This window comes from Pongo pygmaeus, chromosome 20 (assembly GCF_028885625.2).
Source record: "Pongo pygmaeus isolate AG05252 chromosome 20, NHGRI_mPonPyg2-v2.0_pri, whole genome shotgun sequence".
NCBI lineage: Eukaryota > Metazoa > Chordata > Mammalia > Primates > Hominidae > Pongo > Pongo pygmaeus.
The window spans coordinates 21768273-21891757 of NC_072393.2; the positions used below are offsets into that span (position 1 = coordinate 21768273).

General features: G+C 39.9%; 1 protein-coding gene and 1 pseudogene across 1 annotated transcript; one reads left to right on the top strand and one right to left on the bottom strand.

The window, feature by feature from the left end:
- Nucleotides 1-21731: 21731 nt before the first annotated feature.
- Nucleotides 21732-63671, top strand: LOC129020589 (zinc finger protein 431-like). The gene is given in 6 exon segments (XM_054465158.2): nucleotides 21732-21893; nucleotides 23238-23330; nucleotides 46257-46383; nucleotides 47503-47598; nucleotides 62100-63450; nucleotides 63452-63671. Coding segments are annotated over 6 exon segments (1758 nt in total). The 5' UTR covers nucleotides 21732-21890; the 3' UTR covers nucleotides 63540-63671.
- A 35929-nt stretch (nucleotides 63672-99600) lies between these two features.
- On the bottom strand, nucleotides 99601-116037 carry LOC134738800 (zinc finger protein 493-like; annotated as a pseudogene).
- Between the last annotated feature and the right edge of the window lie 7448 nt (nucleotides 116038-123485).

Below are 123485 nucleotides of genomic sequence, written 5' to 3' on the forward strand. Positions count from 1 at the left end.
ATTATCTTTTTAGTTTCCTATGTCTACATCCTTTTTGATATTTGTGTCTATTTTTGTGATTATGCTTCTTCTAGTTCATTTATTTTCATCATAAACTGGATATCCTAAGAGTTCCACTTGCTTTAGAGGAATTAGAAAGAAAGATGGCTTGATTGTTCTTAACACACATGCCCCTGTCCATTTAGCTCACAGTTGTTGATATGCCTGTGCTCCACAGATCCAATATAGGCCAGAGGGTGCCTTTCAAGCATTTGGAGCCTCTAGCTAAAGCCAAGTGTGGCTTAGAGTACAGAATCAAGAGAAAGGGTTTGGATCTAGTAAGTAGGAGTCATTCTCAGTGTTTCTCCATAGAGTTTTGTTTTTAGTCTCATCATAATACTGTTGCCCTAGGCAGGTTGTTTCTCCCACTGCCTCTGTGAAAGCCTTTCGCCATCGGGTGATACAGTACTTTCCACTTATGGAGGTTTTTAACAACCAAACACTGGCTGAGGCTGTTGGTTCACTGGCAGGGTTAAGCGAAATGAAGTTATCTTGTGGCATTAATTTCTTTGCCTTCCATGGCCACTGGTCCCCCATATTAGTTCCTCCACATACATAGAATGAGGAAATTCCTAAGCTGCCAGCTATGTTTTCAGCTAGTTGAGCAAATAAGTTTTCAGTTGATGGGGGAAGCTCAGGCACTGTCTGATGAAAATGCTTATAGAATGACTTATGGACGCAGAATTGTGGGGTTGAACGCATTTGAGTCCTTCTAGTCTTTCTGACAATGAGTAGTGGAACTCTAAGGCCTGCTCCTTGTCTATCAACTCATAATAGTGCTGTCTGTCCTGTAGACCAAAAAGGTAGCTCTGGCTTTAAGACAGTAAAATTTAAAGGATTGCATGTCCTTGTCTTATAATCTGGTTTTTGGGATTATGAACATAAGTGGCATGGCAGGCATCATAGTACAAGGAAATAGGCCCTTTATAGGAGGGAGTGGCTTTTTTGGTTCAAGCTATAAGCTCTCCTTTTTTTTTTTCTCTGATTTAATATGTACTTTAAACCAGAATTCATAGGGTAAGAGCGTGGGGTCATGACACACATATAGCTGATTGTTTCTTGGGTCACAGACTAAATAGGTGGTCTGATTGTATGTGCAGGTTCCTAACTTGGTTTCTGTACATTTATAGTCGGTGTGGTCCAGTAGAGTTGTAACTATGGTATTCCTTACCCAGGTAGTGTCTACACTGTGTGGGCATTTTTTTTTTTAGAGATTTCTCCCCTTTTAGTATAGGCAAAAATGGTACGAACACAAGTGTATGTAATATAAACATGCTTACACTACACATGGGCACAGCAAACCTTCCTGTGGGCATAGACATTTGAAGCATTTGCAGTAATAACAGAGCAATCAGTATTGATAGAATTATAACTAGGCTTATTAATTGTATCTACGTTTACTTATCTGGAGATGGTCCTCTTAGCTTCAGCTGTGCATAGACTAGTCAGCTTCCAGGATGTGACTACAATAGAGCTTGCAGGATCCTCTAGCTTCAGCCATGCGTAGACTGACCAGCCTCCGGTGTGGTCAGAGCAGGGCAGTTGTCCTTCTTACTGGTGGTTGGGTTTTGCTGTAGGACTATTCGGGTGGGGTAATCTGGGTCTTGTTGGTTAATCCACTGGTCATCATCGGGAGTCACTGCTGCCACTGGTTTCAGCTGACTATGGTGAATCCAAGGTGTGACACCTGCAACTTTAACAGCAGTGGAAGTAGACATGATTACAATATGGGGCCTATCCTCTATGGGTCCTAGAGTGGTTGGATTCCATTTTTTTTTTTAACATAAACAAAGTCCTTAGGTTTGAAAGGGTGTATTGGGTCTGTTAGATTTATAGGCTTTTTTTTTTTTATACCTAGCCATGCATCTTTTGCATGGCCATATTTAAACCCTGCATTTGCCTTCTCAAAGTTAGTTTTCCTAGTTTATAGAGATTACCTTTAATCTGACTTATGATGGGGGGTGGTCGGCTGAACAAAATCTTATAGGGCTAATACCCAGTTTGTTTGGTGGGAGTGCACCTGACTCAGAGGAGAACCATGGGCAACACCTGATCCTACCTTTGATGAGTTTCTTGACAAAATTTCCTCAGCAGCTGTTTGAGTGTCTGGTTTATGCACTCCACTTTACCTGAGCTCTGTGGCCTGTAGGCTGTATGTAATTTCCACTTTATTTTTAATAGTCGAGTTAAGTCCTGAACAATTTCAGCCACAAGTGTTTGTCCATTGTCTGATCTTAGAGGCAGTCCAAATCTGGGAATAATGTCTTTTAACAACACTTCGGTCACCTCTAGTGCCTTCTCTGTCTGGGTGAGGAAGGACTTGACTTATCTTGAAAAGGTGCAAAGGAACACCAACATGTACTGATAGCCCTCCCTCTCAGGGCAATTAGGTGAAGTCCATAAGCAGTTTTTCACAGGGCATGGCTCCTGTTTCCTGAACTCCTGGGGGCCAAGTAGGTCCTTGTTTTGGATTATTCCAGGCACAAGATAGACATTGTTCACAAACAGCATGGGTGGTGGCAGAGAGCCATGGCACATAGAAATGTCAACCTACCAAAGTCTCTAGGGCCATCCTTCTAATGTGTGTTCCTTGATGGATCTGCTTCACAAACCTTGGGTTATTGTCTCTGGGGCGGCTAGCCTCCCATCAGAGAATAGCCACCATGCATCTTTAATATATACTCCTGTTTTCTGACCAAACCAAGCGTTTTCATTTGGAGCGTAACTTGGGATCTCCGGGAGGGGAATCTCTGGGAGGAGAGGCATAGCTAAGACTTCCTCTTTAGAAAGTGGAGTTGTCATTGCAGCCTGCTTTGCCTCTTTGTCTGCCTTTTTACTTTTTTCTTTAGCCTTTGGTGTTCTTGCTTTTTGGTGCCCCTTGCAGTGCATCACTGCCACCTCTTTTGGGGCCCATACAACATTTAAGAGCTGTAGAATTTCGTCCTTGTATTTTATTTACTTCCAGCAGTTAAAAGTGTTTTTTCTTTGTAAATAGCATCATGAACATGCAAAGTGGCAGAAGCATATTTGGAATCTGTGTAAATATTTGTCTTTTGGTCTTTTGCTAGCCAGAGAGCTCTTGTCAGAGCTATCAGCTCTGCTTTCTAAGCAGAGTTTTCTGTAGGCAAAGACTGCAACTGTATTACTGAGTCCAAAGTCACCACTGCATACCCAGCTCAGTGGACTCCTTTTAGTATGAAACTGCTTCCATCAGTAAAATATTCAATGTCTGGGTCCCCAAGGGGCCAATCTGTTAAATCTCTCTGGCTTGAGAACACTTAATCTACCATGTCCACACAGCAAAGAAGGGGGCCCCCTGGCACTGACTCAGTGAGGAGCAAGGTAGCCAGGTTTAGGATATTCACAGTCTCTAAAGTCAATTTATTAGTTTTTTTGCACCAGTAGGGCAGTGGCAGCTAGTGCTTTAAAACAAGGAGGCCATCCAAGTGCCACAGAGTCTAATTGCCTGGATAAGTATGTTGCTGGTCGATGCCATGACCGTATGGCTTGAGTTAGAACGCTTATGTCCTCCCTTTCACTTGTGGACATATAAGAAGAAAAGCTTAGTTAGTTAGATCTGGCAGTCCTAAAGCTGGGGTCTGAGTTAAGGCATCTTTGATTTCTTTAAAAGCATTCTCTTGATTGGCCTCCTAGAGGAGGGTCTTTTTCTTTCCTCCCCTTTGTGGCTTCATATAATGGCTTAGTGATGAGCAAGAAATTTGGGATCTAAATGCTGCAGAACCTTGCTGCCCTTAGGAACTCTATTATTTGACGCAGGGTGGTTGGAGTAGGAAGTGAACAAACAGCCTGTTGTGTTCACTACTAAGCCATCTTTCCTCTTGGCTTACATAAAAGCTTAAATACTGGACACTTTTAGAGGAGATTTGAGCTTTTTTTCTTGACACTTTATATTCTGCCTTCCACAGCAGGTGCAGGGGGTCTTGGGTTTCTCCTGGGTGCAGTAACCCTTGGCCAGTGGTTTTTTTATACCATGGCCTTGACCATTTTCTTTATTCTTCTGACCTTCATCCTTCCAGTGTCCTTTCCTTTTGCACTGTGAACATTAAGAATGGTGGTTTCATTCACACACTTTCACACACCTCCCCTGCCCCAAGACTCCTCATTGGATGAAATGAGCCTCTTTCTTGTCCTGGGTGAGCCTACTTAGGCTCCCACATTCATACACATACACACACCACTCATACCCCAGGACTCCTCATCAGATGAAACGAGACTCTCTCATGTCCCAGGTAGGTTCACACACACCCACACATTCCCAATTCCTGTCTCCAGATCCAGCGAACCACTTTCACTTTGTTAGTGGGGACATGAGGTTCATCCAAATTGGCAGGCCACTCCTGCCACCCCCAGCCACTCTGGGTTGGATTAGTTGTCAGTCTCCAGGAGGTGATCATGCTCCTCTTCATCTCTATGGGATGGGCATTCCTACCTTGGGCCCTTACTCCTTACCATGGTTCCTGAAGTGCTGGTATTGTCCTGCAGACCCATCCCCAGTTTCATTGTGCTGCCAGGCAGGGTGCTGGGATGCGGGGAGAGCCGGTCTTTATCCAGGTGAAGCTCCCCTGGGGCATGCCGTGGATGCTGGGTCTCCCCCAGCCCCAGGGCTCTAGTACCACAGGCAAAAGAGACAGTAAATCTGTCATCTCCAATCCCAGACAAGCCCCCAGAAATGTAGTGGAATTGATAAGAAATCAGAGAGACCGATGGGGTTGAGGAGGATATTTATTATTTAGGTGCACTGGCCTAGTCAGATTAACATCAAAGGACTGAGCCCTGAACAAAGATTTAAGTTACCTTTTAAGCATTTTGTGGGGTGGCAGGGTGAGATCTGTGCAGGGAGAATATTACAGAAGTGAAAAACAAAGACAGTTATTCAATTAGTTGATACATGCATTACATAATTTTTTACTTTCCAAGGAAAAACATGTTTTACAACTTGAGTTTATCTATCTAGTGACCTTGCAGCTGCACAGCTAGAGAAACAGGGTCTTCAAAATGCCTGGGAAAGGAGGAGAGATATGGCTTGCTAGCCACAGAAAAACAGGCGGTTAATTTTTAAAGGACTCCAGCTCTTTCTCTTTCTCAGGAGGAATTGGGTTTTCTTACATACAATTGAGTTTCTGCTTACACATTCTTTAATTTCTTTTAATTTCTGTTCCAATACTATTTTTTTGGTCACAAATTTTTCACTTTTTTTTTTTCTTTGAGATGGAGTCTTGCTCTGTCACCCAGGCTGGAGTGCAGTGGCGTGACCTTGGCTCACTGCAAGCTCTGCCTCCCAGATTCACACCATTCTCCTCCCTCAGCCTCCTGAGTAGCTGGGACTGCAGTTGTCCGCCACCACACCTGGCTAATTTTTTGTATCTTTAGTAGAGACCGGGTTTCACTGTGTTAGCCAGGATTGTCTCAATCTCCTGACCTCATGCTCTGCCTGCCTTGGCCTCCCAAAGTGCCAGGATTACAGGCATGAGCCACCGCTCTTTTTCTTGTACTATATTTATTTCACTATTCTTCTGCCCCCTTACAGAATCCAGGGGGCAGAAATTATGTCTGTGTTTTCCCCTCATTATCAGCATCTGATTGGCTGACCAGCAATTTGTCTCCAAGAAATGAAAGCTGAGTTGGGTGAAGGCAATTTTAACACCTTTTCAAAGTTAGAGTACACCAGAAGATTCCTCTTAGCCCCAGGGTATCCACTTGCTCCCTTGAAAGGATACACTCCATACTTCAGGTCATCCTAAGGGAGAAAATAAACCAGAAGCTAATATCTACTGGACACTCAAGCTGACATAAGCATGGCAGATATCTCAGTTTATCCCCAGATAGTACTAAACCCAGGACCAGCAAAAAACTAAAGGGTGGCTGAGGACACATCACCCCATAAATTTTCCAAAGCAGAACTTTAACTCAAAAAGATTCTGATAAGACCTCTGTGCCTAGAGAAAATAAAACGAAAAGAGACACAGAGATTTTCTACCATACAGCATCAGGGGATTATTATTTGCTTTCTCCTCAGGGGAAATATTTACAAACAGTTAATACAACTTCTTAAAAGCACCATTTAATGCTTTGCCAAAAAATAATTAATTAAAATATGGTATTAAAAAGTACACTAAAAGACAAAGAAGTGATAATGTGAATTAGGGAGAAAAAGCTGGCATTTGGGAATGCCAGAAGAACCTGGAAATTTAGTATCTTACTGCAAGCCAGAGTGAGGCTGGAGATATGGGGCATGGGGGTTTAGACTTAAGACCCTGCTTGGGACACCGGTGAAAAATGCAGCAGAAAATCAGTTCCCCATGTTGTGTGAAAATAATTAAGTGGCAGGCAATTAGACTAAGGTGTCTCTAGTCCCTGGGTTCATACTTAAAAAAAAACTAACTCAGGTGCATTATTTTTAATTACTACATTCAGAGAAACAAAATTCAGGCTTCACCAACTATAAACTGCCAATTAACCTCTGATTACATAACCAGGAAATTTTCACCTTTAATTTATTGAAGTAGGAACTTAAGAAAATAACAGAATAATAGCATAAGTAATAATAGTAAAGATTATAGCAATAGTAAGAGAAATAACAATAGCTCATAGAATGAATTGCTGTATTAACCAAGGCTAAAAAGAATTTAAGGAGCCCCCTGAAGTTAAAGTTAGAAGAGAATATTAACTGTCTGTCCCAAGAAACATTAACCACATCTACCTTCCATATATTTTGTAGGCTCTGTAAACTCTTGTTTCTTTCTTCCTTGCACAGCTGCAAAGTCACAAGACAGATAAGCATAAGCGGCAAACCAAGTTTTCCCAGAGATGTAAGACATGTTGCAAAAGTGTCACAGCAGCCTTTGTTCTCATTTCTGTAAGCCTGCTTCCTGCTTCACACAGTGCCCACCTCAAAATGCTTAAAGGGGACACATTTTCTTTGTTCTGGGCTGTTTCAGGTCACGTGTCTGCTGTGCCAGTGTACACCTTAAATAAACACTTCCCTGCACTCCATTTGGTCTCCCTAGTTCCTTACTTTCCCGCAACAGTACAAATAAAGAAACCACATAATTGTACCTAACCAATTACTAAATTTGGTTTTCTTCATTATGCATTTTACAAAATGTCAAGCGCATCCATGTGAAGAGACCACCAAACAGGATTTCTGTGAGCAACAAGGCTGTTTATTCACTTGGGTGTAAGTGGGCTGAGTCCAAAAAGAGAGTCAGCAAAGGGGGATAGAAGAGGGGCAGCTTTATCAGGAACAAGTCATAATGGTAGAATGGCATAAGGTGGGTTAATTAGTTAAGGCAGGAACTGGCTGTTTCATTTCTTTGTGGTTTTTTAGCTGCTCCAGACTTCTTGGCTCCTGCAGGCCATCTGGACGTATATGTGCAGGTCACAGGGGTTATAATGGCTGAGTTTCAGCTGAGGCCTGACATTCCTGTCTTTATTTTTAAAATAGAAAGTTATAAGAAAAGATAAAGAAAATATAACTTTTTAGTGATGGTCATTGGGGTAGGGTGATATTTCTCAGGACTGCTTCAAGCATGACCGGGGACTGCGTGGACACCTTAAAGAAAATTTTATAATGAGTTAGTCCAGTAAGTTTCAGGTCTAGGGTGCATTATTTATGTGGCTAAAAAGGTGCCAGTCAGCATATTTTTGAGCTTGGAACTGCCCTAATAAAATAAGTTCTCTAAAAACAGTAATCAGGCATATTAGCTTTAATGTAGGTGGCGATGAGTTTTTAGACCAAGGAAGGAATAATGTTTTATGTACCAAAGCTTTTTTCCCCATTTTCCATCATATGAATAGGATTCCCTGTTGTTAAGCCAATGACCTATTATATTACCCTTTTTCCATAGGTGTGGGTGGTGATGTGAATGGAGAAGTTCAGTAGTTGTGATTGCAGATCCTATGCAGGAGAGATAATAAGTAAAATAATCTTTGTTTCCTGGATAAAGCTGAGGAAGAATAAATTTTTCATGATCTAAGAGCCACTTGCCCTGAGTGGGAAAAGACTAGCAGAGCAGGTTTTCAGAAGAGGAGTAGGTGGGGGTGATAGAGGAGAAAAAAATATTGGCCTTTTGGAGTGAGGGCTGGAATATATGTGGGTGTGGAGGCATTTGCTATTTCTTTTGCTGTCCTGTCAGCATAGGCATTTCCTTTAGCAATAAGATCAGTTGGTTTCTGGTGTCCTTTACAATGAATGACCCCAGCCTTGGCTGGCAGGAGAGCAGCCTTAAGGAGAGCCTTTATTAGAGAGGCATTGATAATTTGAAGAGCCTTGTGATGGTGAGGAACCCTCTTTCAGCCCACATAACAGCATGATGGTGCAGGATATGGAAGGCATATTTAGAGCCAGTATAAATATTGACATGCAGTACCTTTGCAAGAGGGAGGGCCTGAGTTAAGGCAATGAGTTTGGTTCGCTGAGAGGTAGTGGAGTGGTGCAGAGCAATAGCCTCAATGAAAGATGTGGAAGAGACTATCACATAGCCTGCCTTTGCTGGTGAGTAGCAATTAGGCCTGGTGGAACTGCCATCAATAAACCAAGTGTGATCAGGGTGAGGAATAGGAAAGATGGAAACATGGGGAAATTGAGTGAATGCCAGGTGGATCAGAGACATACAGTCATGGGGGTCAGGTATGGTATCAGGAATAATGTGGAAGGCTGGATTGAAGTCCAGGCCAGGAACAATGGTAATTATGGGAGACTCAAAAGAGAGCGAGTATAGCTGAAGGAGCTGGGGGCAGAAAGTATATGCCTCAGGCGTGAGGAAGAAAATAGATTTTGAACGTTATGAGAATTGTAGAGAGTGAGTTGAGCATAGTTTGTGATTTTGAGGACGTCTTGAGCATAGTTTGTGATTTTGAGGACCTCTAAAAGTATTAGAGTGGTGGCAGTCACCGCACACAGACATGAGGGCCAGGCTAAAACAGTAAGGTCAAATTGTTTGGACAAAAAGGCTACAGGGCATGGTCCCAGTCCTTGTGTAAGAATTCCAACCGCACAGCCCTGCACTTTGGCTGTGTATAATGAAAAGGGTTGGGATGAGTCAGGGAGAGCTGGTGTGGGAGCAGTTTTTAGAGCTGTTTTTAAGGAATGGAAAGAGGAGTGGGGAGAGGATTTGGGATCAATGGGGTCAGCTGTGTTTTCCTTTGTGAGTTTATATAACGGTTTTGTTAGGATGGCAAACCCAGGTATCCAAAGGTGAAAGTATCCAACCATGCCTACAAAGGAAAGGAGTTGTTGTTTTGGTGGTGGGGATAGGGGTCTGTGAGATTAACTGAACACAGTCTGTAGGAAGAGTGCATGTATGTTGACAGAGGACTATGCTGAGATATGTAACACTAGGGGAAGAAATTTGAGCCTTAGAGGGAGATAGTTGGTACCCCTTTGAGTAGAGATGTTAAAGAAGTAGGATACTGTCCTGATGGGACGATTGGTAAGAGGAGTTGCAAAGAAGAAGGTCATCAACATATTGAATAAGGTGAGAAGCAGAGAGATGGAAAGAAAGTAAATCATGAGAAAAGGCTTGGCTGAAGTAATGAGGGCTGTCCCTGAAGCCTTATGGCAGTACAGCCCAGGTAAGCTGCTGGGACTGATGGGTGTCAGGGTCAGTCCATGTAAAAGCAAAGAGAGGCTGGGATGAGGGGTGCAAGGGAATAGTGAAAAGGGCATCTTTAAGATCAAGAATGGAATAGTGAGTTGTGGAGGAAGGTTTTGAGGACAAAAGAGTGTACGGGTTGGGCACCACAGGGTGGACAGGCAAAACAATTTGGTTGATAAGGTGCAGATCCTGAACTAACCTGTAAGACTTGTCCGGTTTTTGGACAGGTAAAATGGGTGAATTTTAAGGAGAGTTTGTAGGCTTTAGAAGCCCATGCTGTAGCAGGCGAGTGATAACAGGCTTCAGTCCCTTTAAAGCCTGCTGTGGGATGGGATACTGGCATTGAGTGGGATAAGGGTGATTAGGTTTTAATGGAATGGTAAGGGGTGCATGGTCAGTTGCCAAAGAGGGAGTAGAGGTATCCCATACTTGCGGATTAAGGTGGAGAGATACAAAGGGAGGATGCAAAACGGGCTTTGGGTTGGGAAGAAGGGCGGCAATGAGATGTGGTTGTAGTGCAGGAATAGTCAGGGTAGTGGATAATTTAGTTAAAATGTCTTGGCCTAATAAGGGAACTGGGCAGGTGGGGATAACTAAAAAAGAGTACATAAAAGAATGTTGTCCAAGTTGGTACCAGAGTGGGGGAGTTTAAAGAGGTTTAGAAGCCTGGCCGTCAATACCCACAACAGTTATGGAGGCAAGGGAAACAGGCCCTTGAAAAGAAGGTAATGTGGAGTGGGTAGCCTCCATATTGACTAAGAAGGGGACGGACTTACCCTCCACTGTAAGAGTTACCCGAAGCTTGGCATCTATGATGGTCCAGGGGGCTTCCGAGGCGATCGAGCAGCATCAGTCTTGCCAAGGAGATCTGGGAAGGAGTCAGCCAGAGAGCTTTGAGCCAGAGCTCCAGGGGCCCTAGAAGTGGCTGCAATATTAGCTGGACAGTTTGATTTCCAGTGGGGTCCTGCTCAGATGGGACACAGCTTAGGAGGAATCCTGGGCTGTGAGCAGTCCTTGGCCCAGTGGCCAGTTTTGTGGCACTTGAAGCAAGGTCCATGAGGAGGTTTTAAAGGAGTGCCCAGAGGCTGCGGTTTGGTTGTTCTGCAGTTTTTGTGTGCCAAAGGCATGGCTGGAGTTTGTCTTACAGTGGAGGCAAGCAGTTGCAGCTCTGAAAGATGTTGCCACTTGGTTGCCTCTTGTATATTGTTGAACACCTTGAAGGTGAGATTGATTAATTCTTGTTGTGGGGTTTGAGGGCCAGATTCCAATTTTTGAAGCTTTTCTTAATGTCAGGAGCTGACTGGGTGATAAAATGCATATTGAGAATAAGATGGCCTTCTGGCCCTTCACGATTTAGGGGCTGTAAAGTGTCTAAGGGTGGCCGCCAAATGGGCCATGAACTGGGCTGGGTTTTTATATTTGATGAAAAAGAGCCTAAATGCTAACTGATTTGAGAGAGATTGGATAAAGAAAAAAGGATAATTAACCTTGACTATGCCTCCAGCTCCAGCCATCTCTCTATGAGGAAATTGTTGGGCAGGTTGGGGAGGGCTAGTCACAGAATGAAACTGTAAGGGGGGAGGTGATAGAAGGATTATAGGGTGGGGGAGTGGAGGCTGAGGAAGAATTGCTTGGCATGGGGAGGAGCAGCCTGGGAGGAGGGAAAAGTTCAGATGGGTCCGTAGAAAAGGAGGATTTAAAGGATCCAGAGCTTGGGTTGGAGGCTGAAGGTACAGACAGGAGAGAAAGAAGAAAGATTTGAGATGAGTCACATTGGGAGCAGAGACTAGGGAGGGACCAATGTGTAAAGAATGCCTGGACATCAGGCACTTCAGACCATTTGCCCATTTTTTGACAAAACTTACCTAGGTCTTGTAGGGTGGAGAAATCAAAAGTGCCATTTTCTGGCCATTTAGAGCCATTATCAAGTTTGTATTGGGGCCAAGCGGTGCTGCAGAAGAAAATAAGATGCTTAGGTTTTAGATCAGGTGAAAGTTGAAGAGGTTTTGAGGTTTTTAGAACACAGGTTAAGAGGGAAGAAGGAGGAATGGAGGGCGGAAGGTTGCCCATAGTAAAAAGGTAAGTTTAGAGAAAAGAGAGGGTAAAGACACAGAGAGAGAGGGGTGGTACTTGCCACCCACAGGAGGTGGTACTTGCTACCAAGGTGAAGGATCAAGGCAGGTTTCATCCCCGCGGTGATCAAACACATCTAGAATGTGGGTGAATAATCGGGCAGGCATCCCTGCAGTGATTAGACACCAAGGGAAGACTGTCTTCCCGAGTCTGCGACCAGTGCTGGAGTTTTGGGTCCATGGATAAAACGCGTCTTCTCTGTCTCTACCAGAAAGGGAAAGGAAATTAAAGGAAAGGAGAGATTGAAGGGTGGTGCCAAAACTGAAAGGAGAAAGAGGTTGAGAGATAACAAGAGAGGTTGGAGAAGAGAATAAAAAGATGGTGCTTACCCGATTTAAAATTGGTGAGATGTTTTTTGGGCCAGTCTGAGGACCCGAGGTTGTAGGTGGATTTTCTCATGGAGCAAAAGGCAGGAGGACAGGGGATTCACCTCCCAAGGGAGGTCCCCCAATCCGAGTCACGGCACCAAATGTCAAGCACATCCAGGTGAAGAGACCACCAAACAAGCTTTGTGTGAGCAACAAGGCTGTTTATTCACTGGGGTGCAAGTGGGCTGAGTCCGAAAAGAGAGTCAGCAAAGGGAGATAGGAGAGGGGCAGCTCTATAGGGCTTGGGTAGACAGTGGAAAATTACAGTTAAAGGTAGCTATCTATTGTTAGCAGGGGAGGGGGTCCCAAGGTGCATTGTGGAGGGATCATGGGACTCATTGTCCAGAAGAATGTCACAGGGTCGATTGATCAGTTAAGATGGGGCAGGGAAAAGTCACAATGGTGGAATGTTGTAATGTTGGTTAATCAGTTAAGGCAGGAACTGGCTGTTTCACTTTCTTTGTGGTTTTTTGGCTGCTTCAGACTTCTTGGCTCCTGCAGGCCATTTGGACATATATATGCAGGTTACAGGGGTTATAATTGCTGAGCTTCAGCTCAGATGCCTGACACAAAACACTTTCCTTCAAGCCTCTCCCATAGACCACAAACTACAAACCATAGCTGGGTGCTCTACAATTCTAAAACCACTCTTTAATTGAATTCTTAAATATTTTGGAGTGACTCCCATGAAGTTTTAATAGGCAAAAATAGGAGCTGGGAACCCCACAGAACAAAGTTCTTCCCATTCCTGGCACTCTCATCATTTCAAGGCTTCCAGGGGGTCCCAGTGTCTTAGCTGTGGATCTATAGGGGAAGAAGACACAGAGCAATGAAGATGAGACCTGGAACTCAAGCTGCAGTGAGAGACAAAAGCCCCACCAAACCTGGAAGCCACCCTGTTGGCTCCAGCTGCATGCCTGATTGGACAGTTCCCAGCCCAGAGTCACTGATTGGATAACATTTTTTTTTTTTTTTTTTTTGAGACGGAATCTCGCTCTGTCATTCAGGCTAAAGTGCAGTGGCATGATGGCTCACTGCAACCTCCACCTCTCAGGTTCAAGCAATTCTTCTCCCTCGGCCTCCTGAGTAGCTGGGACTACAAGCACGAGCCATGGCACCCAGCCTGTATAATGTTTAAAACCCCACCCTCTCTGGCCCTGAGTGACAGAAGATATGATTAAATGATGGGCTGCAGCCCTCTCAGGCAGGGCTTCCTCCCTGAGGTGAGCTAGACCCACCCCAGAAGATATTTGCATTCAACCTTGCATATAAGGTCATACACATTTGTAAATAATATATCATATGGCGGCCAGGCACGGTGGCTCATGCCTGTAATCCCAGCACTTTGGGAGGTCGAGGTGGGTGGATCACGAGGTCAGGAGTTCAAGACCAGCCTGGCCAACATGGTGAAACCCCAACTCTACTAAAAATACAAAAATTAGCCTGGCATGGTGGGCGGCACCTGTGGCGCAGGTGGCACATGTGGGTGGCAGGAGCCAATCTGCTACTCTGGAGGCTGAGGTAGAGAATTGCCTGAACCCGGGAGGCGGAGGTTGCAGTGAGCCAAAATCATGCCACTGCACTCCAGCCTGGGCGACAGAGTGAGACTCCATTTCAAAAAAATTTGTATGGCTATACACAAATGAAAATAATATAATAACACGTTTTAAAATTTCAGCTTTTTTTGGCCAAGCGCGGTGGCTCATGCTTGTAATCCAAACACTTTGGGAGGCTGAGGCAGGAGGATCGTGAGGTCAGGAGTTCAAGACCAGTCTGACCAACATGGAGAAACCTCATCTCTATTAAAAATACAAAATTAGCTGGGTGTGGTGGTGCATGCCTGTAATCCCAGCTACTCGGGAGGCTGAGGCAGGAGAATTGCTTGAACCCCCGGGAGGTGGAGGTTGCAGTGAGTTGAGATTGTGCCATTGTACTACAGCCTGGGCAACAAGAGCAAAACTCCATCTCAAAAAAAAATTAGCCAGGTGTGGTTACGTGCACCTGTAATCCTAGCCACTCAGGAGGCTGAGCCAGGAGAATCACTTATACCTGGGAGGCAGAGGTTACAGTGAGCTGAGATCATGCCACTGCACTCCAGCTTGGGTGACAAAGTGAGACTCCGTCTCAATGAAAAAAATAAAAAAAAAAATTCAGCTTTTTTACCTTCCTGGTTTACAGTCCTTTGAGTAGGCAGCCTGAGATTTTAAAAAGGAGGTAATCCTCTGAAGTAGAATGTGAGACACACGTGAATTTTGAATTTTCTAGTAGCCAAACTTTAAAAAGAAACAAAGAACAGGTTGAATTGATTGTAAGAATGTAATTAACCCAATATATCCAAAATATCATTTTAATGTGTGAGGAATATGTAATTATTAATGAAGTATATAAATATTTGCAACTAAATTTTTGAAAATAACTCCATATTTTACCTTCCTAGCACATTGCAGTTCAGACTAGGCATATTCCAGGCAGCCAGGAGCCACACATGGCAGCTCTGATGTCAGCAGTGTGAAGGGCCAGAGGTGAAGGAAGGGCCTCTCCCTACTAACATCTGTCTTCAGTTCTGAGGGTGGAACAGATAGTGGCCATAGAAAGAGCTGAGGCCAGCAGTAATAAAATAACCACAGGTAAACCACTGCTGGCCACCTGTTGCCCACCTTTGTTTTAGAGATCAGGCAGTGAACAAAGGATGATGGGGCCACAGGAGAAAAAAACTCTGTCTTCAGTTCTGTCCACACTCTTGAACTCCAATGTTTAGATATGGAGAAAATAGATTAAAGGCATTTATTTTGCTATTTGGCCTTGGCCCTAATTGTCTGGCTGTGGTTATCGGTTTTCTCGAGTGGTGACTGCACTCCTGTGCACTCCTGGAGTGACTGCACAGAACTTCAGGCGATCTGCCTGCCTCGGCCTCCTGAAGTGCTGGGATTACAGGTGTGAGCCACCACACCCAGCCAAAATCTTCTACATATAAGTATATATGCCATGAGTGCACACAAGAGATCTTTTTTGATTTCTGTCATTTGTAGAGCCATAAGAAAAAAACAGTGAACAAAGAGTGTATGATAGCAGAGATGTCTTGATTTTTGATCTTGTAAAAAAAAAAAAAAAAAGTCTATCTGGGCCAGGTACGGTGGCTCACGCTTGTAATCCCAGCACTTTGGGAGGCCGAGGTGGGTGGATCACAAGGTCAGGAGTTCGAGACCAGCCTGGCCATTATGGTGAAACCCCGACTCTACTAAAAATACAAAAACTAGCTGGGCATGGTGGCACACACTTGTAGTCCCAGCTACTTGTGAGGCTGAGGCAGAAGAATCGCTTGAACCCAGGAGGCAGAGGTTGCAGTGAGCCACCACCACACCACTGCACTCCAGCCTGGATGAGAGAGCAAGGCTCTGTCTCAAAAAAAAAAAAAAGCTATCTATATCAATATTGCCATCTGCTCTTGAGAAGAAACTTTACTGGTTAGCTTTACCTTAAGATCTCCAATGGATATACAATTGCAAATGTTTGGAGGGGCCCTTCTGAGTCATTAGATTATCAACCCAAGGTTCAAGGTCCTGAAGTCTTGCTGCAGTGTGGATGGCAAGCAGACTCGATCTCTGGGTTATAGATTATAAAGAGTTTTACTGTCCTCAGTCAGTAGACCATTAAAAGCATTCTTTACCTGGTGAAAATATGCCTTGCCATAATGCACTGAAGTTTTGCTGCATTTAATCATATTAGACTTCAGTAGCAGACGATACATGAGGTTCTGTTATCTGGTGCATAAGCCATCCAATGACTATTTGATAATAGTCAACACATTTTTTTCACTCTCAGTGAATCTGATTGTCATCAGTCTCAATTACAAAAGCAATCCAGTCCGTGTAGTTAGCTTTGCTTAACACTATTTTATCAGGGCTGGGTGCAGTGGCTCACTCCTGTAATCTCAGCACTTTGGGAGGCTGAGGCAAGTGGATAACCTGAGGTCAGGAATTCAAGACCAGCCTGGTCAACATGGTGAAACCTCGTCTCTACTAAAAATACAAAAATTAGCCAGGCATGGTGGCAGGTGCCTGTAATCCCAGCTACTCGGGAGGCTGAGGCAGGATAATGGCTTGAATCCGAGAGGCGGAGGTTGTAGTGAGTTGAGATGGCACCACTGTACTACAGCCTGGGCAACTGAGTGAGACTCAGTCTCAAAAAAAAAAACAACCAACTACTCTATCTGTAATACTGTATTTAACAGTTTATAACTTGTCTAGTGAAATAAGTACCTTTAGTATTGGAGACTTTTTCAGAAATGTCCCATGAGCAAAACATATTTCTTAATATCCTTTTAGCTACTGTTATAACATCAGACTTTTCGCTTGAGAAAGCTTTTTTTTTTTTTTTTTGAGACGGAGTTTCACTCTTGTTGCCCAGGCTGGAGTGCAATGGCATGATCTTGGCTCACCGCAACCTCTCCCTTCTGGGTTCAAGCGATTCTCCTGCCTCAGCATCCCGAGTGAGTAGCTGGGATTACAGGCATGAGCCACTGCACCCACCCTGTTGCTTTATATTTCTGAGTACTTTTCTGTTGTGTGGATGCTCTAGAATGTGTGAATTTATTTTCCTATTGATAGATATTTGGGCTGTTTCTTGCTTTGAGCTATTCTGATTAAAACCTCCATGAGTGCTTTTACACATATATTTTTAAATATTTAACTTAATTCTTTATCAGCATGTAAGTGTCATATCTTTGCATTATTTTAGTTGTTACTCAAGAGATTACAATATGTGTCCTTTTTAAAATTTCAAATTTTTTTATAAATACAGAGGTTACATTTCAAGGTTTGTTACATGAGAATACTGCACCCAGGTAGTGAGCATAGTACCCACTATGTAGTTTTACAACCCTTGCCCCCCTCCTTTCCATCCCCCTCTAGTAGTCCTCTTTAGAGGACAATGTACATCTTTAACATAACATATTATGCTGTATAACATAACACAGTACTGCATGGTTTTCATAAATGTAAAATATTAAAACCTTATGACAGAACAATTCTGTTTTCTTCTTTGATCTTTTGTGCTGCTGTTACAATTTTACATCTACATATTATAAATCCAATAATAGTCATAATTGTTGCTTTTAATAGTCATAGGTTGCTTTAAAAATGAAGGAAACAATTTAGTCAGATACTTTGGTGCTATGCGAATACCCTGCTTATTTTTAAGTGTTCATTACAATTTTACACTCCTCAGTTAACCTTTGATACAATAATAACTGTGGTGGTTTTGTGATGATTTCTTTAGCATTTTATCTATGTTGATTAGTATTTGGAATTCTGTAAAATCTACTTGCCCTATCCTTTTTTTTCATTTTTATTTATTTAAAGATTTTTATATCAGTGTGAATGCATGGGTATTTATTTGATTTGACTTGATTTATTTTATAGGTCAGTGTTTTAATTATTCATTTGAATGCTTTTATTGTTCCAGGTTGAACCATTGGGAGTTCTTTCAGGCTGGCTCCCTTTGATATGTTCCCATCATTTTTTTAAAGAGCTTAAAAAAACAAAACAAAACAAAAACATTTTGAGGCTGAGCTCGGTGGCTCACGTCTGTAATCCTAGCACTTTGGGAGGCCAAGGCAGGTGGATCACCCGAGGTCAGGAGTTCAAGACAAGCCTGGCCAACATGGTGAAACCCCGTCTCTACTAAAAATACAAAAAAATTAGCTAGGCGTGGTGGCACCTGTAATCCAGGCTACTCAGGAGGCTGGGAGAGGAGAATTGCTTGAACCTGGGAGATGGAGGTTGCAGTGAGCCAAGATCGCACCACTGCACTCCAGCCTCCAGCCTGGGCAACAAGAGCAAAACTGTCTCCCCCCCAAGAAAAAAAAAAGAGCATTTTGGCTCTACAAGATACTCTACATAACCTCTGAATTATCTGATAAGAACAAAAACTGAAAACAATGAAAACTGGGAGATGCACTAAGACCCTGAGTTTTGGTCACACTGTGACCTATGTGAGACTCTAACCAAAATGCGAGAGTTTTTAAGACAAAATTGGAGGCCATCATTCTGGACTGATCTTGTGCACTAGGCCCAAACAGACTAAGCAAAACCAAAATGGAGTCACTCATGCTAAATGTGACATAATCAAACTGAAAATTTAAGAAAATAGGTAAATCCTAAAGCAGCCCAATTTTTTTTTAAAAGCAGATTCAACACAAGTTGGACTCCTTTACTGTAACCCTTAAAAAGTAATAACAACCAGAAGTCCTTGTTTCCACTTTACAAAATCCATAGTTCTGTTATTTAACAGTGGGATTTGAGACTAAATAAGTACATTTTGGAGGGTGACAGCGTAATATCAATGTATAAAGTTTTGGTCTATCTTTCAAAATTGAGAAGATGACCAAAAAGAGAAATTGTTAAATTAATTATAGTCTAAAGCTGTCCCCTTTCCTGTTCAATTTTGCTCAATAGGTTTTTTTTGTACATAGTAAACTGAAACCTAACTGGATACATAAATAGATTGTAACTTATTATTGTACCAACCACTGTGTTTTTACCAATAAAATAACATCAAGTGTTCAAGCCATGTTCAAATAAGGCAAATCCCAAGCTGTAGTCAATCTGGCTGTTTCTACACCTCATGTCTATTTTCTGTATGTCCCTTTGCTTTTTCTGTCCATAAATCTGTTTTCATTATGTGGCTGTGCTGGAGTCTCTCTGACCCTGTTCTGGATTCACAGGCTGCCCAATTTGCAAATTATTCTATGTTCAAATAAACTCTGTTAAATATAATTTCTCTAAAGTTTTTTTCTTTTAGGCTGGGCGTGGTGGCTCACACCTGTAATCCCAGCACTTTGGGAGGCCAAGGCAGGTGGATCACGAGATCAGGAGTTCAAGACCAGCCTGGCCAACATGGTGAAACCCCGTCTTTACCAAAAATACAAAAAAAATTAGCTAGGCATAGTGATGTGCACCTGTAATCCCAGCTACTCGGGAGCCTGAAGCAGGAGAATCGCTGAACCCAGGAGGCAGAGGTTGCAGTGAGCAGAGATCAGGCCACTGCACTCCAGGATAGGCAAAAGAGCAAGATTTGGTCTCAAAAAAAAAAAAAGTCTTTCTCTTTTAAAAGTTTTGAAAATTTTTTATATGATGAAAAATAAATAATGTGTTGTTGGGCCTCGATTTCCTAAACTCATCCCTCAGCTATTTCCTTAAATTATTCTATGTCTTTTCAAAATGCTTCTTGAATTTCTTTTCTTTTTTTGAGACAGGGTCTCACTCTATCACCCAGTCTTGATTGCAGTGGTGTAACCAATCATGGCTCACTTCAGCCTTCACCTTCCAGGCTCAAGCAATCCTCCTGCCTCTGCCACCTAAGTAGCTGGGACTACAGGCATGCACCACCATGGCTGGCTAAATTTTATTTTATTTTATTTTTCGTGGAAACAGCATTTTATTATGTTGCCCAGGCTGCACTGGAACTCCTGAGCTCACCTAATTCTCCCATCTCAGGCTACCAAAGTGCTAACAATACGTGTGAGCCAGCTAGTGCTTCTGCAATTTCTTGAGATGATTATTCCCAATGATAAACAGTACTGAGCACAAATCTGAAAGGAATCTGGCTTCTTCTGTAGAAGTCTCACTCTCCAGGATTTCAAGGGTCTAGGGCAGGGCAGCTACTTTAGTAGTGTTATCTACGGAGGTGCATGGGTTTTGGAGTCAGACAGAGTTCATCCTGAGTCTCAGCCCAGCCACTTAGTATCTGTGGGTCTTTGGACAATTTTCTTGATGTGAAAGAGTTCTATGAACCACATATGGAAAAGAGGTAGACTGGTACTAATTGCAAAATGGTGGCAATTTTTTATCTCTTCTGTATCCATGCCCATTGGCAGGTGCTTTTACAACTGTTTCCATCAAGATCCAGAATCTGTTTTCCAAACCCTAGATCTGGCTGGCCTTATTGGCTCAGAGTGGTAGAAACTTGTGAACATGACAGTGGGCTAGTTTGGGGCCCAGGCTCAAATGGTCTTGAATGCTTCTGTTTTTCTTTCAGAATGCTGCCATCTCCATGAATACAGCCATGTTAGCCAGCTGGAAAATAAGATACCATGGGGAGGTGAAGCAAGGTGCCCTGTTGACAACCCCAGAACTAGAAGCTCACCCCCAGAAGCACAGCTGGCTAGTCAACAAGCAGCTGATGATACATGTCTGAAAGAGCTCAGCTGAGACCGGAAGAACGGCCCCACTCAGCCTAGCCTAAATGGCTGACCATCTCAATTATGAACTAATAAGTTTTGGATGATTTGTTATGCTACAATAGCTAACTAATACATGCACCCAGTGCAGACAGGACACCAGGATTCAATGACAGGTTGATTACTAGTTATCTTTTAACAGTGGGCACCCTATAGGTACTGATTTTTTCCCCTGATTTAAAGTTGGATGTCTTGTAACAGAATGTTGAGTAATGCAGAAATACAGGTAGACATGTATGCATGTGATTGGTGCTTATACCCACACAGTCCCACACACCACAGGAGAAAACAGATAACTACGGCCTGACCATTAGGGCCAAGGCCAATAGCAAAATAAGTTTTGCCTTTAATCTGTTTTCTCCATATCCAAACATTTGAGGTCAAGAGTGTGGACAGATCTGAAGACACGGAGTTTTATTATCGTTTCGCCCCAACATTCTTTGTTCACTGATCTCTGGAAGAAAATGGGCAACAGGTGCCTATCAGTGGTCTCCTTGTGGTTATTTTGTTCTTGCTGCCCTCTGCTCTTTCTATGGCCACTATCTGTTCCACCCTCAGAACTGAAGGGAGATGTTGGTAGGGAGAGGCTTTTCCTTCACCTCTGGCAGAAAAGGTTTGCTGGGGCCCTTCACCTGCCGACATCAGAGCTGCACTTCAATGCGGAAGCTTTGGTCATGGTGGCTCCTGGGTGCCTGGAATGTTCCTGGTGTGAACTGCGATGTACTAGAAAGGTAAAATACAGAGTTAGTTTCAAAGATTTAGTTTCAAATATTTATATACTTTATTAATAATCACATATTTCTCACACATTAAAATGAAAATTTTTTGATATATTGGGTTAATTAAATTGTTACAATCAATTCAACCTGTTCTTTTTTTTTTTTTTAAGTTTGGTTACTAGAAAATTTAAAATTTACATATGGCTCACATTTTATTTCAGAAAATTACCTCCGTTCTAAAATTTCAGCCGGCCTGCTCAAAGACCAGAAGCCGGGAAGGTCATAAAATCCGAAATTTTAAAATAATTGTTATTATATTCTTTTCATTTGTGAATAGGCATACAGTATGTTATTTATAAATGCATGTGACTTTACACACAAGGTTAAATGCAAATTCCCTCTGGGGTGGGCCTGGCTAAGCTCTGGGAGGAAGCCCTGCCTGAAAAGACTGCAGCCTAAGCTGTCACTCTTTCTTCACTCAGCCCAGCATCTGTTCGCATCTTCTGTCACTCAGGGCCTGAGAAGGTGGGGTTTTAAACGTTATCCAATCAGCGACGCTAGGCTGGGAACCGTCCAATCAGGCACGCACCTGGAGCAGACAGGACGGCTTCCGGGATGTGGCGGGGCCTTTGTCTCTGGCTGCCGCCTGAGCTCCAGGTCTCCCCTTCACTGCTCTGTGTCCTCTGCTCCTGGAGGCCCAACCTCTGTGGCCCTGTGACCTGCAGGTATTGGGAGACCCACAGCTAAGACACCGGGACCCCCTGAAAGCTTAGAAATGGTGAGAGTGCCGGGTCGGACATCCCGAGAGAGGGGAAGGGCTGGTTGTAACCGGTGGGAAGTGGCTGTGGCGGGACTCAGGCCTCCCTGCAGTCAGCTCCACAGTCTGCGCCCCGAGTTCTCTTTGCCCAGCTCGGCCTCAGTCCCCCTCCAGCCATAAGATGGCGGCTGCGCTGACAGTCGGGACCCCAGGCGTCCTGTCTCTTCACTACACAGTGACTGTGCCCTGGCCTGGAGCCCTCTCTGAGCAGCTCTGCACCCGCAGCGCCGCGTCTTTCCCAGATTGTGCAGGGACCACGGGAGGGTCTTCAGGGGACAGTTCGGACTCGGGGTGCGGGTTCATGAATGGGAAGAGCTTTGTTCCGTGGAGTTCCCAGTTCGTCTTGTCTTCTGTTAAAAATATGTGGGAGTCACTACAAAAACATTAAATAGTTTAATCAAAGAGTGATTCAAAAATTGTGGAGCACCCAGCTGTGGTTTGTAATTTGTGCTTCATGGGCGGGGCTTGAAGAAAAGACTTTTATAAAAAGCATGATGAAGAAAACCAAATTCAGTAATTGGTTAGGTAGACTTACATAGTTTCTTAATGTGTACAATAAAGATGAAAATTTCCTGATTATGTAATCAGAGGTTAATTGGCAGTTTATAGTTCGTTAGGGCTGAGTTTTGTTTCTCTCAATGTAGTAATTTACTAAAAAATGCACTTCAGTTAGATTTTTTTAAAGTAGGAACCCAGGGACTAGAGACATCTCCGTCTAATTGTCTGCCTTTTAATTATTTTCACAGTCCATGGAGAGCTGATTTTCCGCTGCATTTTTCACCTGTGTCCCAAGCAGGGTCTTAAGTCTAACCCCCATTCCTCATTTCTCCAGCCTCCCTCTGGCTTGCAGTAAGATACTAAATTTCCAGTTCCTTCTGGTGTTTCCAAATGCCAGCTTTTCCTCCCTAATTCACGTTATCGCCTATTTGTCTTTTAGTGTACTTTTCTATACCGTATTTTAATTAATTTTTAACACAGCATTAAATGACCCTTTTTAAAAAGTTTGTTATCTGTAAATATTTCCTATGAGAAGAAAGCAAAGAATAATCCCCTGACACTGTATTGTTAAAACTTTCTGTGCCTTTTCTCCTTGTGTCTTCTCTAGGCACAGAGATCTTGTCAGAATGTTTTTCGGTCAAGATTTTCCTTTGGAAACTTTATGGGGTGATGTGTCCTCAGCCACCTTTTAGTTTTTTTCTGGTCGTGGGTTTCAGTACTGTCTGGGGATAAACCAAGATATCCACCGTGGTTATGTCAGCTAAAGTGCCTAGTGAATATCAGCTTCTGGTTTATTTTCTTCCATAGGATGACCTGAAATATGGAGTGTATCCTCTTGAGGAAGCAAGTGGATGCCCTGGGGCTGAGAGGAATCTTCTAGTGTACTCTTATTTTGAAAAGGTAACCTCTTGAGACATTAAAATTGTCTACACCCAATCCAGCTTTCATTACTTGGGGACACATTGCTGGTCAGCCAGTCAGATGCTGGCGCTGAGGGGAAAACACAGAAATAATGTATGCCCCCTGGATTGTCTTAGGGGGCAAAAAGATAATGAAATAAATATAGTAGAAGAAAAATAGTGTTAAAAAGCGAAAAACTTGTGACAGATAAAATAGTATCCCAAAAGACCAGAAAACAAAAACAAAAACAAAAAAACCTGACTCTAGTGAGATGGTGTAAGAACTTGCAAAGTAAAATGCACCTGGGGCAGTCACCGAGAAATACTGCAGTGTCTCCTGTATGGGCCGTTCATGAGCACATAAGTGAGCAGGAGTGGGTGGAAGAATCTCTCAAGTGATTGATGGCCTGACTTGAAACATGAGTCAGATACACATTTGTTTTTTAATCAACACTGCCACTCCCTGGGTTTGTCACCTTGAAAATATTTATTTACTTATTTTGACCTCACTTTTTTAGCTGTAAATTGCTTTATATTAGTAGGGGTTGAAAGGTAGGAATTTTTTTTTTTGTTTGAAACAAGTTTCGCTCTTGCTGCCCAGGCTGCAGAGGGCTTGATCTCGGCTCACTACAACCTCCATCTCCCAGGTTCAAGCAATTCTTCTACCTCAGCCTCCTAAGTAGCTGAGATTACAGGCACACACCACCACACCCAGCTAATTTTTTGTATTTTTTTAGTAGAGATGGGGTTTCACCATGTTGGCCAGGCTGGTCTCGAACTCCTGACCTCAGATGATCTGCCTGCCTCAGCCTCCTAAAGTGCTGGGATTACAGGCATGAGCCACTGTGCCTGGCAGGTAGGAAAATATTTACAAAGGGCATAAAAGAGGTGGGTTTTAGAAAAAAAAATTAATATCTAATTATATATCCCATTTGTTAAAAATTCTCATTTACCTTTTTCTTTCCCAGAGTGAGTTTACAAGCTTTCTTGGGTGTGGTTTTTTTATGGCTGGGTGCATTCAAACAGAATTCCAAGGCTTAAGCTTTTAGAATGCTAGTTACCAAGGAAAAGGATAGGGAAAAATCTCTATTCTATTTTGGCTGTAGAGAATGAATACATTTCCATGAGATAATGTGGTAGATAATTGGTGAGTTACATACATTTGTGAAAATATCAGTTGCTCTTTTTGCAGGGTAAATTTGTGACTAAATATCTCTGTTCAAATCCTGTTATCTTGATTTCTGAGTTTCATGCTAAATTTTATGAGATGAAACTTGGTATCACCTGGAAGTGTTACCATATAACTAATTGTTTACTACATGGTTTTTAATGAAAACAATAAAATAATAGATATGTTGTCTGAAAGGAATGGATACTTTTGCTTTTCTTATTTAGGTACAAAATGTAAGTACCTTAACATTTCCTTCCCTTATATGAACACTGTGTTTGAGTAATTTTGCTGGATTTTTCAAACACATAGTTTCAAAAACCAAGTGAGTAACTCTAACATGGAAATTAAAGCTTGAGCCCAGTGACTAAGAGCTAAGGCTAATATTGAGCCTACAAAAGGAGGTTATTAAAGGCCCACCTATGCGGTGGCTCACGCCTGTAATCCCAGCACTTTGGGAGGCCGAGGCGGGTGGACCACGAGGTCAGGAGATCGAGACCATCCTGGCTAACACGGTGAAAGCCCATCCCTACTAAAAATACAAAAAAACTAGCCGAGCGTAGCAGTGGGTGCCTGTAGTCCCAGCTACTCGGGAGGCTGAGGTAGGAGAATGGCGTGAACCTGGGAGGCAGAGCTTACAGTGAGCCGAGATCAGGCCACTGCACTGCAGCCTGGGCGACAGAGCGAGACTCCATCTCAAAAAGAAACAAACAAACAAATAAAGGCCCAGCTAGTTTTTTCTGGGTAGCCTCCCCTGCAGATGTCCCAGGCTGCTCAACCCAGCCATGGAAGAAGCCTTTTTGCTGACACAGCCCTGGAAAGCTGGGGACCCACAGGCAAATGCAGTTAGGATTAAGATGAAAGGGGACTGAGAGGATCTTACTGATGATGTTGTTATTGTTTTGAGGCAGTTCCTAGGCTTTGGAATATCAAAGTTAGATTTATGTAAAAAAAAAATTCCAAAAGAGTATTGCAACAGGAAGAAGTACCAATTATAAAAACTTTAAGTATTGGAAAGTTTAGGCTGACAAGGGCTTTCTTTCCTAGGGAGGAGCAAACAAGATTAGAGAGAAGGTGGGAGGGGAATGGCAAATGAAGGGTGAAAAATCAGATTTTAGATCAGAGAATGTTTTACCGTGAAGTCAGCATGTTCTTAGAAGAGACATAAAATAAGGTTGTATGTTGACTCAGACTGAGGATAGTTCAAAGTTCTGGAGCCTGTGAGAAATTTTATTTAGACCACTGAAGACAAATTCAGCTGATTCTTTTAATTGGAAAAATAAGAAAATGTGCAGAGTTCTTACTGGAAAGAGGTCCCAATCCAAGCCCCACAAGAGGGTTCTTGGATTTTGCTCAAGAAAAAATTCAGGGTGAGTCCATACAGTAAAGTAAAAGGAAGTATTAAGAAAATATCATAAGGTCAGGAGTTTGAGACCAGCCTGATCAACATGGTGAAACCCCGTCTCTACTAAAAATATAAAAATTAGCCAAGCTTGGTGGTGCACACCTGTAATGCCAGCTACTCAGGAGACTGAGGAAAAGAATCACTTGAAAGCGGGAGGCAGAGGTTGCAGTGAGCCGAGACCGTGCCACTGCACTCCAGCCTGGGTGACAGAGCAAGACTCTGTCTCAAAAAAAAAAAAAAAAAAGAAGAAGAAAGTAAAGGAATAAAAGAATGGCATACTCCATAGGCAGAGCAGCGCAAGGGTTGCTGTTTGCACATTTTTATGGTTATTTCTTGATTATATGCTAAACAAGGGATGGATTATTTATGCCTCCCAATTTTAGACAATATAGGATAGCTTCCTAATGTTTCCATGATATTTGTAAGCTGTCATGACACTTGTGGGAGTGTAGCAGTGAGGGCAATCAGAGGTCACTCTCGTCACATCTTGGTTTTGGTGGGTTTTATTTGACTTCTTTACTGCAACCTGTTTTATCCACAAGGTCTTTATGACTTGTATCTTGTGCTGACCTTCTATCCTACCCTCTTACTTAGAATGCCTAACCATCCAGGAATGCATCCCAGTCAGTCTCAGTCCTATTTTACCCAGCCCCTATTCAAAATAGATTTGCTCTGGTTCCTCTGACATCTCCCCCTTCTTTTTAACAAGGGCACACTTAATCCTAAGGGTTGTAGAGGGATGAAGATCCATTTTCTGTAACTACTTCATGCTGAATAGGGGTGATGATATTTTTGCCTATTCAGAGTTTTCTTCACCCTGAAAAACAAAACAAAGGATCAGTGACATTTTATGCGAAGTCAAAAAATTTTACTTTCATCTTCCATTAGTTCAGTCCCTTCAGTTAATTCCTGTTCTGTTTGATAGTCATGAACATTCCAGTTCTCCATGAATACCGAACTTTTTTCTCTATTCTAATGCTACAATTTCTAAAGTTACCACAAACTTGCATTTAAGAACATCTGTTGCTGGGCGCAGTGGCTCCTGCCCGTAATCTCAGCACTTTGGGAGGCCAAGGTGGGTGGATTATCTGAGGTCAGGAGTTCAAGACCAACCTGACCAACATGGTGAAACCCTGTCTCTACTAAAAATACAAAAAAAATAGCTGGACATGGTGGTGGACGCCTGTAATCCCAGCCTAGTTGGGAGGCTGAGGCAAGAGAATTACTCGAACCTGGGAGGCAGAGGTTGCAGTGAGCTGAGATTGCATCATTACACTCCAGCCTGGGCAACAGAGTAAGACTCCATCTCAACAGAAAAAAAAAAATAAAACATCTGTCAGAGTTAACCATAAATCATCTTTTGAAGAGTACCAACACAAGATGATTGTCTGGATGGCGAAGTCTTAGGGCAGTCACAGTGAAAAAAAAAAAACATGATTGACAAGGAAATTTGGTTAGCTCTGTGTCATATAATAATTTTATGTAATGATTGTGATTATTAATGATGTTTTACCATGAAGTCAGCATGTTCTTAGAAGAGACATAAAATAAGGTTGCATGCTGACTCAGACTGAGGATAGTTATATTATCATATTAGTTATATTAGTCATATTAGAATTACAGGAGTTTCCCTTAATTTTGGAACACATACCGATAACATATTTACACAAACATAGTCCAAAAATAGTCAAACATGATTTCACAGTTGACAGTCTTTTCTGTGTGATTTTTATACTAAATGAGCCAAATTTTAACTATTTTATATTTGTGTATTATTTATGTCAAACCCAATTCTTAATGAATTTCTTTTCACTTTCTCTGAATTCCTTGCATGTAAAACTGTTTTTTAGTAGTCAAAATTAGATGTTACAATGTTAACTCTTAGCAACTTTTACTTTTGATGAAAACCTTGGTAAGTAAGGAATTTTAATTACATACTAGGCGTGAAGTCTAGGACACAGACACAAGTGTATATAAGGTCTGACTCCAGTGTATTAATAGCTAGGGGGTGTGGCTAACTTGATGTGTCCCAGGCCTTACTTAGCTATAAAACAGGCAAGTTGTACAATGAACAGTCATAGTGGCATTCTGAGAAGTCTTAATTTAAGAGGCCTAATGACCTTTAAATTGTACAACATTTCTTGCATAAATTTCCTTCAGTGAATTATTTCATGACTTATACAGACCATCTACAATATGTTTGGGCTTTCTGATTTGTCCTAAACATCCATCTTTTTAAATAATCAGTCATTTTACTTTAGGATAAGAATTTACTATACAACATCTTTTCTTATATAAAATCTCTTTTCTTTATAACCTTTGTATATTTAGGGGAAATGGCTAATTCCATATGTCTCAAGGCCTTATTTAGAATCTACTGGCTTCAAGATAGGTAAATTGAACAATTTTTAAAAGTCAAAGAGCCAATTTATGACCTTAAAGTATTTGGTAAATCTAATATGTGACCTATATAATTTAGATCAAATGTTTATGTTTTGAAGACTTTTTATTTTCCCAATGATCTTTAAAACTGTTTTTATTTCCAAAAGATTACTTGTCACATGAACTAAAAGGCATTACACTTTTAACTCTTTTGACAAAATATTTGATTTAAGCTCTTACTATTTTTTTTTTTTTTTTTTTTTTTTTTTTTTTGACAGCCCACGTATTTTGTTTTTATTTTCTTTTTGGAAAGAAAATACCTATGATTTTAAAAAATTCAAATAGTGCAGAAAGAACAATGAAAAGTCTCCTTTCCACCCTTGGCTTCAGTAATCCTCCCCACAGTCCTGCGGTCACCATTTCCTTGTGGATCCAGAGATGTTCTATGCAAATACAAACAGAAGCGAGCTTTTCTACACAAATAAATATTGGAATACCATTCATCTTGCTTTGCACTTTGCTTTCTTGTCTTTCTCACTTAATATATTTTGGACACCATCCCACAACAGCACATATGGTTTTAACATGGACTTTCTTTTTAATAGTTAATAGTATATATTGTGTAGGTGTACCATAATGTATTATCCAGTGCTTGCTTTTGTTTCTATAGACTATGTTGCAAGCAGCAGTCTTGCCCTTTAGGCACATGTGTGAGTAGTCTCTGTAGGATAAATTCCTAGCACTGAAATTTTGCTAGGTCAGCAAATGCATTTTAAAATGTACGTTTTATTTTGGAAGACACTATCAGATTGCCTTCAAACTCTACCCAATAATGTATAAAAGTGCCTGTTTCTCCATACCAATAGAGGGTAAACAATATCTTTGATCTTTGACAAACTGAAAGGTAAAAATGGTATTCCCATTTTGTTTTAATATAAGTTTTTCTTATAGGAAAGGCTGAATAGGCTGGGCACGGTGGCTCACGCCTGTAATCCCAGCACTTTGGGAGGCCGAGGTGGGTGGATCATGATGTCAGGAGTTCAAGACCAGCCTGGACAACATGGCAAAACCCCGTCTCTACTAAAAATACAAAAATTAGCCAGGCAGCTCTTACTATTTTTAAACCAATTAATCAGAGTTCTTTCATATCACACACACAACACATATAAATACAAAGACAGAAGATTCAGTAGTTGTAAGGTTTTTCTTTGTCAATTTCTTTTCTTTTTTTTTGAAGGAAAGTTTGTATTATTTTAATTATTTTTATGTATAGAAAACTCAACAGTGTACATTTAACCCAGTTTAGTGGCAAGTTCTTTAGTCTTTGCCTTTTTGAGCTTGGCGATCTGAGCCACAGACTTGAGACCCAGGGCCTTCCCTCCCTAGTGATGGCGGATCTCATCCTATCTGTCATTGTAATTGGTCCTGATAGCTTCCCCCAGCTTAGCCAAAGCACCTTTGTCTTCTGAGTTAACCTGCGTGAAGACGACAGTGGTGCAGGTCTTCCTGTGGACTAGACATCCCAGTCTTACCTTCCCCTTGATAATGCAGTAAGGGACTCCCCTTTAACGACACAAGGCAGGCAAGAAGAAAACCAGCTTGATGGGATCCACATCATGTGCAATCACCACCAGCTGAGCTTTCTTTTTCTCCACCAAGGTGGTGACAGTGTTAACTCCTGCTCGAAGGACACGTGGTCTCTTAATGGGGATGTCCCCTTTGCCAGAAGCTTTCTTCTCGGCCTGGGCCAACAGCCTCTGCTTCTCCTCTTGCTTTGTCTCTGGTCTGTACTTGTAGGCCAGCTTAAGCAGCTGAGTAGCTGTTTGGTGGTCCAAGCCCTGGGTGAACTGGTTAATTGCAGAAAAACACTTTCAGCCGCTTATAGAAGATGGCTCTTTGCTGCTGCAACCTGATATAGCAGGGCCATTTTGGGTGAGGTCCCTTTTGGGCTGGATGTCCTGCCCAGTGCCACATTCTTAGGCCTTTTCTCAAACAGGAAATTCACCACTTTCTTGGCCTCCTGCTTCTTCACAACAGCAGGGGCTGGAACCACCTTCTTCCCCTAGGCCTTCTTTCCTTTTGGCATCTTGGGTCGGGTGAGGAGAGCTTCTTTGTCAGTTTCTTAATTGGATTACTAGTTTCAGGGTGTAGCCCAGGGCCAGGAAAGCATGTCGTTTTTATGGCCTAATAAGTAGACAGAGCTGGAAAACAAAACAGATCCCCCTAAATTACGGGTAACATTTTTACATCAGATCTTGGATCTAAAAAGGAGAGCATTAGTTAATCCCAAGAGAAGTCTTATTTCTCAGTAGGGGTTGGGGATACCTCCATATTTCCTAGGTGGTCAAGAGTATGTTTCTCTGATCCAAATATGAAGAATTGAGTATTTCCCCATAATTGCCATTAACCATTCCAAAAGTATATTTCTCACCTAGTTATTACATGCCAAGGTTCTTTTATAATGTGAAGTAATTTCTGATACCCCCCAAAGTCAAAAACATCAGATAACACAATGCAAAACGAACAGAACCTTATATTTTGAGAAGGCTCTATCCACCTTCAATTTTTGGAGTTTCATGAGGAAAAAGGAGTGTTTCTCAAAACAGGGCCTGTGGCACCTCTTCTGTTTTTCCCAAGGTGTCCCAGGCTGTTAGAGCTTGAATATCTGCTTTACTTAAGTTGACTTTTAACCACAGTGCCTTTTTTTTTTTTTTTTTTTTTTTTTTTTTTGGAACGGAGTCTCACTCTGTTGCCCAGGCTGGAATGCAGTGGCTCCATCTTGGCTCACTGTAATATCTGCCTCCCGGGTTCAAGTGATTCTCCTGCCTCAGCCTCCTGAGTAGCTGGGACTACAGGCAAATACCACCACACCAGGCTAATTTTTTGTATTTTTAGTACAGATGGGGTTTCACCATGTTAACCGGAATGGTTCGATCTCCTGACCTCGTGATCAGCCCACCTTGGACTCCCAAAGTGCTGGGATTACAGGTGTGAGCCAATGACCACAGTGATCAGTGCTCTTTTAAAAAGTCCTCTTAAATTTCTTATTACCAGACTTTAGTCAGGTCAAACAGCCAATATCTCTGGCTTTTGAATTTTACCAAAAGTAACATCACAGGTGTTCTGGAAAGAAAATTCAAGATGGTTCCTGGAGGAGAAGAGAATCAACAAATGGTAAAGCTCACCCAAATATCAAACAAGAAAGTACTCATTCCCTAAGCTGAGAATGGAACCCTGAACCTGGGCCACCACTGTGATGGTGGAGACCAGGAGAAAGTACTGTCATGTGGTCACAAGGTCGAGCTTCCAAGGACATGACTGAGCACTTTTCTGGGCCATCTTGAACAGCAGCCTTAAAGGGTCCTAGGCCTGCATTCTATCCTAAGGTACCCCTCTTAATGACAGAACCATACAGAAAGACATTTATAGCTCAAAGTACAACAGATTTGTTACAGCTTAAGACTAACCTCACAAATGCATTCCCATATTAATTAGAACTTTACATAGAAGATAAACAGTATTTTTTTCACCATTCATTCAATCAGTTTGCATAGAGAGGCTAGAAGTCTGGTCAGAAATTTGTACACTTTTGCCAGCATGCCAGGCTTCTGGGTTCCATTTCCTTGAGTGGCCCTAGTGACGTGGCTGGCTGCACCACAGCCCTGTGAGCCAAGCTGCAACAAAAAGAAAAATTATCTTTTTCTGGCCAGGTCAAAATATATGTGACAACATAGACATTAGCCACTCTTCTTAGCAACCAATATGAAACTGGCAAGACTTAAACTTGGCCACAATTGGGCCCTGTCATTGTTAATTCAACTTAATAATCAGGAGTTTTATCTTGTGGTCTCTAGGCCAGATGATTACTCTGAGTAATAGAAAATAAGAAAGAGAAAAGAGAGAGAAAGCATTGTCTGTGACATGGTGGGAAGGCAAAGAGCTAAGGGGGGCCGGAGAAAGACCTACCCATTGCAGCGATAATAAAAAGTTCAGGTGGCCACTTCTTGGTAGGAAAGAGATTTTTTTCCAACAGTCCCATTAGCACTTAAGTTTTCCCTTTTGGACAGGAAAAAGATCCCCATGTCCCATGGTCCTGTAGATGCCTAATTCTGTCACCCATAGCCATCAACAAAGAGTGCAAGACAGATTAATCCAAAAAGAATATCAATGAATGTCCCATGGTGTCAAACCAGTTCTTAGCTGAGATGGATTTTACTGAGAGGGGTCTCTAACTTTCTAAATCTTAGGAAGGAACATAACCTTTCTAAGCTCGGCCTCAAATCCAAGTTCAGTCAAGCATCCTCGTCTTTTATTTAAGAGGAGCCTTTAACCCACTGTGTCTTAGGAGAGACTCTAATTCTCCTAAGTCGTGCCTCTAACCCAATCCCATCCTTTACTCAGGTATATGCACACCACTCACCCAAAGTCAGCCAATTGGTGCATGCAGATGATTTTCCTTTGGGTCAGAGGTCTCTTAAGTATAGTCCCTTTGTGGTTACCAGAAAGATGTTACCGGAAAGAAGTTCTGATCCAGACCCCAAGAGAGGGTTCTTAGATCTCGCTCAAAAGAATTGAGGGCGAGTCCATAGAGTAAAGTGATAGCAAGTTAATGAAGAAAGTAAATAAATAAAAGAATGGCTTTCTCCATAGGTAGAGCAGCGGCACATTTTTATGGTTATTTCTTGATTATATGCTAAACAAGGGGTGGAATATTTATGCCTCTCCTTTTTAAACTATTTTAAGATAACTTCCTGATGTTGCCATGGCATTTATAAACTATCATAGCACTGGTGGGAGTGTAGCAGAGAGGACAATCACAGGTCCCTCTCATTGCCATGTTAATTTTGGTGGGTTTTATCCAGCTTCTATACTGCAACCTGTGTTATCAGCCAGGTCTTTATGACCTGTATCTTGTGCTGACCTCCTGTCTCATCTTGTGAGTTAGAATGCCTAACAATCTGGGAATTCAGCCCAGTGGGTCTCAGCCTTATTTTACTCAGCCTCTATTCAAAATGGAGCTGCTCTGGTTCAATACACCTCTGACAGAGTCTGTGTCTGGCTATGTGATAAATAAGAAAAGAGAGCACCATCTAAGTCATAATGGGAAGGGTGTTTCTTTCCATAAACTATTTCTAGAAAACACAAAGGATGAAGAATTTTATTAACCACAGCTATTTACCCAGATTATATTTGTGATTCATCGTTCCCCACCTCTTTGTCATACACATTTCTTCCATTTGACTTTTCCTGGGTTGTACTTTTTATAATAAACTAGTAAACATAACTACAGTGTTTTGCTGAGTTCTGTGAGTAGCTTGATCTAATTGAACTTGAGGAAGGCTGTGGGAGTCCCCAATTTTTTTCTTTTTTGAGATGAAGTTTCGCTCTTGTTGTCCAGGTTGGAGTGCAGTGCCGTGATCTTGGCTCACCGCAACCTCTGCCTTCCGGGTTCAAGTGATTCTCCTGCCTCAGCCTCCCTAGTAGCTGGGATTACAGGCGCCCACCACCATGCTTGTCTAATTTTGTATTTTTAGTAGAGACAGGGTTTCTTCATGTTGGTCAGGCTGGTCTCAAACTCCCAACCTCAGTTGAGCCACCTGCCTTGGCCTCCCAAAGTACTGGGATTATAGGCATGAACCGCCGCGCCCGTTGGGAGTCCCCAATTTTTTTTTTTTATTATACTTTAAGTTTTATGGTACACGTGCACAATGTGCAGGTTAGTTATATATGTATACATGTGCCATGTTGGTGTGCTGCACCCATTAACTTGTCATTTAACATTAGGTATATCTCCTAATGCTATCCCTCCCTGCTCCACCCCACAACAGGCCCCGGTGTGTGATGTTCCCCTTCCTGTGTCCATGTGTTCTCATTGTTCAGTTCCCACCTATGAGTGAGAACATGCGGTGTTTGGTTTTTTGTCCTTGCGATAGTTTGCTGAGAATGATGGTTTCCAGCTTCATCCATGTCCCTACAAAGGACACGAACTCATCATTTTTTATGGCTGCATAGTATTCTATGGTGTATATGTGCCACATTTTCTTAATCCAGTCTATTGTCATTGGACATTTGGCTTGGTTCCAAGTCTTCACTATTGTGAATAGTGTCGCAGTAAACATACGTGTGCATGTGTCTTTATAGCATCATGATTTATAATCCTTTGGGTATATACCCAGTAATGGGATTGCTGGGTCAAATGGTATTTCTAGTTCTAGATCCCTGAGGAATCGCCACACTGACTTCCACAATGGTTGAACTAGTTTACAGTCCCACCACCAGTGTAAAAGTGTTCCTATTTCTCCACATCCTCTCCAGCACCTGTTGTTTCCTGACTTTTTAATGATTGCCATTCTAACTGGTATGAGATGGTATCTCATTGTGGTTTTGATTTGCATTTCTCTGATGGCCAGTGATGATGAGCATTTTTTCATGTGTCTGTTGGCTGCATAAATGTCTTCTTTTGAGAAGTGTCTGTTCATATCCTTTGCCCACTTGTTGATGGGGTTGTTTGTTTTTTTCTTATAAATTTGTTTGAGTTCATTGTAGATTCTGGATATTAGCCCTTTGTCAGATGAGTAGATTGCAAAAATTTTCTCCCATTCTGTAGGTTGCCTGTTCACTCTGATGGTAGTTTCTTTTGCTGTGCAGAAGCTCTTTAGTTTAATTAGGTCCCATTTGTCAATTTTGGCTTTTGTTGCCTTTGCTTTTGGTGTTTTAGACATGAAGTCCTTGCCCATGCCTATGTCCTGAATGGTATTGCCTAGATTTTCTTCTAGGGTTTTTATGGTTTTAGGTCTAACATGTAAGTCTTTAATCCATCTTGAATTAATTTTTGTATAAGGTGTAAGGAAAGGATCCAGTTTCAGCTTTCTACATATGGCTAGCCAGTTTTCCCAGCACCATTTGTTAAATAGGGAATCGTTTCCCCATTTCTTGTTTTTGTCAGATTTGTCAAAGATCAGATGGTTGTAGATATGCAGCATTATTTCTGAGGACTCTGTTCTGTTCCATTGGTCTAGGTCTCTGTTTTGGTACCAGTACCATGCTGTTTTGTTTACTGCAGCCTTGTAGTATAGTTTGAAGTCAGGTAGCGTGATGCCTCCAGCTTTTTTTTTTTTTTTCCTTAGGATTGACTTGGCATTGTGGGCTCTTTTTTGGTTCCATATGAACTTTAAAGTAGTTTTTTCCAATTCTGTGAAGAAAGTCATTGGTAGCTTGATGGGGATGGCATTGAATCTATAAATTACCTTGCAGAGTCCCCAATTTTTAAACAGTAGCTCAGAAGCATAGATGAGCCTATGGGGTTTGTCACTGGCGTCTGGAATGAGGACAATGTTGTGGGACTGAGATCTGAATCAGGGTCTATGCTGACTCTGGGTGGTGTCAGAATTCAAATGTTAGACATTGAGTTGCTGTTGGACAATTGCTTGGTGTTCAGCAAACTACAGATTTGGTGGCAGAAGAAAGATACCACAGAGCCCTGTCCTGGTATAAAACTGAGTGTCTGCAAACGGGAGGCTCTTCTGTCCTGCACACAGGCTTTCACACTGCCCATTGTCTTGGGATCCCAGGGCTCCTGCCAGGATTGAAGAGGATGAAAACTTCAAGAAAGGAGCTCTGATGACAGACCCCCTTTTCGCAAAGCTGCCACCACAGGATTCCCACCCACTCCCAAATATGCCCACTAGACATTGATGTATCCACACCTCTCCCAGCACTAGGCACCACCCTCAGGAATTTCACCATAGCATTGTTGGTTTTAGTGTTTCTTGACAAAAACCCACAAAAGTGTCTACAAGTCTCCTGGCATATCCCCACACCCAGACACTGAATCTGCCGCAGCAACCTGTTTTCCCCACCAACCTAGGGTTCTGGGCCACCTGTTCATAATATCATCTGCCTGCATGCATACAGAAATAAATCAGAGTCCAGCCCCACCTGGGCCACCATCTGTAGAACAAACAACTCCTTGTACCTACATTGCACTCTTCCCCATGCATGGATTTTTTTTTCTTTTAACTTTTATTTTTGGTTAAGGGGTCCATGTGCAGCTTTGTTATATAGATAAAATTGTGTCATGGGGGTTTGGTGTAGATTGTTTTGTCACTGAGGTACTAAGCATAACACCGAACAGGTATTTTTTTCTGATCCTTTTTGTCCTTTCATTCTGCATTCTCAACTAGGCCTCAGTGTGTGTCGTTCCCTTCTTTGTGTCCATGTGTTATTATTATTTAGCTCTTATAAATGACAGCATGCATTTGATTTTGTTTCACTTTAGCTTTCTAAGGATAATGGTCTCCAGCATCATCTATGTTGCTGCAAATAAACTTAGTCTTGTTTTTTTTTTTTAATGGCCACACAATCTTCCATAATGTTTACGTACCATACTTTTTTTTTTTATTATATCTTCTATTTTATTTAATTAATTTATTTGGAGACAGTGTTTCACTTTGTCACACAGGCTGAAGTGCAGTGGTGCAATCTTGACTCACTTCAGCCTCAACCTTCCAGGCTCAAGGCACCCTCTTATTTCAGCCCCCAAAGTAGCTGGGACTACAACCATGCACCACCATGCCCAGCTAACTTCTTTTTCTGTCTTTTGTAGAGATGAGTTTTGCCATGTTGCCCAGGCTGGTCTTGAATGCTTGAGCTAAGGCAGTCCACCTGCCTTGGCCTCCCAAAGTGCTGAGATTACAAGTGTGAACCACCTCACCCAACCATACCATATTATTTTAATCTAGTCTACCGTTAATAGGCAATTAGGTTTGTTTTATGTCTTTGTTTGTTTGTTTGAGATGGAGTGTTACTCTGTCACCTAGACTAGAGTGCAGTGGGACCATCTCACCTCACTGCAACCTCTGCTTCCTGGGTTCAAGCAATTCTCCTGCCTCAGCCTCCCATGTAGCTGGGACTACAGGCATGTGCCATCACGCCCGGCTAATTTTTGTATTTTTAGTAGAGACAGAGTTTTGCCATGGGATTACTGTAAGCAGCCTATTATTGACTTTCTAACAACAGCCATTCTGATTGGTGTGAGGTGGTATCTCATTGTGGTCTTTTTTTGCTTGTTTGTTTTTTGCATTTCTCTAGTGATTAGTGGTGAGCATTTGTTGCACATGCTTGTTAGCCATGTTTGTCTTCTTTTAAAAAGCATCTGTTCATGTTTTTTGCCTACCTTTTTTTTTTTAGACAGTCTTGCTCTGTCCCAGGCTGGAGTGTAGTGGTGGGACCTTGGCTCACTGCAACCTCCGCCTCCTAGGTTCAAGCTATTATTCTCCTGCCTCAGCCTCCTGAGTAGCTGGGATTACAGGTGTGCGCCACCACGCCTGGCTAATTTTTTTGTATTTTTTTAGTAAGAGACGGGGTTTCACCATGTTGGCCAGGCTGGTTTCGAACCCCTGACCCCGTTGACCCCATGATCCACCCGCCTCGGCCTCCCAAAGTGTTGGGATTACAGGCGTGAGCCACCACACCGGGCCATTTGTCTACTTTTTAATGAAGTTTTTTTTTTTTTTTTTGCTCTGTATTCTGTTGCCTTGTTCTGTGAGTCTGTTTTTGTACCAATACTGTGCTGCTTTCATTACCGTAGCCCTCTGGTGAGTGTGGTTTGAAGTGGGGTAATGTAATGCCTCCAGCTTTGTTCTTTTTGCTTAAAATTGCCTTGGCAATTCAGGCTCATTTTGGTTCCATATAAATTTTAAAATAGTTATTTTTTAGTTAACAATGTTTTGGTAGTTTGATACAAATAGCATTAAATTGGTAAATGTCTTTGGGCAGTTTGGCCATTTTAATAATATTGATCTTTTCTATCTGTGAGCATAACATGTTTTTTTAATTTGTTTGTGTCATCTCTGATGTCTTTTGTTGTTGTTGAGATGGAGTCTTGCTCTGTCACCCAGGCTGGAGTGCAATGGTGCAATCTCAGCTCACTGCAACCTTTGCCTCCCTGGTTCAAGCTATTCTCCTGCCTCAGCTTCCCAAGTAGCTGGGATTACAGTCACGTGCCACCATGCCTGGCTAATTTTTTTGTATTTTTAGTAGAGACACGGTTTCACCATGTTGGTCAGGCTGGTCTCGAACTCCTGGCCTCATGATCTGCCCACCTCGGCCTCCCAAAGTGCTGGGATTACAGGCGTGAGCTACTGGGCCTGGCCATCTCTGACTTCTTTAAGCAGTATTTTGTCATTCTTGTTATAGAGATCTTTCACCTCCCTGCTTAGCTGTATCCCTAGATATTCCATTCTTTTTGTGGCAGTTGTGAATGGGATTATGTTTTTGATTTGGCTTTTGGCTTGGATGTTGTTGATGTAAAGGGATGCTATTGATTTAGTACCCTGAAACTTTGCTGGAGTTGTTTATCAGTTTAAACAGCTTTTTGCTGAGACTGTACGGTTTTGAAGATATAGAATCTTGTCATCCAAACATAAGGATAGTTTGACTTCCTCTCTTCTCTTTTGGATGTCTTTTATTTTAATCTTTTTCCTGATTGCTATGGCCAGGACTTCCAATTCTGTGTTGAATAGGAGTTTTGAGGGAAGGCATTCTTGTCTTGTGCCAGTTTTCAAGGAGGAATGCGTCCAGCTTGTGTCCATTCAGTATGTTGGCTGTAAGTTTGTCATAGGTGACTCATTATTTTGAAGTATGTACCTTCAGTGCCTAGTTTGTTGAGGGTTTTAAACATGAAGGATGTTAAATTATATTGAAAGTGTTTTTAGCATCTATTGAGATAATCTTGTGGGTTTTGTCTTTAGTTCTGTTTATGTGATGAATAATATTCATTAATTGTTGTTATGTTGAAAAAACCTTGCATATCAGAGATACAGCCTACTTGATCACACTGGATTCAATTGATGTTCTCCTGGATTTGGTTTGCCAGTATTTTGTTGAGAATGTTTTCTTCAGTGTTCATCAAGGATATTGGCCTGAAGTTTTCTATTTTTTGTTTTGTCTCTGCCAGATTTTGGTATCAGAATGATGCTATTCTTTTTGTTGTTGTTGTTGTTGGAGGCGGAGTCTCACTCTGTTGCCAGGCTGGAGTGCAGTGGCTCAATCTCGGCTTACCGCAACCTCTGCCTCCCGAGCTCAAGTGATTCTCCTGCCTCAGCCTCATGAGTAGCTGGGACTACAGGCCTGGGCCACCATACCCAGGTAATTTTTGTATTTTTCATAAAGACGGGGTTTCACCATGTTGGCCAGGATCGTCTCGATCCCTTGACCTCATGATCTGCCCGCCTCGGCCTTTCAAAGTGCTGGGATTACAGGCATGAGCCACCGCACCTGGCTGATGCTATTCTTATATAATGAGTTGAAAAGGAGTGCCTTTTACTCAGCATTTTAAAATAATTTTGGTAGAATTGATACCAGCTCTTTGTACATTGGGTAGAATTCAGCTGCAAATTTGTCTGGTCCTGTTGTATTTTTGGTTATTAGGCTATTTATTACTAATTCAATTTTGGAACTTGTTGGCCTATTCAGGGATTCCGTTTTGTTGCTCTTGTTATTGTTCAGTCTTTGGAGGATGTATCTTTACTCCAAGGTTACAGTCCTAAACTTGGCCCAAATGAACTCTCTACTTATATTCATGTTGCCTCAGCCTTTTTTTTTTTTTTTTTTTTTTTTTTTAGGTAGACATATTACTTAAAGAGTATGCTAGAACAGCCTCTATGGGAGATTTTTCCTTTGATTGTACTCTACTTGATGTAACACCCAAGGATGCAAGCCAGGTTGATCCCACCTAGAATCTGAACATAACATCATGCTTCTGCCTGGGATTCATAAGACAGGGCCAGATTTTGGATTGAGAATATACAGAAAACCAATAGGAGGCATTTTCTGCATTGTGAGATGTCAACATAGACATCTGAAACCCCCCTTTGAGAGTCTGGCTTTTTAAGCTTTTTAGATCTTGTTCAATGACCTGTTACAGTTATGTAAGAGGCTCCAGGTGTAAATAGAGTCTGATGACAGAATCTTTAAGTTTAAACAAGCATCTTAAGAGTGAGAGATCAAGGCCACAAAATATCCAGAGCCATGACAACCACAACTATACCTACCTGTAAAATGTCATGCTGGAGCAGAGTATCCTTGTCCTTCCTCTTACCCAAAAGTGAATGAATCAGGATAGGTGATCCAGGTTCTGGAGCTCCACCAGAGCAGTTCCATTTTCTATTTAGAATCAGCCTGAGTCTCTCCATCCTGGCTTATCAGTGGGCCCTCAGCCCTGGATCACTAAGAACCCTCTCACAATCACCTAGGCATCTTTGAGACATTTGAGGATGTCCAGGGCAGAACTGTGTCAGGCTGACAAGAGTGATTAATTCTGCTTCTCCCAGTATAAGAGAAAGAAGTAATCCTGTGTTTTTTACTCCCCTCATACAAGAGGTCACTTTAGTTGGTACCAAGATGAGAGCTTCTCCAGTTTCCTGGTACTTAGGTGAAAGACAAAGAGGAGGTCTGGTGACTCAAACAAATAAACTAATTGCTTCCATTTCATATGGTCATTGAAAACATAGATGAACCAGGTGCGGTGGATCATGCCTGTAATCCCAGCACTTTGGGAGGCCAAGGTGGGTGGATCATGAGGTCAAAATATCAAGACCATCCTGGCCAACGTGGTGAAACCCCATCTCTGCTAAAAATACAAAAATTAGCTGGGCTTGATGGCACGTGCCTGTAGTCCCAGCTACTCAGGAGGCTGAGGCAGGAGAATCTCTTGAACCTGGGAGGTGGAGGTTGCAGTGAGCTGAGATCATTCCACTGAACTCCAGCCTGGTGACGGAGCAAAGTTCCATCTCTAAATAAATAAATAAATAAATAAATAAATAAATAAAGCAGTCATGATCCCTACCATCCAGGAACTTTTAGTGTAGACTAGCAACTGGGTACATAGTTGGATTAAGCATCGTATGGTTAGCACAATGAATAGATGTGTACAAAAAAACTTGAGCTTTATTTGGGCCACTTTTTTTTATATTGTTGTGACTTCTGATATCATCTGAAGGGATATTTATGGACAGGAGAATTGTTATTATTATTTGTGTTTCTTTTACCTTGCTAAGAATACATATATATCATCTGATAAAATTATCCTAGAAAACCTTGAGAGATTTGTTTAAGTTGCTTATTATTATATGTTATAACATTGAAAGGGCAGATTAAAGTTACATAAACTCTGGGATTTTAGTTTCATTTAGGTAAGCTTAGGAAAAACTGAACTGGAAATACCCCAATGGCATAGAGAACAGAATTCTATAGAGGGTCCACTGCCTAACCCAGTGGTTAGGCAGTGCCTAACCCAGTGGTTAGTGTTTGTTTGTTTGTTTATTTAAAATGGAGTTTTGCTCTTGTTGCCGAGGCTGGAGTGCAATGGCACAATCTAGGTTCACTGCAACCTCCACCTCCCTGGTTCAAGTGATTCTCCCACCTCATCCTCCCGAGTAGCTGGGATTACAGGCTTGCGCCACCACGCCCGGCTAAGTTTTGTATTTTTAGTAGAGATAAGTTTTCTCCATGTTGGTAAGACTGATCTCGAACTCCCGACCTCAGGTGATTTTCCCGCCTAGGCCTCCCAAAGTGTTGGGATTACAGGCGTGAGTCACTGCACCAAGCCTTCACCCCTTGTTTTTTTGTTTTTTGTTTTTTTTCAGTTGGAGCCTTGCTCTTGTTTCCCAGGCTGAAGTGTAGTGGTGTAACCTCGGCTCACTGCAACCTCCGCCTCCCAGGTTCAAGCAATTCTTGTGCCTCAGCCTCCTAAGTAACTGGGATTACAGGTGCCCGCCACCACATCCAGCTAATTGTGTGAGTGAGTGTGTGTGTGTGTGTTTGTGTGTGTTTTCTTGAGATGGAGTCTCGCTCTGTTGCTCAGGCTGGAATGCAGTGGCATGATCTTGGCACACTGCAACCTCCACCTACGGGGGTCAAGCAATTCTCCTGCCGCAGCCTCCTGAGTAGCTGGGATTACAGGCGCCTGCCACCATGCCCATCTAATTTTTGTATATTTAGTAGAAGACAGCGTTTCACCATGTTGGACAGGCTGGTTTTGAACTCCTGACCTCAGGTGATCCACTTGGCTCACCCTCCCAAAGTGCTGGGATTACAGGCATGAACCACTGTACCCGGCAATTTTTGTATTTTTAATGGAGACAGGGTTTCACCATTTTGGCCAGGCTGGTCTTGAACTCCTGACCTCAGGCGACCCACTCACCTCAGCCTCCCAAAGTGCTGGGATTACAGGCATGACCACCACACCCGACCAGATTCACCCTTTTTGGAGCCCTTATTTAGGTCTGGCCCCACCCTGGAGTCTTGCCTCACAAAACTAATTTGAAAAGATGAGAGTTTTTGCTGGTGAATCCTGCTGCCTTTCTAGAGCTGGTGCTCAAAATTTGAGAAACCCAAAAGCAGGTAAATGAGAAAAATAAACTGTATATTTTGGGATCCTAATTTTTAAATTTTGTGTTAAAACCAGTGCTTACAGAAATATTCCATTTAGCAACTTGTTTTCTATTCCTGCAGATCCAGTAGTTGCTCCACAAGTAACAAAAAAGTAAATATAAACACAATAAAAATTTCTCTAAACTACATTAAATTCTCTCATTCTGTATCCCTCCTGTCTAGCTTTTATTCTATACATTTTATTTTTAAAAATGACAGAGAAACAGATGAAGAAATAAAAATGCTGAACCCTTTATCTAAATCCTGGGAATTATGGAACACTTAGAGTCAACTTCCAGGGTGTTGTGAGGATTAAGTCACATAATGTGTTATTCCCCACACAGTGCTTTGTAACATACTCTTGAGCAGATAGTACCTGCTTAATAAACATTGCATTATTACATGTTTACATGTTGTTTTTCAAATGCAGAATTATTCTGAAAATGCTGCTTTCTGTTTCCTCTGTAAACTTTAAAGAGCCAGCAAAGAATACGAAACATTTGGATGGAGATTGGTTGTCTCCATTTGTACCAGAAAGATTTGTGTTGTGACAACAGAGCTGAGTGTAAGGGACTCTGTGCTGTGCCTGCTTTCTCTGACTACTGCTAATAATGAACCCGGGGTAGCAACATCAGCATTGGCAGGGAACTTGTTTGAAACACCCATTCATGGACTTTTTCCAAACCTGCAGATTCACATTACATAGATTGGGACCAAAATTCCCAAGTAATTTTGGTTTTTTTTTTTGAGACAGAGTCTCGCTCTGTCACCCAGGCTGAAGTGCAATGGCACGATCTCGTCTCACTGCAACCTCTGCCCCTCGGGTTTAAGCAATTCTCCTGCCTCAGCCTCCTGAGTAGCTGGGATTACAGGCATGCACCACCACGCCAGCTACTTTTTTATTTTTAGTAGAGATGAGGTTTCTCCCTGTTTGTCAGGCTGGTCTTGAACTCCAGACCTCAGGTGATTCGCCCCCCTCCGCGTCCCAAAGTGCTGGGATTACAGGCGTGAGTCACTGCTCCTGATCCTATTACCAAGTAATTTTTAAGCTCTTTAAAGCTTGAGAGGCAGTGCTTATCAGCCCACTCCTCTCATTAGGATTACATGGTGAAATCCTGACTCTACTAAAAATCCAAAAATTAGCTGGGTGTGGTGGTGTGTGCCTGTAATCCCAGCTACTCGGGAGGCTGAGGCAGGAGAATCACTTGAACTTGGGAGGCGGATGTTGCAGTGAGCTGAGATTGCACCATTACACTCGAGCCTGGTAAGAGAGTGAAACTCCGTCTCAAAAAAAAAAAAAAATTGCAGAAATCTCTTTACTTGTGCCCTTTCCACAGTTTCTATTTATTGTTCTAGGTGGAAGCATCCATGTTGTTTTAATGAAGGGCCTCATGTGACTCTAAGCTGAGGCCAGAATCAAGTATGAGGGTTTCAAAATACATTCATGAGAGTGAAGTGCCACCTTTGCACTAAAGGGTGGTCACAGGGCCTGTTCAGTTTGGGTTTGGTAGGGACAGGGCAGTGTGGTGCATATTTCCATTACTGTAGCAGAATTTGCTGGTGTCTGTGGCGGGGAGGGCACCTGTGGACAGGAAAAGAGGAACATATATTTTTATTTCCGTGGAGCAGCTCATTTTTTCCTGAATCTCTTCTGTTATAAAGGAGAGAAATGTATGGACTTTTTGGTCTTGGTCCTTCTGTCTGTGGGTGTGACACTAGTAGGTAAGCAGGTGGTGCTGATGCCTTTAAGAGAATTTTCTCAAGATGCAGGTGTTACTTGTCCAGAGAATTTTATCTGAAAAGGATTTCCAGAGAAGGAGGAGAAAGAGGAATAATGGCTTCTTTTCAGCTAAACATGTCTCAGATCAAGAGCTGTGTCCACTCTGCCTCCTGGAGTGCCATGCGTTTAGTACTTGCAAACCTTCTCTGCTTGTGTTTTTCCTCCCCAATGAGTTTGTTTCAGGTACTTTAAAAAATTCTTGTGATAGTCAAGGGTCTCTAAAAAATATTTGTTTCCGGCCGGGCGTGGTGGCTCATGCCTTTAATCCCAGGATTTTGGGAGGCCGAGGCAGGTGGATCACTTGAGGTTGGGCGTTCAAGACCAGCCTGACCAAGATGGATAAACCCCGTCTCCACTAAAAATACAAAATTAGACAGGTGTGGTAGCACATGCCTGTCATCCTAGCTACTAGGAGGCTGAGGCAGGAGAATCACTTGAACCTGGGAGACGGAGGTTGTGGTGAGCCGAGATCACACCATTGCACTTCAGCCTGGGCAACAACAGTGAAACTGTCTCAAAAAAAAAGAAAAATTGTTTCCTATGTACCAGAGCCTTCTCTACATCATGGCTTCTTATATGCAATGCGGAATTCCTACCATGAATTTATGATCTGCCATATTAAAAGTGTTCCTTTTGTGGCTGCTGAACATGGGAAGATGTGGATACTCAAGATTCCTACTGAGGGAAAGCTGGGGTCCTTAGTAAAGATGGAGAACATATAATGTTGTGGTTTCATCTAAACCCAGGAAGTTGTGAAAAAATTATTAAGAGATACCTGCTCTCTAGAGTGCCAAAGAAAGACTACTTAAAATCATTATTAAAATTATAGAATGCGGGAGATATCTTGACCTCTGCATAAAACTGATTTTTTTAATGGTTAAATTCAGTCTATAATTGACTTTTTAAGGGGCAATATCTCAGCAGTGATGCTACGTTCTTCTGTGTGCAGCAGCACATCATAAAAATTTGTTCTAGTGTAGTTGATGTTAATAATTTACTTGGTTAAAGAGCTCTCTGACTTTTTTTCACTATAGAGTTAATTATTTTTATCTTTATTATTAAGTATCTTTATACAGCTAATGTGCATAAACCATCACAATTAATCTGGTGCCTGCACTTTTTTCTTAGATTTTTTTGTGTTTGTTTTTTTTTTTGCATGTATCTGTCTTTGGAAAATGAAGACACTTAACTTTGTTTACAAGCCAGAAACATTGGGAAAAACACAGTCTCTTTCACTTGCCTAATGTTTGATAAAATAGTCTTCCTGGGATAAAAATATTGGCATTACTAGTGACCTTGTTAGAATTTTAAAAACTCAGACTTTATTCCAGATCTTCTGAAAAATATAAAAAAATCTTCACGACAGGATCTCCAGTTTATTGTACACATTTAAATTTGAGAGGTACCTTCTGACTCAACATGTTTTTCTTTGTCTGAAAAATATAGACAACTCATTATGATGTAAGTATAGCACTCAATAATGTATACGTTTGTGTTTGTGTCCTTAATTGTATACTTTATCATCCAGAGAAGTATCATATATGCACTGGTGTTGTGGATCTTAGGCCATTCTCTGCCCTCAGAGTAAGAGAATACATTAGAAAATATTTCTGTGTTAAAAATTATTGGATAATTTCAGTTATTCTTATAAGTCAGAATCAGTTCTCTTTACTTTCTCATTTCACCTTAATTCAAATAATAAATTCTGCCCATGGCCACTTGGTAAATATATGTGTGTCTCTGTGCTTGTGTTTTTCAGGAGACATTGACATTTAGGGATGTGGCCATAGAATTCTCTCTGGAGGAGTGGGAATGCCTGAACCCTGCTCAGCAGAATTTATATATGAATGTGATGTTAGAGAACTACAAAAACCTGGTCTTCTTGGGTGAGAATAACTTTAATACACAATTCTTAATATTCCCTAAACGTTTTATGTCTCTTTTTTTGTAGAATTTTTTTTGGTAATTTATGCTTTGTATAAATGAGTTTCTGATCCCAGTTTTCAAGAAAATCTTGAAGATTTGTCTGTGTAGAAAAGAATTTCTTCAACATGTTTCATCTTGATCTGAACTTTCCACATTCTTGAGCTGATGTGTATCCTTCACTCTAGATTAGTGATAATTCCAGAAATTTAGTGGCATAAAATATCATTGCCCATATCTTAAAATCTGTTTGCCATCACCAGTTTTTGATTCAGGTAGTAAAATTAAGGACCTACAAATTTAAAATATTTTCTAAATAGTTAGAGATGTGTCTCATTAATTAGTATTTTCGGATTAATTTTATTTTATTTATTTATTTTTTTGAGATGGAATCTCACCTTGTCACCCAGGCTGGAGTGCAGTGGTGCCATCTTGGCTCACTGCAACCTCCACCCCGGGTTCAAGCGATTCTTCTGCCTCAGCCTCCTAAGTAGCTGGGATTACAGGTGCACACCTCCACGCCCAGCAAATTTTTGTATTTTTAGTAGATACGGTGTTTCACCATGTTGGCCAGGCTGGTCTCAAACTCCTGACCTCAGGAGATCCGCCTGCCTTGCCCTTCCAAAGTGCTGGGATTACAGGCGTGAGCCACTGCGCCTGGCTAAAACACCTTTTTTTTTTTTTTTTTTTGAGATGGAAGTTTGCTCTTGTTGCCTAGGCTGGAGTGCAATGGCACTATCTTGGCTCACTGCCACCTCTGCCTCCGGGGTACAAGCAATTCTCCTCTTCAACCTCTGGAGTAGCAGGACTACAGGCACCTGCCACCATGCCCAGCTAATTTTGTATTTTTAGTAGAGATGGGGTTTCACCATGTTGGACAGGTTGGTCTCAAACTCCTGACCTCAGGTGATCTGTCCGTCTCGGCCTCCCAAAGTGCTGAGATTACAGGCGTGAGCAACTGCGCCCAGCCTTTGGATTAATTTTCTAGAATATTCTATCACATCCTTTTTACTGAGCACAGTACTAGGTTAGTATTTAGAGAATATAGGCAAGATTCATGTTATTTATTTTTAATAAAGCAGGTATTGCTGTCTCTAAGCAAGACCCAGTCACCTGTCTGGAGCAAGAAAAAGAGCCCTGGAATATGAAGAGACATGAGATGGTGGATGAACCCTCAGGTAGGTGAGAGTGAAAAAAAACAGATGACACAGATGAGAGGTCCAAAGTTTAAAAAAAAAAAAGGTGCCAGTCCTTACAACGTGATTTGGGAAGCTGTGTTATAAAGCATGTAGTTTCTGGGAGGCCTGAATATTTTCTTAAAATTTTTTCTTATATAGGGACATCTTCTGTCTTATGCTTTTAAATTCTCTAAGAATTCTACTTTTCCTTAGGGGATCTTCCTTCAAGTCTGCAATGAAAGCCAAAGTTCTTGTCATAGCATATAAAAGACTGTCATAGCATATAATCTGACTGCTTTTTCATTGTTTTGGGGGACACACAAATATCTGTATAATTTTGAAAAATTCTTTGTTAAATTATTTTTTAGTTCTCTTTTTGAATCCTGTCTGAAATATGTGAGAGTAGTGATTTCTGTTCCATTAGGGGTTTCTTGTTAATTTTTTTGCATATTCCATCCTGTTTGTATTACTATAGTCTTAAAATATAGTTTGAAATTATAAATTATGATGTCCGTCTGCTTTGTTCTTTTTTCTCAAGAATGCTTTGGCTATTTGAAGTTTATTACAATTTCTTGTAAATTTTAGAATTGTATTTTCTATCGTGAAAAAAATACCACTGGAATTATCATGGGGAGTTTATTAAATGTATAGATTACTTTAGATAATATGGCATTTTAACAATATTTATTCTTTCAATCCAAGACATGAAATTTTTTTTTTTTTTTTTTTTTTTTTGGGGAGACAGAATCTCACTCTGTCATCAGGCTGGAGTGCAGTGGCACAGTCTTGGCTCACTGCAACCTCCACCTCCTGTGTTCAAATGATTCTCCTGCTTCAGCTTCCTGAGTAGCTGGGACTACAGGCATGTGCCACCACACATAGCTAATTTTTTGTATTTTTAATAGAGATGGGGTTTCACCGTGCTGTTCAGACTGGTCTCAAACTCCTGACCTTGTGATCTACCCACCTCAGCCTCCCAAAGGGCTGGGATTACAGGCGTGAGCCACTGCGCCCAGCCAACATGAAATATTTTAAAATTTATTTTTGTCTTCTCTAATTTTTTTCATTGATATATATTTCGTTGTAAAGATTTTTTACCTTCTTCGTTATATTGTTCTCAGAAATTTATTTTAATGCTATTATTAATAAGATTGTTTCCTTCCTCTATTGTATCAGATAGTTTTAAGTGTATGGAACCATAACTTTATGTTAATTTTATATTTTGTTAAGTTACTGACTGTATTTATTAGTTTAGACAAATTTTAATGTACTGTTTATGTTTTTTTATATATAAGATCATATGATCCACAAACAGCAACTTTTTACTTGTTTCTCTTTAATTCCAATGGCTTTTAAAAAATGTTCTTGACTAATTCTTGTGCCACACACTTTCAGTGCTACATTAAAATAGAAGCATTGACAATGGGCACAATATAGTTTTATATTGGTATCTGTGAATTTGAAGGAGCAAACAACTCCTTAGCTTTTATAAACAGGTTTCAGGAGGTAAAGATCTTTTTCTGTTGTAGCCCTAGGGTGATGGAATGCCCTCTGGGTTTGTAGTGAAGAGGGGTTGTAGCTTTGTCACAAGGCTGCTGGGTCTGCACTAGAGTCCACCTTTAGATGGCTTGTCACAGGGGCTTGGGTAATTGTAATTCCCATTTTATTTTTGGACAGATTGTATATATTCTTTAAGACTTTGATTTGTAGGGCAGATATTAGGGCAGATTTCTGCAGTTGGCTCCATATATAATGGCCCTTATATCAGGATGTGAATGGGTACGGCTTTCACTGAGTACCAGAGAGGATTTCTTCAGGTCACTGTGTGGGTTTCTATTTAGGAAAAACTGATCATGATCTGTGGCTCAGAGAGCTGGAACTGAGTCATTAAACTACTTCAGGGACCACAGTAAAAACCAAGGTCTGTATTGCAAATGGGTGTCTTCCTCCAGGTCTCTGGAAGGGCAGGACCTTTCCTAGACTGTAACTGGGAGGAGTTTGGGATGGTTACAGAGTTAACTTCAGAATTCTCTGTTGGACCAAGTTGGGGGGGCCATTTCTTGATCTGTAGCCAAAACCAAGGGTCCTGTAATTTCCCACATGAATAAGTGCCTGTCCTCTGAAAAAACACTCCTCAATCTTGGGCTTTAGCAGAGTTTCACAACTCCCTCCCTGCATCTCAAAGCTCTCTTAAAGGCACTTACTTTGGAGATGGGATCTTGTTTATCATCCGGGCTGGTCTTGAAATCCAGGCCTGCAGCAATTCTCCAACCTCAGTGTACCATGTAGCTGCCATTAAAGATGTGAGCCATGATGCCTGGCTCTCTCATGAAGGCATTTTTTGTCAGAGATAACTGAATAATTTTTTTGTTGTGGTGAGGATAATCAAATAGAGCACCTTCTATTTTTTTATGTCACTGATGTTACTCTTTCTATACATTTTTACTTTCTATTTTCCATTTCAAACTTCTCTGTCATTTTAGATTCAGACATTTAGTACAATATGCTACAGTTTACATGTTATGCCTAAAGTAAATTAGATAATTGGTAGGCACTCCATATTACTAAAATGGTTACTTATAAATTTAAGTTTGCTGCAGGTAAAAAGGAATTATAGGATTTTCACCCACTTTCTTCAGTATATATCTAAATGATAACATAATTTCTTTTCTTTTCTTTCTTTATGAGATGGAGTCTCAATCTGTCACCCAGGCTGGAGTGCAGTGGCATGATCTCGGCTCACTGCAACCTCCACCTCCCAGGTTATAGCTATTCTCCTGCCTCAGCCTCCTGAACAGCTGAGACTACAGGCATGTGCCACCACACCTAGCTAATTTTTTGTATTTTTAGTGGAGATAGGGTTTCACCATATTGGCCAGGCTGGTCTCGAACTCCTGACCTTGTGATCCACCCGCCTTGGCCTCCCAAAGTGCTGGGATTACAGGCGTGAGCCATTGTGCCCGGCCCAACATAATTTATTTCTAAATATTTGTTTTACATATCAGAGGCTGTAACCCTATTTTGCAAAATATATGTTTAAATTTAGCAATGTAATGCTATTCTTTGCTTCTAAAGTTGAATTACAGTGGTTTCAATTTTGTGTAAGAATAGCATATATTTAAAACATAAAATTTATCATATGTTTTACATGCTTATTTAAAAAGTTTCTTATTAGACTATTCTATTTATAATTATACTGCATATTCTGTGAAATTTTACTGCCACATAGTGCATGCCAGTGATTCAAAATACCTGCCTTCCCTGAGTACACAGTCAACTATTGTAGTTATCTAGACAGTTCTTTTTTAATGATACATTAATGTTGCATACCAGATTTTATGAGTAAACATGTCTCTTATTACGCAGTTTCTTATTAGTGTTTTTTCAGTGTAGGTTTCTTAACATCAGCTTGTTGTATTTTTTAGTTTTTCTTATATAATTTTAGCCAATTTGCAATTCTTTTTGTATACTTTAAGTCAATGTGAGGTGTAATTAAGAGATAAGTCAGCCATACATCTATCACGATCAGATTATATATGTGTGTGTTTATCTATAAATATGACCCCAGTATTGGTTATGACTTATATATATTCTTTCTTAGCTGATTTTCAGTGGCTGTTTTATCTTGTCTAAGTGAGTAGTCATGAAAATATTTTCATTATGTCTTATTTTGACCGTGTTTCTAATGATGAATGTATATATATATATGTATATATATATATATATATTTTTTTTTTTTTTTAGACAGAGTCTCGCCCTTTCGCCCAGACTGGTGTGCAGTGGCACAATCTTGGCTCACGGCAACCTCCACCTACTGGGTTCAAGTGATTCTCCTGCCTCAGCCTCCTGAGTTGCTGGGGCTACAGGCATCTGCCACCATGCCTGGCTAATTTTTTGTATTTTTAGTAGAGACGGGATTTCACCATGTTAGCCAGGGTGGTCTCAATCTCCTGACCTCGTGATCCACCTGCCTTGGCCTCCCAAAGTTCTGGGATTACAGACGTGAGCCACCGCACCTGGCCTGAATATATATTTTCTTTGTGTGAGGAAAACATTTTTGTGATTTGAAGGATATTTTGAGAAGATTTATAATTCTGTATTTTTTTCTGTTTTTCCTTTAGAAAAATTAATTGTTGTAAAAACACGTAACAGGCCAGTCGCGGTGGCTCATGCCTGTAATCCCAGCACTTTGGGAGGCCAAGGCTCACGAGGTCAGGAGCTCCAGACCAGCCTGGCCAAAATGGTGAAACCCTGTCTGTACTAAAAATACAAAATTAGCCAGACATGGTGGTGTATACCTGTAATTTGAGCTACACAGGAGACTGAGGCAGGAGAGTCACTTAAACCCAGGAGACAGAGGTTGCAGTGAGCCGAGATCATGCCACCACACTCCAGCCTGGGTGAGAGAGCGAGACTCCATCTCAAAAAAAAAAAAAAAGAGAAGAAAAAACAATAAAAACACATAACATAAAATTTAGCATCTTAAGTCTATTTAAGTGCACATTTCAGGGCCAGACATGGTGGTGGCTCACGTCTGTAATCCCTGGATTTTGGGAAGCCAACACAGGAGTATCATTTGAGCCCCAAAGTTTGAGACTAGCCTGGGCAGCATATGGAGATTTCCTTTCTACAAAAATTTTTTAAAATATCTAGGCATAGTCTTGTGCACCTGTGGACCCCGCTATATGGGAGATTTAGGGAGGATTACTTGAGCCTAGGAGTTTGAGGCTGAAGTAAGACATAATTGTGCCACTGCACTTTAGCTTGGGTGACAAAGTGGACCCTGTCTTAAAAAGAAGCTATACATTTCAGGGATGTTAAATATATTCACATTGTTATGCAAAAGACTTCTAGAAATTTTACATGTTGTGAAACTAAAACCCAATATCCATTTAAGTAACAAGATCCCATTTTACCCTCTCCCCAGCGCTTGACAAACACCCTTCGACTTTGTTTTTGAGTGTGACTACTTAAGCTATTTCATATAAGTAGAATTATATAGTAGTCATCATTTTGTTTCTGGCTTATTTCAAGTGACATAATATTTTCAAAGTTTATCTTAAAATGTGACAAGATTTCTTTGATAATATTTGATTTAATTATGAAAACATTTGATCTTTGATTTCTGTGATATTTCGTTGAATGTATATGTTTTTGTTGTGTTTATGAATCAAGAGACACCTGGGTTGCTTCTGCCTTTTGGCTTTTGTGAGTACGAGTACAATAAACATGGATGTTCAAATATGTCTTCTAGGTCCTGTGTTGGATATTTTGGATATAGCTTCGTAAGAGTGGGATTGCTGTATTTGATAATTCCATTGTTAATTATTTAAGAAGCATTTATAACATTTTTAAATAATGGCTGCTTCCTTCTTTTCTACCAACAATCAATATAGGCTTTATTTTCATTGTATCATCAACAGATTTTGTGTTTTAAAAAACATGTAGTATATTTTTAAACATATAGTGGCCATTGTAATGAGATTTTATTTATTTATTATTTTTTATTTTTTGAGATGGAGTCTTGCTGTTGTCATCCAGGCCTGCTGTTGTCACCCAGGCAATGGCACAATGGCTCACTGCAACCTCCGCCTCCTGGGTTCCATAAATTCTCCTGCCTCAGCCTCCTGAGTAGCTGAGGTTACAGGTGCCTGCCACCATGCCAGGCTAATTTTTATATTTTTAGTAGAGATGGGGCTTTCACAATGTTGGCCAGGCTGGTCTTGAACTCCTGACCTCGGGTTATCCATCCACCTCGACCTGCCAAGGTGCTGGGATTACATGTGTGAGCCACCACGCCTGGCCTCATTTTTATTTTTATGAGTTTCTCTACAAATCATTAATTTTGCTTTTCTTTTCAAATGTTTTTTCCCATTTGAATATCTTTTTTGTCTTTTTTGATGAAAATTTAGTTCAATTATTTTTCCTTTCTTTTTCTTTTTCTTTTTTTTTTGGGGGGGGGGAGTCTCACTCTCTCACCCAGGCTGGAGTGCAATGGCGCAATCTCGGCTCACTGCAACCTCTGCCTCCTGGGTTCAAGCGATTCTCCTGCCTCAGCCTCCTGAGTAGCTGGGATTACAGGCACCAAAGTTACTCTTTGTCTTCCAACATGATTGTAAGTTTCCTGAGACCCTCACCGGAAGCAGATGCTGTTACATCCTTCTTGTACAGTCTGCTGAACTGTGAGCCAAATAAACCTTCTTTCTTTATAAGTTACACACTCAGGTATTCCTCTATATGCAAAATAGTTAATACAGTCTATAATGTCTGTTTTCTGCTATGTATTTCTTCTTTCACCTTGTCAAAGTTTGCTCTATATATTTTGGAGCCCTTATGTCATATATACGTATACATATAAATAGATATGATAGTTACAGATTCCTGGTAAATTGACTCATTTGACCATTATATAATATCGTGTTTGTCCTATGCTGTTATGTACAAGCATATGTCCTATGCTATTATATACAAGCATATTATATACAATATAATTATTACCACCTCACCCAATTGTGGTTATTATTTGCATGGAATGTAGATTTTTTCAATTCTGTTACTTTCAACCTATTTGACTCAATGCTAAAATGCCTCTCTTATAGACAGCAAATTGTATACTTTTTAACTTAAGCTACTAAGGCATCTTATTTATTTTTCTTTTTATGAATGTATTTATGTATGTATTTTTATTTTTATTTTTTTGAGATGGCATCTCGCTCTGTCACCCAGGCTGGAGAGCAATGGTATCAGTCTCTGCTCACTGCAATCTCCACCTCCTGGATTCAAGCGATATTCCTTCCTCAGCCTCCCGAGTAGCTGGGAGTACAGGCGTGGTGGCTAATTTTTATATTTTTAGTAGAGACGGCGTTTCACCATGTTGGTCAGGCTGGTCCCAATCTGACCTCGTGATCTGCCCGCCTCGGCCCCCCAAAGTGCTGGGATTACAGGCATGAGCCACTGTGCCTGGCCAATGTATTTATTTTTGAGATAAAGTCTCACTCTGTCATCCAGGCTGGTTTGCAGTGGCATGATCACGACTCACTGCAGCCTCAACCTCCCAAACTCAGATGATCTCATTTCAGTTTCTTGAGTAACTGGGTTGCAAATGTTTGCCATCCCAAACCGAGATCGTTTTTTGTACTTTTTTCTGTAGAGACAGTTTTTTGCCCTGTTGTCTAGGTTGGTCTCAAATTCCTGAGTTAAAGTGATCAGCTCCCTCAGCCTCCCGAAGTTCTGAGACTACATTATTTTTGTTAAGTAATTTAACTAACTTATTTTTAAAATGACTGCTTAAAGATATAAAGTTACTATTACCAGTTTTATTGTTGTTCTTTTTTTGAGTTTAATTTAATTTTATGTTCCAGGATACATGTGCAGGATGTGCAGGTTTGTTACATAAGTAAACGTGTGCTGCGGTGGTTTGCTGCACCTATTAACCCCTCACCTCAGTGTTAAGCCCTGCATGCATTAGCTATTTACCCTGATTCTCTCCCTCCCCGTGACAGACCCCAGTGTGTGTTGTTTCCCTCCATGTGTCCATGTGTTCTTATTGTTCAACTCCCACTTACAAGTGAGAACATGTGGTGTTTGGTTTTCTGTTCCTGTGTTAGTTTGCTGAAAATAATGGCTTCCAGCTCCATCTCTGTCTTTGCAAAGTACATAATCTTGTTCCTTTTTATGGCTGCATAGTAGTCTATGGTGCATATGTACCACATTTTCTTTATCCAGTCTGTCATAGATGGGCATTTGGGTTGATGCCATGTCTTTGCTATTGTGAATGTTGCTGCAATGAAGATACACATCCATGTATCTTCATAATAGAATGATTTATATTCCTTTGGGTATATACCCAGTAATGGGATTGTTGGGTCCAGTAGTATATGTGGTTCTAGGTCTTTGAGGAATCACCATACTGGCTTTCACAATGGTTGAACTAATTTACATTCCCACCAAAAGTGTAACAGTATTTCTATTTCTTCATAGCCTCCCCACCATCTGTTGTTTCTTGATTTTTTAATAATCACCTTTGTGACTGGTGTGAGATGGTACCTCATTGTGGTTTTGATTTCCATTTCTTTAATGATCACTGATGTTGAGCTCCACATAAATGTCTTCTTTTGAGAAGTGTTTCTTCTTGTTCTTTGCTCACTTCCTTTTTTTTTTTTTTTTTTTGAAACTGAGTTTTGCTCTTGTTGCCCAGGCTGGAATGCAGTGGTGCAAACTCAGCTCACTGCTACCTCCGCCTCCCAGGATCAAGCGATTCTTCTGCCTCAGCCTCCTGAGTAGCTGGCATTACAGGCATGTGCCGCCATTCCTGACTAATTTTTTGTATTTTTAGTAGAGGTGGGGTTTCTCCATGTTGGTCAGGGCTGGTCTCAAACTCCCAGTCTCAGGTGATCCTCCCACCTCGGCCTCCCAAAGTGCTGGGATTATAGCCGTGAGCCACTGTGCCCGGCCTTTGTTCACTTTTTAATGGGGTTGTTTAATTCTTGTAAATTTGTTTAAGTTCTTTGTAGACTCTGGATATTAACCTTAGTCAGATGGGTAGATTGCAAAAATGTTCTCCCATTCTGTAGATTGTCTGTTCACTCTGATGATAATTTATTTTATTTATTTATTTTTTTTCAGACAGAGTCCTGCTCTGTCACCCAGGCTGGAGTGCAGTGGCACGGTCTTGGCTCACTGCAACCTCCACCTCCCGGGTTCAAGCAATTCTCTGCCTCAGCTTCCAGAGTAGCTGGGATTACAGGCGCCTGCCACCATGCCTAGCTAATTTTTGTATTTTTAGTAGAGATGGGGTTTCACCATCTTGGCCAGGCTGGTCTTGAACTCCTGACCCCATCCTCATCTACCCCCCTCGGCCTCCCAAAGCGCTGTGATTACAGGCGTGAGCTACCACACCTGGTGATAATTTCTTTTGCTGTGCAGTAACTCTTAATTTAATTAGATCCCATTTGTCAATGTTTGCTTTTGTTGCAATTGCTTTTGATGTTTTCATCATGAAATCTTTGCCTATGCCTATGTCCTGAATGGTATTGCCTAGATTTTCTTCAGGGATTCTTGTAGTTTTGGGTTTCACATTTAAGTCTTTAATTCATCTTGAGTTAATTTTTGTATAGGCATAAGAAAGGGGTCCAATTTCAATTTTCTGCATATGGCTAGCCAGTTCTCCCAGCACCATTTATTAAAAGGGAATCCTTTTCCATTGCGTGTTTTTGTCAGGGTTTTCAAAGATCAGATGGTTGTAGATATGCAATCTTATTTCTGAGTTCTCTATTCTATTCCATTGGTCTGTATGTATGTTTTTATAACAGTACCAGACAGCTTTGTTTACTACAGCTTTGTAGTATAGTTGGATATCATGATGCCTCCAGCTTTGTCCTTTTTGCTTAGAATTCTCTTGACTAGGCCAGGCGCAGTGGCTCATGCCTGTAATCTCAGCATTTTGGGAGGCCGAGGCGGGTGGATCACTTGAGGTCAGGAGTTCGAGAAAAGCCTGGCCAACATAGTGAAACCCTGTCTCTACTAAAAATACAAAAAATTAGCCGGGCATGGTGGCACGTTCCTGTAATCCCAGCTACTTGGGAGGCTAAGGCAGGAGAATCGCTTGAACCCGGGAGGCGGAGGTTGCAGTGAGCTGAGATCATCCCATTGCACTCCTGCCTGGGTGACAGAGCGAGACTCTGTCTCAAAAAACAAAAAGAATTATCTTGGCTAGATGGGGTCTTTTGGGTTTTCATATGGGTTTTAAATTTTTTTTTTTCTAATTCTCTGAAGAATATTAGTGGTAGTTTAGTCAGAATAGCATGGAGTCTATAAATTACTTTGAGCAGTATGGCCATTTTTACAATATTCTTTCTATCTTTTTTATTTGTTTGTGTCCTCTCTGATTTTCTTGGGCAGTGGTTTGTAGTTCTCCTTGAAGAGGTCCTTCACTTCCCTTGTTAGATTTATTCCTTGGTACTTTGTTCTCTTTGTAGCAGTTGTGAATGGGAGTTTATTCATGATTTCATTCTCTGTTTGTTTATTGTTGGTGTATTGAAATGCTTGTGATTTTGGCACATTGATTTCATGTCCTGAGACTTTGCTAAAGTTGCTTATTAGATGAAGAAGCTTTTGGGCTGAGACAATGGGGCTTTCTAGATCTAGGATCATGTCATCTACAAACAGAGACAGTTTGACTTCCCATTTGAATATCACTGATTTATTTCTCTTGCCTGATTTCCCTGGCCAGAACTTCCAATACTATGTTAAATAGGAGTGGTGGGAGAGGGCATCCTTGTCTAGTGCCAGTTTCCAAGGGAAATGCTTCCAGGTTTTACCCTTTTATATTGGCTACGGGTTTGTCATAGATAGTTCTTATTATTTTGATGTATGTTTCATGAATGCCTTGTTTATTGAGTGTTTTTAACATGAAGGGATGTTGAATTTGATCGAAGGCCTTTTCTGCATTTTTGAGATAATGATGTAGTTGTTGTCTTTAGATCTGTTTATGTGATGAATTAGATCGATTTTTGTATGTTGAACCAGCCTTCTATCCTGGGAATAAACCTGACTTGAATTATGTCAATTTTGTATATCGAATCAGCCTTGCATCCCAGGAATAAAGCTTTTTGATGTGCTGCTGGATTCAGTTTGCCAGCATTTTATTGAAAATTTTTACATTGATGTTTATCAGGAATATTGGCTTGAAGGTTTGTGTGTGTGTGTGTGTATGTGTGTTGTTGTTTTATTTTGTTATATCTCTGCCAGGTCTTGATATCAGGATGATGCTGGCCTCATAGAATGAGTTAAGGAGAGGCCCCTCCTTTTCCATCATTTGAAATAGTTTCAGAAGAAATGGTACCAGATCCTCTTTGTGCCTCTGGTAGAATTCAGCTATAAATTTATCTGATCCTGGACTTTTTTTGTTGGTAGGCTATTTGTTACCGCCTCAATTTCAGAACTTGTTATTGGTCTATGCAGGGATTCAACTTCTTCCTGGTTCAGTCTTGAAAGGATGGATGTGTCCAGGAATTTATCCATTTCTTCTAGATTTTCCAGTTTATGTGCACAGCGGTGTTTATAGTATTTTCTGAACATTGTTTTTATTTCTGTGGAGTCAGTGATGATAGCCCCTTTATCATTTTTTATTGTTTATTGCATTTTTCTCTCTTTTTTTATTAGTCTAGCTAGCAGTCTATTTTATTAATTTTGTCAAAAAAGCTCCTGGATTCATTGAGTTTTTTGAAGGGTTTTTTGGGTCTTTATGTTGTTCACTTCCACTCTGAATCTGGTTATTTCTTGTCTTCTGCTAGCTTGAAGTTTTGTTTGCTCTTGGTTTTCTCGTTCTTTTAGTTATGATGTTAGGGTGTCCATTTAAGATCTTTCTAGCTTTTTGATGTGAGTACTTAGTGCTATAAATTTCCCTCTTAACACTGCTTTAGCTGTGTTCCAGAGATTCTGGTACATTGTCTCTTTTTTTTTTTTTTTGAGATGGAGTCTCGCTCTGACTCCCAGGCTGGAGTGTAGTGGCGTGATCTCGGCTCACTGCAACCTCCGCCTCCCAGGTTCAAGCAATTCTCCTGCCTCAGCCTCCCATGTAGCTGGGACTACAGGTTCCGGCCACCAAGCAAGGCTAATTTTTGTATTTTTAGTAGAGACGCGGTTTCACCATATTGGTCAGGCTGGTCTCGAACTCCCGACCTCAGGTGATCTGTCTGCCTCAGCCTCCCAAAGTGCTGGGATTACAGGTGTGAGCCACCACACCCGGCTACATTGTCTCTTCATTCTCATTGGTTTCAAATAATTTTTTGATTTCTGATTCAGTTGTATTATTTACCCAGAAATAAAGAGGAGCAAGTTGTTCATTCAGGAAATTCATTCAGGAGTAGGTTGTTCAGTTTCGTTGTAGTTGTGGGATTTTGAGTAGCTGGGATTACAGGCGCCCGCCGCCACACCCAGCTAATTTTTTGTATTTTTAGTAGAAATGGGGTTTCACTGTGTTGGTCAGGCTGGTCCCAAACTGTGTCATGACTCTTCCAGCTTGCCCTTCTGTGTCTTTCAGTTGAGGTATTCAGCCTATTACATTTAAGGTTAGTATTTTTATGTGTGATTTTGATTCTGTCCAAGTGGTGCTAGCTGCTTATTTTGCAGAGTTGTTGATGTAGTTGTTTTATAGCATAATTGATCTTTGTACTTCAGTGTGTTTTTGCAATGGCTGGTAATGGTTTTTTCTTCTTAACCTTAGTGCTTCTTTCAGGAGCTCTAGCAAGGCAGGCCTGGTGGTGATGTGTTCCCTCAGCATTTGCTTGTCTGAAAAGAATTTTATTTTTCTCCACTTATGCAGACTTACTATTGTTATTTTATTGTTTTATTTGCTTCTTGTATCTTTGTTCCTCGTTTTCTCTTTTTCTGTCTTTGTGTCTTTGTTATACTTATCTTGATATGCTTTTACTTCTTTCTCATTTGTTTTGTGTACATATGCAAATATATTCATGGGGTTACCTTGGGGATTATGTAAAACCTCTAAAAGATACAACAATGTATTTTAATCTGGTAAAAAATTAACTTGAGGCCAGGTGTGGTGGCTCTCACCTATATTCCCAGCACTTTGGGAGGCCAAGGTGGGCAGATCACAAGGTCAAGAGATCGAGACCATCCTAGCCAATATGGTGAAACCCTATCTCTACTAAAAATACAAAAATTAGCTGGGCATGGTGGTGCACACCTGTAATCCCAGCTACTCGGGAGGCTGAGGCAAGAGAATCACTTGAACCCAGGAGGCGGAGGTTGCCGTGAGCTAAGATTGCACCATCCATCCTGGCGACAGAGTGAGACTTCATATCAAAAGAAAGAAAAAAAAAAAGAACTTCAGTTGCATTCAAAAATTTTTTCTCATTATATCTGCCTTCAAATTTGTCATTGATGTCGCTGATTGTATATTTTATGTTGTATATTCATTAACAAATGTTTATAATGCTTTCTATTTTGTACCTTTCAAATTTTAGAGAATAATTAATATTTTTTGCACTATTATTATAATGCTAAGAAATTCCATTTTTGTGTATGTGCATTTTTTTCCCAGAGAATAATGTATTTTATATGATGTGTTGTTTTGTTGAATCATGTTATTTTCAGTAGCAGCAATGGCTTTCAGCACCTTTTATATGTAAGGCATATGAAAAGCCAATGTACTTTTTCAGTATTTGGTCATTTTTGAAGGTTTTTTTCTTTTTACTTGGAAGGACAGATATGCTGATGGTATTATTCTCACTTGATAGCTACTTTTTTCAGGACTTTGACTATATCACACAGTTTCCTTCTGGCCTGCAAAGTTTTTGTTGACAGTTTACCGGCTATCTCATAAGACTGTGCTTGTAAATGACATGTCATTTTTATCTTGCAGCTCCGTTCTCTTCTTGTCTGTGACTTTCGAAATTGTGCTTATATATGTGTTTGTTATAAATATCTTTGTGTGTATCCTAGTGTGTTTGTTGAGCTTCTTCATTTTGACTTTTTTTTCTTTCAGAATTTTTTAGTTATATTTTCCTTTACAATTTCTGTTTTTTGAATATTTTAAATATTTTTGTTATTCTCATTTTTTCTGATTTTCTATAGTTCTCTGTGTCCTTATTTTACTCATTGAGTATTCAATTTATTTTCCATTTTTAAAATTAACGTATACATCTTTTTTATGGTTTCTTTCTGAAAATCTTATAATTTTGGTGGAATGATTTTGCCCTATTTTGTATTCATTATAATCTTTGATTAATATTTGGACATTAAATGTAGCTACCTGTCACATTGTTTATAATGTAGCTTTGTCCTGGCATAGTCTGAAAACAATTATCTTGATTTGAGATCCTGTGAGACTCTCAAACATGTTCTTTGAATGTGTCTTGTCTAAAATTTTGTGTTTTTTTTTTAGTTAAAGGAGTTTGTGTTTCATTTTAATCAGCAATCATTTGCTATATCTGTTCCCTGTCTGTGGTACTGTAGTCTCTCTGTTGCTGTAACATTTACCTTTGGTCTCAGCAGAACTAAACTGTAATTCCAAAATATACCACCATTTCTTTCAGCACTGTATGTTATGGGAAACCAGTTTCTGGAAAGGCCCCTAGAAGCAAGTAATATAGATGTATGTGCCAGTGTTTTACTTGTTTATTAAAAAAGAAACAAAAAGTTAGCAATTTACTTTGAAAGGCACTATGTTATATTGTTGAGTAGGAAGAACTGTGTTGGGTAAATGTAACAGACTTTTCTGTTTCTTCTGTGTCTTTGCATTCCTGTGTACTCACCTGTGTACTCACCTGGGGAACTTTACACACTTATTTATAAGTTGTCCTCAAATGTATTTTGGTCAGTATATTTTTGTACATTTATATGTCTATGAAGGATTTAGGGCCTATGGTATTTTATTATGGCATCTTGCTTATGTAGTTTGTATAATATAGGTTAGATTTGTAAAGTATGTTTATCAGAGTCTAGTAAGTTGAATAATTTGTTGTTTTTATTTCTTTCAGCTATGTGTTCTTATTTTACCAAAGACCTTTGGCCAGAGCAAGACATAAAAGATTCTTTTCAACAAGTAATACTGAGAAGATACGGAAAATGTGAACATGAGAATTTACAGTTAAGAAAAGGCTCCGCAAGTGTAGATGAGTATAAGGTGCACAAAGAAAGTTACAATGAACTAAACCAGTGTTTGACAACTACCCAGAGTAAAATATTTCCATGTGATAAATATGTGAAAGTCTTTCATAAATTTTTAAATGCAAATAGACATAAGACAAGACATACTGGAAAGAAACCTTTCAAATGTAAAAAATGTGGCAAATCATTTTGCATGCTTTTACACCTAAGTCAACATAAAAGAATTCATATTAGAGAGAATTCTTACCAATGTGAAGAATGTGGCAAAGCTTTTAAATGGTTCTCAACCCTTACTAGACACAAGAGAATTCATACCGGAGAGAAACCCTTCAAATGTGAAGAATGTGGCAAAGCTTTTAAGCAGTCCTCAACCCTTACTACACATAAGATAATTCATACTGGGGAGAAACCATACAGATGTGAAGAATGTGGCAAATCCTTCAACCGGTCCTCACACCTTACTACACATAAGATAATTCATACTGGAGAGAAACCCTACAAATGTGAAGAATGTGGCAAAGCTTTTAACCAGTCTTCAACCCTTACTACACATAAGTTCATTCATGCTGGAGAGAAACCCTACAAATGTGAGGAATGTGACAAAGCTTTTAACCGATTCTCATACCTTACTAAACATAAGATAATTCATACTGGAGAAAAATCTTACAAATGTGAAGAATGTGGCAAAGGCTTTAATTGGTCCTCAACCCTTACTAAACATAAAAGAATTCATACTGGAGAGAAACCCTACAAATGTGAAGTGTGTGGCAAAGCCTTTAATGAGTCCTCAAACCTTACTACACATAAGATGATTCATACTGGAGAGAAACCCTACAAATGTGAAGAATGTGGCAAAGCTTTTAACCGGTCCCCACAACTTACTGCACATAAGATAATTCATACTGGAGAGAAACCTTACAAATGTGAAGAATGTGGCAAAGCTTTTAGCCAATCATCAATCCTGACTACACATAAGAGAATTCACACTGGAGAGAAACCCTACAAATGTGAAGAATGTGGCAAAGCTTTTAACCGATCCTCAAATCTTACTAAACATAGGATAATTCATACAGGAGAGAAATCTTACAAATGTGAAGAATGTGGTAAAGCCTTTAACCAATCCTCAACTCTTACTAAACATAGGAAAATTCATACTAGACAGAAACCCTACAACTGTGAAGAATGTGACAATACATTTAACCAGTCCTCAAACCTTATTAAACAAAATAATTCATACTGGAGAGAAACTCTACAAATATCAAGAATGTGGGAAAGCCTTTAAGCAGTCCTCAACACTTACTAGGCATTAAATATTGGCCGGGTGCAGTGGCTTATGCTGTAATCCCAGCATTTTGGGAGGCTGAGGCGGGTGGATCACGAGGTCAAGAGATCGAGACCATCCTGACCAACATGATGAAACCCTGTCTCTACTAAAAATACAAAAATTATCTGGGTGTGGGGGCACGTGCCTGTATTCCCATCTACTCGGGAGGCTTAGGCAGGATAATCACTTGAACCTGGGAAGCGGAGGTTGCAGTGAGCCAAGGAAGATTGCACCGCTGCACTCCAGTTTGGCAACAGAGTGAGACTCTGTCTTAAAAAAAATTTATACTGGACAAAAACCCTACAAGTGAAAAACATGGCAAAGCCTTTAAGAAGCCCTCAATTCTTAACAGACATAAGATAATTTATACCGGAGAGAAACTCTACAAATCAGAAAGATGTGACTACTTTTGACAACGCCTCAAACTTTTCTAACCATAAAAGTAATTATACTGGTGAGAAATCCTAGAAATCTGAAGAGTGAGATAAAGCCTTTAAATGGTTGTCACACTTGATTGTAGGTAAGATAATTCATACTGGAGAAAACGCCTACATGTGTGAACAATATGGCAAAACTTTTAATGCTCACACTTTATTGCTAGGAAAGCATTTATACTTGAGATAAATTATACAAATATAAAGATTGTGAAAAAGCCATTATTATCTGCTCACATTTTACTCAACACCGGAGAGTTCATGCTTAATAAAAGCATTATAAGTGCAATTACTGTCAAAAGATCTTTCAGAAAATATAAGCTTTTTTAGTGAAGAGTATTTATTTTGAAGTTGAACATTACAAATATAAAGAGGGTTGTAGTGCCTTTACTTGTATCACAGATCTTATTGTAGACATTTTCTTCTAGAGGAAAACTCTGAAGCAGTTGATCAAACTTTGTTCAACATCAGGGAATTTATATTGAAAAATTGTGCAAATATAAATTTGGAAAAACAATTTTTCAGAAACTGCAGCTTAGAAATCAACAGAGTTATACTAGAATATATTTTTTCCAGATGCAGTAAAAGTAAAATATTTAATCCATAATTAAGTCTATGCAAATATCAGAGAATTTGTGGTAGAAATATATAAGGTACTGACACTTCAGATATACTAAATCAGAGTGCTGAGTTTAGAAAATCTAAAACTAAAGTTGGTAGAAAAGTTATTTGTATAGAACTTTAAGAGGATCAGAAGGTTTTTTGCAGAGTTATAATTACATTTAAAGTATACTTTATTTCTTGAAAAATATTACAGATTTTTTGAAAATTGAATAATGTCATCAACTCTGAAATTATTTCCTGTTGTTTCTTCATTCCTATTGGATTCACATGTGAAAGCATGGGATTAATTGTTGCTGCATCAAAGATAAGGGAAATTCTTTTGTTTGTTTGTTTTTTGAGACTGAGTTTCACTCTTTCACCCAGGCTGGAGTGTATTGGCACGATCTCAGCTCACTACAACCTCTGCCTTCTGGTTTCAAGCGACTCTCCTGCCTCAGCATCCCAAGTAGCTGGGATAACAGGTGCCCGCCAACACGCCCAGCTAATTTTTGTATTTTTAGTAGAGATGGGGTTTCACCGTGTTGGCCAAGGTGGTCTTGAACTCCTGACCTCACGTGATCCGCCCACCTCGGCCTCCCAAAGTGCTGGGATTACAGGCTTGAGCCACCATGCCCAGCCTATAGAATATTTTAATAGAGGAATACAATATATAATAATAACAGGGTTAAGTGAGGCATCCATCATCTGTAGCATTTCTCCTTTGTTTTACAAAAAATCCAATTCTACACTTTTTAAAAAAATTTTAAAATGTACAATTAAATTTTTATTTACCACTGTTATTTTTATGGTCATAATAAAAATTATATACAAGTATAAATGAAATTCATTTCTAAATTCTTAATAAATATTTTCTCATGCCAGGTGTGTTGGCTCACGTCTGTAATCTCAGCACTTTGACAGGCTGAGCAAGGGAGTGGATTTTGAGGTCAGGAGTTCGAGACCAGCATGGCCAATATGGAGAAATCATGTCTCTACTAAAAATACAAAAATTATCCAGGAGTGGTGGCATGTGCCTGTAATCCCAGCTACTCAGGAGGCTGAGGCAGGAGAATCGCTTGAACCTGGGAGGTAGAGGTTGCAATGAGCCAAGATCACCCCACTGCACTCCAGCCTGGGCAACAGAGCGAGACTCCATCTCAAAAAGTAAAATATTTTTTCAAATTTTCTATATATTTTTCTTTGAACATGTGGCGTGTCTGCCTGCAAACATATACAGACTTTTAGTTTTGATTCACATAGAGTTAAATACATGTTAGTCTAAACACAAATCTTAGGTGTAAGAAAATTATGGAGTCAAGTGTGTGTGTGTGAGTATCAGTTTGTACATATTTTCAGAAGGAAAGAACAATATGGGAACAAATCATTTTAATATGGTGACTACTATAAAACTAAAAACCTAAAAAATGCTGAAAGCAAATGTATACTTTTTAGTTTGTATTGAATTGATTACTGTACAGTCTATGACTTAGAGTTCTGAATCTTCCCAAGCAAATTCTCTTTATATACTTGCCTGGTACTCATGCTAGACCCATACTTTTTTTGTTTCTCACATTTTTTTTTGTTTTCTATTTTATGAAGTATTCATTATGTGAGCTGGTCTGCGATTATAAGAATTTTTATGAAATTTAGTGCACATAAAATAATTTTTAGATGTAATTCCAAAAGTAGTGTATTAAGTTACATTTTATTTAGTTAGAGCACTCCATTTTGTTCTTTTAAGAGGAGAACAATATATAGGTTTTCTTTAGTGATTGTTCCTTTCACTTTTTATAATTGACATAAGTATATTTATTGAGTCAATTTGTTCAGCTAAGTACTAGGGAGGCTTCATAAGTCATGAGGATGTTTTTATATATAAATGTAGCAAACATATATTACAATTTTCACTGTGTAATAGATTATCCATAATAATTCATACATATTCCTGCTGAAGTTAGTTTGTAACTTCAAGTCAAAGATGAAAAATATCAGTGGTGAAGATTGATTCTCATATGGAGAGGACATTTTTTTTCCAGACTGTAAAACTGAATCTTGCTGAATTTAAAGAGAAATTCTGGCTGAGGCAGATGAATCACCTGAGGTCAGGAGTTTGAGACCAGCCTGATGAATATGGTGAAACCCAGTCTCTACTAAAACTACAAAAATAGCCAGGCATGGTGGTGGGTGCCTGTAATCCCACTCGGGAGGCTGAGGCAGGAGAATTGCTTGAACCCGGGAGGTGAAGATTGGAGTAAGCCAAGATTGTGCCATTGCACTACAGCCTGGGCGACAGAGCGAGACTCCATATCAAGAAAAAAAAAAAAGAAAACAGCCGGGCGTGGTGGCTCATGCCTGTAATCCCAGCACTTCGGGAGGCCAAGGTGGGCGAATCACTTGAGGTCGGGAGTTTGAGACCAAGTGACCAACATGGAGAAACTCCATCTCTACTAAAAAATATAAAATTAGCCAGGCGTGGTGGCGCATGCCTGTAATCCCAGCTACTCAGGAGACTGAGGCAGGAGAATCGCTTGAACACAAGAGGTGGAGGTTGCAGTGTGGCGAGATTGCACCATTGCACTCCAGTCTGGGCCACAAGAGGGAAAACTCCATCTGAAAAAAAAAAAAAAATTTTTTTTATTTTCTACTTCTCTTCAGATTTGTTTGTCTTACGCATTTTCCAACTATGTATGCATCACAGCCCTTCTTTTTCTGAGTTATAGCTACAGTTTTCTTACTGTTGTCTTCATGCCGTTTCATTTCGCATGGTACTTTGTAGATTTTCATGAGGAAGTTGGTATTTTTAATGCACACAAAAATTGGTTTTAACTGGAGAGTTTGCTTATCAGTATAACTTTCAGAACAGTTAAGATAAAAGGCAGCCAGGTGTGGCTCATGCCTGTAATCCCAGCACTTAGGTAGGCCGAGGCAGGTGGATCACTTGAGGTCAGGAGTTCGAGACCAGCCTGACCAACATGGTGAAATGCTGTGTCTACTAAAAGTACGAATTTAGCCACGCATGGTGACGCACGCCTGTAATCCCAGCTACTCGGAAGGCTGAGGGAGCAGAATCGCTTGAACCTGGGAGGTAGAGGTTGCGGTGAGCCGAGATTGGGCCACTGCACTTCAGCCTGGGCAACAAGAGTGAAACTGTCTTAAAAAAAAAAAAAAAAAAAAAGATAAAAGGTGCAATACTGTCCACAGGTAAGATAATTAAATTAGCTTTGTTTTTAAAAGAAAAATCTTACTAGATTCTTATACAAAGTGTAGCAAATATAAAACTTGCTTGAAAATATAGAAATTAAATTTTTAAGAGAGTTAATGGTAAGTAAACAATTTTAAATTTAATTTTCTATGATATACTTACAGCACAAGTTACATTTCCATGCAGAATCTTTTATTTTTAAGTGTGAGTGTTAAAGGTTACAAAATAATGAAATGACTTGAGTGGATTTAAAATTTAGAAAAATAATGTCTTTTCTATATTGATTTTACAATTTGGAGAAATTTTTCACTCATTTTTTATATTTTTTTTAGTGGGAGGGGTTTAGTCTACAGTTCTTATTTTTAGTCACCAAACTGTAGCCAACTCTTGGGTCATTTTCTCTGAAAAACATTTGGAGATCATGACAGCTTTTGGATTAAAACATTTCTGTTACTTTGCTTGCAAACTAGTTTACTGTGTTCACAGAGTGGCCAGTCATGGGACCTAAGCAACACCTGCTCTTTGAGTGTCTTTCATAACATTACCATCAGCACCAGAAACTCCAGGTGCCCCAAGCTTAAAGTAAAAATCCTAAAGTACGTTGGCTCCTCCCATGCAATGTGCTGGGTCCAAACCATGCTGTTAAATATCAGAAGTTTCTATGGTTATGATTAAAAAATTAAATGACAATAATAGCCCCAAAACAATATATTTTTGATACTATTTAACCAAGATTATCACAAAGACACAGACAGTATTTGACACATTTTTATTCTTCTATAATGTTTTATAAATATTTTAACATGACAGATAAAATATGTACTTTTTCTGTAGAACATAATATTTTGAAGTATATATATAGTTAAATTATTATTTCTAGGTAATTCATAATTTATATCACATTGGTCGGACGTGGTGGCTCATGCTTGCAACCCCAGCAATTTGGGAGGCCGAGGCAGGCAGATCACATGCGGTCAGGAGTTCAGGACCAGCCTGGCGACCATGGGGAAACCCTGTCTCTACTAAAAATACAAAATAAGCAGCGTGTGGTGACACATGCCTGTAATCCAGCTACCCAGGAGGCTGAGGCAGGAAAATGGCTCAAATCTGGGAGGTGGTTGTTGCAGTGAACCGAGATTGCACCACTGCACTCCAGACTCGGGGACAGAGTGAGACTATCAAAAAAAACTTTACCTCATATAGTGAACTTTACCTCATATTGTTTTAAGACCTCATGACACCACTGTCATCATTTTTCAAAAATCCAAATACATTATTATGAACTATAGTCACCATGTTGTACAATAAATCTCTTGAACTTACTTCTTCCATTCGACTATAATTATGTATTATTTCACAAACATGTTTCCAGCCCTCCATTTCTTGCATCTGATGGTCACCATTTTACTCTCTACATCAATGGGATTAAGTTTTTTGGAATCCATATGTAAGTGAAATTATGAGACATTAATCTTTCTGTGCCTTGCTTATCCCAACTAATATAATGTCCTCCAACTTCATCCATGTGATTTAGAATAATAGTTTTTTTTTTTTTAAGGCCAGGAGTGGTGGCTCACGCCTGTAATCCCAGCTCTGGGAGGCCAAGGCCAGTGGATTGCTTGAGCCCAGGAGTTTGAGACCAGCCTGGGCAACATGGAAAAACCCTACCTCTACTAAAAATACAAAAACAAACAAAAAACACCTCACCTGGGTGTTGTGGTGCACGCCTGTAATCTCAGCTACTCCAGTGGCTGAGGCATGAGAATCCCTTGAACCACGGATGCAGAGGTTGCAGTGAACTGAGATCGTGCCACTGCACTCCATCCTGGGCAACAGAGAGACTCGGTCTCGAGGAAAAATAAGGCATTTTTCTAATTTAAATAATAGTATTCCATTATGTGTATCAACCACATTGTCTTCATTTACTCATTAGATGTCAAACTGTGTATTCTGTATTTTGGCTATTGTGAAACAAGTGCTGCAAACAACAGAAGTGCAAATGTTTCTTCATTCTTGTTTTGCATATATACCCAGTAGTGCATTTGCTGTATTACATGGTAGTTTTTTTGATAAATCTGTATTTTGTTTTTCGTAATGGCTATCCTCATTTACGTTCACACCAACAGTGTGCAAGTATTCCCTTTTCTTCACATCTTTACCAACACTTTTTTCTTTTTCTTTTAATAAGAGTCATTCTAATAGGAATGAGTTGATATAGGGATTTTTTTTCTCTTGTCTTTTTGTGATAATAGTTAATATTGAGCATTTTAAAATATATCCATTGGCCATATGTATGACTTTTCTTGAAAAATATTTATTTCAGCTATTTCCCTTTTTTTTTTCTTTTTGAGATCGAGTTTTGTTCTTGTTGCCCAGGCTGGAGTGCAATGGCACAATCTCAGCTCACTGCAACCCTTGCCTCCCGGATTAAGTGATTCTCCTGCCTCAGCCTCCCAAGTAGCTGGGATTACAGGCAAATGCCACCGCGCCCAGCTAATTTTGTATTTTTAGTAGAGATGGAGTTTTTCTATATTGGTCAGGCTGGTCTCGAACTTCTGACCTCTGGTGCCCATCTCAGCCTCCCAAAGTGCTGAGATTACAGGCATGAGCCACCGCGCCTGGCCTATTTCCTTGTTTTTAATAATTATTTTGTATTGTCATTTTAAAATATATTTTTGATATTAACCCCTTGTTACATGTGTAATTTGCAAATTTTTCTCCCATGTTTTAGTTGTCACATTCTGTTGATTGTATCAGATTTTGTCCAGCAGCTTTTTAATTTGATCTGACTTATTCTTCCTTTTGTGTCCTGAGATATTTAGGTTAAATCAAAAAACTTGCGGCCAGGCGCAGTGATTCACACCTGTAATCCCAGCACTTTGGGAGGCTGAGGCAGGTGGATCACGAGGTCAGAAGTTCGAGACCAGCCTGACCAACATGGTGAAATCCCGTCTCTACTAAAAATACAAATATTAGCCAGGCGTGGTCACGTGTGTCTATAATCTCAGCTACTCAGGAGGCTGAGGCAGGAGAATGGCTTGAACCCAGAGGCGGAGGTTGTAGTGAGCCAAGGTCATGCCACTGCACTCAAGCCTTGGCAACAGAATGAAACTCTGTCTCAAAAAAAAAAAAAGAAAAATTTGCTGCCCAGAACAGTGTTATAGGGCTTTTGCTTTATTTTTTGGCAGTATTAGTTTCAGAGTGTCAGGCCTTACATTTACGTACTAATTTATTTTGAGTTTATTTTTACATATGATGTGAGATGAGACTCTCAATTTTTATCTCTGCATGTGGATATAAGGTTTTCTTAAAATCATTTATTGAAGATTCTGTTCTTTCTCTTTAAAGTCACCTGTATTTAAAATCAACTGTAAATACATGGATATATTTCTTCTCTTTTCTTCTGCTCCATTGACGTATGTCTCTGTTTTTATTCAAGTACCATACTGTTGGTTACCATAGCTATGTAGTGTATTTCAAAGTTAGTCACTTCTTTTGTCTTGATTGCTTTGGCTATTCAGGGTCTTTTGTGATACCATATGAATTTTAGATATACTTTTAAAACTTTTCTATGAAGTATGTCACTGGTATTTTGATAGAGGCTGCATTATACCTGTAGATCATTTTGTGTAATACAAATATTTATTAATGTCAGTTCATGAATAATAGTCCATTTATGTATTAATTTCTGTTGTTCTTTAGAGTAGAATGTAAGGTGTTTCAACTTTTTGGTTAAATTTATTTCAAACTATAGTTATTGTAGATGTAATTGTTTTTGAATTTCATTTTGGGATAGTTATTAATGTAGAGAAATGCAATGATTTTTTGATGGTGCTTTTGTAGTTTGAAAGTTTAATAAATTTTGTTTATTTATTTATTTTGAGATGGAGTCTTGGTCTGTCATGCAGGCTCGGGTGCAGTGACACAATCTCGGCTCACTGCAACCTCTGCCTCCCTGGCTGAAGCAATTCTCCTGCCTCAGCCTCCTAAGTAGTTGAAACTACAGGCACCTCCCACTACACCCAGCTAATTTTTTTATTTTTATAGAGATGGGGTTTCCCTACATTGGCCAGGCTGGTCTTGAACTCCTGACCTTGTGATCCGTCACCTCGGCCTCCCAAAGTGCTGGGATTACAGGCAGGAGTCACTGCACCTTGCCTGTTTATAATTTTTAAGATTTACTGAAGTCTTAGGCTTTTTTATACTTCAGATTATGTATAGGGATAAAAGAAAATTATACAGGAATAATTTAACTTCCTTTTCTTCAATTTGGATGCCTTTGATTTTATTCTCTAATTTCTTTGTCTTGGATATTTAGTACCATGTTTAGTAAGACTGACTAGAGTGGGCATCCTTGCCTTGTTCTAGCTCTTAGAGTAAAAGCTTACCACATATCCCTGTTTAGTATGTTGTTAGCAGTTTTTTGGTTATATATGGCATTTATTGGCTGAAGTGCATTTGTTCTATACCTAATTTTTTCAGAGATTTATCATAAGGGAATGTCAAATTCTGTCAAACTTCTATTGTGCATCCATTTTTTTCTCTTTGCACTCTGCATATATTTAAGTTTTAGAGATGTGAAATCACAACTAATTCTACATACATACAAAAAAGTCAGAGACTACTATGAACATCTCTATGCCTGCAAAATAGAAAATTTGGAGAAAATAAATAAACTCCTGGAAACATACAACTTTCCAGGATTAAACCAAGAAGGAACAGAACTCTTGAAGAGGGCAAAAATGTATAAAATATATAATGAAATTGAATTAATAATAAAAAAACCCTACCAACTATAAGGAGCCCTGGATTATATAAAATCACAGCCGAATTTTAACACATATACAGAGATGAGCTGGTATTACTTCTACTGAATGTATTACTGAATGTATTCCAAAAAATCCAGGTGGAATTGCACCCTAACTCATTATATAAAATCTGTATCGCTGCACGAGGTGCCTCATGCCTGTAATCCCAGCACTTTGGAAGGCCGAGGTGGACGGGTCACCTGAGGTCGGGAGTTCGAGACCAGCCTGCCCAACGTGGTGAAACCCCATCTCTACTAAAAATACAAAATTAGCCAGGCGTGGTGGCACATGTCTGTAATCCCAGCTACTCGGGAGGCTGAGGCAGGAAAATTGCTTGAACCCGGGAGGTGGAGGTTGCAGTGAGCCGAGATCGCGCCATTGCACTCCAGCCTAGGCAATGAGTGAAACTCCATCTCAAATTAATAAATTAATAAAATAAAAATCTGTATCATCTTGATACCAAACTCTAGTGAAGACAACAACAAAACTATAGGCCAATATTCTGGGTGAGCATTGAAACAAAAATCCTCCATGAAATAATAGCAAGCTGAGTTCACAGGCAAATCAAAAAGTTATTTTGCCACACTCGTGAACTTTATATCACATGTGCAAGGATGTTTCATCATACAAGTCAATAAGTGTGTTTCACCATACAATTAAAAGCAAAAATTTATATGATTAACACAATAGATGCAGAAAAAGCATTGAAGAAAATCCAATATTTTATGAAAATATTCTCAAACTAAGCAATGATGAAACATACCTCACAATAATAAGAGCCATCTATGACAAATCCTCAGCTAACATACTGAACAGACAAAAGGGGCATGCATTTCTCATTAGAAAAAAAATAAGACTATTCACTCTAAACAATTATATTTAACATAGTTCTGGAAGTGCTAGATAAATCTAAGAAAATGAAAAAATAAATGGCATTCAAATAGGAAAAGAAGTGAAGTTACCTTCACTCATGATATAATTCTCTACCTAGAAAACTAAGGATTTTACCAAAAGACTCCTAAGGTTAAAAATGACTTCAGCAAAGTCTCAGGATACAAAATTGATATACACAAATGAATAGCATTGCCTTACACCAATAACATTCAAGCTGAGAACAAAATCAAGAACAGTTTTCTTTACAATAGCCATAAACAAAAAATAATATACTTAGAAATACATCAAACCAGGGATGTAAAATATCTACAAGAAGAACTACAAAACATTACTAAAAGTAGTCAGAGACAATTCAAATAAAAAAGCTTTCTATGCTCATGGATTTGAAGAATGAATATAAGATGTCTATGCTGCCTAGAGCAGCCTACAAAATAAGTTTTTTTTAATCAAAACGTCAATTACTTTTTTTTTTTTTTTTTTTGAGACTATGTTGCTCTGTGGCCTAGGCTGGAGTGCAGTGGTGCGATCTTGGCTCACTGTAACCTCCACCTCCTGGGTTCAAGTGAGTCGCCTACCTCAGCCTGCCAAGTAGCTGGGATTACAGGCGCCCACCAGCACACCTGACTAATTTTTATATTTTTAGTAGAGATCGAGTTTTGCTGTGTTGGCCAGGCTGGTCTCAAACTCCTGGCCTCCCAAAGTGCTGGGATTACAGGTGCAACCCACCATGCCTGGCCCAACCGCATATTATTTCTGGTAACAAAGCACAGTAACATGATTTCTCGAATTTTGCCAGGATTTTAATTCACAAAAGAAAGGTGAATGCCATTAAAAGGTGTTTAATACACTCCCACCAGAAACAAGAGGCAAGGCAGGCCCTGGGGGGCCTCACAAAGGCGGTCTTATGCAAGAGTGAGAAAGCAGAGTTATCAGGGAAGTGGGACTATTGCTTTATGAACGTGATGATTGGAAGCAAAAACGTGGGGCTTTTTCCTATTGAATACAAAGTAAAATAATGAATGTTGGTGTCAGTGGTTGGGAATAACAACATTTGCAGGCTCATAAGAGCTGCCTGAAAAAAGCATGTAAACAACAGTGATTGCTCCTGTGGCCCTGTGATTCAGCAGGTTTATGGAGCAGTTAAGAATCGCAGATGTCAAATGGCCAACACAGAATCTAACGACATGCTTAATACAAATTATTATTAGTAGAAATGCTGAATTGCTTCATTTCTGCAATTTCTGCTGCTGCTTAAGATGCTTTTAATGAATAAAATCTGCCTTAAAATTTGATGCCTGGTAACTTCTCTCTGTGAGTTTTGAATTGGCTGATGTAACCAAAATGCCAGCTCTTGCCATCTAACTACCATTAAAAGGAACTTCTAAGGCTCCGAAGTGGTCAACAGTTTCACTTCCAACTTTTTTGAAAGATACTTAATTTTCTAAAAAATTTTTCTTTATGGCCGATTGAATAGTTGGGCTTTGGCTAATTACTCATTAGCAATAGAATTATGTATATTTTGCAAACTCTAATACAGAACACTTAATGTATAAGACAACCATGATTATGATGTATATACCTGGTATAAACAATCTTTTTTGCATATTGAATTCTGCATTTTTTTCTTCCTTGATATGTATGAGATTCACCAGTACCAGTTTTTCTCTTGTGGTGGCATAAGTTGATTGTCATTTGCATTATCTATTAAAAACCTGTGGCAGCTCATGGTATTATTGACCATATGTTCTAGTGTCTTGCAGATTTAAATATTTTATTGCAGTGTAAAGTTTAATATTTAGATGTGTGATACATCTTTGGATAATCTGTAATTAAATTGATCTTTTGTAATGGTGATGGTCATTAGCACACACTGAAAATTCAGCAAAGCAATTATTTTTCTCTTTTTAACAGGAAATCATATTTGTAAGTTGTAGATATTATCATCAGTGTATTCATGATTCGATTTATATTTTGTGTATCTGGTTATAAATTTTATATAGCATTCAATTTGACAAAATATAAATCTATTTGATTTGAATTTAATGGTGTGTGTGTGTGAGTGTGTGTGTGTACTTCCTTGAACTTTAGGAAATTAATTCTACAAATCTTATACAGATATAACTATCAGGCTTATATTTTTTGCAAGGCTATATATACGTTTCTTCTGTTTATTAAAATACTGGAATTGGTATTATGTAGATATAGTTGTAGATATCAGAATAAAAATGGAATGTTGTGAAAATTACAACTTAATAAATATTTATGGCAAATAAATACAAGATAAAAATTATACATCTTTACAAGGTAGTTATTTACAATTGCTTAGAGCTTACCTGGCCAGCCGAGGCCTATCTTCTTCAAGACTGTGCTGAGGCCTGGCACGCTGGCTAATGCCTGTAATCCCAGCACTTTGGGAGACGAAGGCAGGTGGATCACCTGAGGTCAGGAGTTCCAGATCAGCCTGGCCAACATGGCGAAACCCAGTCTCTACTAAAAATACAAAAAAAAAAAAAAATTAGCCAGGCATGGTGGTGTGTGCCTGTAATCCCAGCTACCCAGAAGGCTGAGGCAGGAGAATCACTGGAACCCAGAGGACAGAGGCTGCAGTGAGCCAAGATTGCGCCACTGCACTTTAGCCTGGGTGACAGAGCAAGACTGTGTCTCAAAAACAACAACAAAAAGACTGTGCTGAAATTGCACCTGCTTGGTTACAGTCTCTACTGGGGAGAAATAACCCTGACTGAGAATGATCAAACAAAGAATAAATTTTTGGCAGAAAAATTCTTTGTGTAAAAAAACAGAGTTGTGTAAAAGAAAATTATGTTCAGAGAAAAACAAATTGACCAATTTTACCACAGTTATTTTTAAGAAAATAAATGCTTCAAAGTCAAATTAAATTTATTTATTTATTTAAAAATTGCAAATATAGTGGTGAATGAAATTAAAGGTCTTGGTCTTCACAGAGTTTACATTGTAAGGTTTGAAAAATAAAGACAATTTGAGAATAAATAATTCTTCATATAATGCTGGTGGCATAGGTAAGTTGGTACTACATCCTGGAAGAGGGCTCCCCAATGCCTATACAAGCTGAAGATACAAATACACTTTAGTTATATTTGTGGTTAAATATCTACATAGTTACACAAATTTTTCTTTTAAAAATGCACAAGACTGTTTATAGAAGCACTGACCAGTCTGGAAAATCACCAAAATGTTCATAAAAAGTGGAATAAAGAAATTGTAGTGTATTTATATAATGGAACATTGTAGATCAATGAATATAGAAAGCACAACTTTCAATATTCACAACTTTCAAAGCAAAGCACAACTACAGGCAGCAACAGAGATCTATCTCACAATGTTGAGCAGAATACACTGGCCAAAAATGAGAATTTACTGTATTAATCCATTTATTTAAAGTTCAAAAACAGGCAAACCTCATTTATTGTATAAATAGCTAGAATATAAGTTACTCTTAGAGGAACAGTGATTGAAAAGGAGAATAAAGTGTAGCGGGATTTTTAAGGAATCAGAGAGACTGATGGGGTACAGGAGGATATTTATTAATTATTTAGGTGCACCAGCCCAGTTGGATTAACATCCAATGGACTGAGCCCTAAACAAAGAGTTAAGTTACCTTTTAAGCATTTTGTGGGGTGGGGGGAGATCTGTGCATGGAGAAGCATACTACAGAAGCAAGAAACAAAGACAGTTATTCAATTGAGACATGCATTACATCATTTCTTACTTTTCAAGGAGAAACATGTTTTGTGACTTGAGTTTATCTGTCTAGTGACCTTGCAGCTGCACAGCTACGGAAACATGGTCTTCATAATGCTTGGGAAAGGAGGAGAGATAAGGCTCACTGGCCACAGAAAAACAGGCAGTTAATTCTTAAAGGACTCCAGCTCTTTCTCTTTCTCTGAGGGAAATGGGTTTTGTTACATACAACTGAGTTTCTGCTTATACACTCTAATTTCTTTTAATTCCTGTTCCATTCCCCACTTTGGTGCCTTTTATAACAGAGATGTTAATAGAAAGCACCACTATTTGCCACCTTCTCACAGAGCTGAGCTGCTCCTTCTGGTTGAGCAGCTGATATTTTGTTAATACCATCAACTGCATGGCAGTGTGTCGGGTTACTATTGCCTCTATAGTTGACTGAATACTCATAATAAAAAGGGGTAAAAGGCCAGGGAGGATGATGCAGATGCCAAGAATAAGCAAGAACCCACCAGTGAGGATTTTGAATCCTCCAAAGGTTGAGAACCATCCTCCAAACAAGGAACCTGGGGAGCATCCAGACCAAGTCTGAACTGGAACATGGGCCAACCTGCACATTCTAGCTATGATTTCCATGACAGCTTGGTCATTATCATCAATTTCTAGGCAACAGTTGGTTCAATTAAATTTTCCACATACTCTTTCCGGGGCTAAGAGGTAATCTAAAGCCAATCTATTTTGATATATAGCATTTCTCATTTGTTTTGCTTGTATTGCCAATAAATCTAGTGCCCTTGATGTTTCATTGGTTATAATTTCTAGGACTGCCTGCAACCTTATGATGAGGTTGAGCATATAGATTGGGGTGTGGTACCCCTATGACCCATCTTGCGCCCAGGTAGCTGGCCCATAATATTTCATGATTCAGGCCATTCATTATGTTTCCAGTTTCCTATGTCCACATCATTTTTGATATTTGTGTCTATTTTTGTGATTATGCTTCTTCTAGTTCTTCTTTTATTTTCATCATAAACTGGATATCCTAAGAGTTCCCATTGCTTTAGAGGAATTAGAAAGAATGATGGCTTGACTGTTCCTAACACACATGCCCCTGTCCATTTAGCTAGCAGTTGCCGATATGCCTGTGCTCCACAGATCCAATATAGGCCAGAGGGTGCCCTTCAAGCATTTGGAGCCTCTAGCTGATGCCAAGAGTGGCTTATAGTAGACAATCAAGAGAAAGGGTTTGGATCTGGTAAGTAGGAGTCATTCTGGGTGTTTCTCCATAGTTTTGTTTTTAGTCTCATCATAATACTGTTGCCCTAGGCAGGTTGTTTCTCCTACTGCCTCTGTGAAAGCCTTTCCCCATTGAGCGATACAATACTTTCCAATTATGGAGGTTTTTAACAACCAGACACTGGCTAAGGCTGTTGGTTCACTGGCAGGGTTAAGCAAAGTGAAGTTATCTTACGGTATTAATTATTTTGCCTCCCATGGCCACTAGTTCCCCATATTATTTCCTCCACATACATAGCATGAGGAAGTTCCTAAGCTGCCAGCTATGTTTTCAGCTAGTTGAACAAATAAGTTTTTTGTTGATGGGGGAAGCTCAGGCACTGTCTGATCAAAATGCTTATAGAATGACTTATGGACCTGGAATTGTGGGGTTGGATGCATTTGAGTCCATCTAGTCTTTTTGACAATTAGTAGTGGAACTCCAAGGCCTGCTCCTTTTCTATGAACTCATAATAGTGCTGTCTGTCCTGTAGAACAAAAAGGTAGCTCTGGCTTTAAGACAGTAAAATTTAAAGGATTGCATGTTCTTGTCTTACAATCTGGTTTGTTTGATATACCACTTAGCAGAGCAGTCCTTCCTGAATAAAGGTGTCAGAGCTGTATTTGTGTAGACCACGGAATGTTACAGTCTGAGCATCTGATTTGCGGTTCTCCATACAGATGTTTAGGACTGCTGCTAAGCCTCTCTTGTGTCAAACCACTGCAGACTGCTTCTGTTTTTTTTTAGGATTTGAACATATGCAGCATGGCAGGCATCAAAGTACAAGGAAACAGGCCCTTTATAGGAGGGAGGGGCTTCTTTGGTTCAAGCTATAAGCTCTCTTTCTTTTTCCCCCTCTGATTTAATATGTACCTCAAACCAGAATTCATAGGGTAAGAGCTTAGGGTCATAACATAAATATAGCTGATTATTTCCTGGGTCACAGACTAAATAGTTGGTCTGGTTGTATGTGCAGGTTCCTAACTTGGTTCCTGTACATTCATAGTAGGTATGGTACAGTAGAGTTTTAACTATGGTATTCCTTACCCAGGTAGTATGTATACAGTGTGGGCATCCTTCTAGAGATTTCTCCCCTTTTAGTATAGGCAGAAATGGTAACAACATCAGTGTATGTAATAGAAACATGCTTATACTACACATGTGCATGGCAAACTTTCCTCTGGGCATAGACATTTGCTGTAGTAACATGACAACAGAACAATCAGTATCAACAGAATTATAACTAGGCTTATAAATTGTATCCACATTTACTTAATCTGGAGGTGGTCCTCTTAGCTTCAGCTGTGCATAGACTAGTCAGCTTCCGGGATGTGACTAGAGTAGAGCTTGCAGGATCCTCAAGCTTCAGCCACGCGTAGACTGACCATCTTCCAGTGTGATCAGAGCAGGGCAGTTATCCTTCTTACTGGTGATTGCGTTTCATCGTAGGACTATTCGGGGGGGGCAATCTATGTCTTGTTGGCTAATTCACTGGTCGTCGTCGGGAGTCACTGCTGCCACTGGTTTCAGCTGGCTATGGTGAATCGAAGGTGTGACACCTGCGACTTTAACAGCAGTGGGAGTAGACATAATTACAATATGGGGCCCATTCCATAAGGGCCCCAGGGTTGTTGGATTCCACCTTTTAACCCAGACAGAGTCTCCTGGCTTATGTGGATGCGCTACATCTCTTAGACTTATAAGTATCCTTTCCCTTACCCAGCCTTGTACCTCCTGCATTGCCACTCCTCAAGCCTGCATCTGTGTTCTAAGGGTTAGCTCTCCTAACTCCTTTAAATGCCCTCTAATTTGATTAATGATTGGGGGTGGCCTTCCGAACAATATTTCATAGGGCAAATACCCAGTTTATTTTGTAGGTGTACACCTCACCTGGAGGAGGACCATGGGCAAGACCTGATCCCCTCATAAGTGAGTTTCCTGGCAAAATTTTTTAGTAGCTGTTTGAGTGTCTGATTCATCCATTCCACCTTCTCTGAACTCTTTGGTCAGTAGGCTATGTGCAATTTCCATTTGATCTTTAAAAGTTGAGTCAACTGTTGTACTACTTCTGCCACAAATGCTGGACCATTGTCTGATCCTAGGGTTAAAGGCAACCCAAACCTTGATATGATGTCTTTTAGTAGCATCTTTGTTACCTCTCATGCCTTTTCAGTTCTGGTGGGGAAGGCCTCAACTCACCCCAAGAAGGTGAAACAAACACTAGCATATACCAGTAGCCTCCTGCTCAAGGCAACTCAGTAAGGTCTACAAGCAGGTTCTCACAAGGCACAGCTCCCATTTCCTGAATTCCTGGGGGTCGAGTAGGTCCTTGTTTTGGATTAGATATTGTTCGCAGGATAGACATTGTTCGCAAGCAGCACGGGTGATGGCAGAGAGCTGTGGCACATAGAAGTGTTGACCTATCAAAATCTCTAGGGCTGTACTTCCAATGTGTGTCCCTTGATGGATCTGCTTCACAAACCTTGGGGCTATTGTCTCTGGGACAGCTAGCCTCCCATCAGAGAACAGCCACCATCCACCTTTAATATATTTTCCTGTTTCCTGGCCAAACCAAGCTTTTTCAATTGAAGAGTAATTGGGTACCTCTGGCAAAGGGGGCTCTATAAGGAGAGGCATTGCTAGAGTTATTTCTTCAGGTAAAACCTTGCTCATTGCTGCCCACCTAACTTCTTGGTCTGCCCTCCTGTTGCCCTGCACCTCATAGCTTTTCCTAATTTGGTGTCCTTTGCAATGAATGACAGCCACCTTCTCTGGAGCCCATATGGCTTCTAATAATTGCAAAATTTCCTCTTTATTTTGTATTTCTTTTCCTTCAGTAGTCAAAAGTCCTCTCTATTGTATATTGCCCCATGGGTGTGCAGGGTTGCAAAAGCAGAGTTTGAGTCAGTATATATGTTTACTTTCTTCCCCTTGGCCAATAACAGTGCTCTGGATAATGCTATTTATTCAGCCTTTTGAGCAGAAGTCCCAGAAGGTAAGCCTTGAGCCTCAACCACTGAGTGTTGGGTCACTACTGTATATCCTGCATATCACACCCCATTTGTTATGAAACTGCTACCATCAGTGAAGTATTCAACATCTAGGCTCTCCAAGGGGGTATCCCTTAGGTCTTCCTAGCTCGAGAACACTTTGTCCACTGAATACAGTGCAACAGTGGGGAAGGTCCTGCCAGCAGTGAGGCAACTCACCATCCTTCAAAGTGGGCTCCTCCACAGGCAGCAGGGTAGCTGGGTTCAAGAAATTTACAGTCTGTAGTGTTATCTGGAAATTTTACACAGAAGATTTTGACACTTTAGCATTCTAGAGTTGGACAGGCAACGATGTCCTCTTTGGTCCATTAAGGTGACTACAGCATGTGGCACCCCAGTTTTTAACTTCTGACCTAGGGCTAGCTTGTTGGCATCTTCTATGAGGATTGCAGTAGCTGCCAATGCCCTGAGGCAGTGGTGCCAACCTAAGGCCACCTAGTCCAGTCTTTTGGATAAGTATGCTACCAGCTGATGTGATGAGCCCAACAACTGAGTTAAGACTCTGACTGCCATTCCCTTTCATTCATCCACATACAAAAGAAGGGCTTTTCTTACATCTGGCAACCCACATACTGAGGCCTGGATGAGAGCTTCCTTTATATCCTTGAAGGTCTTTTCTTTTTCCTTTTCCCATAGGAGGGGCTCTCTTTCCCTACCTTTGGTAGCCTCATGTAAGGGCCTTGCTATAAGGGAGAAGTTTGAGATCCAGATTTGGCAAAATCTCACCACCTCTAGAAATTCCCTGACCTGCCACCTTGTAACTGGGATGGGCAATGCACATACAGCCTCCTTGCGTGCACTTCCAAGCCTGCATTGGCGTTGGGATACTATGAATCCTAGATATGCAACCTCCCAAAAACAGACTTCTGCCTTGTCCTTGAACACTTTATAACCAGCTTCACACAGCAGGTGAGGAAGCCTCTCTGTTCCTTGGAGGCATTCCTCCCTCTTACAGGCAGCTAATAGCAAATCATCAATGTATTGTAATAGCACAGAATTGTCACTAGATGGTGCAATAGCCTCAAGGTCGGTAGCCAAAGCCTCCTTGAAGATAGTGGGAGAATTCTTAAACTCTTGTGTCAGACTTCTCTGGGTATACTGCGATTGCCCCCACTGGAAGGCAAATATAGGCTGACTTTGGGGAGCAAGCCTCAAGCAAAAGAAAGCGTCCTTTAAGTCCAGACATGTGAACCCCACGGCCTCAGCAGGAATATGTCACAACATTGTGTATGGGTTGGGTACTGTGGCATGGATAGTGGCAGTGGTTTTTTTTACCACCTGGAGGTCCTGCACTGGCCTGTATTCACCATTTGGCTTGAGCACGGGCGGCAGAGGAGTATTCCAAGAGGACTTGCATTTCACTATAATCTCATGTTCATAGAGCTGATTTACATGTTTTGTTATGCCTTCAATTGCCTCTCTGGGTAATGGGTATTAACGGACTCATACCAGGGCAGCATGAGGGTTAAGCTCTACTACCACCGGGGGTCTGTTTAGAACAAGTCCAGGGGGGTTGTCCTCAGCCCGTACACCTGGTACCTTGAAAAGCATTCCCCACGTATTGTGTAGGTCCAGCTCCAGCAGCCTCCTGGTACACAGTTCATAGAGCCGCCATTCCTCAGCTATTAGGAGAGCTAGAGTCAACACCATTGCCTTTGGCTTCCCTATCTCCAGGGTCATATTCCCATTAGGTGTAAAGGAAATTTGTGCCTGCATAGTTTCTGGAGTAAGTCTCTCCCCAATAAGGGCACTGGACAATTTGGCATATATAGAAACTCATGCTGCACTTCTTGTCCTCCAATAACACATCTCCTGGATTTGCAAAAAGGTCCCTTTTCTTTGGCCCCAGTAGCCCTTACAATAGTAGCACAGTTCTTTGTTGGGGGGCTAATCGGGTGAGTTACCACAGAGAAATCAGCTCTAGTGTCGACCAAAAAATCCATTGATCAGCCCCCTATTTCCATAGAAACCATAGCCACCCCCCAACCCCGGGGCCTAAAAAGATGGAACCCGGTCTCTCTCAGTCCTCAAAATTATTGGCCTCTGCTAAGCCAATCAGATCAGGATCTGCCTTTGAGGCACCATGACTAGCAACAGAACGCCGCACTCGGGTGTTAGACCATTGACCATCATCTCCATCCTTTGCCTTTTTGGGACACTCATCTTTCCAGTGGCCCATTTGCCTGCACTTTGCACATTGGTTCCTGTCCAAAGGGGACAGGCTTTCCTCTCCCAGGCATGTCTGCCCTCTTCCTCAGCCTCTGCCTTGGCCACGCCCTCTAGCAAATCCAGGGTTACTTTCTGCTAGTGAAGCAGCTATAAATTGAACTGTGTCTTTATTTCTGTTTCTGGTTTTTCTTTCTTCCTTTCTCTCTGCCTCTTCTTCCCAGTTTATGTATACTTTGTTTGCTATTTCCAGGAGTTCACTAACATTTTTCCCTGCAAAGCCTTCCAGCTTCTGAAGCTTTTGTCTTATGTCTCCCTGTGCTTGCCTGACAAAGGTCATATTTATCATGTGTTGGTTTTCAGGAGCCTTTGGAAAAATTGGAGTGTACAGCCTATATGCCTCACAAAGCCTTTCAAAGAATGCAGTTGGGCTTTCATCAGGCTTTTGGTGCACTTCTGACATTTTACTCATATTCATTGCCTGCCTTCCTCCTGCTTTTATCACATTCAGGAGTGCCTTTCTATATAGCTGCAGCCATTCCATGTCCCTTGCCTCATTTGGGTCCCAGTTAGGGTCCTCATTTGGGTATCACTCCAAGGCAAACTGGCATGGGTTGGGGTGGCCTCTGGGGCTTCCCCTTCTAACCAGGTGAGAGCTGCCTGATTAACTCTCCTACACTTCTCTGTATTAAATAAAGTTAGCAAAAGCTGTTGACAATCTGGCCAGGTCAGGTTATGTGTTATAATAAAAGCGTTCACCAAATCAATGAGAGCCTGAGGCTTTTCTGTATAGGAGGGGGTGTGCTGTTTCCAATTTAAGAGATCAGTAGTGGAGAAAGGCTGATAAACATAAAGCCTAGGGCTACCTTGTATCTGCCACTGGTCATCATAAACTTGTGTCCTTGTCTCTTGAATTGGCATCTGCAAAGCCCATGGTAGGCCTTAGTGGAGGCACCCAGCTGCCTCAACCTGCCCATCTTCCCTGTTTTTTTCTAATGGGGGCTTCTTTTTCTCTGGGTGGGGGAGACTGAGCCTCACTTTCCTCTGAATCTGACTCTCCAGATGCTTCTGACTCTGCCTCCTGCCTTATTCTGGCACATATGGGGGTGGACATTCCCTTTCCTTAGATGGGACCTGAAGAACTGGTTTCAGCTGAGGCTTTGGGGATTCCTTTTCCTAGGAGACACTAGGAGCTTTAGGTTACTCTGTTTACTTTGGTTGTGCTGCCTGAGCCACTAATGCCTTGCAATATCCCTCTAGGCAGGGCTGTCGCCACTTGGGGCAACTTTGCACCACATTGAGCGAAGAGTCTATATAGGGAAACTAGTCTGGGTATCCTGGTTGTCCTGCAACTCCAGTGACCACCTTAAACACATGGCCAATTAATTCGCTGTCTATTATACCTTTAGAGGGCCACCCCATATTGAAAGCAGGCCCATCTATCTCACAGTATGTCCTTAACTTTTGAGCAACAAGTTTCATCCCATAATCACCTCTAAATCCTTTTTTAAAATTCTTTATCACGCTCTCCAAAGGAGTTGGTTTCAATGCTTTCCCTCTCATTTCCTCCCTTGCAGTGCACTTTCACTCTCAGGTCCACCAGACCGGGTCCTATTACAAGAGTTTTGGATGCTGCTTAGTCAGGAACATGCCTTCCCCTGTCACAGCCTGCTGCAGCTGCAAAGCTGGTCCTTTCAGCCATATGTAGCATCCTAGGTCTGATGTCCCCTGCACTCATGTCAGAGCACACAGCCCATGCTAAGGGATCTCTGCCTCACCATGTCACTCCCCGCATTGGCCTCTCCTGAGACCATCTCTTTCACACACTTTCACACACCTCCCCTGCCCCAAGATTCCTCATTGGATGAAACTAGCCTCTCTCATGTCCTGGGTGAGCCTCTCTCATGTCCTGGGTATGTTCACATGCACCCTCACCTCTCCCGGTTGGGGTGGCAAGCCACTCTTGCCACCCTGCCAGCAAGCTTTACCTTGCTGCACTTGCTGCTCTATTGGCCCATTTCCTCATTTTTTTCCAGTTCTAATGTTAGTGGGGACTTGAGGTGCATCCAAATTGGCAAGCCACTCCTGATGCCCCCAGCCACTCTGGGTTGGATTAGTGTTCATTCTCCAGGAGGTGATCAAGCTCCCCTTCATCCTTATGGGACGGGCTTTGCTGCCTTGGACACTTGCTTTTTACTGCAGTTCCTGAATTGCTGGTATCATCCTGCAGCCCCATTCCTGGTTCCATTGCACTGCTGGGCAGGGTGCCAGGATGTGGGGAGAGCTGGTTTCTATCCAGTTGAAGCTCCCCTGTGGTGTGCCTTGGATGCTGGGTCTCTCCTAGCCCCAGAGCTCTAGTCTCACAGGCAAAGGAGACAGTAAATCTGTCATCTCCAATCCTAGGCAAGCCCCCCAACCCCAAGAAATGTAGTGGGATTTTTAGGAATCAGAGAGACCATTGGGGTTCAGGAGGATATTCATTAATTATTTAGGTGCACCAGCTCAGTCAGATTAACATCCAAAGCACTGAGCCCTGAACAAAGAGTTAAGTTACCTTTTAAGCATTTAGTAGGGTGGGGGGAGATCTCTGCAGAGGGAAGCATACTACAGAAGTGAGAAACAAAGCCAGTTATTCAATTGAGATATGCATTACATCATTTCTTACTTTTCAAGGAGAAACATGTTTTGCGACTTGAGTTTGTCTGTCTAGTGACCTTGCAGCTGCACAACAAGGGAATCAGGGTCTTCACAATGCTTGGAAAAGGAGGAGAGATAAGGCTCACTAACCACTGAAAAACAGGCAGTTAATTTTTAAAGGACTCCAGCTCTTTCTGTTTCTCAGGAGGAATTGGGTTTTCTTACATACAACTGAGTTTCTGCTTACACACTCTTTAATTTCTTTTAATTCCTGTTCCAAAAACAGGGGGAGTGCCCAGGTTGTTCACACTCTTCCATCACTGCATGCTGGGTTCCTGGTATATGCATTGTGTAAACATTCATCAAGCTGTTCTTTTATAATATATGTATATTTTGTGTGAAATTAAAAACATACCTTTTTGATTTTTTATTTATCCTTTTTTATTTCTTCTTCAGTCACTTTTTGACACATACTTTTCTGGAAAAATGATAATTTTATCTAAATTTTTAAATTTAATAACATAAAATTGTTTAAAACAATATCATGTTTAAATCTTTTTATTATTATTTTTTTGAGATGGAGTCTTGCTCTGTAACCCAGGCTGGAGTGCAGTGGCACAATCTCGGCTCACTGCTACCTCTGCTTCCTGGGTTCAAGCAATTCTCCTGCCTCAGCCTCCAAAGTAGCTGGGATTACAAGTGCATGCCACCACGCCCCACTAATTTTAGTAAAGACAGGGTTTTGCCATGTTGGCTAGGATGTTCTCAATCTCTTGACCTCGTGATCCACCTGCCTCATCCTCCCAAAGTGCTGGGATTGCAGGCATGAGCCACCGTGCCTTAATATAGAAGGTATCTAAAATAAACTACAGCAAATGTACATGATAAACTATTGAAAGATTGTCTTTTGATATCATAAACATTATAAGGATGCTACTGTCAAGATTTTTATTAAACATTGGATTTATGGTCCCAGCCAATGGATTAAAATGAGATCAGTTTTACAACTATACTTTAAAGTATAACAAGTCAATAAGCTAGTACCTAAACAATTGGTTCTACCTGGGTAGATTGGATTCCTACATAGCAACTGACACAACAATTTTTCACATAGATTGAGAATTTAAAACTTTTAGGAGAAAATACAAGATAACATTGTTGTTATAACTGTGGGTGTAAAACAATTTCTTAAACATGGCACAATATAAAAACTTGCATAAACATATTTATAAATTAGATGAAATTTTAAAAACTTTTGATTATCAAGAACTTAGAAAAACATGTTTGAATAAAGATGGTGGAAAGGCAAATCATAACTAAGAAAAAATATGTAAAAAACACATATTACAAAAATTAATATTTAGAAAATATGCACTACAGAATATGTATTAATATACAAAGAAATGAAATACATTAAAAATGGACAGATGGCACATCTTAAAACACAAATGACCAATTAACCTCTGAAAAATGTTTATTTAGTGACTATGGAAATGCTAATTAAAACTCTAAATGATATACTTTTCTCATTCTCCATTTTGTCAAAAAATATGTCTAGTAATTCCAAGAGTTGATAAAAATAAAGTAATTGGAATTCACAAATAACCACTGGCTGTAGAATTCATTTATAAATTGATGTCTGTTCACACTGCAGCAGTGAAAATGGACAACTATGGTATGCAAAGCAACATGGAAAAATAGAAACAATTGTAAATAAAAAAGCAAGTCACAGATGAAAACTTGTAGAATTGATCTAAAGTCAAAAAACAAGCAACACTGAAACGTATATTGTTTATAGATAAAATTGCATAAAGTAGTCCAGGTACCATGGCTCACACCTGTAATCCCAGCACTTTGGGAGGCCAAGGTGGGTGAATCACAAGGTCAAGAGATTGAGACCATCTGGCCAGCATGGTGAAACCCCATCTCTACTAAAATTACAAAAATTAGCTGGGCTTGGTGTTGCATGCCTGTAGTCCCAGCTACTCAGGAGGCTGAGGCAGGAAAATTGCTTGAACCCAGGAGGTGGAGGTTGCAGTGAGCCGAGATCATGCCACTGCACTACAGCCTGGCAACTGAGCAAGACTCTGTCAAAAAAAAAATTGCTTTAAATAAATGACAATATGAAATTCAGATACTGGTTACTTTTGGGTTAGGAGGTTGTTTTTTGTTTGTTTGTTTGTTTGTTTGTTTGAGATGGAGTTTCACTCTTGTTGCCCAGGCTCAAGTGCAATGGCACAATCTCAGCTCACTGCAACCTATGCCTCCTGGGTTCAAGTGATCCTCCTGCCTCAGCCTCCCGAGTAGCCGGTATTACAGGCATATGCCACCACGCCTGGCTAATTTTGTATTTTTAGTAGAGATGGGGTTTCTCCATGATCATCAGGCTGGTCTTGAACTCCTGACCTCAGGTGATCTGCCTGCCTCGGCCTCCCAAAGTACAGGGATTACAGGTGTGAGCCACTGTGCCCAGCCAGGTTAGGAGGTTTATAGGAAAATTCAGAGGTATCCACTTCTCAGGAATGCGTGATGGTTTTATGAAGTTACACTGAAAGTTTCATGAGAGTAGAGACCAATACTTTCTTTTCTATTGTGTTTTCTAAGGCTGCCAAAAGGATAGCATATCGTGTGTGGTCAACACACATTTATCAGTTAAAAGAATGAATACATATTCTTTGTAAAATGTGAAACTATGCAAATCAAGATTTTATTATTTTTATTTCCTATAGTTAACAGAATCAAATAGAAAATAATAAAGTATAAAATTCAGAAAGCACTATTGAAAGTTTAATGTTAACCTAGCACTTGCAGGTAAAAATATAGCAAAATTTTTAGTTTCCACATTTGTGACCATTATAATTACATCAAAATTGCACCATGAGGAAGGAACATGAAATCTGACTTCAGTAGAGCACAATTTAAGAGGAAAAGGCTGAAATAAAAAGAAAAAGAAAAGTATAAAAATTTGATTGGGTCAAATCTCTAAGTTATTCTCCATACTTTTTTTTTTAAAATAATTTTTACCTCTGCTGGTGCAGAGTGAGGCTGGCTGGTGGAGCCTAGGCCCCTCTGTTCCCCTCAGGTGGCAGTGGCTGATCTCTGGTCAGGCATGAGGGGTGCCTCCATGTGTGAGTTCAGTCAGGGTGTGGAAAAAATTATAGAGAAAGATGCAAACCTTCTTGGAAGGTCAGGAGGTTTTTGCAAAGCTTCAGGAAGGAATGAGCCAATGGTGGCTGTTCTTTCCCAGAGGTAATTAGGCAGATGTAGATACACAGGAATGTAGGGGAGCTTATCTAAAGACCTTGTTTACTCTTGTTGTCCTAAGACGAACCTTTGATCATTTGTGGGCAGAACTGCTCTCTACTGGGGGGTTGGCAATGTTAATTACCCACTAATGGTGTTTACTCGAGACTTTTGTCATGTAATCTGTAATAAATAAATGCAAACTTTGCCAGGTTATGGAGGTGGGTGCTGCTCATTCTGTTAGCACAGCCCCTTAGCTGCAGTGACAGGCAAAATATCTGTGTCAGTGTACATCTTTCATCCATACTGTGTCAGGGTCTGTGGGTCAGAGCTGGCACTGCCATGCACTGGGCCTGAGGCTGCCCAGCCCAGCTGCTCCTCACTCCCCTGGACTCTTCCATGGTATCTCCAAGCCCCTGCATCATCCTGTCTGTCTCTCTGATGAAACAGGAGGTGGCAGCATAAAGATGATGGGGAAACTGCCCCACATGCTGAGGAAAGCTTGCCCAGCTGCATGAAATGCTCTGGTTGATGGATTTCTGCCCACCAAACTGGGCCATGACCAAGTGTTAGAGTGGAGGTGTACCAGGGTGTGGGTGCTTTGGCTGCCGCAGGAGCTGCCCTGCTGGCAGGAGGCGGCAATAGCCATGGTCACTGAAAACAAGGCTCTGCTGATAAATCTCAGACATCAGGATCAGAAGAAACCGGAGAAACTGCTGGAGAGCTTAAGCCAAATGGACGGACTGTTGGAGCAGCTGAGGGTGAAGCAGGATGAACATCCCCAAGGATAGAAATGGAAATGATGAAGCAGTCTGGGAAATAAATGACAGAAGATAAAATACAGCCATGAACATGGTAAGGTGATGATGATTCTGGTCCATTGGATCCCACCATCTCCAAGACAGTAAATCTCATCACAGTCACCACCCAGCAAGTTGCCACCACAGCATTTCCTGTTTGTTCCTAAATAAATAAAGGTGATTCTCATCACAAGGGCAAATACGAATAGTAGTCCATTATGTTTTTAACTAAACTGTAGGGGTTTCTTTTACTTTTTCTAAATTCTCATAATTTTGAAAATGCAGTTGACACATGTATGGCTTAAGAAGTTTTTGATAGTCTAACGTTACTTGAATTGTTCAAAAACCACTATATTTTAAATTAAGAAGAATAAACAATGTATTTGTTTTATATATTTAAAGCTTAGAGTCACAAATAATGCTCCTGTTTATGATTTGAAAACTTTAAAGTTTAGTTTTCCATCTGCACGTACAGAAAACATTGTATCACACCAAAACATTTGTTTTTTAAAGTGGCAGTCATAATTCCTGTCTCTCTGGATATATTTTGGACTTTTCTATGTTAAGCATAACATAAGAAAGAAATTTCATTAGCCGGGCATGGAGGCTCATGCCTGTAATCTCAGCACTTTGGGAGGCAGGTGCATTGCCTGAGGTCAGGAGTTTGAGACCAGCCTGACCATCATAATGAAACCCCAACTCTACTAAAAATACAAAAAATTAGCTTGACATGGTGGCAGCACCTGTAATCCCAGCTACTAAGGAAGGTGAGTCAGGAGAATCGCTTGAACCCAGGAGGCGTAAGTTGCAGTGAGCCAAGATCGTGCCATTGAGCTCGAACCTGGGCAACAAGAACAAAACTCCATCTCAAAAAAGAAAAAGAAAAAAGAAAAGAAAAGAAAAAAGAATTTCATTTTGTTTTAGGTAATCTAAGATTGTTGTACACAAAAAACTTGATATATTATGGTAGGGTTCGGGAAACTATGTATATAACCTAACATTAATATCACTATTTTCTGATGTCTAAATTTTTTTAGAATTTTTTTATTTTTAAAAATGTCTCCACAAATTCTGGGATATTTTATAAAATAGCAGAATACTAAAGAAATGGGTGGTTTGCCATACTATATGAATACTGGTATTCAAATAAAATAACAATATTTTCATCAAAATTTAGACAGTAGATTTAAATTTCTTGATTTTTCACTACAGTGATAAACATTCACAAATATTTCAGAAATCAAAGCTGTATTAGGTTTTACTTAGTAGTAATATGTATAAAAAATCAAGGATCTGTTCAAAATAGATATTTCTCATCAATAATTTGATGCTTCCAAATACCCAGAAGTTTTGTTTTAATCAGATGAAGTCTGAGGATAGTTTACTAGTTTTATTTTTTGTGTGATGTGTTCACAATTTTCTAATTTAACCTAATATTGATGATGGTACACAAATCAACTTTTTTTTCAAATCTCATAAGTCTATTATGTTGCTGAAGATATCTTTAGTTAACATTCTGTCTTTCAGTATTTTTTACAGGAATTTATGTCTAGTCAAATTTGCTCAACCTGTTAATCAGTGTCAGCTGCCAGATTCCAATTCATTTTTAGTGTGCCTGTACTTTTCTTTCTATAACCTCTGAACTAAATTTATATTACTTAATTAAATGTTATATAATACAACTCACATATTTAAAACAAAACCACCAGGTAAAATGAATTCTGGCTTAGCATAAAGAAGCTGTTACCAAATTAGTGTCACATATACAGATGGATGTGGCTCAACAAAATTTTACACAAAAATATTTGGATTGAATTACATGCGTTGCCATGACTTAGCCTCTAATGACCTTATAAATAAACATAAATTTATACACATTTATTCATTTTCTTTCATTATGTCTAAAGGTAGCATGTCAAGAAATCTCATGCTACTGTCTGAAAAAACACATTCTACTGTTACCTAAGAAATCAACTGGATGGCATTTCTATAACCTTGCACCACATAAGGAAAAACTGCAATGTAGTCTGATAAATGCAGACTCCATCATGTGGAAAAGGATAATCTGGAATGCCACTTTCAATATTTAAGTATTTAACCTTTTGGCTGAAAAATGTAGTAAAATAGAGCTCTTGGTAAGTTTTGTGTAGCTTAACATCAGCATAAATTAGGAAAAAATATCTTTTAAAATGTAAACAAACAAAAACCTACACCAAAAACAAAAACATTCACCAATGCATACATATTGACTGACGCTCCAGGGACGTAAAATAATTTTTCCTGGGTACACAGCTAGTGACCCAAATCAAGCTCAAATGTGTGATTTTAAAAATTTCATTTTCCCACTTTTGACAATACTGACATAACAGCTAAATCTTACTCTCAGAGTTGATAGCTGAAAATAAACTAAGACAAGTACTATTGAGGGAGGCTAGGTAGCCAAGAAAGTCACCATGTCCTCAGGACATGCAGCAGGCATGGCGATTGCATGGTGACAGCATATTGGCAACACAATAAGCCGCAACATTTGCATTGTATTTCAGCTCACTGAAGCACAGCTCTCTTCAGTAGGGAAACTCCCCTGTAAAGAACACGCACATTTTGATTTTACTTGTCCTCTGACCTTTTACTCATTATAATAGTAAAAAACACACACATGAGTGGAGATTTAAGATGCTAATGAGATACGTGACACATAAGCATGTACAGCCACTGTGTATGTGCACCAACAAGACCACTCAGAACATGCTTACTAATAACACCACTTTCCACCTCTTTGTAAATAATTATCTAAGACTCCCATAAATGGAGTCTCTCTAGTTCCAGTCTTTGCTGTCTCATTCTTATAAGCAGCCCACCCTAAATCCCTTCTCTCTTGGGGCTGTTTTACACCTAATTTTAAAAATAGTATTTCAACTTTGCAATAAATCCCTCTATGTTGCATCTTCATTGTTTTGTGTCTCTTGTTTAAATTTTTGAAACTAAGAACCAAGGTCTCACAACAGTCATCAACACTATCGTACTTTGTTTTGTATTCTTCATTCACATTATTTTTGGTGATATGTCAATATCTACATTTTAAACACAGCCCAAACAGCTAAATTAAAAATTTAAATGATTGTAAAAGCATGTATATTTTTCAAGTTTCAGCTTTATTACACTTTATGTATTCAAATTTTTAAAAAATTCTGCCAGGCACAGTGGCTCATGCCTGTAATCCCAGCACTTTGGGAGGCAGAGGCAGGCAGATCACCTGAGGTGATGAGTTCAAGATCAGCCTGGGCAACACGGTGAAACCCCATCTCTACTAAAAATACAAAATTAGCTGGGCGTGGTGGCACATGCCTGTAATTCCAACTACTCCGGGGGCTGAGGCAGGAGAATCGCTTGAACCTAGGAGGCGGAGGATGCGGTGAACCGAGATCGCACTCCAGCCTGGGCAACAAGAGTAAATCTCCATCTCACCAAAAAAAATAAAAAAAAATAAAAAAGATTGTGACACAAATATATCTGTCAAATTTAATATCTTACATAATAATTTGAATTCACTTCCAAAATGATTTATATTCATTTATTGTTATACATACTTTTGACCAAATTTAGCTTTCCAAACTAAATAAAAACTAAAGCATGTTTTCAAAGTTTCAAGGAACTAAAGTTTACTGGCATCAAATTCTCTGTAGTAAAATGAACAAATAAAACCATCTTTTTATCAATAATATTTTATATCTGAGCACTTAAGCATCAAGGACAGGACTTTGGATAATGTTGAGTGAACATTTAAATTAATGAAGTAGAAAATAATTATCAGAATAGAATAAGTGATGGATACAGAAACAGAGTACTTGACAAATTCAGGGTATGTTTGACAAACAAGAAGATTTCATAGGACCTGCACTGCACTGCACTACTAATGTAAAGCGTTCTCTGTAACTTTAGTCTTTATTCTCAACCTTACAACCACCAGATACACATATACACAGAATAAATAAGATTAACTCCTTTTCCTGGAAGGCAGTGATTCCTCTTTTATTCTATTACATCTGTTCCATATTGCTGTGATAATGCTGTTGAAGTGCACCCTCTTACACCAGAAGATCACCTGTGTGAATGTGAATAGACTGACACTGGAGAGGACCAGCTCAGCAAACTCATTTGAACTGCCTCTTTGCATTTCAGGCAGTTAAAAATGCCTTTGAAGAGTGAAAATAAAGTTACTGCTGATTAAGCAGAGAGTTTAACATGGAAAAAGGTTTTTCAATTGCTTAAAAATTACATTGCATGGACTACAACTTTTAAAATGTAAATTGCATCACATAATACTGCAAAAAAAATAGAATAGAAATGATAGGGTTGGCCACAAAGGACAGCCAAAGCTCTATTATAGCAATATAGAAAAATACATATCTACTGCCAGAGGAAGGTAACTTGAAGTATTTGAGAAATGTACTCTAAAAATCTAAAATTGTTTTTAGTATTAGTTTCTATAAAAAATGTTCCTTAAGCATTTTTAATTTTTGAAAAAGTTAAATCCATGCTTTGGCCGTTTAGCATTTCTGAATAATTTAAATAGAATAGAATAAAATAATATATATCAAAAGATCAACTTTTCTGGTAATGGATAACTTTCAGACTAAAAGAGTTAAATTTTACAAAATTGTATGCTGATAAATTTGATAAGAATCTTCTTTCTTGGAACTGGAAGAGATGACACAAAAATGGTGCTTTCATGTTGGGTGGGAGAGAAATGGTTACCAGGGGCTACATCATAGCAGTTTCACTAATCAACATTGATTTTCATTGCTATTTTGTCTAAAATTATAGTAACAATTAATGGCCTTGATCTAAAAAATTTTCTTAAAACTTCAGTTGTCAATCAGCCATAATATTAACCAAAAAATGCATTAAAATGAAGGTATTTAAGTTATAATTTATATTTTAAAATTAAAATACTTCTGGAAATCTTTAAGGTTTTCTAGGTAGAGCATTATATTATCAGTGAAGATAATTTAATTTCCTTTTTTTCTATTTAGATGATTTTAATTTATTTTCTTGGATTGTTCTAACTAGGACATCTAAAATTATGTTGAATAGGAGTGTTAGAATGGATATTTTTGTCTTATTTTTATTCTAATGGAGAATGCATGCAGCTATTGCCTTTTCAGTATAATGTTGGCTGAGGATTTTTAATACATGGCTCTTGCTATTTTGAGGTATGTTTTGTCAATGGTTTCTTTGTTGAGAATATTTTCATGAATGAATATTGGATTCCCTTGAGTGCATTTTCTGTGTCTATTGTGTTAATTGTATAATTTTTTAATTATCTGTACATGGTGAATTGCATTTATTGACTTGCGTATGATGAAATATCTTTGCATATGTGGAATTAAGCTCACGTGATTGTGGCAAAATGTTTTGATTTGCTTATGAACTCAGTTTGCTAGAATTTCATGGAGGATATTTGTTTCAATGTTTACCAAAAATATTGGCCTGTAGTTTCCTTTTTTTGTTGTGCCTTCACTAGATTTTGGTATCAAGATAATATAGATTTTATAAAATGAGTTAGGGTGGAATTCCATCTTGATTTTTTGGAGTACATTCAGTAGTAGTATGAGCTCATCTTTGTATATGAGGTAAAATTTTGTTGTGATTTTATATAATCCAGGGCTTTTATGGTTGGTAGGTTTTTTATTACTAATTCAATTTCATCATATATATTTTATAGATTTTTGCCCTGTTCAAGACTTCTGTTTCTTCCTGGTCCAATCTTGGAAAGTTGTGTGTATCCAGGAGTTTATTTATCATCTTAAAATTTTCTAGTTTGCAGGCATAGAGATGTGCATAGTAGTCTCTGATGATTTTATATATATATATATATAGAATTAATTGTGATTTCACATCTCTAACATTTAAATAGATGCAGAGTACAAAAGAATAGATGTGCACAATGGAAGTTTGGTAAAATTTGACATTCCTTTATGATAAATCTCTGAAAAAATTTGTTATAGATCAAATTATTGGCACCTCAGCCAATAAGTGCCACATACAACCAAAAAATGCACAGCTAACAACATACTAAACAGGGATATGTTGCAAGATTTTACTCAAGAGCTAGAACAAGACAAGGATGCCCACTCATCCTTGCTAAAGTCAGTCTCACTAAACATAGAATGAATCCAAGGCAAAGAAATTAGAGAATAAAATCAAAGGCATCCAGATTGGACAAAAGGAAGTTAATTATTCCTGTATAATTATCTTTTATCCTTATACCTACTCTGAAGTGTAGAAAACCCTAAGACTGGCTGGGTGCAGTGGTTCATGCCTGTAATCCCAATACTTTGGAGGCCGAGGCGGGCAGATCACCTGAGGTCAGGAGGATCGAGACCAGTCTTGCCAACATGGTGAAACCCAATCTCAACTAAAAATACGAAAAAAAAAAAAAAAAATTAGCCAGGCCTGGTGGCACAATACCTGTAATCCCAGCTACTCTGGAGGCTAACGCAGGAGAATTGCTTGAACCTGGGAGGTAGAGGTTGCAGTGAGCCGAGATCGTGCCACTGCACTCCAGCCTGGGTGACCAACGTGAGACTCCATCTCAAAAAGAAAAGAAAAGAAGAGCATAAGAGTTTACTAAAAACTATTAAAAATAAATTTATTAAGCTTTCAAAATACAAAAGTAACATCAAATTCAGTAGCATTCCTACGCATTAACTATCTCAAAATGAAAATTAAAAAACAGTTTCATATACAATAACTATAGTAATAAATTCAATACAAAGCAGAGAGTATACATTTGCTTTCAGCATTTTTGAGGCTTTTAGTTTTATACTAGTTACCTTGTTAAAATAATTTTTCCAATATTTGTTATGAAAATAAGTACAAACTTATACTAACACAGACTTACTTACTCCATCATTTCCTTACACCTAAAGTTTATCTCTACAGTAATGTATATTTAACCCTCTGTATATCAAACCTAAAAGTCTGTATGTGTTTGCAGGCAGACAGGACACATGTTCAAATATATATATGTTTAAAATTTAAAAAATGTACTCAGAACTCAGAAATTTATCTTATTTATACTTGCATATGATTTCTATAATAACCGTAAAAATATCCCAGTAGTAAATAATAATTTAATCGTACTTTATTTTTTATTTATTTATTTTTCTGCTTGAGATGGAGTCTTGCAGTGTCCCCTGGGTTGGAGTGGAATGGTTCAATCTCAGCTCACTGCAACCTCCACTTCCCAGGTTCCTGGCCATCTCAAACTCCTAATCTCAGGTGAGCCTTCCGCCAGGGCCTCCCAGAAGTGCTGGGATTACAGGCGTGAGCCACCATACCCGACCATAATTGTACATTTTAAGATAAGTAAAAGTGTACAATTGGATTGTTTGTAATACAAAGGATAAATGCTAGAGGTGATGGATACCACATGTATCTCAATGTGAGTATTATGTATTGTATTTGTGTATCAAAATATGCCATATATGGCATAAGTATATGTACTCATGTACCCACAAAAATTAAGAAAAACAAATTTAAATGATTAAAATAAGAATAAAAATTTAACCTACAGGAACAATATTCTTTAACTTATTTGCAGTTTAAAGCCACTGGCAAAAGAGATGACTAAAGATGTTAGTCCATTATGTTACCAAATAGTATATTGTTAAAATCTTTTACCTATAATTTTGGGCAAAGTGGAAAAGGTTAATCTTTGTGGCACAACAACACTTCATTGAATGCACAATAGTATTTAACATGTTAAAAATGTTGAAACTATTAACTTCACACATAACCTAAAATTTTTTAAATGTACTGCATTTTATTATATAAAAGTACAATTAGTACAATATATGAATAATATACTACTAGTTTTCTCATAATGCAAAAGAATATTACTATTAACACCTACCTCGTGCATCACTCAATAGTATAAGTTAACCACAAAGAACCTCTCCACTTAGATTTTCATCATGCATCTTACATTCTAATGTCTTTACTTGTCCATAGAAAAGATCATAAATAATGCCCACCTAATGGAAAAGAATCTGTAATACCTTTGATGCAGCAACAAATGATCACATGCTTTCACAAGTGAATAAGAATGAAGAAACAGCAGAAAATAATGAGAGTTGAATTACATCATTTGCTTTAAAAAAATCTGTAATTTTTTCAAGAAATAAAGTATACTTTGAATGTAGTTATTACTCTGCAAAAAACTTTTACTCCTCTTAAAGTTATATACAAATAATTTTTATAACAACTTTAGTTTTAGATTATTTTCTATACTCAGAACTCTGATTTAGTATAATATCTGAAGTGTCAGTTCCTTATATATTTCTACTATAAATTCTCTGATATTTATGTAGACTTAAATTTGAATTAAATTTTTTTTTCATTTTTACTGCCTTTTCAAAAATATATTGTAGTATAAACTCTGGTGTTTTCTAACACCAGTTTTTGAAAATTTGTTTTCCCAAATTTATTACATTTGCAAGACAATTCTTCAATTTAAATTCCCTGATGTTGAACAAAGTTTGAGCAACTCCTTCAGAGTTTTCCTCTAGTACAAAATGTGGACAATAAGATCTGATACAAGTAAAGGTACTACAACCCTCTTTACATGTGTAATGTTCATCTTCAATATAAATCCTCTTCTTCACTTTAAAGAATAAGATTTTTTGAAAGGTCTTTTGATGGTAATTGCACTTATCATGCTTTTATTAAGTATTAAGTCTCTGGTGTTGAGTAAGATGTGAGCAGATATTAATGTCTTTTTCACAGTCTATATTTGTACAATTTTTCTCAAATATGAATGCTTTTCTGTGCAATAAGGTGTGAGTGTTAGTTAAAAATTTTGCCACATTGTTCTCACTTGTAGGAATTTTTTCCACTATGAATTATATTACCTATAATCAAGTATGACAACCATTTAAAGACTTTGTCACATTCTTCATATTTCTAGGATTTCTCACCAATATGATTTCTTTTATGGTTAGAAAAGTTTGAGGTATTGTCAAAAGCATTATCACATCTTTCTGGTTTGTAGAGTTTCTCTCCAGTATGAATTATCTTATGTGTTTTAAGAACTGAGGACTAGCTAAAGCCGTTGCCATATTTTTCACACTCATAGGGTTTCTCTCCAATATGAATTTTCTTATTGTTATTAAAAATTGAGGACTGGTTAAAAGTTTTGTCACATTCTTCACATTTGTAGGGTTTCTCTCCTGAATGAATTATTTTGTTCAATAAGGTTTGAGGACTGATTAAAAGCTTTGCCACATTCTTCACAGTTGTAAGCTTTCTCTCCAGTATGAATTATGTTATGTTTAGTAGGAGTTGAAGACTGGATAAAGGCTTTACCACATTCTTCACATTTGTAAGATTTTTCTCCAGTATGAGTTATGTTTAGTAAGTTTTGAGGATTGGTTAAAAGCTTTGCCACATTCTTCATATTTGTAGGGTTTCTCTCCAGCATGAATTATCATATGTGTAGTAAGGGTTGATGACTGGTTAAAATGTTTGCCACATTTTTCACATTTGTAGGGCTTCTCTCCAGTATAAATTATCTTATGTGCAGTAAGTTGGGGGGACGGATTAAAGGCTTTGCCACATTCCTCACATTTGTAGGTTTTCTCTCCAGTACGAATTATCTTATGTTTAGTAATGGATGAAGATTTGTTAAAAGCTTTGTAAGATTCTTCATATTTGTATAATTTCTCTCCCTTATGAATTATTTTATGTTTAGTAAGGTATGAGAATCAGTAAAAAGCTTTGAGACATTCTTCATATTTGTAGGATTTCCAGCATGAATTATTTTATGTGTAGGCAGGATTGAGAAGTGGTTAAAAGCTTTGTCACATTCTTCACATTTGTAGGATTTCTGTATGGTATGAATTCTCTTATGTTTAGTAAGGGTCGAGGACCAATTAAAGCCTTTGCCACATTCTTCACATTTGTAGAATTTCTCTTCAGTATGAATTCCAATATGAATTACCTTATGTCTACTAAGGTGTGAGGACCACTTAAAAGCTTTGCCACATTTGGTTGAGTGCAGTGGCTCACACCTGTAATCCCAGCACTTTGGGAGGCCAAGGCAGGCAGATCACAAGGTCAGAAGATCGAGACCATCCTAGCTAACATGGTGAAACTGCTTCTTTACTAAAAATACAAAAAATTAGCTGGGCGTGGTGGTGGCGGCCTGTAGTCCCAGCTACTCAAGAGGCTGAGGCAGGAGAATGGCACGAACCCAGGAGGCAGAGCTGGCAGTGAGCCAAGATTGCACCACTGTACTCCAGCCTGGGTGACAGCGAGACTCCATCTCAAAAAAAAAAAAAAAAAAGCTTTGCCACATTCTTCACATTTGTAGGGTTTCTCTCCAGTGTGAATTAGCTTATGTGTAATAAGGTTCAGGGACTGGTTAAAAGCTTTACCACATTCTTCACATTTGTAGGATTTTTCTCCAGTATAAATTATCTTATATATAGTAAGGGTTGGAAGGTTGGTTAAAAGCTTTGCCACATTCTTCACATTTGTAGGGTTTCTCTTCAGTATGAATTATCTTATGTTTAGTAACGGTTGAGAATATACTAAAGGCTTTGTAATGTTCTTCACATTTGTAGGGTTTCTGTCCAGTATGAATACTCTTATGTGTGGTAGTGTGTGGGGACTGCTTAAAAGCTTTGCCACATTCTTCTCATTTGTAGAGTTTTTCTCCAGTATGAATTATTTTATGTATTGTAACGGTTGAAGACTTGTTAAAAGCTTTGCCACATCCTTCACATTTGCACGGTTTCTCTCCCGTATGAATTAGCTTATGCCTAGTAAGGCATGAGAATCTGTAGAAAGCTTTGCCACATTCTTCACATTTGTAGTGTTTCTCTTCAGTATGAATTATTTTATGTTTAGTAAGGGTTGAGAATACACCAAAGGCTTTGCCACATTCTTCACACTTGCAGGGTTTTTCTCCAGTGTGAATTATCTTATGTATAGTAAGGGTTGAAAATCAGTTAAAAGCTTTGCCACATTATTCACATTTGTAGGGTCTCTCTCCAGTATGAATTAGCTTATGCCTAGTAAGGTATGAGAATCGGTAGAAAGCTTTACTACATTCTTCACATTTGTAGGGCTTTTGTCCAGTATGAGTTCTCTTATGTGTAGTAAGGTTTGGGTCCTGATTAAAAGCTTTGCCACATTCTTCATATTTGTAGGGTTTCTCTCCAGTATGAACTCTTCTGTGTCTAGTAAGGGTTGAGAACCATTTAAAGGCTTTGCCACATTCTTCACATTGGTAAGAATTCTCTCTAATATGAATTCTTTTATGATGTTGACTTAGGTGTAAAAGCATGCAAAATGACTTGCCACATTTTTTACATTTGAAATGTCTCTTTCCAGTATGCCTGATCATATTTCTTTTTGAATTTAAAAATTTATGAGACTTTCATATATTTATCACATTGAAATATTTTGCTCTGGGTAGTGGTAAAACACTGGTTTAGTTCATTATAACCTTCTTTGGGCACATTACACTCATTCACACTGTCACAGCCTTTTCTTAAGTGTAAATCCTTATGTCCACATTTTCCACATTCTCTCAGTATCACTTTTTGAAAAGAATCTTTAATGCTCAGCCGTGGCCAAAGGTCTTGGGCAAAATGAGAACATACAACTGAAAGAAATAAAAATAATGAATTACTCCACTTACTAGACTCAGATAAATATAGAATACAATTCTAACCTATAATATTATACAAACTACATAAACAAGATAGCATAGCAAAATACCAAAGGCCCTAATTTTTTTACAGTCATGTATATGTAACAAAAACCTACTAACCAAAATACATCTGAGAAAAAATTATAAATGAGTTAAGTGTTTGAAGTGCCCCAGGTGAGCACAAAGCTACATAGAAGAGAAAAACAAAAGTTTGTTACATTTACCCAATATGGCTATTCCTACTCCCCAGTATAACATAATGCCTTTAGAAGCAGATTACCAGCTGGGCATGGTGGCTCAACCTGCAATCTCAGCTACTCGGGAGGCTGAGGTAACAGTGAGCCAAGATCGTGCCATTGCAATCCAGCCTGGGGAACAGAGCAAGACTACATCTCAAAAAAAAAAAAAAAAAAAAAAAAAGAAGTAAATTGCCGTCTTTTAATTTTTTTAAAAAAAAAGAGAAGTAAAATACTGGCTCATAAATCTTTATTACTTTCTTGTAGGGGCCTTTCTAGACACTGGTTTCTGTCTCTCATGACATATAGTGCTGAAAGAAATGGTAGTGTACTTTGGAATGACAGTTTGCTGAGACCAAAGGTAAATGTTAACGCAGTAAAGAGACTGCAGTGCCCCTGAAAGAAAACAGGTGTAGCAAGTGATTACTGAGTATTAAGAAAAAAGACGAATACGGGTCAGACACGGTGGCTCACGCATGTAATCCCAGCACCTTGGGAAACCGAGGCGGGTGGATCACGAGTCAAGAGATCGAGATTATCCTGGCCAACATGGTGAAACCCCGTCTCTACTAAAAATACAAAAATTAGCTGGACATGGTGGCACATATCTGTAGTCCCAGCTACCTGGGAGGCTGAGGTAGGAGAATCGTTTGAACTGGGGAAGCGGAGGTTGCAGTGAGCTGAGATCGTGCCACTGCATTCCAGCCTGGTGACAGACTGAGACTCCATCTAAAAAAAAAAAAAAAGTGACCGGGCATGGTGGCTCACGCCTGTAATCCCAGCATTTTGGGAGGCTGAGGCAGGCAGATCACGAGGTTAGGAGATCGAGACCATCCTGGCTAACATGGTGAAACCCCGTCTCTACTAAAAATACAAAAAAAAAAAAAAAAAAAAAAAAAAAAAGCCTGGCATGATGGCAGGTGCCTGTAGTCCCAGCTACTTGAGAGGCTGAGGCAGGAGAATGGCATGAACCTGGGAGTGGAGGTTGCAGTGAGCCGAGATCACGCCACTGCACTCCAACCTGGGGGACACAGCAAGACTCTGTCTCAAAAAAAAAAGAAGAAAGAAAGAAAAAAAGATGAATTATTTCCTTTAACTGAAAAATAAACACAAAATTTCAGAAAAGACACATTTGAAGAACATGTTTAAGAGACTCTCAGGATCTCTAACTCAGACAATTTTTCAAGGTATGCCAGGAGAAAGCCACATTATAAAGTTTGGGAAAGGTAAGTTTTTTTAATGTTCAAATTTGAATAAAAGATTATGATGTGGCCAGGCGCAGTGGCTCACACCTGTAATTCCAGCACTTTCAGAGACCAAAGCAGACAGATCACCTGAGGTCAGGATTTCAAGACCAGCTTGTTCAACAGGGAGAAAACTGTCTCTACTAAAAATACAAACTTAGCCAGGCATAGTGGCACATGCCTGTAATATCAGCTACTCGGGAAGCTGAGGTAGGAGAATCACTTGAACCAAAGCGGCAGAAGTTGCAGTGAGCTGAGATCTCAAAATTGCAATCAGCCTGGGCAAACAAGAGCAAAACTCCATCTCAAAAAAAAAAAAAAAAAAAAGATGTGTTATATGCAAAAATACTCTTATGGAATATCCAGTGGATTCTCAACAAAAATTTTGCAGGCCAGAAGGAAACTGCATGATATATTTAAGGTTCAAAAAAAAAAATCAAGTGAGTATAATACCATCACCAAATCTGTCCTGCCAAATAAAAAGAAAGAAAACCTCAAAAATAACTAAATTCTAAAAAATTATATTGGCACTGCCTTATATATACAATGTGCTGAAAGCAGTTGCTTCCAATGAAAATAACATGATTCAACAAAACAACATATAATCATATTAAAATACATTATTTTCTGGGAAAGATATGCACATACACAAAAATAAATTTCTTAGCACAAAGAATACATCTAGATAGATACACAAAACAAAATAAGAAGAAAAAGCATATCAAAATCAAAATAAAAAAGACACAAAGAGACAGAAAGAGAGAAAATGTGGGACACAGGTACAAGGATCAAATAGAAAAATAAACAAACATTAGTCTCTTTGTTTAAGAAAACTTTCCAATCAACAGATATACTTTCAATAAAGAAATTTATTTACAATTATTAAAAACCAAGATCCAATTTGCCTTTCTACAAGGGTCAGCTGACATCTAATGATAAAAAAACACTGAAGGTGACAAGATGGATTTAGACATTGCATGCAAATACTAACCAAATGGGAGCAGAAGAGGTCAAAATAGTATTACAAAAGCTACATCTTAAGTCAAAAACTGTTATATTTTATATAAAGTACTTTAAGTCAAAACAGCAAAGAGACAAAGGACATTAAGCAATAATAGATATATTTACTGGGAACCTATTGCAAATTTGTGTGTGTGTGTGTGTCTGTATTTCACACTAAGTTTCCAAATATATAAAGCAAATATTGACAGACAGGAAGAAACACCTAAACAGCAATATAATTATAGCAGGAAATTTCAATACCCTACTTTCTGTATTAAAAACAAAACAAGACAGAATATTAGTAAGTGAAGAGAGGAATTGAAGGCAATATAATACAATTATTTTTAACAGAGGAATAGAGAAGAGCCCTCAACAATATCAGGAAACACATTCTTATCAATAGCTTATACAACATTCTTTTTGATAGACCACCTGTTAGGCCAAAAAAAGGAGTCTTGAAAATTTGTTAAAATTGACATTTTGTGGATTACTTTCTATAACCAAAGTGGAATGTAAGTATAAAATAGAAAAAAAATTTAAAATGTACAAATATATAGATATTTAACAACACACACTTCAGCATGCTCTCGTTCAAAAGTTGAAATATTTTGAAGATTTCCATAATGCTCAACGTAATCTACAGATTTACTGCAATGGTTTCTTTTGTTTTGTTCTGTTTTGTTTTGTTTTGTTTTGTTTCGAGATGGAGTCTTGCTCTGTCACCCAGGCTGGAGTGCAGTGGCGCTATCTCAGCTCACTGCAACCTCCGCCTCCCAGGTTCAAGCGATTCTCCTGCCTCATCCTCCTGAGTACTGGGATTACATGCACATACCACCATACCTGGCTAATTTTTGTATTTTTAGTAGAGACGAGGTTTCATCATATGGGCCAGGCTGTGTTTGAACTCCTGACCTCATGATCCACCTGCCTAAGCCTCCCAAAGTGCTGGGATTACAGGCATGAGCCACTGCACCATGCAATAAAACGTTTTTAAAAATTTCTCATTCCATTTTTGAGGAAATAGAAATAGCAATCTCAAAAGTATATGGAATATCAAGAGACAATGAAGTACCCAACAGTCTTCAAAAGAAGAAACAATGTTAAAGGCATTACAATTTCTGATTTGAAAACACATTACAAAGCTACAGAGTTAAAACAATTTGGGGGCTGAGCACAGTGGCTCATGCCTGTAATCCCAGAACATTGGGAGGTCAAGGTGGCAGGATCACAATGAGGTCAGGAGTTTTAAACCAGTCTGGCCAACATGGTGAAACCCAGTCTCTACCAAATATGCAAAAATTAGCTGAGTGTGGTGGCAAGCACCTGTAATCCCAGCTACTCAGGAGTCTGAGGCAGGAGAATCACTTGAACCCAGGAGGTGAGGTTGCAGTGAGCCATGATCATGCCATTGCAACCCAGCCTGGGTGACAAGAGTGAAACTCTGTCTCAAAAAAAAAATAATAATAATAATAAAGAAAAAGAAAGAAAATAGACTTTAAAAAAATTTGTATGAGCATAGTCATTAAAAAGTGAACTAATAGGCAGCACTTATATAAACTTTCATATATATGATCATATGAAGAGTTATTTGCATACCCATAATTATTGCAGCATTGTTACTGAAAGCCAATAGGTAGAAGCAATTCAAATTTCTGTCACAGAATTATTCAGTAGATGTAATTTGAAATATAAAAATGCCATATTGTCATTCAGAATTTTATAAGCAGGAAATACTCTAATACTCTTTATAGATAAATTTTGACATTATGCAAAATGAAATCAGTCAGCCACAAAAAGATAGAAATTATAAGAAGTATATGAAGCAGTTACACCTTAGAAAAAGAAAACAGAATGGTGTTTGGAAAATTCAGAAAACCAGAAAAATTAGTTGTTGTTTAATGTATATTGAGATTTAGTTTTGAAAGATAAAAACATTTTAGAGATATGTTGCATAACATTGTCAATATAATATGACTAAACAGAATATTCAAAAATATTTGACATAAGTTTTGTTACGTGTTTTTGACAAGTAAAACTAACACCTAAAAATATAGAGTTATGAGAGTTTTAATATTATCTTCAAATCCCAAAGTGTTCCTCACACACAAAAATAATATAGATTCACAGTAGACATTAAAATTAGGAGAATTTTTATGACTGCTCACCTAGACAAGATTGAACAACCATTTACAACAAACCTACATAACAAATATACAAGTTATTTTAAAAACAGCAATAATATTTATAGAGGGAAACAAACATAGAGGTAATGATATTGGAAGTACACATATGGCTGATTCGTAGTTGATTTTGCTCAACACTGTCTTAAATTGTACAGAGTTAAACATTATCATACACAATTATAATATAAATCAAAACAACAAAACACAATTAACTCATTTGAGGTGGCATACCCTGAAATACATAACACAAAAATATAATATTGCCAAAGAAAATTAAAATATAGAATGTAAAAATTATTGGACACCATCAAGTAGATCAACATATTCATGAAAGGAATCTTAAAACCATATATAAAATAAAGCACGCTATTAAATATAAATATAAAGACACACATAGAATGTTTTACTGTCATAATGATGGTACATAAAACCTTTAAAGTTCTTCTATAGATATAAAAAAATATATAAATCTGCAGAAATCTGTTAATAGATACAAAATAAGATAACATAATTTGTAATACCTATAACAAACTGGAAAATACAGAAGTATAGGTTTTGTATTTAATTAACATCATTATAAGTTTAAAATATATTGTTTTAACTTTAAGGTGTTTTATATATTCTCCATTTTTCAAGATGGTTACAGTATACTTCAAGATGATTACATTATATTATAGAAAGTATGCAAAACAAAATTTTAAAAATCACAGCATGTCACAACAAAGTTAAACAAAAATTATGATAGTAAAACAGATAATGAGAAAAAACATGTCTGTGAGAAACACATAAAACAATAACAATGAGGTGGTTTCTGTAGATCAGTAGACTTAGTCTTTCCCTCTGCTGGCTCTGAGGAATCTGGGCAGTACAGATGTATGGAATTTCCCCCTGTGCAGCACACCCCCTACACAAAGGAGCAGCCAGAGTGCTTTGTTAAGTGGTTCCTGGATCTTGTGCATCCTGACTTGGTGAGAAACCCCCCTCAAAAGGTGGTGTCAGACAACTTATAAAGGAGTGTTCCCATTGTCACCAGGTTGGTGTCCTTCTGGGAACAGGCCTTAAAGAAACTGGCCATAAACGGGATTTCTGCAGCAATGTGACATGCTCATGATGGCTATAATGCACACTGCTAGAAGCTGTTGGTTTCCTGGAGCAGGCAAGGAAAATCTGGCCTGCCCAGAGTGGAAAACTGCTCAAACCATGAACAATAGCAGGAGCAGCCTGTGCCTTAACAACATGTTTTTACTACAGATAATCAGCCAGAGCCTGTTTCTCTACTCTTTGATAAGAATGCTTTGTTTCCCATAAGGAATGCTTTTAGCTAATCTATAACCTATAGAAACAATGCTTATCACTGGCTTGTTGTCAGTAAATATGTGGGTCAAACTCAGTTAGTGGCTCTCAGCTCTAAATGATGTTGCCCCCCGATTCCCACTCTGCACTCTATTTCTGTGTCTTTGTCTTAATTCTCCTAGCACTGCTGGGTTAGGGTCTCCATGACCGAGCTGGTCTCAGTAGTGCCCCTCTGGGATTAAGATCTCAGAGAAAGGACCAAACAGTCATCTCTGCTGTTCTGCAGCCTCCACTGGTGACACCTCCAGGTGTAAGAGAAACCCAGACAAATAGAGTCTGAAGCAGATTCCAAGCAAATGACAGCAGCCCTACAGAAGAAAAGCCTGACTGTTAAAAGTAAAACAAAAAGACAGAAAGCAACAACAACAACAGCACCAACAAAAAAGTCCCCACAAAAACCCTATCCAAAGGTCAGCAGCCTCAAAGATCAAAGCTAGATAAACTCATGAAGATGAGAAGAATCAACAAACAAATGCTGAAAACTCAAAAAGCCAGAGCCCCTCTTCTCCAAATGATCACAGCATATCTCCAACAAGGGCACAGAGCTGGGTGAAGGCTGAAATGGATAAATTGACAGAAGTAGTCTTCAGAAAATGGGTAATAATAAACTTTGCTGAGCTAACAAATCATGTTCTAAGCCCATGCAAAGAAGCAAAGAATCATAAAAAACTACTTTAGAGAGAAAGAGAAATGACCTGAGGGAAATGAAAAACACAACATGAGAACTTCATAATGCAACCAGAAGTATCAATAACTGAGTAGACCAAGCAGAGGAAAGAATTTCAGAGCATGAAGACTAGCTTGCTGAAATAAGACAGGCAGACAAGATTAAAAAAGAATAAAAAGGAATGAACAAAATCTCTGATAATTATAGGATTATGTAAAATGACCAAAACTATAAATGTTTGGGGTACCTTAAAGAGATGAAGAGAATGGAACCAAGTTGGAAAACATACTTCAGTATATCATCCAGAAGAACTTTTCCAACCTAACACAACAGGCCAAAATTCAAATTCAGAAAATCCAAAGAACCTCAGTAAGATGTTTCATGAGAAAATCAACACCAACACATGTAATCATCAGGTTCTTCAAGATTGAAATGCAGGAAAAAATGATATGAACAGTGAGAAAGAAGGGCCAGGTCACCTACAAAGGGAAGCTCATCAGACTAACAGTTGAACTCTAAGCAGAAATGTTGTGGGAAGTCAGGGACCCCGAACGGAGGGACTGGCTGAAGCCATGGCAGAAAAACATAAATTGTGAAGATTTCATGGACATTTATCACTTCCCCAATCAATACTCCTGTGATTTCCTATGCCTGTCTTTACTTTAATCTCTTAATCCCATCATCTTCATAAGCTGAGGATGTACATGGCCTCAGGACCCTGTGATGATTGCGTTAACTGCACAAATTGTTCATGAAGCATGTGTGTTTAAACAATATGAAATCTGGGCACCTTGAAAAAAGAACAAGATAACAGCAATGTTCAGGGAACAAGGGAGATAACCCTCAGGTCTGACTGCCTGATAGCCGAGTGGGAACAAACCATATTTCTCTTCTTACAAAAGTGAATAGGAGAAATATCACTGAATTCTTTTTCTCAGCAAGAAACAGCCATGAGAAAGAGAATGCACTCATAGTGGGAGGTCTCTGAAATGGCCGCTCTGGGAATGTCAGTCTTATACAGTTGCAGATAAGGGATGAAATAAGCCCCAGTCTCCCATAGCACTCCCAGGCCTATTAGGATGAGGAAATTCCCACCTAGTAAATTTTAGTCAGACTGGTTGTCTGCCCTCAAACCCTGTCTCCTGATAAGACGTTATCAATGACAATGTGTGCCTGAAACTTCATTAGCAATTTTAATTTTGCCCTGGTGCTCTGCCCCTATTTGCCTTGTGATATTCTATTGCCTTGTGAAGCACGTGACCTCTGTGACCCACACCCTATTCGTACACTCCCTCCCCTATTCAAAATCACTAATCAAAACTTGCTGGTTTTGCAGCTTGGGGAGCATCACGGAACTTGCCAACATGTGATGTCTCCCGCAGACACCCAGCTTTAAAATTTCTCTCTTTTGTACACTTTCCCTTTATTTCTCAGACTGGAAGACACTTAGGGAAATAGAAAAGAACCTATGTGAAATATTGGGGGTGGTTCCCCCGATACAGAAACCTTACAAACCATAAAGATTGGGGGCCAATATTCAACATTCTTAAAGAAAAAAATTTCCAACCAAGTATTTCATATTCTGCAAAATTACACTTTATAAGTTAAGGAGAAATAAAATCCTTGTCAGACAAACAAATGCTGAAGAAATTTGTCACCACCAGACCTGCCTTGAAAGAGCTCCTGAAAGAAGGACTAAATATGGAGAAGAAAAAGAATTACCAGTCACTGCAAAAATACACCGAAGTACAAAGACTAATGACACTGTGAAACATCAACAAGTCTGCAAAATAACCAGCTAGAATGATGAAATGATCAAATTCACACAAAACTATATTAACCTTAAATGTAAATGAGTTAAATACACCAAGAAAAGACACAGAATGGCAAGCTAAATAAAGAGTAAAGACTCATTGGTGTGCTATATTCAAGAGACCCATCTCACATGCAAAGACACAAATAGGCTCAAAATAAAAAAAAGGAGGAAAATTTACTAAGCAAATAAAAGCAGAAAAAAAGCAGAGGTTGCAATCATAGTTTCTGACAAAACAGAATTTAAACCAACGAAGATCAAAAGAGACAAAGAAAAGCATTACATAATGCTAAAATAATCAGTTCACCCAGATTAAACAAGCACATTCTTAGACACCCACAAAAAGACTTAGATTGCCACACAACAATAGTGGGAGACTTTAACACCTCACTGCCAATATTAGACAGATAATTGAGAAAGGAAAGTAACATGGATATTCAGAACTTGAACTCAGCTCTGGGTCAAGTGAACCTGATAGATATCTACAGAACTCTCCAGCCAAAAACAACACAATACACATTCTTATAAGTGCCATCTTTTAGATGGCATCTTACCTTGTTGCCCAGGTGAAAATGGCTGGAATGCAATGGTGCGATCTGAGCTCACTGCAACCTCCACCTCCAGGTTTCAAATGATTCTCCTGCCTCAGTCTCCCGAGCAGCTGGGATTACAGGTGCATGTGACCACACCCAGCTAATTTCTTTTCTTTCTTTTTTTTTTTTTCCTGCATCTTCTTACCTTTTATTATTGCTGCAGAGATGTCTGGACCAGCCCTGGTCATCCATACATTACTAGCACTAATAGATACAGACCTCTGGTACTGTGGTAGTACAAACCCGATGAACAAAACCCACCATCAATAGTTGGTATTTACACCACAATTAGACTGTGCATCTCATAAGAGCACTCAGAAGGCATTCAAAAGGGCTATCATCTCTTTCCTGTGTAAGCTATTAGTCTCACAAATCTTTGATCAGGAGACCCTCAAAGCTTAGCTGTACTGTTACATTGCTTTCTCATGCTGAAATAAGCCATTTTGCTTCCCTAAGTGCTTCTCTCTGAAAAAAATAATGGATTTTTTAAAGCTAAGTGAGACTTCTGGGTTCTGTTGGATTTTCATGAGCGATCATGTAGGGGCTGGCCATTTGTTATCCTCAAGTGCACTTTTGGCTGTCTCCTTCACTCCCTATATGCAGTCACAGGTATCTGCTACATGTGGTAACAGCCTTTCACCAAGCTCTCTTTCAGATACTCAGTGCTAGTCAGAGTTCCTAGCCTCATCTGTATGGCTCTGGGCTTTTCTCTGCAGCTGCCACCTCTTAGTAGCTGTTCCTCAATTGCAAACACCACAGCAGAGGGGAGAGAATCAGACAGAAAGAAAAGGCTCACATGGCCATTCACCAATTAACAAAGTCTTTCTCCAATAAAACTAACAATAATTAGCCGAAATCCCTAACATCCCAGTGATCATCACAAATAAATCTCTTTACTCATTGAGACAACATAGAGTGAGCCATATATGTCAAAAACATCTAGGCTAAAGGATGTACAAAACAAAGTTGTGACAAGGTCTGTCTGGCCATTGGCTTATTTGCTCCCAGCTCCATTTATTGTCTTTCCCTGTCTGTTCCATGTTCCAGGGGCTATCCTCTGCAAACTACAATTCCCAGTTTATTAATTTTTTATTGCTGTATAACAAATTACTGCAAACTTTGCAGCTAAAAATAACTCCCATTTACTATCTCATAGGTCTGTACTTCAGAAATCCGGGTTAATTTGGCTGGTTCTCTGCTTAGAAAGCCCAAGTCAAGGTGTGAGCTGGACTCTTATTTTGAGACTCTGGGGAAGAATCCACTTTCTTTTTTTTTTTTTTTTTCCAGCCAAATAACATTTTATTTTTGTAGTTTCTTTTCTTTTTTTTTCTTTTTTTTTTTTTTTATGGATCTTTGAGCGAAAAAATTCACTCTTTTTTTTTTTTTAACCCAAATGTGTTTTTAATTATAGCATTAACAAAGATAAAGCAAAATCAGGGAAGTACAAAATAATTACATGCGAGTCTAACAAAATAAACATCATTTGTTCTTAGATTCTATGTACTTCCTCTAAACCTGCTGTTTTTCCAAATATTGGACCTTTTCCTCTTTACTAATTTTCTTTTCTTTTTTTTATGAAGTATTTATTGATGATTCTTGGGTGTTTCTCGGAGAGGGGGATATGGCAGGGTCATAGGATAATAGTGGAGAGAAGGTCAGCAGATAAACACATGAACAAAGGTCTCTGGTTTTCTAGGCAGAGGTCCCTGCGACTTTCTGCAGTGTTTGTGCCCCTGGGTACTTGAGATTAGGGAGTGGTGATGACTCTTAAAGAGCATGCTGCCTTCAAGCATCTGTTTAACAAAGCACATCTTGCACCGCCCTTAATCCATTTAACCCTGAGTTGACACAGCACATGTTTCAGAGAGCAGGGGGCTGGGGGAAAGGCCATAGATCAACAGCATCCCAAGGCAGAAGAATTTCTCCTAGTCAGAACAAAATGGAGTCTCCTATGCCCACCTCTTTCTACACAGACACAGCAACCATCTATCTCTCCTTCCTTTCCCCACACTTCCCCCCCTTCTTTTCAACAAAACCGCCATCGTCCTCATGGCCTGCTCCCGATGGTCACTGTCTCTTCGGAGCTGTTGGATACACCTCCCAGACAGGGCAGCTGGGCAGAGGTGCTCCTCACCTCCCAGACAGACCGGCTGGGCAGAGACACTCCTCACTTCCCAGATGGGGCCCCCGGGCAGAGGCGCTCCTCACATCCCAGATGATGGTCGGCCAGGTAGAGGCGCTCCTCACATCCCAGACAGGGCGGCCGGGCAGAGGCACTCCTCACTTCTCAGAGGGGGCGGCCGGGCAGAGGTGCTCCTCACCTCCCAGATGGGGCAGCCAGGCAGAGGCGCTCCTCACTTCCCAGACGTTGGGCCGCCGGGCAGAGGCACTCCTCATCTCCCAGACGAGGCGGCCAGGCAGAGGCGCTCCTCACTTCCCAGACGGGGCTGCCGGGCAGAGCCGCTCCTCACTTCCTCCCAGACGGGGTGGCGGCCAGGCAGAGGCGCTCCTCACCTCCCAGATGGGGTGGCCGGGCAGAGACGCTCCTCACTTCCTCCCAGACGGGGTGGCGGCCAGGCAGAGGCGCTCCTCACCTCCCAGATGGGGTGGCCGGGCAGAGACGCCCCTCATCTCCCAGACGGGGCGGCCAGGCAGAGGTGCTCCTCACCTCCCAGATGGAGCGACCCAGCGGAGGCGCTCCTCACTTCCCAGACGGGGCGGCTGGGCAGAGGGGCTCCTCACATCCCAGACGATGGGCGGCCAGGCAAAGACGCTCCTCACTTCCTAGACGGGGTGGCGGCGGGGCAGAGGCTGTAATCTTAGCACTTTAGGAGGCCAAGGCAGGCGGTTCGGAGGTGGAGGTTGTAGTGAGCCGAGATCACGCCACTGCACTCCAGCCTGAGCAAGATTGAACACTGAGTGAGCGAGACTCCGTCTGCAATCCCAGCACCTTGGGAAGCCGAGGCAGGCAGATCACTCGAGGCCAGGAGCTGGAGACCAGCCCAGTCAACAGGGCAAAACCCCGTCTCCACCAAAAATACAAAAACCAGTCAGGCGTGGCGGCGTGCACCTGCAATCCCAGGCACTCAGCAGGCCGAGGCAGGAGAATCACAGGAGCCTGAGGCAGGGAGGTTGCAGCGAGCCGAGATCACGGCAGCACAGTCCAGCTTAGGCAACAGAGGGAGACCGAAAAAAGGAGAGGGAGACTGAAGGAGGGAGAGGGGAGAGGGGAGAGGGGAGAGGGGAGAGGGGAGAGGGGAGAGGGGAGGGGGAGAGGGGAGAGGGGAGAGGAGAGAGGGGAGAGGGAGAGGGAGGAGACTTGGAGGTTGAGGATGAAGTGAGCCAAGATTGCACCACTGCACTCCAGCCTCTGTGACAGAGTGAGACACTCTCCAAAAAATAAAATAAAGATTTAGTAAAAACAAAATATGGTGCACAAAAATCATGGAAGACTACGTGACCATATAAAAACGACACAAAGCCAGGAACCATGGCATATGCCTCTAATCCCAGCACTTTGGGAGGCTGAGGTGGGTGGATAACTTGAGATCAGAAGTTCAAGGCCAGGCTGGTCAACATGCTAAAACCCTGTCTCTACTAAAAATACAAAAAGTTAGCTGGGCATCATGGCAGGTGCCTGTAATCCCACCTACTCAGGAGGCTGAGGCAGGAGAATTGCTTGAACTTGGGAGGTGGAGGTTGCAGTGAGCCAAGATCGTGCCACTGCACTCCAGCCTGAGCGACAGAGTAAGAATTCATCTTAAAAAACGAACAAGCAAACAAACAAAAAACACCAAGATTAAGTCCTTTGCAGCAACATAGATGGAGCTGGAGACCATTATTGTTAGAAAACTGATGCAAACACAGAAAACCAAATGCATGTCATTATTTATAAGTAAGAGCTAAATAATAACACATGGACACAAGGAAGGAACAGTCACTGAGGCCTAGTTGGGGATGAAGGATAAAAGGACAAAGACAATCAGAAAAAATACCTGTTTGGTGCTATGCTTAGGACCTCAGTGACAAAATAATCTACAACAAACCCCCATGAAACAATTTTACCTATATAACAAAACCTGCACGTGTACATCTGAACCAAAAAGAAAAGTTAAGAAAAGAAAAACCCATGAGTGCAGAAGAGCGCAGTGTAACTGGAAAGAATTGTTTGTTCTACAGATAGTGGTCCCGGTGGTGCTGTACTCTGATTTATTTTTGTGTCCATGCAGGTAGATGAGATTATGAACAGGTGCTCCATAATGCTAGGTAGATGGAGAAAACAGATTGCTGTGCAGATTCAGTGTCTGTGGGTGGGGATATGCCAGGAGACTTGCAGACATTTTTGTGGCTTTTTGGCAAGAAACACTAGGATCAAAAATGCTGTGGTAAAGTTCCTGATGATGGTGCCTAGTCCTGGGAGGACTGTGAACACATTAATGTCTAGTAGGTGTGTTTGTGAGTGGGTGGGAATCCTGGGGTGACAGCTGTGAGACAAGGGGGTCTGTCATTAGAGCTCCTTTCCTCTGAGTTTTCATTTTCTCTCACCCTGGGAGGAGACCTGGAATCACAGAACAATGGGTAGTGTGACAGCCTTTGTACAGGAGAGCAGAGCCTCCCATTTCCAGACACCCAGAGTTCCATTTGAGGTCAGGCCTCTGTGATATCTTTCTTCTGGCACCAAATCTGTGGAGTTTGCTGAACACCAAGCAATTCTCTAACACCAACTCAATGTCTAACATTTGAATTCTGACACCACCCAGAATCAGCACAGACCCTGATTCAGGGCTCAGTCTCACAACCTTGTCCTCATTGCAGACGCCAGTCACAAACCCCATAGGCCCATCTATGTGTCTGAGATACTGTTTAAAAACTGGGGACTCCTGAGCCCTTTCTCAGGTTCAATTATCTGATCAACCTACTCACAGAACTCAGAAAAACACTGTAGTTACGTTTACCAGTTTACTATAAAACATATAACTGAGGAAAAGTCCAATGGAAGACATGTATAGGACAAAAAAAGAGGTGGAAAACTGAAACGCATGCATAACCCTGGTAAATAGCTGTGATTAATAAAATTCCTCATCCTTTGTGTTCTCCAGGACAGTTTATAGAAAGAAACACTCTTCCTATTATGACTTAAGATGGTGCTCTTTTTTCTTATTTATTACAGAGCCAGACACAGACTCTGCCAGAGGTACACAGCCTCCATTTTGAATAGGGGCTGAGTAAAATAAGGCTGAGACCTACTGAGCTGCATTCCCAGATGGTTAGGCATTCTAAGTCAAAGATGAGATAGGAGGTCAGCACAAGATACAGGTCACAAAGATCTGGCTGATAAAATAGCTTGCAGTAAAGAAGCGGGATAAAAGCCACCAAAACCAAGATGGTGATGAGAGTGACCTCTGGTCATCCTCACTGCTACACTCCCACCAGTCCCATGATAGTTTACAAATGCCATGGCAACATCAGGAAGTAACACCATAAAGATCTAAAAAGGAGCGGCATAATCCACCTTTTATTTAACATATAATTAAAAACCATAAAAATGTGCAACCAGCCTAAGGAGAAAGCCATTTCTTTTATTTCTTTACTTTCTTAATAAATTTGCTTTCACCTTACTCTACGACTCGCCCTGAATTCTTTCTTGAGCAAGATCCAAGAAGAAACTGGAAATTTAGTGTCTTATTGCAAGCTAGATTGAGGCTGGAGAAATGGGGGATGGGTCCCAAGACCCTGCTTGGGACACAGATGAAAAATGCAGCAGAAAATCAGTTCCCTGTGGAGTGTGAAAATAATTAAGCGGCAGGAAATTAGAGTGAGGTGTCTCTAGTCCCTGGGTTCCTACTTTAAAAAAAAAAACACAAAAATCTAACTCAGGTGCACTATTTTTAATTACCACATTCAGAGAAACAAAATTCAGGCTTCAGCAACTATAAACTGCCAATTAAGTTCTGATTACGTAATCAGGAATTTTTCGCCTTTAATGTACAAATTAAGACACCACGTAAAAAAAAAAGACACCACGTGGCTAGGTGCGGTGGCTCACGCCTGTAATCCCAGCACTTTGGGAGGCCGAGGCGGGTGGATCATGAGGTCAAGAGATCATGACGATCCTGGCCAACATGGTGAAACCCCATTTCTACTAAAAATTACAAAAATTAGCTGGGCGTGGTGGCGTGCGCCTGTAGTCCCAGCTACTTGGGGGCTGAGGCAGGAGAATCTCTTGATCCTGGGAGGCAGAGGTTGCAGTGAGCTGAAATCGCACCACTGCAGGCTAGCCTGGGTGACGGAGCAAGACTCCATCAAAAAAGAAAAAAGAAAAGAAAAGGAAAAAGCCTGGGCACAGTGCAACTGTACCATGTAACTGTACCTAACCAATTACTAAACTTGGTTTTCTTCATCATGCATTTTATAAAAGACTTTCCTTCAAGCCTCTCCCATAGACCACAAACTACAAACCATAGCTGGGTGCTCTACAATTCTAGAACCACTCTTTGATTAAGTTATTTAATATTTTTGCAGTAACTCCCATAAATTTTTAATAGGAGAAAATAGGAACTGGGACCCCCACGGACCAAAGTTCTTCCCATTTATGAACCACACCCCAAGTCAGGATTCTCCCCTGACGACCCTCCCATGGTCCCTGCACAATCCGAGAGAGACGCAGCGCTGCCCGTGCAGAGCTGCCCAGAGAGGGCACCAGGCCAGGGCATAGTCACTGCACAGGGAAGAGACAGGACACCCGGGGGGCCGGCTGTCGGCGCGGCCACCATATTATGGCTGAAGGGGACTGAGGCTGAGATGGGCCAGGAGAACTCGGGTGCAGATTGTCGAGCTGACTGCTGGGAGGCCTAAGTCCGACCACGGCCACTTCCCACTGGTTCCAACCAGCCCCTTCCTCTCTCTCAGGACGTTGGACCCGGCACTCTCACCATTTCTAGGCTTCCAGGGCGTCCCGTTTTAGCTGTGGATCTCCCAATACCTGCAGGTCACAGGGCTACAGAGGCTGGGCCTCTAGGAGCAGAAGACAGAGAGCAGTGAAAACGAGACCTGGAGCTCCAGCTGCAGCAAGAGACAAAGGACCCGCCACATCCTAGAAGCCGTCCTCTCTGCTCCAGCTGCGTGCCTGATTGGACAGTTCCCAGCCCAGTGTTGCTGATTGGATAATGTTTAAAACCCCACCTTCTCAGGCCCTTACTGACAGAAGATGTGATTAGATGCTGGGTTGAATGAAGAAAGAGTGACAGCCTAGGCTGCAGCCTTTTCTGGCAGGGCTTACTCTCAGAGTTGAGCTAGGCCCACCTTAGAGGGTATTTGCATTCAACCATGTGTATAAGGTCATATGCTTTTGTAAATAATATATCATAAATCCTCTGAAATAAAATTTTGAATTTTCTAGTAGCCAAACTCTAAAAAGAAACAAGGGGCTGGGCATGGTGGCTCCTGCCTGTAATCCCAACGTTTTGGGAGGGCAAAGCGGGCAAATCATGAGGTCAAGAGATTGAGACCATCCTGGCCAACATGGTGAAACCCCGTCTCTACCAAAAAAAATACAAAAATTAGCTGGGTGTGGTGGTGCGCCCCTGTAGTCCCAGATACTTGGGAGGCTGAGGCAGGAGAATCGCTGGAACTTGGGTGGCAGAGGTTGCAGTGAGCCAAGATCGCACCACTGCATGCCAGCCTAGGCAACAAGAGCGAAACCTCATCTCAAAAAAAAAAAAAAAGACAATTGAATAAAACTTTTGTTTTATTTACATAGCCCATCAGGTATCAGAAATGTACATAAAGTTTTGATTGTCTTCTCAGGATTATATGTTTGACAAAAAAAAGGTCCTAACCCATTTTAGTAATCTATAATAGTAACCAAACACACAGACACAAACACCCACACACACACTTATTAACTTAGATTATTTTTTATCTCTTCTGTGATGAGTAATTAAATGCAGTGTTTTTCATAAAAGAAGTTTGTTTTTTTTTTCCTTTCTGATCTTGGTTATTTCTTTACTTCTGCTGGGTTTGGGTTTGGTTTGTTTTTGTTTCTTGAGTTCCTTGAGATGTGACCTTAGTCTATTTGTGCTCTTTCAGATTTTTTGATGTAGGCATTTAAGGCTATGTACTCTCCACTTAGCATCACCTTTGCCATATCCCAGATGTTTTGATAGGTTGTGTCACTATTATTGTTCAGTTCAAATAATTTTTAAATTTCCATCTTGATTTTATTGTTGATCCAATGATCATTCAGGAGCAGGTTATTCAATTTTCATGTATTTGTATGGTTTTGAAGGTTCCTTTTGGAGTTGATTTTCAATTTTATCCCCCTGTAGTTTGAGAGACTACTTGATATAATTTTGATTTTCTTAAATTTATTAAGACTTGTTTTGTGGCCTATCATATGGTCTATCTTAGAGAAAGTTTCACATGCTGATTTGGGAGCTTCAGTGTTAGGTGCTTATATATTTAGAATTGTAATATTTTTCTGTTTGACAGGGTTTTTATCATTATATAATATCCCACTTTGTCTTTTCTTAACTGCTGTTGCTTTAAAGTGTGTTTGTCTGATATATGAATAGCTACTTCTGCTCACTTTTGGTATCCATTTGCATGGATTTTTTTTTTTCACATTTTTACCTTAACCCTAGTGTGTTAGGTGAGTTTCTTGAAGGCAGCAGATACTTGGTTGGTGAATTCTTATCTATTCTGCAATTCTATATCTTTCAAGTGGAACATTTAGGCCGTTTACATTCAATGTTACTATTGAGATGTGAGGTACTATTTTATTTATCATGCTGTTTGTTGCTTGAATACCTTGTTTTTATAAAACATTTTGTTGTATTCATATTTTATAGGCCCTGTGAGATTTATGCTTTAAAGAGGTCCAGTTTTGATATTTTTCCAGGACTTCTTAGAGTCCCTTTTAGCAGTTTTTGTAGTGCTGGCTTGGTAGTGGTGAATTCTCTCAGCATTTGTTTGTATGGAAAACTTTTTTCCTTCAATTATGAAGCTTAGTTTTCCTGGATACAAAGTTCTTCACTGGTAGTTGGTTTGCTTAAGGAGGCTGAAAGTAGGGCCCCAATCCCTTCTTACATGTAGGGTTTTTGCTGTTAATCTGATATGTTTTTATTTTATATATTTTTAGGTTACCTGGTGCTTTTGCCTCACAGCTCTTAACATTCTTTCCTTTGCCTTGACTTTAGCTAACCTGATAACAATTTGTCTAGGCAATCGTCATTTTGTAATGAATGTCCCAGGTGTTTTTGAGCTTCTTGTATTTGAATGTCTAGGTCTGTAGCCAAGAAAGAAAAGTTTACCTCAATTACTTTCCCAAATATGTTTTCTGAACTTTTAGATTTCCCTTCTTCCTCAGGAATGCAAATTATTTTTAGGTTTGGTAAATTAACATAATTCCAAACTTCCTGGAGGCTGTGTTGATTTTTTTGTTCTTTTTTGTTTGCCTTTGTTCAATTGGGTTAATTGAAAAACCTTGTTTTTGAGCTCAGAATTTCTTTCTTCTAGTTGTTCAACTCTATTACTGAGACTTTTCAGTACATTTTGCATTTCTCTAAGTGTGTTTTTATTTCTTGAAGTTGTGATTGTTTTTTATTTATTCTATTTTTTTCACTGAAGATTTCTTCCCTCATATCTTGTATTATTGATTGATTTCCATAAATTAGACTTTACATTTCTATGGTACCTACTTGATTAGTTTAATAATTGACTTTCTAAATTTTTTTTTAGGCACTACGTGGATTTCTTCTTGGTTTGTATTCATTGCTGGTAAACTTGTATGATTTTTGGGTGGTGCTAAAGAACATTGTGTTTTCATATTACCAGAATTGTTTTTCTGGTTCCTTCTCATTTGGGTAGACTATGTGAGAGGGGAGATCTGGGGGCTTAAGGCTGCTGTATAGATTCTTTTGTCCCACAGGGTGCTCCCTTAATGTAATACCCTAACCCTTTTTCTAGGGATGTGGCTTCCTAAGAGCTGAACTACAGTGATTGTTATTTCTCTTCTGGAGCTAGCCACACAGCAGGGCTATTAGTCTCTGGGCTGGTACTTGAGGGTGTCTGCACAGAGTCCTGGGATGTGAATCATCTTCAGGTCTCTCAGCCATGGACACCAGCAACTGCTGTGGTGGAGGTTGCAGAGGAGTGAAATTGACTCTGTGGGCATCCTTAATTGTAATTGTTTAATGCACTAGTTTTCTGCTGGCTGGCCTCCTGCCAGGAGGTGGCACCTTCAAGAGAGCATCAGCTGTGGTAGTATAGGGAGGATCAGGTACCGGACAGGGCCCTAGAACTTTCAAGAGAATATGAATTTTGTCTTTGGCTACCAGGGTGGGTAGGGAAGGATCATCAGTTGGGGGCAGGGTTAGGCAAGTCTGAGCTGAGACTCTCCTTTGGAGGGGCTTGCAGTGGCTGCTGTGGTGGGATGAGGTGTGGTTCCCAGGTCAATGGAGTTATATTCTCAGGAAGATTATGGCTGCCTCTGCTGGTGATGCACGTTGTCAGGAAAGTGGGAAAAAGCAGACAGTCACAGGCCTCACCCAGCTCCCACACAACCCAAAAGGCCAGTCTAGCTCCCACGATGCCTCTCCCCCAACAGCACCAGGTTAGTTTTCAGGGAGTGGGTGAGCAGGGCTGAGAACTTGCCCCAGGCTACCAGCCTCCCAGCAAAGGGAGCAAGCAGGACTTTTACACCTTTCCACCTGTCAAGTCTGCACATTGGATTCACGCCCTCCTCTGAGTTCTGGCAAGAAAACTTCACATTTGGTTGGAATTGTTACAAAGTTAAGCTGGAGGTAAAACCATTTTGTATTTTTAATAAAATATTTTTTTCAAACTTTCTGCTAACTTACAGATCTAAATATATTTAGCTTTTCTATATCATATAAAAATAAGATTCTAGTCAGGCATGGTGGCTCATGCTTGTAATCCTAGCATTTTGGGAGGCCAAGAAACAAAGACTGTTTAAACCCAGAAATTTGATACCAACATGGCAAAAGCCCATGTCTACACAATATACAAAAATTAGCGGTCGGACACGGTGGCTCAAGTGTGTAATCCCAGCCCTTTGGGAGGCCAAGACAGGTGGATCATAAAGTCAGGAGATTGAGATCATCTTAGCTAACACGATGAAATCCTGTTTCTACTAAAAATACGAAAAGTTAGCTGGGCGTGGTGGTGGGCACCTGTAGTCGCAGCTACTCAGGAGGCTGAGGCAGGAGAATCACTTGAACCCGGGAGGCGGAGCTTGCAGTGAGTCGAGATCACTCCACTGCACTCCAGCCTGGGCGACAGAGACTCCTTCTCAAAAAAAAAAAGAAAAATTAGAAAAATTAGCTGGGCTTGGTGGCCAGCACCTGCATTACCTGCTATTCAGGAAGCTGAGGTAGGAGGATGGCCTGAGCCCAGGAGCTTGAGGCTGCAGTGAGCCATGATCAATCTACCGCTCTCCATCCTGGGTGAAAGAGTGAAAACTTTTCTAAAAAAATGCCAAAGCATATAAACGTAAACTGTGGGTTTTTAAAAATTGTTGTTATTATTATTCTAAGAGTTTTTGAGGTAAAGGTGTTCTTTGGCTACATAGATAAGTTCTTTAGCAGTAATGCCTGAGATTTAGGTGCACCCAGCAACTGAGCAGTGTATACTGTACCCAACGTGTAGTCTTTTAGCTCTCACCCTCCTCCTGCTCTTCCCCTCAAGTCCTCGGAGTTCATCGTATAATTCTCATGCTTTGGAATCCCCATAGCTTAGCTCCCACTTGTAAATGAGAACATACGATGTTGACTTTTTTATTCCTGAGTTACTTCACTTAGAATAATGATCTTCTAATCCATTCAAGTTGCTGTGAATGCCATTACTCCATTTTTTAATGGCTGAGTATTACATGGTATATACATACCACATTTTCTTCATCCACTTGGTGGTTGATGGGCATTTAGGGTGCGTCCATATTTCTGCAATTGGAAATTGTTTTGCTGTAACCATGCCTGTGCAAGTGTCTTTTTTATATAATGACTTTTTTTTTTTTTTTTGCATGTAAATACTCAGTAGTGGGATTGCTGGATCAAATGGTAGTTCTACTTTTAGTTCTTTAAAAAAATCTCCTGGCTAGGTGTGCTGGCTCAAGCTTGTAATCCCAACACTTTGGGAGGCCAAGGTGGGTAAATCACCTGAAATCAGGAATTTGAGACAGTCTGGCCAACATGGTGAAAACCTATCTCTACTAAAAGTACAAACAAATTAGCCAGTCATGGTGGCATGTGCCTGTAGTCCAAGC